Raw genomic sequence first — 121083 nt, 5'->3', positions numbered from 1 at the left:
TAACCTTTCTCAAGGCTGAACAAACCCAGCTCTCTCAGCCTTCCCTCAGATGATCCCATTGGGGGGTTATCTGACCACCAAAACCACACTGGCTTGGCTGAAGGGATGCAGTGCAGAGGACCACATAAACACACATTTGCAGACCCTACTGGATGCAAGATGAGGCTTCCCATTCCCCAGCCCCAAACCCCAGCCCAGCCAGTTTCACCTGCTGCTGCTTGGAGGCGCCCCCCCCTTTTCCAGGCCCAGCATTCAGACGTTCACCTAGGAGACAAGAAGAGCAGAGCAAAGGCGGATGTGCAATGTAGAGATCCATTATGCTTTATTTACATGCTTCACCATCTCTTTTACAAACTAGATTACAATTTAAAATGGAATACACAAGGCAATATCTACTAACACCAAGTGAAGTTAAGCACTGCGTCTCTACTTCGTTTGGAAAGGGGCAGGTTTTGCTCCAAAAACAAACTTTCCCTCCAACCTCTGTGTAGTATAATCCTCCAGGGCAGTTATCTCTCTCTCTCTCTCTTTTTTTTTTTCCCTATTTTTCTTTTTTTTTTACCTCTTTTAAATATAAAATCCTCAGTTAAGACTGCAACATGAGAGTGTCTGCTTTCAAATGAAAGTACAAGATAGCCCAAAAATGATAAGTAGAAACTGTTCAGCTCTTCGGCCATGCATGATAAGGCTGTGGATTTAATATGTCTTCCAACTGACATGGCTTGAAACAAAAATAAAACAGAGAAAACAGTTTTACAGATACTGTATACATTATTATTTATGGTTTTTTTTCCCTAATCATGCAACTTTTTTTGTTTTACCTCCCCCCCTAAAAAAAAGTTCAACATGTGAAGCCAGATGTACAATCCACGGTGGTGGTGGTGGTTTGGTTTTTCTCCCCTCCCCCCCCCCCCCCCCCAAACCCCATAGTAATAAAATGCATCTGGTCCCCCTTGGCATCTGTTGGCAATCCTGAAGGTGTGTGGTTATGCTAGAAACACTGATTGCCAAGCTCAGAGAAACACATCACACCCAAAAGGTAGCTCTTTGAAGTGGTGGCACAGAAACATCTCGCTGGAGTTAAGCAGTGGTCAACTCTCTGATTGTCCTCAAGAGAAAAATTTTGGTACAAAATCGGCTCAAATGGTTTCATCAATTTGCCCCCCCAATACCTATGACTAGGAACTGTGTAAAGGTCGCCTTTTTAGACCTTTTGTTTAGGCCAAGTGCTTTAAATCACTGGTCTGGACCTTTCTCTGGTTTCAGGAGGAAAACTTCTGGGCATATTCAAAAGACCAACTTGTCAAAAGGTAGGCCTCTCAAAATCAGCCTGTGGAGTCTGTATTTTGACACCTAAATAAGTGGCCCTTGAAGTCAGCAAGATTTATTTAGCACTTCTGGAGAGAAGGGCATTTGCTGGGCACCTCAGCAGGTGTAGAAGGTGGTGACCTTCCCCTGGGCCTGGGGGGGATCTGCCATCTCTCCTTATTTCCAGGAGCGATGAGGGCAGCGCAGCTCATCCCCTACAACCACACCGCTGGTGCCTGACACCAGGCACTGCTGTTTGAAAATTTTGGCCCCAAAAGTGAGCAAGAGAAACCAAACCAAACCCTGGAAATGCTCTCCTGGATATTGCTGGCAGGCCAGTGAAGCCTCCCAGCAGCTAATGCTTTGATTTTTGTTCAAACTTCCCTGCCGTTGGCTGTCCCTAAACCAAGTGGGTTTCCTCCACTTTCCGAACAGAGTGGGCCATGATTTCCTCTCTCATTTCCACCAGCAGGAGCCAGCTCTGTCTAGGGGGCTAGGCTGCTGTAGCAGAGCAGGAGCTGCCCCCATTTGGCTGAAGCTCATGGGCCTCCCCTTGCCTTTAGACAAGAACCACATCCACACGGAGGAACAATGCTGGATTTTGGTTGCCTCGGCCGTAGCGTCGAGCTAGGCCTCACTGCTGCTGTCAGTGACCTGTCTGGTGGTCTTTGGGCAGGCATGCCAGCTCTCACCAGTGTGTCACCTGTGCAGGAGCCAAATGCTGCATTCCAGCATGGTGACCACCAAGTGAGCTCTGCTGGTGGCCAGACCTGCAGGGGTGGGGGACAAGCCCAGCTGCAGGGCTGCGGCCTTGAAGGAGCCTCAGGGAAAAGAGTTCTGGCGGGAAGTCCTTCGGCATAGGCTCCCATTTCAGCGTGCACCAGAAGCTGAGAGCTACTGTTACACACTCAGAGGAGGTTGATTAAGCTCTTGACCACTTTTGGAGCTGGACTCAGCAAAGTGACCTCTAGCCTAGATGACCACAGTGCCACACACCAGCACCCTGGGTAGCTGGCTACCAAGAGAGACAGGCAATGAGCATCAGCTAACTCCAATGATGTAAGCAATGAGCCCCCACGCTGCCCAACACACCACCTGGTGTGAGAAGAGAGGAGAAGGTCTCTTGAAAGGCAAATGATTAAACCCTTGGCTGCTTGGAAGAGCCGAGGTGCTCTAGGGCTACACTAACCACAAGTGCACAGAGTCATAACTGCAGGGAGAAACCGAGAAGGACTTTGTCACAAGAGAACAGCGTGGGGGAAACGGGACAGAACAAAACTGCCATCACACTAGGAGCTGCAGTTTCACCAGTATCACCTCAGGGACCTGCAAAGTGAGGAGCAAGGAAGGGCCCACAAATGCCTGTGTGTGTCTGTGTGTGCATGACTGCGCCTGTGCGGAGGCGGCGGCGAGAGGGAGTCACTCCACATTGCATGGGGCGTGGGGCAGGGGGAACTCATGCACTGAGACCTGGGGGGTTTCAAATGCTAGTTTCGTTGGGGTTTTTGTTGTGGGGTTTGTTTGTTTGTTTGTTTGTTTTCTAACATCCATGCATAATGATCCATTTCTGTACATAACAAAATATATTTATATATTTATAATGCATAATGCTTTTATGCAGAGATCAACAGAAAAAAAAACCAAGAAGAAGAACCCAAACCAAACTTCATCTATCGCTTTGGAGAACTCTGTACACCCTGTCCTCTTCACAACCTCTTCACCACCAGTTCCTTATGTACCACTGGTGTCTTCCCCTCTGTTTTGTTTGTTTTTTTTGGGGGTTATCCCACCCTCTTCCCCAGAGACTAAGGAAAAGTAATCAAACTTTCCAGATTATAGAGAGGATCTATACAGCACCATACCTTTTATTCATTATTATTATCATCATTATTATTATTATTATTGTTCATTTTACAAAAGAAGAAGAAGAAGGAAAAGAAAAATCTTAGAAGCAAAATATATAAAACTGCCTTGTCGCTCAGTGTCATTTGTCCTCTTACAACCTATGCTCCTAGGAAAAAGCCAGCTGGATGATGCTGTCACCTTGCCATTCCCTCTCCTGCTGCTTCTGCCACAACAGATCATACATCATGAGGAGGGAAAAAATAAATCAAGGCTATGTCCAAAACAACAACAACAACAACAAAAGGATCACTGATGCAGTATCACACCCTGCAACGACCTGTGCCTCAGCACCCAGCCTTGCCACTGCGAGTCACCTGCCAATGGCCTGCCTCTACACACAACTTTTCTGCCAAGTGGCATGTTTCCCTTATTTTACACTTTTTCAAACACATCTTTACAGGTGGCTATGCTCAACTTGTCTGGCACCTCAGCTTCTAACTCCTCAGCCTGGGTGCACGTGCAGGCAGCGGCGCCCGCGGTCAGGCCATCCTCACCAGCCCAAGAGGCCTTGGCTTCTTTTGCAACCAACCCTGATTTGACACTCATGGAAAGCAGGGGTGTACCATTCAATTTAAGGAAAGGACTTCTAAAGAAAGCAGCAAACCAACCCAACAAACAAAGAGACCACACACATCACCTCTCTCTGGAATTCAGCCAGTCAGTCGGCCGTGGAATCAGAAAACCCTGATGTCTGAGCAGTGTTGGGTTATGATCCTTGCAGAAAACCCTGATGTCTGAGCAGTGTTGGGTTATGATCCCTTCAGAAAACCCTGATGTCTGAGCAGTGTTGGGTTATGATCCCTTCAGAAAACCCTGATGTCTGAGCAGTGTTGGGTTATGATCCTTGCAGAAAACCCTGATGTCTGAGCAGTGTTGGGTTATGATCCTTGCAGAAAACCCTGATGTCTGAGCAGTGTTGGGTTATGATCATTTCCTTACACATGCACAGCACTTCAGATTTCCCAGGGAGAGAAAGCAACACAAAAGAAAAGAAAAAAAGATCTAAGAAAATCAAACTGGAGGTTATTAAGAGGGGAGGGTGGGCAGACAGGGGGGAAAAAAACCTCCAAGAAGAAAAGCCAACTTAAAACATCCTATAAACCATTAACATATTGAAACACCACATACTCATTGACAAGTAACTGCTGTAAAGGCTACACAGTGCGTTCTCAACAGGATGGTGCTGAACATTGTCTCCACAGCAGGTGCTTGACCATCCCAGAAATGATTTTGCATACTTCAGAAATAGTCCAAATCCCAACTTAAAAAAAAAACAAAACAGAAAGAAACAAAAAAAGAAAGAAAGGAAAAAAAAAGAAAGGGAGAAAGCAAGCAAAAAGGAGAATCTTCACTCCAGAAGAGGCCTATTAACAGTCTGCTTCATTAGGAAAATAATGCAGGGTTCACGAAGGTCGTAAGCTGTAAACAGTATCACTGTCCACTTGCTGACAGCAGATTTGGCAAAGGGTTCTCTCTCTCTATCTCTCTCTTCTCTCTTTGTGTCAGTTTGAGGGCCTGCAGAGGAGGAGAAGGAAAAAACAGTGAAACTGCTGCATGTAGTAAAAAAAACACACACACACCTTCCCCACTCCCCCCCAACAAAAAAGGCAACCAAGCAAACCTCCAAACCCAACTGACAAGACATTTGGTTTGCCCTCAGAAACTTCCAACTTAGAGTGTGCAGTAAGTTGCACCATGGCCCTGCCTGAAAATGCTTCTCCTTTCCAAGGACTGAGTGTGTTTCTTTGCTGTCTGAGCTGCTCCCAAGCAGGAAATAAAGAACCTTCTCTCCACAGAGAAGCAATGGCCAGGTCTGATTTACAGAACCCCAGTGCGTGGTCTGTTTGCTGCTCGTATTTCCAGGTGAAGCACCGAAGTGCCCTTCAGCTTTTCTCCATTTCTCATCATCAGCCTTTCTCAGCCCCACCAAAAGGCTGAACAAACCATCTGGCAGTGTTTGCCATCAGCCACCACCCTGTAAGGACAGCTGAAGGAGGCTGCTCAAGAGAAGCAGCATGGAGCCAAGAATTTTGGTTTGGCCTTCAGAGCTCTCCCTATTTCTGCTCATACCACACACTGTCCACAGACAGGGTCCACCAAGCTTTGCAAATGGAATTTGGGTCCAGCTTGTTCTGTAGCCAGGAAACTTGTCTGCAGAGGGAAAGACACTAGAAAGACACTGGGTGGAGCATGGAGATGACTATTAAGGGATGCAGTAAGCAGGCAAACCACTTAAACCAGAGGAACAGTTCAGCAAGCACATTTGAACATTCCCATGGAATCTCTCACACCTTCAGGAAGCCCAGCTGGTAGCCACCTGTGGTGCTGGGCATGCAACTTCTGGCTCTGAAATGGCTTCTGAAACCAGGGCTCAGTCCCCCACACCACGCTTACAACTTGTTGAGGATTTCCTCTGAGCTGAATGCTGGCCTTTGGAGGTCCCTTCCAACCCAGACTATTCTATGGCTCTACAACTGCTGATTCTGTATTTTTTTAATGTAGTGCCAAGAAGAAAGGGACACTTGCTGATCCCAAAAAGCCATTTGAGTTAACTGCAGTAATGTCTTTTCTCTCTCAAAAGACCCTTGGGATCAAGGCATCCTCAAGAGAACCGGTGGGTTTAGGGGGACCGCTGGATTAATGCGAACCAAAGGAGATCACTCAAAGGCTGTCACGAGATGACTCTCCATCACCATCCCTCTCTCCTTCCTAAGGTGCCAGGCAGTGATCCTATGCTAACATTTTATTAAAATGACCTATTCTGATAATGCTCAATGATTGATGGGAATTTAATCATTCTGTCTCCTGGTTATTAGAGCAATGGCGTGACAGCTGCTCCCTGCGCCATTAGGGAAGAACTTCATTCAGCACAGCTTAGGGAGCAGACAGATTGCATGTTTCACCCAAACAAAATTTGGCTTTAGCCTCAATTATGTGGAGGGGTTTGGGGGTAGACTGTGTGGTGAATAAAGGGATTTCCTACTGGATCAACATATTGATTTCTTCATTTTCAAAGGGCAAATTACCGCTAGCCGTTCGTTACTGTGCCTGCCTGGCAACGACTCCGTTTGCTGCGGCCTGATGGCCCTAACAAGGTCAGCAGAAGATACCCAGAGACAGGGCTGGTAGCCCCCAGTAAAACCTAGCTAGTGGCTTGCATGCATCTCAAACTTTCCTCTGCTTCTCCTTAAAGCCTTGACATGAGGGAGGGCTGGAAAGGGTGACTTCCCAAAGCACCATCTGGGGCTGGGGTCCCACACTGAGGCAGCCTGGGCTCTTGTGCAGCTGCCACTTGCACTGAGCAGGGGCTTAACTTTGGCACATGTGGGAAGTCTTGCTCACTTTGAATGGAGATACTAAGAGTAAATGAGTACAGAAACTCTCCATGAATGTAACACTGACATTAAAAGTGCATGCAAAGTATTACACTGTGAGACAAAGGGGCAAGAGAAAAGAGTGGAGGGTAGGTGACAATGAGCATCCCTGTGGGAGTGGCACTGCCTGCTATTTTCCTCTGGAGGACACCCATCCTTCAGGCAGTGACAATATTTAGGAGACAGACACACAGCTGAGGTGAAATTTGCTCACAGCAGACCCAAACCCTGCTCCACTCTCACAGCTCTGTTTACATGGATTTTGCAAACAGATTAAAAATTGAAACAAAGCAGACCAAGGTCTTAACCCTCAAATGATCCCACTGAAGTCCTTAAGGCCCACATTGCTCCCTTTGTGTCTTGCCACAGAAAGCCTCAGCGTTATGCCTGAGTTAGCAGCCTGCTGCTTCACAGCAATGCAAACTACCTCAGGCAGGGAAGCAAGAACTCCAGTTCTTCCTCAGCCACAACTCCCCAGTGTTCCTTTCTTCCTGCCCTCAAACACCTCCAGCTGCATCCTGGAGATGAGGTGCCCTTTTTTCTCTGCCCTCCCATCCTCTACCTTGCTACTGACCAGTTACAGATGCTGCTCTTGCTTCACTCTGTAGCCAAGCTGTTGGCTGTAATTTCCCTCCAGCAACATTTCCTCACCTCTGTCTCACATCATTCCACCACCTAACTGGAAGGCTGTCTCCCCAGCCCCACGCCAGCTGTCAGAGCAGCTCTGAAGGATCACGTGCTGCCTGTTGCTTTCTCCCTTTGATTCCCAATAGTGCCAGTTATGGAGCATGGGAAAGTTCTTCAGAAGAGAAAGGTGATGCAGGAATGCTCCCCTGAGGCACAGATAACGTACTGGTGGTGAGTTTATCAGTGAGCAAACATAACAATCACCACATGCAGTTTTCTTTTTAAAAGAGAAGCTGTGTGCTCCTTTATGGCATGAGACACCACACCACCAGCACACAGCTCCTCTGTAAGGAAGCCTACCAAGGACCTCTTGATTTGGCTGGAAGGCTTCTGGAGTGGATTACATCTTGCAGAGTCTCCCCACACAGAGGTCTGTAAAACAAGTGTTTTCCCTGGGTACCACTCTCCAACTACTCCCCAGGGAGAGGAAATCCCTGTAACTAACTTGTACTGTCCAGAGACTTGGGATGGAAACATCTTCAAGGAGACTTGCATCCCTTGGTGACAGATGTGTGCCCTTTCTGGTCCCTCTGCCCCTTGCTTTGTCATCACCATCACAGCTGCTGATAAATTTTATCCTTGCTTTTTTTGTTCAGTGGCCCGAGGAGCAGGGTGCAAATCCCACCAGGTATGGGTGACACTGCCAGCAGTTGAGAGGTGTCAGCTTGGGTGTTCAATACAGCACCTTTTAGGCAGGGTGTTGCTGGATTAGAGGAAGAAAGCCCAAAATGCTTGCAACATACATCTTCAGCTAGGGGTAAAATACATTGCCTGGAATAATGGTGCTCTCTTTAGGCACAAGGGAGAACAGGGAAGGAGACCTCTGCTGCAGATCAGAGAAGGAAGCATAACTACTGCACCTCTGCATGACCAGAGAAGGCCTTTGCTGGCACTTCTGAATCTGAAAAATAAGAGCCACTTGTTAAAGGTATCTGCATGGCTGGAAAGATCCTGAGTTCTGGCTTTGCAGTGCTATGGAAACGTGCTACGGACTCTCTAGTCTGAATGTCTTCACAGAGAGTTTCTTTTTCTCTGCCAGGTACCAAGCCTAATTTAAAAACATCCTCCTTGCTAAGGAGGCCTCTCATTTTCCTCTGCAGCAAGTTGAAAATAACTGGGCACACAAAAGGATTTGCACCATGTTGACATAAGGCAGAACATCCTCTGCCGTGACTCACAAGTGGCAGAGAAAGCAAAAGAGGGAAGGTCCTTCCTCACACCCAGGTATTGACTGCATCTGTATGAAATGAACTACCTGTGAAAGCCAGGAGAAGCAGGCAGTACAAGTGCAGTGGGCAAGGTATTCAGCTGAGCTGTGAAGTGGATAAATGCAAGCCATGCCCCACGGCATCACCTGGGAAAGTGCCTTTTTGCCTGGAGTCATTGCAGGCGGCCGTGGCTACGCAGCAGCCTCCCTTAGCAGGGCTGCATCTCTGTCCCACTGCTGCTCAGCAGATGCCTGCTCCACCAGGCTGCAGCAACTGCCACCCCCTGTGGTAATCTGAGTGGAAAAGCTGATTAAACAGCCCCCACAGGCAGGTTCCCACCACCAGCCACAGGTACCCCATTTAATGGGGTCAGCGTCCCCTCGCACCCTCTGGGGCTGGGTCAGGGCACTGATGGGAGCACCCTGCTGAAGACTCTCTGGTGGAGTGCCACTGCACGAGTGTCCTTCATCAGCCTCCCTGCCCAGGCCGGGAGAGGCAGGCTGGCCGATTCCATGCGGTGCTGCTCAGATCCCTGCGCTCCTGCTGCCGGCGCTGACGCTGCTGCTCGGCTGCCAGCAGCACAGGGCTGAAACCTCTCTGGCTGCCAGAGCCTCACCTCGGCTGAGCGCTGGATTGCTCTGAGAAAAGATCTCAGCCTTATCTCAGCCTTTTCTCAGCTGCATGACGCTCTGTTTCTAAAATGATCTCCTATTACGCGCTCCCTCAGGAAAACACGTTCGTAGGGAGGGTATTCAAGAGTCTGGCTTGAAAGAGGGGGGTGGGGAAAAGAAGGGAAAAGAAAAACCACCTGTAAGCATCCCAGCGAGCATGTCTGGGGACCAGCACTGATCTGCAGCTCTAAACAATCATTACAGCTCATTCACATGAAAAAGACGATTTGTGAAGACTCATTCTGTAATAAAACCTTTTGTGCTGCTGATCCAGGAAGGAAAGCACTGGGGAGACCAGTTGATGCAGGCTGTTCTAAAAATATCAGTTTGTGCTGTCATCTGGTGAGAGTATGTCATCCTGTAATCTTGGCATCTGCAGGGACAGCAAGTTTCTGCCTAATTATTGCTGCTGAATCACATGACAAAGCAGGAGGTACTAAAAACCAGATCTATATAAAACACCCAACAGGAGAACACCCAAGCCGCAGGATCACGCCGCTGGCCTGGCTTCAGCTTGCTCTATGATCACAACACGAGCCTGCCAAGGCAGTCCTGGGCTTTACAGATCTTTTTCCTGGGTCAATAAACCCCCAAACATAAACTCAGATTAAAAAAACAGAAACAAACCCAAACCAACCCCACAACAAGCCAGCACAATCAAAAAGCCCTGCTCCCAGAAGGAGTGATTCATTGTTTGTGCCTTAGCTCCTGCTGCCTCCACGCACCAAAAGACACAGCAGCTCTGCAAGCACAGGACTGGCTCCCGTGTGCAAGGGGCTTGGAGGGGCACTGAGGCCAGTGGGATCTCATCAGGAGCAGCCCTAGCTGCCTTTGCCCAGCTTTCCCCTCCCACCCTCCCCAGCAGCTATAAGCACCGAGTTTGCTCCTGTGCCCCTGGTGTGTGCCAGGGTAACAATGACCCTGGTCAGGGCAGGTCCTTCTTGGAGCTAATGGGAAGACTGTTCCTGGTGAAATACATTTTCTATGTAGGTATTTTTGTTCAAAGACTAAACTTGGTGTGTGTGATATTTAGGTAGTCACAAAACCACCTTTCAAAACTTGGGCTGGCTGAAACAACACTCAAATGCTAGCTCACCACCACCTTAACCACTAACCTGTTAGAATGGAGCAGAAGAATTTGCTGCTCCTCAGTTTCCTTTACATTCTTTACAGGCAGCCAGCTCCACCTTGGCTCCCTGTAAGAAACCTGCTAGCCCTACCCCAAAGATCTCACTCTTGAAAGAGAGGAGGAAGCATGGCCATGGTCCTGAGGCAGTCAAGTGTCCTCAGGCAAGAGGTCCACTGATTTTGCTTTCCACATTTCAGCTTTAATGATCAGCAAACAAGGTTTCTGGTAAAGAGTACAAATCATCTTCCTTGTGGCATATTGTCCAGAGGTCCCTGATTTGAAACTCCATCCAAATGGAGATCTTTTCACTAACTACTTCAGCTTTTAAGATGGTGTTGTAGCGAATAATGAGTCATCCTGAGAACTGTGCACGAGTCTTTGGTATGAATTTCACCCAGGAACGGGCTGAACACCAAGTAACAAATAGGCAACTTGTCCAAACTGAGATGGGCTAAGGAAATACCAGCAGGCTGTCAGGATGCTTTTATCAGAGATGTTAATCACTACATTGGGTGAACATAAAAGTGGCACTGCTGCTAGCAGCTTGTGCACTCTACTGCTGCAGTAAGACAATGTGGGACCTGTATGGTGCTAAGGCAAAATGAGTGACTTCAATTGATCTATGAAGTATTTCACTTGCCCTTTTTGAACAAGTACAACTCCTCTACAGAGGCTGTTAAACATCACACTGAAACCCCTCTCAGAAGATATGAGCAGGTGAATCTTTCAGATGGTGAAACCAGCTCACGAAGTTCCTGCCTTGCTTGTGCTGAGCAATCCTCCACCCCTGTCCAAGCCCTGCCAGCACCCCTGCCTGTGCAGCACCAGATCACTGAAACAACAACTTGGACAGTTTTTGATGCCTGAAGAAATGTTTGCCAAACTGGTAGCTGATCACCAGCTCCCCTCGCCTTCCCAAACAGTCTGCCCTGCCAATCTGTTTGGGACTACTCTTGGGTGAATTCTACGTCCCTTGGGACTCACCAGCTGATAAGGACCACAGAACAAAGTGCAGAGTTGTGGGAAGCCCAGGCTGAGAGAAGACCTACCAATTTCAAAATGAAAGGTGTTCTAGAGACAGGCAAGGGAATAGTGATGTCTTTATTTATTGATAAATAAGATGAAAAACCAAGGTGATGATTATCTGAGTGGGTGGAGAGCATATCCAGTGCTCTTGGGAAGCAGGCAGAGAGAGAGGAACAGAGGCTCGAGCCAGCTTAAGAGGGGAAAATTACGGCTGAGTGAATAAAGCATGAGGAAAGTATATTGATTTTCTCTTCCTTCTTGTAAGGGAAGAAAAGGAAAACAACCCAAATTTCATTTATATGCCTCAATGAGGGCCCTCTGAAAGCCTGGGCATGGCCAGCCCCATGGGCACAAGGCCAGCACGGTGGGACCAGGCTCACTGCAGCAACCACGCACAGCAAACGTGAGCACAGCCACTAAACTCGAGGTGGTGGCATCTCCTGCACGTGTTTTTTACTTCCCCTATGAAGAAACTGTAGTTGATTTTCTTCTAAAGTAAACCCCTCTCTATAGCTAGAGTATGTATAAAATAAATACATCTGTATTTAGCTTCTTTTCTTCCCCAAAACTGACTGCAACGTTTCTCTTCTGTTTCATAAGCAAACACAGCACTCACGATTCCCAGGTATGCCAACAATCCATTGTACCTGCTTCTGCCTGCCTACCAAACACATCTGGCCACCCTTGTGAAGCAGATGTAACATGAGTGAGCTCCAGGCTGCTCTGCTGAAAGCATTCCCCAGTCCTCAAGCCTGTAAAGATTGATTCCTGGGATCATGAACACCGCGGAGAGAAGATCTTCATTCAAGGGTCCCTACTGCTACAGCGAAGCGGAGAAGTGACCGAGAAAGCGATTCAGAATGATTGCAGCTGATGTCACACGAGGTGATCCCATCGAAACAGGAGATGCTCTCAGGGAGGCAAACTCTCAAACAGAGCTGCTTAACAGCTGAGGAAGGGTGCATGATGAACCAGCTCAGCAGAAATCATCTGCACTTGCACCTGATACCGGAGGCACCCCGCAGCAGCCGGTCCACTTGTCAGGGAGAGAGAAAGAGGCTTCCACAGATGACTGGACAGTAATCTGCTGAGGAGAGCTGTCTCGTTAATAAATCTCTGCTCTGCAGTGAGGCTCTGCTCACACAGATGTGTCAGTTCCTTTACTTGGAGGGCGCAGCCTGAAAGAGATCACGGCAGCTGCACTTGCTGTCAATGGCACAGGCTGGGGGGAAGAGACAGTGGCAGGCGGTGGTGAGGAAGTGGTGTGCTGGGGTGTACCTCCTCCATGCAAGTCACCCTGTGGGCAGCTTCTTACCTACACTCAGCAAAAGAAGCTACCAAAGCAGGAAGCTGCTCTATTTGTCAAGCCAAGCTGTCAAGAACATCTATTTTTTTAGGCCCCATTGGACTGCTGGACACTTTGCAGTGATGAAGGAACCTACAGCTTTTCTTTCTTACCTCATGGAAAAAGGGGTTCTAAATCCAAACATCTCATGCACCTGCAGCAAGTGTGACCTCCTGCAAGTTTTTGCTTCCTGGTTCATGAGTCAATTCCTCTTTTTCCTCTTTCCTAAATTGTCCAGCACTAGAACTGAAGAAAACTAGCTGTGGCCCTGGCCTTGCTAAGCTGCTGCCTCGTGCACCATCAGCAGGACATGGTGTCCTCTACAGCCCACCTCTACTGCCCATCTCCCAGTTGTGCACTGCACTGCTGTCCCTTTGAGGGAGAAGACATCAAAGAACCAGAGGAAATCCTCCTACCAACAGCAAAAGGACTGTGTAAAGCCCAACTGCTCCACCAGAGCAAGGAAGCTGGAGGGAGGACTCCTGCGCACTCCTGTTCTCCCTCACAGGCAGCTGATCACAGCACAGAGCTCCTCTGCTACTCCATACACACAGGAAGGCATTCAGTGGGCTCACCACTGGTGCTCACCCACCACAAAGCTCCCCCCTTGAACATCTAACTGTGAAACAGAGAATGAAAACTCAATTAAAGATGAAAGGGGCAAATTATGCACCGTAAAGTCAAACGACACCAACTCCTCCTTTCCATCCTGCCTCTAGAAAATAAGGAAGCTGGAAGTTCAGCTACAAACTGAATGAATTCTTTGTCTAACCTCACCCCTGGGATACCTACACACTACTCTTTAGTTTATAGAACACTTTCAATAATTTATAGCTAACCTTTTCTCCTAATATATTTTGAAATCTGCTCCCTTACACTGATAAATAAACAAAGCAGAAAGGGCAACTTCGTGTGGCAGCTGCTCCATGAGTCACGGTGAGTATGGGCATGTGAGCAGGCAGAGGTATGGGCAGGAGCCTGCACAATCACAAAAGGGTGACAGAAACAACGTCTGAAAGTTCAGATACCCCTAGCTGTGGAAAATAAGCAATGGGGGGAAAAAAAACTCCACACAAATATAGAAGAAAAATAATGATCTGAAGAGGCTAAGATCTGAGAAGCACCTATGTCAGAACCCAAACCTCACAGATCTTCTCCTGATGGAGTCCAAAAGGAAATGATACCCAGCCCAGTCCTGGGAGGGGGACACACCAATAATTTGTGCATATGTAAAACGCTAAACCCAGGGCATTCCAGGGACCAGGCTCACCCTTGCCATTTCAATCTATAATTCCCCCATTTGCCAAGAACTACAACGTTTAAAAGCCCAAACAGCTTTGCTAGGGCTGCTGCACCACAGCAGCAGCACAACTCTAACTCAGAATCATAGAATGGTCTGGGTTGGAGGGGACCTCCAAAGGCCATTTAGTCCAACTCCCTCTGCAGCAAACAGAGGCATCCTCATAGTTTCAACTAGATTCAGTCCTTATCTGTCCCATACAACCTGATCTTGGAAAGATGCTCATCCTCCTCCTCCCCTGCAGTGACACTGCTCCGCTGAGTGCAAAGCCCCTTGCCCCCCTCCCCACGAAACACAGCTTGGCTACACCAGGCATGGGCTGCAGAGAAGAATCCATCTGTTGCAACTTCAAAGACGACGAGTCGGAGCTCTGTGATTCCTAAACCCCACAAATATTCCACCTTGGGTTGCCTGATCTGTCATTAACATTTCTCATGCCTAAATTAAGAAGGATGCAAAGCATCAGATGTGTGCTGACAGCGTTGCAGCTGAACAGCTTTTATAGCCCAGCCTCATCTCCCTCCACACCTCCCAATGTTTCTTGGTTGTGCCTGTTGCATACCAACACACAGCAAAGCAAATGAATATTAGCAGTGTGCACTGACTGTAAAGGGTTTGGTGCAAGCTCCAAAGAAACAAACCTAAAGCACCAATCATTTTACCACATCTATGGGGCACTGACCTGTTTGCCCATTTTCCCCTGTTCTCAAAGGTCCTTCAGCCTGGTACCCAACTCTGTGATGAAGCCTGTTTAGCACCAGTGAAGTTCCCCACATTCAGACTGACAACGTTCTGAGCTGAGATGAGGGAATCAAAGTTAAAATCCAGCCCATCTGCATCCATGAGTTCACTGCGGATAATGGACTCCATGTCACACTCCAGGCTCCCATTGAAAATATCCAGGTCCAAGTCACTTGGGAATTTCTCGTGTCCCATGACCGGGAGGTTGACGCTAGAGGAGTACAAAGAGGAGCCTGAGAGCGGGTCAGAAAGCGTTTGCATAGACTGACTGACAGCTGACTGCTGATGTTTGGTGGATCCCAAGCTGCTGGAGTCACTCAAGCCTATGTTACTGATGGAACTGGACAAGGCACGGCTGCCACTAAGAGAGGAGTTGTGGGACTGGTGCTGGTGATGGGGCAGGCTCTGACTGATCAGACCCCCCTGGTCGGACTGGGCGGCGAAGGACATCATGGGGTCGCTGCGGAGCATTATATTCCTGCGGGAGTTCTGGGCGGACACAGCCGTGCTGGCCTGCGACATGAGCGGGTCAGACTGCGTCATCATGACGTCGCTGTGACTGAGTGCATCGGAGGCGAGGAGATCCTGCAGCGTCTGGTTGTTGTAATGAGAGATGGAAGAGAAGGTGGCCTGCTTGTTCTCCTGGATGGTCTGCATGGGCGACTGCCGGAGGGAGTTCAGCGACGAGGGCCCAAACACTGCATTGTTGAAGCTACTCGACGGGGAGCCCAGCCCTGAGCCCTTGGAGCCGTAAGGAAAGCTGGAGCTTCTCTGCATCATCCCTGCAGTGGGCGACTGCTGGGAGGGAGGGAGTGTTATATTGTCCAAGAGATCATCCATAAGGTTATCTGTCAGTCCATCGTTCAGATTCATTGTCCCAGCCATATCAGTCAACCTAGGCAACTCCACAGTACACGGTTTGTTTACCGAGGGGGACAAACTCGATGGACTGCTGTAGAGCATGGGAGAGAGCGGAGCATCATCGTCTTGAACGTCATCGAGCTCGGTGCTGGCCAGAATGGGAGACAGGCGGCCGCTGATGGTGCTGGCGTTGGAATTCGTCCGGGAGCGGAAGTCTGTCCACGCATCCAGCTCGTCGCTGCTGCGGGAGGTAGGACTCCCTGGCCACTTGGAGAGCTGGGAGGGGCTGTCCTCGCTCGTCTCCTGGGCAGTCTGCAGGGCTGCCTTTTTCTTAGCCGCCCGCCCTCTGCTCTTGGTGTACTTGTTGCTGTTGTCCATGGACACCGCGCGCCTCCGGGGCGCCTTGCCGCCTTTCCCCCCGTCCGGATTGATCATCCACCAAGAGCTCTTCCCAGTGCCTTCGTTCTGCACCCTGACGAATCGGCTGTGGAGGGACAAGTTGTGCCGGATGGAATTCTGCAGGAAAGGAAGCAGAGCATAAGGTCAGGACCAGCACCTCCCTTCTCCTACCCAAACCCCAGCCATCGCACATGAAAACAGCAAGATGAACGCCAGCACTGGGCCCTCCTGCACATCACCACGGGCTTCTCAGGTGGTGGAGATGGGAGGGCTGGAGTGTGGCTGCAGTAAAACGAGCCCCACGCTTGCACTAGTTGGGCATTCTTGGTACCCAGCTCTGCATCCCCCAAAGCTGCACCCTCAGGAAAGGAGCCTGACAGCTCCATTCCTGCTGGCAAGCAGCTGGATGTTTCTCTCTTACTTCTGACTCAGGACAAACCTGCTACACTATCAGCAATCTTGCAATCAGTTCCTTGGAATAAAAACTGCAAAGGCACTGCAAAAATCTGCCTGGAGGGATAGTCGCACTCAGAGCAACATCTGCAAATGTATTTTTAATTCTTCACGGACATGTGTGTTGTGTGTTTGTTACAGTAGCTCTTGAGAAAACAGCGAGCGCTGTGGCTTCTCTCCCACAGGCACCGTGCATGACTAAGCTGTGCTTTCTTGATTAGAGGCACCAGAATGATGCCCATATTGCAGTAACTGGCCAGCTGTCCCCTCACTGTAGTACCCTTACAGCCTTTAAAACACGGTGTGAAGAAGTACATGACCAAGTCCCCGTCCCTGTAAGCTGCTAGGGACAGAGTTGTGTAAAGCTGCTGCTCACAGTCCCGTACCCAGTGCTGTTCAGGATGCTGCAAGACACAGCACTTCCACTGTGCACTGTCTGCTCCTGCTTGTTACCCCCCTGCACTAGTCATAGTATCATAGTATCAGTCAGGATTGGAAGGGACCACAAGGATCATCTAGTTCCAACCCCCCTGCCATAGGCAGGGACACCCCACACTAGATCAGCCTGGCCAGAGCCTCATCCAGCCTGGGCTTAAACACCTCTAGGGATGGGGCCTCGACCACCTCCCTGGACAACCCATTCCAGGGTGTCACCACTCTCATGGGGAAGAACTTCCTCCTCACATCCAGCCTGAATCTCCCCACCTCCAGCTTCATCCCATTCCCCCTAGTCCTATCACTACCTGAGATCCTGAGAAGTTCCTCCCCAGCCTTCTTGTAGGCCCCCTTCAGATACTGGAAGGCCACAATTAACATTCTTCCTGACAGGTCCCTATTTTGTACCCCAAAACCCCTGCCGTGGCTGTGGTGCACAGCAAAAGCCCTTCCCAGCCAAAAGAGAAAACTCTGGCCACCAAGTGCAACAGGAAGAGGTAACTGCAGTTAAAGCTTCAAGGCTAAGCATCTATTGTCCAAAACCCACATTGTCTCAAATTGGTGAGAATCACCTCAGAAAGGCCAAGCGAAGCAGCCCACAGCACCCCTCGTGAGACGCCTACAGATGAACATCCCACTCCATGCATCCTGCTGATCTTGGACTTAAAATACTGCTCAAAAAAAGAAGGAAGCAAGTAGTATCTGCTAGTGAGAATGCTTCCACCTTTGGTTGGTTGGGTTTGGGGTTATTTTTTGGTGGAGCTGTCCCACATTCCTTTGGCAGAATAGCCGTGTTACTCCGCTGGGTTAAAGATGGTCAGGTTAAAAGAGCTGCAGGAGCTCTTCCCTCTCAGATTTTACCAATTGCCAGCTTGTATCCATGAAGAGGATCAAATCATATTTATTCTACCAGCATGCTTTAGAAAACACAAAGTCAACAGGACCATAGCATAATCAACCCATCCAGGATAAGTGTCCTTCATTTACAAAGCACTGAAGACATCCCAGATTTAAATGGGGGGAAAAAAAGGAATCAGTCAACAAATCATTCACAAGCATCTCGACACTCACATGCTCAGGAGAAATGGGTGTTTGACATAAGTGAACTGGAGACACATCTGATGGAGGAAGAAATGCAACCCAGCTTTTTAAACCCAATTTCCCAGTACAAAACAAATGCCTTTCCCCCCTTGTGAGGTGGTGTGGGTTTTGTCAGACAGCAGAATGGAGAGCACGGCTGAAGTTGTCACAGGCAGACAGCAGATGCAGTTGTGATTATCACTTAATGAGAAGAGAAATCATAGGGACCAGGGTTCAAAACAGCAACTGCTGTGTTTGAAACAATTTGCACAGAACAGCAGACCAGACCCAAAGGCAGCACGGCCAGCAGATGGAGAGAGGTGATGCGGCCACTCTGCTCTGAGACCTCACCTGCAGTGCTGTGTCCAGCTCTGCAGCCCTCAACACAGGAAGGACATGGACCTGATGGAGAGGGTCCAGAGGAAGGCCATGAAAATGACCATTGGGCTGGAGCAGCTCTGCTGTGAGGACAGGCTGAGGGAGCTGGGGGTATTCAGTCTGGAGAAGAGAAGGCTCCAGGCAAATCTAACAGCAGCCTGCCAGTACCTGAAGGGGGCAGAGGGACTGTTTGCAAAGGCCTGCAGTGATAGGACAAGGGACAATGGTGTGAAATTAGAGAAGAGCAGATTTAGATTGGATGTTAGGATCAAGTTCTATACCATGAGGCAGGTGGAACACTGCAACAGGTTGCCAAGGGAGATGGTTGATGCCCCATACCTGGAGATCTTCAAGGTGAGGCTGGAGAAGGCTCTGAGCAACCAGATCTAGTGAAGGATGTCCCTGCTCACTATGAGGGGGTTGGACTGGGTGACCACTGGAGTCCCCTTCCAACCCAAACCATTCTGTGGCTGAGAAGGTCAGTGTGACCCAAAGGTCAGTGCCTCTGCTACACCCTTGTCCATTTCTAAGGGACTATCATGCCATGGAAATATGCTGGATTGAGCTGCAGCACAACAGCTCTTCAGCCTAAGGAAGGGAAGAGCTTTTTCTTACTTCACTGATGACATTTTAACAATATTTTGAGTCTGGCAACGGTCTGTGTTTAACTTCCAATAACTAGGCACTACTGCTCACATCCCCAGGTTTCTCCCAACTGCCTGAAGAACTGCTGCACTCTTTGGAAAACAACCTTTGTTGCTGTTCCAGCTCACACTGCATCAGTGCAGGCAGCTCTCACGTCCATCCCCTGGGACTTTCACGGACAACTACCGGTATGGGGGGGTCTCTCCTCACACACAGCTGACTGCAGGATGAATCACAGGATCACAGAATCAAATCAGGTTGGAAAAGACCTCAGAGATCATTGAGTCCAACCTGTCACCCAGCACCTCCTGACAACTAAACCATGGCACCAATCCAATCCAGTGCCACATCCAATCCCCTCTTGAACACCTCCAGGCATGGTGACTCCACCACCTCCCTGGGCAGCACACCCCCATGGCCTATCTCTCTTGCTGGGAAGAACTTTCTCCTCACCTCCAGCCCAAGATAACCAGAGCCAGACCACCACACCAAGCTAGGCTACAAGAGCCACAAACCCCATGCTGTTCACCACCTCAAAAGGCTAGGTTTAAGAACACATAGCAGAGTGACTCTTGCTTATGAAAACCTTGGAAAACACAGAAAAGGAACACCCTGGGTGGCATATGCAGCATGCCACATAGCTTCAGATACAAACCCACTCAGCCAAAGTGCCAGCAGCTGACAGTTTTCAACCTATAGTATTCTCACAGAGTGGCTTACTTCTGCTGGTGGTAGCTGCAGGATGAAACTGTTTGGCCTAAACCCTTGAAAAATCCCAAAGAGTCAAATTTGACTGAGTCACCTTTCAGGGCAAGGGCTCCTCCACGTGTAGCTACGTGTGCACATGTGTAATTTTCATCTTTTTTGCTCAGTGTTGGTATCACACAAGTAATAAAGGCACATAATAACACTTCTGCTCTGAAAATTGGTGGGTATAAAAAAAATCCAAGCAGTTTGTTTTCCTTTACGTTAAGCAATATGCCACTTAGACTCCAGCTTCTGTTTTCCTTTCCTTTGCTGCTGTAGGAAGACTGTTTTCTCAAGTGTAATTATGGGCCAATTTATTTTTGTGTACCCTATCTCCACCCTCTGTTCAAACACTGCCTTCAAACCCACTTCTTTCACGTAACCTCCCCCGCTAACCTCTTCAGCAGCAGTATCTGAGTGTCTTGGTTTCTCCTCGTGTTGGATGCTCTGCCAAATCAAACCAGGGCTGGATCCTATTATCCCTTCACATGCAAGTTTTGCCACAGAAGTCACTGGGATGGACAGCTCACACCAGTAAAGGCTGTGGTGCTGTGCTGCAATCTGGATGGAAATTTTCTACCTGGGTACTGAGCTACCAAAGAATTGTTCCCCTCTGCTTAAAATCTAGGAAAGGATCATGGGACAATCTTTGCTCACAGCCATGTGCCAGGGTAATACATGACCAAGGGACAAAGCACCAAGGAGGTGGGGATGCAAAGAAAACACAGTTTATCATTGAATCTGCTGCTGATCAGATTAAAGGGGATTTGTCTTTGATTTATGTGGGAGATGGATTAGGCCAAGATGATGGAAACCTAACACATTTTTCCATGCCAAAATGCAATGAGAAACTTTAAAGATCCATAAAAGAACGTCCATCAATCTGACCCTGGAGACCAGATGCAGCTGGGACAGATGCTAGCCAGCCTGCAGACACCTTGGAAAGAGCTCAGATAGCACTGATGGGTGCAACACATGGGCTGTACAAAGGCAGAGGAGAAGCTCCTCCCTATAAGAGTATTACTGTTTCATCCTGGACTTGAAGAACGCTGCGCACTCTGCTAAGAGCCTGAAGACTGGGGTGCTTGCAGGTAAGATCAAGAGCATCCCATACAGCATTGAGCCCAGCCCAGCTGGGTCCTGGTCCCCTAGGCAAATGGTCCTGCAGGGAACAAGGACCAGCCCTGGAGACAAGGAAGACTCAGAGCAGAGGAACACATGAAGCAGGGCAGATGTGGCACATGCAGAGGGTGGTAGAGCGCCACAGGCAAGCAGTGCTGCTGCCCTACCTTAGCACAGGCAGTAGGAGGAGGGCTGCAGCTGGATTGGCCAGTGGTAGGCAGGGCAGCAACATGAGGGATGACAACTCCTTCCCCAAACTCAGGGCCACGCTCTCAGCTTTTATAGATACAGATGCACTGAGCTGCATTTTGTTCAGATAATATTCCTGAAGGGAACCAGCCACAATTTGCTCACCAAATAAAGGAAAACAAAACCAAACCCAACCAACCAAAAGTAGAAAAGCAAAAGAAATTGGCTCCCATGTGCTAATGACATGTGTGTCCCTTGATGTTTCGGTAAGACTGCAACTGGGTGAGCTCCCAGAGAGGACACTCAGACAGTTCCAAAGTGCTGTATACCTGATTCGATACGAAATACTGCGTGAGGCTCCTGGGGAGCCTGGGACTGCACATTATTTCACCACTCAGCCCTGGTCAGGCAACAGCAGCAAAATGCCTGAGCCTTCAAAACGGAGAAAATTTCCCCTCCCTGCGCCTGTTTCAGCCTCCTCCAAGCTGTGTTTACCTTGTGGAGCCTGTCCATTAACTCAGACACCAGCTGCAAGTGCTTCCACTGCAGCACAGAGTCTTTTTTGTCTGGAAGCAACATGTGGTATCAATTTATCATCCTCAACAACGCAACAAGGAATCCACTCACTTTAAAAATAAAAGGAGAGTTGTGTAACTTAACTCTTGAAAGCCCCTGCTTTTGAAACAAAACACAACAAAACAGCCTAAAGATTAGCAAGATGAGGTGCAGCTGGTGGCTGCAGAGTCCAAGTTACACACTGGTCTGTTTTTATTTCAGTGTTTTGCACCGAGTGGCTAATTCATTATTTCAGATGCAGACTCCTGAACTGCAAAGTTATGGCAACAAATCAAGAGCAGTTGTTTATTTTAACAAGTGGGATGCTAGGACATGATGGGAGGGAAAGAAATGCTACCTGCAGACCCATAAATGCTGCTAATGCTCACTGGGGAGAATTACATTTTACTTTATGCTGCATTAACATAATTAATGTTCTAACTTGACCATATTAAGTTGTTTGGTAACCATGCAGTAGGAGAAAGGCATCAGATCTAATATCACTGAAAAGGAGCCATGAAAATAACTCCACTTTATCAGCCTCCAGCTGACCAGAGGGCTCCAGGGCTCTGCCTGCTCGCTTCAATTTCTCTTTCCAGCCTGTGTCACCTTGCTCAAAAGGCTGTAGCACAAACTTCCTTAGGGATGAACATCCCTACAGAGAGCCTCCACCAAGAATTATTCCTTTAAGAAATGCTAACCAAACCAAATTACCTTCTTTGCATGCAGTTTTCTGCTGAAAGAGGAGGTTGTGACTAATCCAACCCATTTTGCCCACCCATCCTGAGCAGTGTCTGTGCCTCCTCCTGAAAAATCTGCTTTGACTACTAGTTTTACATTTTGTTTGCTTTCAAGTCCCTAATGAGATTCAACTGCAAATAAAGAGGAGAACAGATACAGTGACTCCAAAATGATGAATAATTGAAGTTGCCAACTGTGTGCACACAGGCAGGAATTTCTGCTGAAAGGGATTTACCAGGTGAGGTGAGGAGATCTTTAGGAAGCACGAATCCGTTGGTTCCATACTGATGTTTTCTGCCTAGCTCTGCAAGGCTACAGTGCTGCTCCTCTCAAAGAGTTTTGAAACCCTCCCCAACCCAAAGAGATCTCAGAATTCTGTCCTCTTTCCATGAGTTTTTGCAAACCAGAACAGCATCTACCACTTAATAAAGTAGTGAAGGTGACCTGGAGATGCAGAATAAAAGCAAGCACTGAAACACAGAAAGCCCTTCCACAATATCTGTCCAGCTGTGTTGTACACATGATTTTCCACATACATCCAAATATTATGCATTCCAGTTATATTTTCCCCCTAAACTATTAAAGTTTCAGGGAAAAAAAAACCCTAACCATCGAGCAAGTTACACAAAGAAATCTCTCCTGACACCCAAATGTTTCAGTGCTCAATGTTTGATATCATCTGCAAGTTCTTAAGGCAGCTCCCAGAAATTCCACCAGATGTTCAGCAGAAGCAGGCAGCAAGAGCACACCAGGGTCCCACAGTGGACATCCCTTTGCACCCAACTGGCAGAGGCCACTGTTCTCACAGCCCTGGAGAGGATAAGTGGGATGACACAGGCTCAACCCTAGCCAAGCATGCTCTCATACACGAGAAGGGGGGGAAAAAACAACAAAGATTTAGTGGGGGGAAAAGTCAGCTCAGCATCTGAAGGGTGGCTCTGTGGATTCCCCTCCTCATCCTCTCTTCAAAGGGCTATTTCTGACCTTGCTAGTAAGAGAACAGCTAGAAGAGGCCCTCGCTGTAATTAGCTCTCTGCCCATCATCCCCCACCCCTAGGACGAGCAGAAAGCCTTCAGGAATACTAAAGCTCCTCGGGAGAACATTAAGTCCAGCGGAGGTTTATCCTCCTAACTGTGCTGGCTCAGACAGGAGAGCAGCAGAGGGCTCTGCCCCCGTCCCGCACGCAGGGCACCGCGCCGCGCCGAATTCCGACAGGAGAGGGAGATTAGCACGGGGAAAACAACCCCCCCCCACTGCCCCAGCTGCTCCTTGCCACATGCCCACCAGGGAGCCTGCTGCCCTCCCTTTTGAAAAGAAACACATCCACACGTGGAGCTATGGCAATGAACTCGCAACTTAACCACATTTTCTCCCCCTGCAAAATAATAATAAATATATATTACATATCTATACACATAAATGGCACAGTGACTTCTCCCTGCAGCCACTGCTGCCTCACTCTTTGCGAACAGTGATGCTGCAAATAGAGCTCAGCTGAAAAATCCAGACTGCCTGGAAATTGTCTCAGAGCATCAGGCTTCCAGTTAGCAGCAAGAGCTCCAGTCGTTTTACAGGCAGATGTCCTGTGACTCTAATAAATAACATTTGTTGTGCTGGGAGCAGAGCATGATGGTTGGCCTTGATTCTTTTTTTTTGTTTGTTTGTTTCCACTGAGTGTTGGGGGACGGGAGGCAGAGAGCAAGGAAAATGCTGGTACTTGAACCAACGCAGCTGTGGAGCAAGAGTAAGGCTGGGCTGTCCAGCAGCTCCTTCCAGCGTCAGGAGTCCTGGACCCCAGCAGCCTCTGCTGCGGGAGGGCCCCTAAAAAAGAAAGCATTAACCTCTGTGTGCTGTGCCAAGGCTTGTCCATGATGGAGAATAGAATAGAATAGACCAGGTTGGAAGAGACCTTCAAGATCATCGCGTCCAACCTATCATCCAACACCACCTAAACAACTAACCCATGGCACCAAGCACCCTGTCAAGTCTCCTCCTGAACACCTCCAGTGATGGCAACTCCACCACCTCCCCGGGCAGCCCATTCCAATGGACAATCACTCTCTCTGTGTAAAACTTCCTCCTGACCTCCAGCTTGAACCTCCCCTGGTGCAGCCTGAGACTGTGTCCTCTTGTTCTGGTGCTGGCTGCCTGGGAGAAGAGACCAACCTCTGCCTGTCTACAACCCCCCTTCAGGTAGTTGTAGAGAGCAATAAGGTCACCCCTGAGTCTCCTCTTCTCCAGGCTAAGCAACCCCAGCTCCCTCAGCCTCTCCTCATAGGGCTGTGTTCCAAACCCCTCACCAACTTCTTTGCCCTTCTCTGGACTCGTTCCAGCAAGTCAACCTCCTTCCTAAACTGAGGGGCCCAGAACTGGACACAGGACTCAAGGTGTGGCCTAACCAGTGCAGTGTGACCTCCCTGCTCCTGCTGGCCATACTGTTCTTGATGCAGGCCAAGATGCCATTGGCCCTCCTGGCTGCCTGGGCACACTGCAGGCTCATGTTCAGCCTACCATCAACCAGCACCCCCAGGTCCCTCTCTGCCTGGCCGCTCTCCAGCCACTCTGACCCCAGCCTGTAGCACTGCATGGGGTTGTTGTGGCCAATGTGCAGAACCTGGCACTTGGATGTGTTCAGTCTCCTGCCCTTGGATTCTGCCCATCTGTCCAGCCTGTCGAGGTCTCTCTGCAGAGCCTCTCTACCCTCCAGCAGATCATCCAGCAGGATGTGGGAATCAGGAGGCAGGAACAACCAGTGGGGTGCTGCTCAAGGCACCTTGTCAAGAGCTGCCTTTTTCACTCCCTTCCACACAGTTCGTATCACAGCTGCCCAAAATTCAAGATCACAACTAATTGCTTTAACTTACTTAAGAGCAGGAATTTACTTTAAGGCATTGTTACTGCAAGGTGCTGAATTCATGGGAAAATCCAGGGCACTCTGGAGATGAACACAGCAAGAGAAAGATGTTGCCCCTCATTGAATTTAAACCCAAAGAGTTGTGTTCAAAGAGCTGCTCTGGATGCATGTGGATGAACCTTGGAAGAGCCAGACCACAACAGTTCTAATTTCTGGCCCGGAGTGGTGTCACCATCAGGGAACATTTTAATGCTTTTATTTTTCATTCCTCAATGGCAAGCCCCAGCATTTAAAGTGGTTCCACTGTTGGGGCTTTGGAAATGACATCACACTGTATTGGGTGAGCCCCTTCAGCATTTATAGTATCATAGTATCAGTCAGGGTTGGAAGGGACCACAAGGATCATGTAGTTCCAACCCCCCTGCCATGGGCAGGGACACCCCACACTAGATCAGCCTGGCCAGAGCCTCATCCAACCTGGGCTTAAACATCTCCAGAGATGGGGCCCCAACCACCTCCCTGGACAACCCATTCCAGGGCTTCACCACTCTCATGGTGAAGAACTTCCTCCTCACCTCCAGCCTGAATCTCCCCACCTCCAGCTTCATTCCATTCCCCCTAGTCCTATCACTACCTGAGATCCTGAGCAGTCGCTCCCCAGCCTTCCTGTAGCCCCCTTCAGATACTGGAAGGCCACAATTAGGTCACCTGGGAGCCTTCTTTTCTCCAGACTGAACAGCCCCAACTCCTTCAGTCTGTCCTCATAGGAGAGGAGCTCCAGCCCTCTTCTCCTCCATGCCACAGAACCCCAAGAGAAGCGCAGGCACACACAGCTAAACAACCCAAACATCACACACACAGCAACTCTCACAGGAACAGCTACAGCACAGCCCCCAGCTGCTGAAGCTGCTGCAAGAGTCCTCACAAACTTCAGTGGTCACCCAGTTAAACCCAGTGAAAACAATGCAATTTTACTGGGAGACAGACTTTCACCCTGAAGGCTTTGGATTTGTTTTGCTAGAAAGAAGAAGGGGGGGGTGGAAAAAAAAGTCCCTGTGTTTCTCATTTCTTCGATGCAAAGATCCCAGCACAGCCCTCACGCAGCATTGTGGAAGGCAGCGCTTGAGTTCTATTTTCACCCATTCCCAGCATATGGCAGCTACTATACACCAACTCTTTAGAAACATGCATGGGCGTCCTCTCAAGGCCCTTCTAAATAAATGTGAGTGCTGCTACTGCTTATAATAATTCACTAAAAATAGTAGCTCCCCCTGGAAGATCGCAGAAGCCTTGCATTGCTGAATCACCCATCAGAAATCTTTAGGTTTGGATCATTTGTTGTGGTCTTGTCTCGATTTTGGTGTGTTTTTTCTTTAACACTTCCTAAGCCTTGCAAAATGCAACTAAAGCAGCAGTAACTCCACCAGGCAGTGGCAGGGCAAAAAAAATAACAAAGAAGGGAGTAAATTGCAGCGGTGCACGAAGAAAGCCTGCCGGGGCTCCCACCTCGCCCAAGCGCGAGGCGGCCTCGCACGCGGCTCCGGGAAGCGCTGCCTCCGAGATGATAGATTGTTAAACAGCCAGGCTGGATTAATTGGAAGTGTTGAGCTGCACACATTAAATTGCAAATCTGGTGACAGTTACGGCTGACATGTGACTGATGAGAGGAATAGATCTGATACGCCGTCGCCTGACCGGGTTTGATTAGGCCTGAGCGAGCCCTCCAAAAGCCAGACAGGCACCCGAGACCTTTGCGCCAGGAAGCCTCCGAGCGACCTGCGAAGCAGCCCCTGGCATTTCTGCTACGTACACTGATCTGAAACAGGACTCCTCTCCTGGGCTATTTTAAGCACATAATTAGTTTATTATTAAACAGAAGATACTATCTGCTTTTATTCTGTTTTGAGACTGCATTTTAAAATACGAGGCACTTCAGTCACAGCTGACTGCGGCGACAGGAACAGTCCTGCTCCAGGGACCTGAGCACCAGAGGGAAGCCAGGGACACACCTCAGCGTGACTCCCAGTGGGTCTGACCTGCTGGCTTGTAAGGACAAATGACCTTTGGGAGCCTCAGGGGAAAGGCAGTCGGTGTGGGAGGGCACGAGTGCAGCTCCAGTTATTCAGCCAGTTAGTGCAGTGCCGGTGCGGATGGGGTGTGAATTAGGAGACAGGGATGAGTGAACCTAACTTGAAAAACAGGTATCTCCTCCTCCTCCATGACTGGGTAGCTATGGCACTACCAATAAATACTTGCAATGGCTGCTTTAAAATATTAATGCCTTTTGAAAGTGGAGAGTGATCAGTTTTCCTCTGGCTGTTTGCTGATGCACGTTCTGCTTTCGTCCCAAGAGCAGCACCAGGGCCCTCGCCAGCCTCGCAGCAGCCTCACAGCTTCTCAGGGTTCCCTCTTTCCCCTCTGCCTTGGGGAATGCTTTTAAGCACTACATTTAGGAACAGATTTGCTCTCTGTGTACCAAAACCGAGCTCATGCTGTGCCAGGTGACACAGGTGGACAAAACCAACCCTGTCCTCATGCTAACAGCAGTGAGGTGGCTTTACCTCAGCAATCTCTCCCCAGCCCATTCTTGACTCTGATCTTCACACTGCATTGCACTGGGACACCCAGCCCAAACCCCAGCCCTGTCCCCCAAGGCTCGTGGCTGTAGTTTTCATGCTGTGATGGCCTGGCTTTGACTGACACTATGTGATTATTTGTCACTTCTTTTAGTTTTTTTTTTTCCCATGGAAATAAGCTTTTTTGCAGCCTTAAAGTGTGACTCTTATCCAGCCAGGGCAGCTCTAGATCAGACCTTGATGTCCAAACTACTGACACTGGCCACCCTTGGCAGTTATGGTGCCTTCAGCAAATGACCCCACCAGCCTGCCTGCCCATTTTTCTCTGCAAGCACCTGACCCCACCAGCCTGCCTGACCCTTTTTCTCTGCAAGAACTCACCCTTCACACAGGGAGGCTTTGGGACATCGCTCCAGGAACCTCCCAGGGCACGCTGCCTTCAGAGAGCCTGCCCTCACTCAGACCAAACCCTCCCTCTTTCCCTCTGGATTCATCCCAGCCTCACCTAACCCCACATATGAAGTGTGTTAGTTGTCACTGAACCTCAGCTCACTCAAATGACTTGCATGTTACTGGTTTTACTGGATTTTTTAAACATTTATTTTCTGTGCACTGCAGGGGGAAAATACACCTGAGGAGCTGACAAAAGGGAAGATGACACCTATTATGCTTCCAGTGAATCAGCCCTCTGCCAGGACAAGCAGGACAATCCTGTTTCACATGCAACCATCCCAGAAACCTCACAGCCCAGGTAAATGCACTGGTATGAAAGTCATTTTAAAAATCTATTATTTTTTTTAAAGCTCTTTACCTAATCCAAGCAACTAAGGTCATTGTCATTGATAGAAGCACAATCACAAGTGCTAAATGTCGAGCCTAAAGCTAGGCTGTGTCAATAAGCTTCAGCACTTCCTGATGCTTTGTGACTGCCCCACCTTGACACCAGAGCCCAAATATCAGGAGGGTGAGTGGAGGAGCCCTTTCATGTTTTGAACCTGTGCAGATGACTAACCCCTCCTGAAGTCAATACTTGGGCCATGCATACCCAGTACATGGATTGGGACATTTCTCAGAGGCAGCTGTGGTGCCACAGGGCGATGGCTTTTAGCACCCTGACTGTGCCGACAGCCAAGGTTGTCACCAGGTACTAGGACAAGACTTACCTACCCAGTAGGTTCCAGTCTGGTGGGAAGGACTGCACAAGTAAAAGACATTTGCACCTGTAAGTTCACAGCCTCAACAGGCAGACAAGGAGACCTGAATCCAGTAAAGGCGCTACAGAACAGAAAACTGAGAGACTTGCTTTGGTCTCATCTCCCAGCAAAACCCAAACTTGTCTTAGGTGCCCTGCAAGACAAGCATTGAGGCAACCTCTCAGTACCCTGAGATGATGTTTCTTCACAGACACCATCCCCTGCTCTGAAAAGTTCTAAGTATTGACTTGCTGAACAAAAACCTACGTGTCCTGGGGGTGCAGTAGCTGTGTGGATGCTGCAATGACCCCACAATCCCTCTCTTACAGCACTGGAGGGACAGATGACTTTCTGGTTCTCAGAGAAACCCTTCCCAGACCCCAGATGGGTTGGGTGAATACATGTCACATCCTGCTTTTAGGGAAAGAGTGTTGAGCTATGTTAAGGAAACTGCTAAGTCCTTTGCCAAAAGCTCCATGCTCAAGTCAGTCAGCAGGATGGTGCCTTGGTGCCTTCCTGCCATGCCGCTCACCATATTCACAGCTCAAGAATGCAAGGCCTCCTAAGCATGCCAGGTATCATGTTCATAACAAAGGTACACAAGAAACAAGCACCTTGGAGATGCAGCTGAACAGAGGGGGGCAGAAAGATCCAGCATTGGTATATGCATGTGGGGTTATTTTCCCTGCTTCTGGGAAAGGGAAGGGATCCACTACCAAGCACCCTGAGCAAGATGGTTTCCTGGGATCTCTAGAAGAAGAGACATTAACCAGGCTTCTTTCTGGTTAACATTAGCAAAGCAGAGAATGAAAGCCATCAGGAGGAGGCAGAGCCCACACTTGTCTCTAGACAGGCTTCCTCCAGAGCTGGAGGACCATGGGTCTTAGTGCAAAGTGAGATTCTCACATGCAAAGGCTTTGCATGGATCCAAGTGCATACCCTGCAAGCTGCTTTGTGGGCTTGAAGAGGAATGCTCTCAAGGGTTAGATATGCCCCAGTCTTTGCCAGACTTTGCCTTGTTGACAAAGAAAAACATGAGGAGAAGACACACAGAAATGTCCAATTTTGTTCTGAGGCAAGTTTCCAAGCTTGCAGAAGTTAATGAAAACCTCCCAGCAGTTTCGTACCAGGCTCTTTTTGAGGTGAGAATGCACAATATTCGTTATTTTCAGCAGCAATGGGCTCTTGGTGCCATCCAATCACAGCCACAACCCCAGCAGCCCTTCTGAAGCAGAATGACAGCTGAGTCACTAACATTAAAACAGGGATGAGAAAAGGAAAATGAGAAAGAAGCCAGGCTGCTCCCCCTGAGGAGCTCAATGCAGTGTTTGATGGCAGCTTTGGGGAAGGTTAACTAATCAAACACTTCAGTTATGAATTGTTGCTATCACCAGAACTACAAGATGACCCTGGACAACCTGTCTCCTCCTGTGCCACATGCATGAGGAGGAAGAGGTTGGGAGGCAGCCCAGACTTTCACCATACTCTACACCTTTGGGGGGCTGGGCTGTGATAGCCACATGAGGATTCGGCAGGGCAAACAGCGCTGCTGTCAACAGAGGGGGAAGACAACAGGAAGGAGCAGAGGGGTCCTTGTCTTTCCCTCTTCACCAGCTGCTGCCCCCATGGCATTCTGCCTGCATGGGCAGGACAGGCAGCACTTGGGTTCCTCTTGTTTAACTCACACTGAAGAGCTGTACCCCTCACCTCACCCCCCTTAAATGAGTGTGTCAAAAGCAACTCGAGTCAGGACAGCAAACCTTAAAGCTACGTGCACAGAGGTGCATCCTTTTTCCCAGTGCAGCAGAAACATTGGGCCCTTCGGACTCCACATTGCTCAGAAGTTGCATTCCAGTAAGCTGCAGCTTAGCAAAACAGCTTAACACAGGCACATGTCAGAAACCACCTGTCCAGCAGAACAGTAAGGACTGAAACTGAGTTTCCAGAAAACCAGCTGCAGCTACCTGACAGGCCTTCTGTGTTAGGAGACCCTACCCTCAGAAGGTATCATGGCCCAACAGGGTGACCTTTTTGCTCATTTTTCATCTCCCTCCCTCCTGCTGCTCCCTTGATCTGCTGGCCACACTCTTCTTCATGCACTCCATCAGAGTGTTTGGCCACAAGGGCATAGTGCTGGCTCATGGAGAACCTGTTAGCCACCAGCACTCCCAAGCCCTTCTGCACAAAGCTGCTTTCCAGCAGGTGAGCCCCTAACCTAACCTGTGCTGATGCAGGGGGTTATTCCTCCCCAGGTGCAGGACTCTACACTTACCCTTACTGAACTTCATGAGGTTCACCTCTGCCTCTCTCTCCAGGCTGTCCAGGTCTCACAGTTTGCACTGCAAGAGCCAACACCACAATCACAGGTGTAATGGGATACAGGGTGGTTGGAAGCTGCCTCCTGATTTGATAGCAGTGCCAAACACAGGAGTACACAAGATAGCAGCACACAGGGAGCTGGGCCACCTGGGCAGGGAATTCCAGGAAGGATCACGTGCATGTGGACTAACCTTCCACCTTGGGACTCTTGACACGTGGTGATGGACACTGGTGGCACTGCACTTAGATTTTCTTTTTCAGAAGGCCACTTTCTCTGAGTCCCAGAGTTTGGTCTACCTCAGCCCTGCTTGCCAAACAAGCAAAATGTCTGTTTAATTCATCTCAAGCATCTCTTCATTCAGCTGGCTTCAAGCACCCCATCCAAGCTTCAGCACAAACTCTGGCCATGTTATTATAATTAAGTGTAACCTGAGCAGGATGCTGAATCCAAGTAATCACCCTTTGTGCCTGACCTCTGCAGGACTCTTCACGGGACAGAAACGTTGCAGGATTAGGACTGAAGCCTGGAGCCAGGGCCATCCCTTCCCTCTGCCTACTCCCAGTCCCTTGGCCCTAGCACTCAGTACAAGCTGTCAGTACATGCTGTCCTCTTTGCTACTTCATCACCAGTCCTAAAGGCTTGTAGACCTGAATGCAAAAAAAAAGGCAGAATGAGTGAACTCTGTGATTCAGGGGTATTGAGAAGAGGAAAAAGAAAGGGCAACTGTTAGGCAGAATGTGCAAGGAGAAGGAATCAGTTGGTGTGCCAAGAGGCAAGAGTCCATAGTCTTTGCATTTCAAAGACTTTCAGGACAGACTTCAAGATACTTTCACAAGCTACTTTGAACAAGTCACAGTTTGGTGCCTTCCCAGTTTTTCCCTCCTCTCCTTTTTTTCCCCACCTAGAGAACTTTGGTTTTGTCACTTGTTGAAAGGCAAAGAAAACCCCAAAAACCTTCAAATGACTTTACTCCCCCATTTATGGGCACTCAGATACTGATCAGCTCTGGACTGCTGTTACATACTGGGACAGGCTTGGAAGAAAAAAATCCCTGAGAATTATACCACCACAAAAGCCCTCGGTGCCTCAACCCCACCTCATCACCCTGGCACACTGGTCAGTGAACACAAAATGCTCTGTTCTGCCCCTTCTCCATCCCCCCTTTCCTCACCAGAATTGGGACACTGTAGGAGCCAGGTACAATGGTGCTGGTAACCAGGCACTTTTAAGGAAAAAAGAAGTAAGTCCTGTACAAAGCCAGAATGGTATCTCAGGCTGCCTGCAATCCAGGACTTCTATGCTGGCCAAAACCACAGAGTTGGACCTTGCACACTTAGATAACAACTGCAGTAAAAAGAAGACAAAAGCTGTGAGCAATCTCTTGTAAATGCAGACAGGACAGGGAGTGGCTGACAAGATGTACTGGCCCCAGCTGGGGCCTCATGAACGTTGACTTGTCTCACTCCTAGGTTTCCAACCTCATTTCTGGGCGGGTGGAAGTCATCTGGGGACACAGGCATGCACAGGAGAACCCTTCACCTGCAGCTCCCCTCCTGCTGGGGGGCAGAGCCAGACGAGGGTACAGTGTTTGGTGACTCCAGGTACAAGTCAGCACAGGGGAAGTAAGGCCAAGCCTGTCTGCTCAGTTTCAGGCACAGATTGAGGTCAGCCTGATGCTGGGTGGGCTGGAGAGGTCTCTGCAAACCCAGGGCTCTGCCTTGCAGAGGAAGTAACAGCACCAGAGCCTAACTCCTGCAAGGATTAAGAGGCAACTCATGCTTGTCAGGGGGGGCATCTACCCTTTCAGGAGCACACATTGCTAATAAAGTCCTCTCAACACCAGATCTGGGGCACCTCAACAGCATGTTCTGTTAGGAGAGCATGGGGATAAGAATAGTCCACAACTAGTCCCTGTGATATGCTGAACATTGTCTGCCAGGTACTGAATTCCCCAGTTCATGCTGACTCTTCCTGGAGAGAACAACTTGCTGCATCACCTGCCTACTGCTGACAACAGGATTGGGTTCACTATTGAGCAGCTTCTGGAGCCCCCTGTGCCAAACACCAACGAGCCCTGCTGTTCTGGTGGGGTTTTCTGATCTTTTGGAAGCATCCGGAGAAAAGCTGGTGGGGACAGCCCCACCATCAGTCAGGTTTGCAGGGGTGCTGCTGAGAAAAGGCAATAAACTGGTTGGGAAACATCACGGTGTCATGCCCTGGTCACAGTACATGGATTTTCGGACACTGTGACACATGCTGCAGCAAGGTCTCCACCTCAAGAGCCCAAGCACTGCAATACAGGCAATTTCACAGGCTAAATCACATCAGTCCTCCAGACTGGCAGTGGTTTTGAGAAACAGTCCTCTTCAGGAACAGGGAAAATTCAAAGCATCCTGCAGGATGCAACCCACGTTCCTCCAAGGCTACCCCAACAAGCAGGAGTAAAATGCAGAGGCTAGGCCAGGCTCAGCAGCTCTTGGGAGCCTGACAGGCACTGGAAGGGAGTGCTTTCCAGCAGCAAGGAAAGGCTGGGAGTATCACCTTCCCCTGGGTACATAGCAACAGTTGCTAGTTTTGGCAGGCAGGGAGATGCAGTGCGAGACGTGAGGGTGACATCATTTGATTATCACCTCCCTTCCCTCCCATTCAATTGGATTCCAATAAGAGATTATTTTTAGAGTCGCTACAGACAAAAGCCTCCAAAACTAATTTATTACAGATTTGGGTTGAGGAGAGGCTGGGGACTCTATTGCTAGCAGACAAAGCCTTAAGAAGGTCCAAGCATCTGGTAACTGAAACTGCAGCAGAAATTAACAGGTAGGTATTGGCAGCGAAGTAATGAACCTTCTGAAAAACAGACCTCAAGGTGGGGTGGATTCTCCACTGCTTTAAGGTTTTGCATTTAAGGTTAGTGTTATTCCAAAAGGTGGGTTGAGGCTGAAACTGAATGTGGGATTTGCTACTGAAAGAACTGATGTGAGCTCTGAAGCTTTTATTCAGAAGGCCTGCCCTTAAAGACCTTAAAGTTTCCCGGCTGCCTTTACTCAAGGAGTTCAGTTTTGCTTTGCTAACACAGGAAGTGAGGAATCACTAGAGGATATCATGCTGTATGATGTCCAATAGACCAGGGAAAGCAGTACAGGGGGAAAAAGAATTAAATGAAACCCATCCAAAACATCAAGCCAGAGGCCCAGTGCTTTTGCCCTGGACATGAGAAATTATTAACGTCAGGTCTTGTTACTCCATGCCACTGAGAGCTTGAAGCCAATTGATCTTGCCTCAGATTTCAAGTTAGTCATGGTGTTTGTTTAGGAGAAGAGGTTCACATGACAGGCTGGGGAGCTTCTGAAGAAGACCTTTTGCTGGAGTGCCAGCAGCTCTCTGGAAACAACTAACTGCAGGGACTCCCAGCAGCTGCAGGCTGGTCAGCAGCAGTCTGCTGCACCACTTCACTATGTTTGTGCCAAGCACAGGTATTACTATTTACAGCAAATGGCTTCTTTTCACATCCTTTACTTTGAATATTTGATATCCTTGATGAATTTTAATGGACTGTTGAACTGCCTTGTGTTTTTCAGCTTGTCATTTAATAAGCTTGTGCAGTGACAGACTAATGAACTACTGAGTGATGGGAGGAACCCTGTGCTATGTCACAACTTGTTTTAGAAAACAGAATCACCCAGGCTGGAAGAGACCTCCAAGATCACCAAGCCCAACCGATCACCCAACTCTAACTAATCAAGCAGACCATGGCACTAAGTGCCTCATTATCTAGGCATTTCTTAAGCACCTCCAGGGACATTGACCCCACCACCTGCCTGGGCAGCACATTCCAATGGGCAATCTCTCTTTCTGTGAAGAACTTCCTTCTAAGACCAAGCCTAAACTTCCCCTTGCACAGCCTGAGACTGTGTCCTCTCGTTCTGGTGCTGGTTGCCTGGGAGAAGAGACCAACCCCTAGCTGACTACATCCTCCCTTCAGGTAGTTGTAGATGGCAATAAGGTCTCCTCTGAGCCTCCTCTTCTCCAGGCAAAGCTTTCTCTTTTACAGCAAGGGCAGATTCTGCTCTGCTTGCCCCAAATGACAGCAAGAAAAAAACCCAAACGTTCTAAGCAAGAAAGAAGGGGGCGGGGGGGAAGAAAGCAAGACAGGAACAAAACTGCACTGTCAGGTTTTCATTTTCTTACAGCCCTCCTAATCAAACCCAGAAACGCTGCCCAGCGAGGGGGCCCCGGACTATCACACCATCCCCGGTGCAAAACTTCTGCCTGACACAAGCAATTGCCTTGCCTGCTGATTTGATTTGTCCCCCGGAGCACGCCGGGAGGTGCCCGATAAGAGCTGAGGAGCGGTTCCCACAGACGGGACTCGGCAGAGCCCTGCGCCGCGCAGCTCCACCCGGCCGGCGCTGGCGCGGGCGCTGCGCACGCCGCCCTCACCCGCCGCCCTCACCCGCGGATCCGAGGCAGACTCACGGCACTCTATCAGCAGGACCATATGCCTCTGCAGAGATAGCAAAGCCAGAGGCTGCCATCCTCCAGCCAAATAAACAGCTTCACAGACAAGAAGTGGCGTGTGGCAGGAGAGATCCAGGAACGGATACAGTTTAAGCCTCCTGAATTCAAAGGTTGCTGCTGAAGCAATGCCTCTAGCAGATGTGGGAGGCAACCCAACAGCCACAGATTCCTCCACGACACAGGCTCCTAGTAAGGAGAGGCAAAGTTGCTGGGGTTGCTTAGCCTGGAGAAGAGGAGGCTCAGGGCAGACCTTATTGCTCTCTACAACTACCTGAAGGGAGGTTGTAGCCAGGTGGGGGCTGGTCTCTTCTCCCAAGCAACCAGCACCAGAACAGGAGGACACAGTCTCAAGCTGTGCCAGGGGAGGTTTAGGCTGGATGTTAGGAAGAAATTCTTCACAGAAAGAGAGATTGGCCATTGGAATGTGCTGCCCAGGGAGGTGGTGGAGTCACCATCACTGGAAGTGTTTAAAAAGAGACTGGATGAGGCCCTTGGTGCCATGGGTTAGTTGATTAGATGGTGCTGGGTGAAAGGCTGGACTGGATGATCTCAAAGGTCTTTTCCAACCTGCTTAATTCTGTGATCTAAATTGAAGGGTTTTATCTATGTAAGAGGCCTCAGACAATGCTTCTCTAGAAGTGGAAGAGGGGGAGAACAGACAGCAAGAGGCAGGCCAGCGAGTTCCATGAAGAATTTGAAAATATTTGGTGGGAGAGGTGGGCAATGAATGACAAACCAACAACTTTGAGAGGCTGACTCCCAGCCTCTGGAGTGGCATCGCTGAGGAAGCACAAGAGGAAAGACTGAAGACTCTGGTTTGCTGGGAAAGCAGATTTTTAAAACCCTCAGAGAAGGCAGGACAGCCTGAAAAGGAAACTAATCAAAAAGCTTCCTGGAGCTGCGCACCTTGAGCTGAAGGCTGTGCTGTTACCCATGGCCATCACTACCTCACAGCACGCAGCACTGCTGCTGGAGGGCTGGGAGGTGCCTGGCTTTACCTGCCCAAGTCCCATGACACTCTCAAGAGCCAGCAAGGATGTATTGCTTTCCTTGGAGTGTGCTGGGGTCAGTACACAACAGAGCTGTGAGCAGTGATGGTTGCACTCCCTGGCAGGGCTGCATCCATCCCCTCTATCCAAAAGCCCTCACTGGGGTTTGGAGACCACAGCTCTGCAGGGTAACAGTCAGGGAGAGCTGGGGCCCCAAACAGCTTTCTGAAATCAAAATAGAGTTTACTGCTAACAGAAGGCAGGCAGCACAATGGTCTCTAAAACTGAACTTGTAGCTCAGTCCCATGTCACCACACTTTGGGAGCTGCTGAGGAGCCCAGACTCCTTCAAACTCACAGGCAGGTATCTGCTCCCAGTGAGCAGCTCCTGAACAAGTGTCTCCTTTCTGCCTGGAGAGGTTTATTTAACTGTTTATAGTTCCTTTGATCTGTTCCTTCTTAGCACTGGCAAAACAAACTGGAGCTGAGGTGCTAGGAGCTTCCCAGTTAATAGCTTTGGTGTTGTATCTTAATCCCCCGAGGCATCTTCCCAGAGTCATTCTACCAGCAGCCACTGTCTTGCCTGCCTGGGTGTTTTAAAAATTAGTTTGCTATTAAATCAACCCCATATGACCCTACAGTAAACATCCCAATGTCCACTCTCTCCATCCCTGGCAGGAGATGGGCACCACAATGGGGATAGAGGGCAGGGAAGAGTGGGACGAGTCCCACTGCAAACCTTTAGGCATTTTGGGTGTCCAAGTTAGGAGTTGTGGCTCCTGAGGCATCCTGAGACTTGAGGCATGTTTCAGAGATCAAAACCATCCTGCTTCACAAGTAAGGCAGAGGCACCTGAAGTTAGACTGTGAAGATCTTCTCCTCTCTCCCCAAAGTTATTTTTCCCTTTTGCTTCTCTCTGTTCATCACTAAGATTGCAAGGTCTGTGCAAGCTGCTCTCATCTTTGCATGCCCAGAGAAATAAACCAAATTATAACAGCAGCATATAAAAGAGGGCAAATTTGTCTTGTGATGCTTCCATTAAAGTGACCAGAAGCCCAACGCTCATGCCCCAAATGAGAAGGAAAGGAAGCAGGCAGGGAGGTAAGGGAAGAGGAGCTGGTAGCAGGTAATTCATGCAAAGCAAAAGGACTACAGACCTTCTCCTTGCCCTTCTCAAGGAAAGAACTTGTAACAAACAAAAAGTGAGAGAAAGCACTTAATGCCTCCAAGTTTAGCCTCAGAGAATAAACTGTTTAATCCTTCATTATTTTATTTCTTTTACTTCTGAAATGATCACTAGCTCCTCACTCTGGGGCTTCCCCAGCATCAAACAGGCATCAAATGACAAGATAGTGACAAACCTCACTCCAAAGGCACGATCTCTCTACCCTTGATTAGAGCAGAAACTTTCCTATTAGCTCCCCCTGAGAAAATCACACATCAATAAGTGTGCTGCTTTTCCTACCCTCCACCACCCTCTGACGCAGCCTCAAGGCAGAGCCCTCTAGAAGGAAGGCCAAGGGAAACAGTTGTTCCTCAAAAGATTTGCCTGACCGAAGGAACAGGGTCACATCAAGCCAGGAGCAGCCAGACACAGCCTTAAATCACACATCACAGATAGCTTCCTGGTCCCTCACAAAGCTAACACAAGGAAGCACAATCACTGCAGCCAGCCAAGGAGGGCAGGGAGGCTGGGAAGAAATGCAAGGACACTGCCATGATTTTTACCCTGACCTGACTTCTGCCTCACAGCTCCTGGAAAAGGCGACAGTGTGTGGCCACCAACAATGGCTGGGCAATGGGTCAGGCAAACCGCCGCTGTGTGTCTCCAGGCTGTGGAGGTGGAAGTGCAACAGATCAATTGGGAAACTACCGTGAACGAAATCCCTAGCACTGCCACAGCAACATGAGAGCCCACAGGAAAAGGAAAAGAACAAGAAGAAGTTTCAGTGCAAATGCTGCCACAGGTTACCTTCATGGGGATGACTCCACGATCGCCTAGACTGAGTCACTCTGTGAGCTGCCTTGCGGTCCATCTGTCTGCCAACCCCTGGCTAAACCTGAACAGCCTGTGACTGAAATTAATGCATCAAAGCCTAAGAGCCCCACAAGGTAACAAGGTTCTCTTTGTCCAGCACTTCCAGATGCACCAGCATTCCCCTTCCGCTAGCTCTTACGCATCATCTGGGTCTATATTTGGTACATTTCTGACTTGCAGACTTTTTTCAGTCTAAGAAACTGGTAGGCTCACACTCTGCCTCTCACTCTGCTTTTCATGGACCTTCTCAATCCCCCCCTCCTCATGTAACACCACCAGCCCCTCGCAGGCCACTCAGCTCCAGCATCACACCGCTGCCATTTGCGGATCACACAGGGCCAAAAACTTGTGTGTGCCACGACTTGCTGCCAGGCTGCTTTGAGAGCTTTTAGTGCAGACCTTACCCAAGCACAGCTGACAAAACCTGCCCTCTTCATTTGCAAAGCATCACTACATCATGCACCAGGTCTGCTGCTCCCTCAGTGATCTCCACCCCCTCAGTACCACCCCCAGGTCAGAGGTGCTGCACTATCACTTTCTGCCCTGCAAGAAGCCCTCCTCCATGCGTTGCCTGAGGGCACAATTTATCCAGGGCCACGTCTCCCTGCAAAGAGGCTGACAATATTTCATACAGAAGATACTACAGGAGGGAAGAAAAATACAGGTTTGGGTATGGAGCTTTTTTCCCCCCCCAATGTTTTTGTTGCTTTGGATATAGATTTCTGCTGCCACCTATGTAACCAATTTTCAGATACCGGAGGCCACAACTGGTGCAGATGAACGCGGGCACAGAAACCACTCTGACACCAGCTCTTACAGAAGCAAGCCTGCATTGCTGGCTGCTGTACTTCCACCATCTGCCTTTCAACCTACTTGTGGCTGTACTGAAAGGAATAAAGATGAAAAAAAAACCCAACCCAAAGAAGTATTACTTACATTCCCAGCTACCCTCCCCAAATCAGGAACACCCTCCTATCTCTCAGGCTACAATACAAACCTGAATCATTTTTCCTGCCCTGGGTAAAACCATTTAAAAACCAGTAGTCAGGAACAAAACAAACATCCCAGCTAATGTAATGTGCATTACTCAGTGATGATAAACACTATACACCCACCCAGGCTTCTCACTTGATGTGGTTGGAAACTGCTATGTAAGGTGGAAAAAGTAAGGTAGACTGCTTTTATTTTTGGCATTCAAGAGTTTAGGCTTACTGCAGCATACATTTACCCTGGCTTCTCATGCTGCTTGCAGCCAACTGTGTAAAGCTATTTTGTGGCTGGTTTTGGGGGGGAAGAAAGAGGTATCAGTCCCCTCTGTCTCCTACTCCACACTACCAGGCTGCAAGAAGGGAGCACGCTGGTAGGGGACCTCCTCTTCCTTGCCCATCAGAGCAGAGCTGGGCAAGGTAAAGCCCTGTCTAGCCAACAAAGCTCTTTACCACAAATATCCTTATTAAACACAGCCTTATCAGAGAGCAGTTTCTGCAGTCTGAAGCAGTCAGGAATTAACTCTGTCAATATTTAAAATTTCAAGCCAGGATTAGAGCCCAGACCCAAGGGGACTCAAGCAGGCAAGCGAGTCAAAGCACAGGCACCCGGCAGTGCTCCTGCTGTGCCAGGGGCTGCCCAAGCAGCCACGGCTCAGGCTCTGCACTTGGTGCCACCCCAAATCCCTGAAGGGCTGCTCCCCCCAGGCTGCTGTGGCTGGAGGAGGAGGATACCAAAACACACTCCTCTTGTGGGACACTGGGGAAAGGCCATGCCAATGTTTGCCCAAGGTGTTGGGCTGGGGTGCGACCCCAGGTTCAGCAGCATCAGCTATGTGCAGAGGACAGTGGAGGGGGGCAGACAGCACACCACCAGTGTTGCCTGGGACTGTTGGCATGGCAGGCTCACCAGTGCTTCCCAAAAGAGTGGCACTGGTCAGCAAGGTGCACAGCCAGGATACAAACTCATTTGGTGTGCTCCTGTGGCAGCCTCTGGCTCTAATCTCCACCCAAGGGATCAGGCCATGTCTCCTGCCTTATCTACAAGATGAAGCTGTCTGTCCCCGACACAGCCCTTAGGGTAGGGCTGGTGGGACAGAGTCTGCCTTCCTTCCACTGGCACAGCATGGCTGCCTGCCCAGCCTGGAGAAGGTGCAAGCTTCACCTCACCACTCCATGAGTCAAGTTCTCAATGGTGACCTTGCTCCTCCACATTGAAAGCTGGCAACGCTATTGATGGAGGCTCCATGAAACACATTCATTAATACTGCACTAATAAGGCAGCAGCGAGGCTTTTGCACCCTGTCATTAGTGATCCTGAGGAAGAGCCTTCATGTTGCCCTTTCCTGCAGAAAGAAATCTCTGGGAGGGGGGAAAAAAAGGAATAGAAATCAGTGTTGCTGTACTGTTTCTGTCAGACCTACCAAGCTTGGCACAGAGTCCTCAGGTGTAGGTGCTGGGCTTTTGCCAGAATAAGTCAGCCTGGGTAAGTGGTGAAAATAAACAGCATGTTATGGGAAACACTGCAGGCTGCTTTTTTGCCTTCCCCCTCAGACAATTCATTGTCCCAATCCAATATGCTGTTCCTTACATGTAGTGCAACAGGGAGATGCTCACAGTGACTGCCACTGCAAAATAATAACTCCCATGTCATGACATTAATCTGAACACTCAGGACTGGAAGAAAGGCTATTCCAAGCCTGTAACACACTCTGTGGCACTGCACTGCCCTCTCAACTGGAAAATGGAAGCACCTTTCCTGGAACTCACTGTAGGCTGCTAGCATCCTTCTGCTGAAGGCATACAGAACTGGGGGGAAACACAGATAGAAATAGGCAGAACTACAGGAAAATGAGAAGTTATGCCCACCAGCCTTTTATATGTTTCCACTGGGGCTGCTACAGGGCCCAACAAAGACCTGGAAGGAAGGTCAGAAAAGTTGTAGGAATAAAGGAACAGAACAGAACAGAATAGAATTAACCAGGTTGGAAAAGACCTTTGAGATCATCGAGTCCAACCTATCAAAGAGAAGAAAAGAGGCAGTTTTAATCTTACCTTCATTTGTACTATACCAACCCTCTTAGCTGAATTACAGCCTTGGCTCAAACCCCAGAATATGTATTATTTGTTGTCTATTAATCAATCTACATATCAAAAATCATCCACACAAATGATAATGTTTAGGATTTCCCTGCAAGTTCCTCCATATTTCCTGCTGCACAGAGTTCTTGTGCACCTCCCAACAAAGCAGAAGCACCATTTTAGTGCATGCCTAGACTACCATAAGGCTTAAACTCGTCCCCCTCTCTCCATGCTTACTTCACAACAGGTACTAAGTGGTTAAGCTCACTACTGAGTCCAGCTAGGAACGTGGAAGAAAGGATTCCATCACTTTGGGCATAAGGTAAGTGCAAAAAGTTGCATTTCTGCTTGACTAAAAACTGAAAACCAAACAATGCACACAGCATACATTGTTCATGAAGTGAGTGCAAACAAGCTTAAGAGCAGATTAACTTTGTAGGTGTTGTGCAGGAGCAAAAGTAGGCAGAACCTGCTGTTCCCATCCCAGCACCTCAGGCAGCGGGCGCAGAAACAGCCACGCAGCGCCCACTGGGATCCTGGCCATCAACCTCTGTCAGCACTGGGAAATCCAAGCTTGCACCTCAGAAAGTAGGCAGCTATTAAAAAAACCAACAAAACAAAACCAACCCAACAAAAAAACCAAGAACAAAAAGCACCAACCCAACCCCAAAAGGTCTAATTCTAATTCTGGTTTCTCCCCTGGCTCTAACAGGACCTCTGTCTGCTGCCAGGAGGAGGTGGGCGAGCTGAGCAAGAGCAGAACATGCCCCATGATGTGGAGGACTTTGGCAGATGCCTGGGTGTTAAACCCAGCCACACACAGCACAACAAAAATGCAACTACCCTGCATGCACAATTTTGAATCATGAACTGTTTTAACTTGCTCTGATTTGAGCATAACAGCACCCAGGGAAAACGGAGGTTTTGTGGTGCTCATTCTGTATCAAGGGGCTGGCTACTAGAAAGAGACAGGAAAAGATCTGAGATAGAAAGTGCAGATTGCACTATGGGAGATGTCTTCAGTTTCCTTCAGAGTGGCTCCCAACTTAAAAACAGACTTTGGTGTGACCTTCTGAAACCTCCTAACAATGCAAAACCTGCTATTACCTGGGTGATGGCATTTCTCCAGCACCTGCAAACGAACTGTCCGTGCCCTCTCGAGAGACATAATAACCAGAGTTAACTCTGATCACCAAAACAAAAAGTCACCCAGAAATTGCACTTTGGTGTTGTAGGAGACAGTCTGGGAAAGGGTTTGAGGCTCCTAAAGAGATGCCAAGGAAGAGCCACCACACAGAGAGCACAGGTAGGTACTACTTGGCTGGGAAAACTCCCACGTGCAAACTGCTGCTTGCAAGCCTCTTTCTCCCCAGGCTGCAGTGAATGCTACCCACACTAGAAGCCAGCCTGGTGTAGCAGTCTCCTGGAGAGAGGGTCCACCATCACCCAATTGAACAAAGGAAGGAACCAGGCAGGGCAGCAGAAAGTGCTGGCTGCCTGCCTCACTCTCTGCAGTGAAATACATAGATTCACAGAGTTGCTCCAGCTGGTAAAGAACTTTAAGATCATCAAGCCAACCATTATCTAACCACCGAGTCTGGTGCTAAACCATGTCCCTCAGCACCACACCCACACTGTCTTTTAAACCCCTACAGGGATGGGGATTCAATCACTTCTCTGGGGAGCCTGTTCCAGTGTTTGAAAACCCTGCCAGTTTAGAAGTTTCTTCTAACATCCAACCCAAACCTGCCCTGGCACCATTTGAGGCCATTCCCTTCCATCCTGTCACTTGTTACTAGGTTGAGGAGACCAACCCCAACCTCACTCCAACCCCCTTTCAGAGAGCTGTAGAGAACAGGAAGGTCTTCCCTGAGCCTCCTTCCCTCCAGAACAAACCACCCCAGTTTCCCTCAGCTGCTCCTCCCCAGCCCTGTTCTCCAGAGCGCTCATCAGCTTTGCTGCTTGTCTCTGGACATGCTCCAAGACCTCAATGTCTCTCTTGTAGTCAGGGCCTCCAAACTGAGCCCAGTACTCACAACTAAAGGAAAGAGATAAGGAAGCTGCTCCTAACCCTAGCATTTAAGGCTTCATTTTGTTTGGCTTGCATATGAAGAGCTTTCAGGAGCCAAGGCCTTCACCCCCAACGAGCACACACACACACTCTTTATTTAAAGACTTATTCATCCTTTTCCAAACAAAATGAAGCTTTCAGCAAGCCAAGACCTGTGGGGAGATTTGCAGTCACCAGAGGCGGTAGCAGGTGCCTGGACTGCTACTCAAGTCAGCAGAAATCAGGTGCCTAACCCATGCACACCTCTGAAAATCCCCTCAGTAGCAGCTGACACCACGGAAGGGAGAAGCAAATGGCTTTTGTCTCCAGGCTGCTCCTCAGACAAAGAACACAAATCGCATGTGACAGGCGGCGGCACAAGTTTGACTGCACGTGTCTACGTGCGAGTGGAAGAGCTAATGGAGAAGCAGGCCAGCTGCAGAAGGGCACACTGCTACCACTAATTTTTTAAAGAAATAAATAAATAAAAGCCCCCCCCAGAGATCCCATGATGAAAAGAACCTCTTGATCTGAGCAACCTGCAATTTGGAAGCAGCATGGTCAGGAACCCCACAGGCCACACAGCTCGAACAGCAGGGCTGACCTTTCCAGGCACAGTGCCCTAATGAGACTCCTGTGCTAATGTCCTAAGAGCTAACATCAGTCACCCCCAAACCTTCCTCTCTCTCTTGAAAGGCATTCTTCTCCATGTCCCACTGTATCTACTTGCAGTAGCATCACACCTCTGCTTCTACAGCTGGGAAGCACACCTTGGCAAATCTGGGCTTTGAGGAACACTTCCTTCAGAGGCAACACTGCCTCAAGGTGGGGGTCTCTTCTCCCACTGCCCAGGCTTCTCCCTATACTGGCTCCTGGATATTTTTGGAGGTGCTTAGGTGGCTTCATGAATGGGTAACCAGTCCAACATAAAAATACCTTCAATTTTCTCTTTGTGCATCAGTTTCCACCTTCAGCAGCCACTAAAGTTTGCAAACACATTGGCATTTTGACATACTTTTTTAGTTCACTGTTCAAAGTGACAGCAGTGTTTGGCAGCGCTGGAAAAGCCATACACAGAGGGTTATGCTCTCACACCAAGCATCTGGGGAGAAACATCCAGCAAGGCACTGGTGTGCTGCTGTGAAATCAGTTCATAAGAGCCAGCACACCTCTCTCATCTGTTAGCATTTGAAAGAGGTTTGAGGCTTTCAGTGGGGACCCAAGCCAACTGGATGCTCCAAACTCAATGAATTTCAATTAGATTTGGGCACTTAACTCCTTCAGGTTGTTCTAAAAGCAAACCCATGCCTACACCTATAATCATAGTTGAGTCTTGAAGGACCTCTCTCCTTTTGTCTGCATGCAAGTCTTTATTGAGGAGAGTCTTCTGTGGGCATGATTAACTTCAAACTTACTGAAGTATTTCTTGAAGTAAACACAACTTAAGCACATTTGGATTTAAGCAGCTGCTTGCCTGCTTCTTTGAAGAAAGAGGAACTTAATTACATGTTTACCTGTTTCTCTAAACAGAAATAGGTAATCTGCTCTTTCTGCAGGTTTTGTTTGGGGTTTCTGTTGGTTTTCTTTTTTAAACAAGATGTTCACACAGTGCTCCAGAGTTTATAAACTCAGTTATTTTTAGAACCTTGTAATGCTCCCAGACTAGGCTATGTGAGTACAGAACATGCTTATTCTATTCCTTTTCATCTGAAGGTTGGAAACCATTTGCACATACCCAGTGCCACTACAAGGTTCAGCAATATAGGATTAGCACTAATTGTTGGATATGCCATATTACTGTGTAATATGCTGATGTTCTAAATCCCTGAGCTGTAATCTTTAATAATCTGTCCCTGAACAGGGCTCTAAACTCAGCCTCTCCACAGATTTTGTTTCACCATAGTCGACTTGTGAATAATCTTTCCAGAAGCTGCACTCAAAGGACAGTAAAATGGGAAGATCCATGTAAAGGTAGACATATGGAACAGGCTGCCCAGGAAGTTGTGGATGTCTCATCTCTGGAAGTGTTTGAGACCAGGCTGGATGAGGCTTTGAGCAACCTAGTACCTCCTAGAACCTCCTGTTAGATGTCCCTGCCCATGGCAAAGGGGTTGGAACTAGAGGGTCTTCAAGGTCCCTTCCAACTCAAGCCATTCTATGATACTTGGATTCATCATATTAGAAACCCATTCATGCTCACTTTCATATTCTAAGCAGTGCTTGGATGGAAGACAGCTACTTGTCAACCCAACCTGGGGAAGTCCTTGGGAGTGCCTTATAAAAGCTTTCTTTGTAAAGAGCACAAGCAGAGCAGCCACTGAATGACCACCCTCGTGCACACCTGGATCTGACCTCTCGGTTGAAGAGCTTGTACCTTGAATCCTTACAAGCACAGAGAACCCAGAAGAGGAGCAAGGCAGGGACATGCTGGCTGAGGTCAGCTCACCTGCTAGCACATTAAAATTGCAGCCTCCTGCAGGAAGTGAAGCGCCTCTGCCCCTCTGCACATCTGCGGCGCAATGCACCGTTAAGCAAAATTAACTGATTGTGCAGCAAACACAGAAAAAGGGAGCACTCACTCCTCTGACAGGGCTGGCTCCTTTCTAATGAGGCACAGACAAATATGCTGCCAGGGCCAGGGCTGCAGAGAGAGTTTATGGTAATGGGTCCCAGATCATCTATTTCTTTATAGTTGAGTACGTACCTCAGATGTCAGAGGCATCCTAACTGCAGGGGCATAGTATTTGGCCATGGCACTGGATGTTGACAAACTTCTACAAATGATCTCCATCACCTAAGTAAATACATTTCATGATTTCTAGTCCCCTCAGTCTGCTCCAGAGGCCTCCAACCCTGCCTTACAAACACTTGGTCCAGCCTATTCACAGCTACATGGCTCATCATCCTCTGTTACCTTGAGCTTTCCTTGCCTCCAGTACCTTGTGCTGGCCACACTTAACTTCCTAGGCTTTTGTAAGCCAAGGAGCAGCTGAAGAACATTGCTAGGAAACCCTACAGGCGACTGCAGAATCAGCTAAACTGTGCACAAAATAGGTCACTTCTGTGTTACTGAATGTACTTAGTGCAATTACAATCACAGAGAACCATTCTGGACTGAAAAAAATATCATAAGGAACACAGAAGGGAAAGTCAGCAAGAGCAAATGTGAAGTCCTATTCCTTCACAAGACAATGATAGCCACAGGTCAGCCTGTCTGGAAAAAGAATGGGCTCTAAAATGGACATGGCTCCTCTCACATAATTAAAGGCTGAATGAGGACATTTGGGTTTTGTAGCACTGTGATGGAAATTAGAAGCAAAAGCATGGAATAAAGCACCTTAAAAAAAAAAATCTCCAACAGTAGCCTCTAGAAAGGAACCAGATGGGAGATGCTACCCATACAAGCCCTGGGTGGGAAGCCCACCCTGCACAAGAACCCCACTGTCCATCCACAAAGCCTCCTCGTCGCTGGAAACTGCTCTGAAGAGCACACAGGAAGGGGAAGGATGAACTTTGCAGGGCTTTTAGTCTGCAAGGCAGCAAGAAACTGCTTTCAATTCCCAGTTGCTGAGGGGCCATGTGTCTTTGAAAAAAGGGCTTTGGAATCTGCTCCCCAGTGATCATCGAGACAAACTCTTTTGCCTGGATATCCTGCTTAAAGTTCACACCCAGCTAACTGCCATGAACAGCTCTGGCTAGAGGGAGGCTCTTCCTGCAAGGAAGGAATCCTGTATTAAACACATGCTGACATGTGAACGCCTCGCATCGACAAAGCAGGCTGGCACAGAAACTACGACAAGTGCATTAGAGAGCACAAAGCAGACCACAGCCTGCACTTCTCCCCCTTGCAGACAAAATCCCTTACAATCCATTACAGGCTGGAGTACTTCATTATGTGAAAACACAAATGCGACTTAACACCTGTAGAGATAGTAAGGGATCAACAGGTTTGAATGAGACAACCAAGGTGTGCAAGTTGAGGAGCACAACTCTGACTGTGGAGCATGCTAGGAAAGTACCATAAGGTACAGAGTAATACAGGTAAATCTGGAGGGGGGTTGGGGGTTGTTTCATATTATTTTAATAGTAACTTATATTTATCATAGTATCATAGTATCATTCAGGGTTGGAAGGGACCACAAGGATCATCTAGTTCCAACCCCCCTGCCATGGGCAGGGACACCCCACACTACATCAGGCTGGCCAGAGCCTCATCCAGCCTGGGCTTAAACACCTCCAGGGACGGGGCCTCGACCACCTCCCTGGACAACCCATTCCAGGGCTTCACCACTCTCATGGGGAAGAACCTCCTCCTCACCTCCAGCCTGAATCTCCCCACCTCCAGCTTCATTCCATTCTCCCTAGTCCTATCACTACCTGAGATCCTGAGAAGTCCTTCCCCAGCCTTCCTGTAGGCCTCCTTCAGATACTGGAAGGCCACAATTAGGTCACCTCAGAGCCTTCTCTTCTGCAGACTGAACAGACTTTTATAGTCATTTATATTATATTTGGACAAGAAGCAATGGATGTAAGCTGCAGCACAGGAGGTTCCACCTCAAGGGTCACAGAGCACTGGAGCAGGCTGCCCAGAGAGGTTGTGCAGTCTCCTTCTCTGGAGACTTTCAAGGCCTGTCTGGATGTGTTCCTCTGTGACCTGAGCTAGACTGCACAGTCCTGCTCTGGCAGGGGGGTTGGAGTTGACGATCTCTTTGGGTCCCTTCCAACCCCTGACATCCTGTAAGCCTGTGACTGTATTTATTTTATATTCATGTTTTCCTATTATTTCAAATTATCCAATTACTGAATGCCAATCAGAATAGAATAGAAGCTTAGAATTGAATAGAATAAACCAGGTTGGAAGAGACCTTCGAGATCATCACGTCCAACCCATCAACCAATCCAACCCACCTAAACAACTAACCCATGGCAAAATCAAAATCACTCTCCACTCTGTCCTCAAGACTTCTCTCCAGGGAGGACAATAAGCCACCAAGATGACTCCACCATTTTCTTGGCAGCCTGGCTGCGTGTGCCAGGTGAAGGTTTGCATCACCTGAAGCAGCTGAGTTTCGTAAACGAAAGAACATAAAACTTCTGACTTCTTGTTTGGTTTGAGAGCTTCACCGGAGGAAAAGAACAGGTTTCAAGATTGCACACGGGATAGCAGCGAGGCAGAAAGGGATTGTGACACCACACAAAACCATAACGAGACTAATTCTCCCACCTCCTCCTAATCCCTCTGAGCATGCAGGATGTTTCCTTTTATCATCACCATCGTTGGACTTCCCAGCCCTGACTGCTGGTTACAGTCGTACAGGACATGCTGTTCGGAGCTGCCGAGTCAAAGGGGGGGAAAAATTGCTTCAAGTAATTAGAAAACAAACAAACAAAAATAGATTCCTCTCTCTCTCTCCCTCCCCTCCTCCTCAAATAAAGCAACATCACAGACTGTGAATCACACTGTGGCCAACATATGTCCCTAGCAAAAACCTCGTACTTGCTGTTTCTTTTGCTGTGCGTGCAGACAAGAGAAGAATGTTTCGCCGAGAGTTAGTCATCATCAGGGAGCTGCTGAGTCAATCATTTATCTCTGCAACGCAGGGGATCTCAAGATGTAGATTGCTGTTTATGGACTGGGGCCAGTTTTGGGCTCCTCAGTTCAAAAGAGAGACAGGGATCTACTGGAAAGAGTCCAACAGAGAGCTACAAGGACATTAAGAGACTTGAACATCTCTGCTATGAAGAGAGAGAGAGCTGGGGCTGATTAGTCTGGAGAAGGGAAGGCTGAGAGAGGATCTTATCAACATCTACAAATATCTGAGGGATGGGTGTCAGGATGAAGGTGACAGTCCCTTCTTGGTGATGTTCAGTAACAGGACAATGAACAATGAGTATAAGCTAGAACACAGGAAGTTCCCCCCTCAACGTGAGGAGACACTTCTTTATGGTGAGGGTGCTGGAGCCCTGCAGCAGGCTGCCCAGAGAGGTTGTAGGGTCTCCTCCTCTCCTTTCAAAACCCACCTGGATGTGTTGCTATGTGACCTGCCTTAGGTGATCCTACCTTGGCAGGGGGATTGGACTCCATCTCTGGAGGTCCTTTCCAACCCCTAACATTCTATGCCTGCAGATTTTCAGAGGAGGGAATATTCACTAGGGAGAGGTCACGTCCTATGCTCAGTCCTAGTATTTGCTGGCTCATGACCAGCATGGATTTGTGTGACTTATTCTGTTTGACCATGTACCTGCCAACAGGGAAAGCAGGGTTATTTTTACAAGAAAATCAAGAAATCTGATATACCAGCTCACACACACACTCATCATCTCTTAGTGCCTCAGCTGGGACCACATACCCTGCTAGAACACAGACTGGACCCCTGTAAAGCTTCTCTCAGACTGAAACTGAAAATTAACAATGAGCATGCATCCCAAGCAGCAGGTGAACACCTGTCACAATCTGAGTGACACCAGAAAATCTGGAATCTATGTACAGTAGGTTTTCAAAGCCAGCCTTTAATGCAGCTGTAATGCCCTTAAGTGACGTGAGGAGATCTGCTTCCAGGCGGAGACATGCTGGGGCTGTGTGGAAAGGCATGGGCAGAATGGAAAAGGCACTCACTTCAGGCAAGCACTGCCAATGTCTTCCTGTCTAAAGAAAGCAAAGGGCTGAATAATCAACTGCAAATGACTCCTGGGTCATAGAAGGAGGCGGAGAGGTTGAAACCTTGAACTACTGCTGCTGATGTATAGTATCTTTATCTCCCCGCTGCCTATGGCGTGTTGTTGCTGGTTATCTCAAGGGATGAATGACCTGCCTGCAATGAATTATGCCTGCTTATCTTCCAGACAGGGTATACACTAAGTCATTAAGTCATCTAAGAGCATAACCCCAAGGGAACTACTAAATGAATGCAAAATCCTGTCCTGCTCTTAGCCATTGTGTCAGACTTTTGCGTGCTCCTGGTGCAGGGGAGCAAGGAGGAGGGGGCCTGAGCATCCCTCACCTGTTGGGCTGGCCACCTGTTCTCCACTACTGACTTTTTCTGCTTCTGACATCCTAAAGTTAGATGATGACAGAGTAATAACGGCAACCATTCCTTCAGAGGAAGGAAAAACACAGTCCCCTTGGCCCACCAAGATCTCCAAACCACAAACATAGCAGCTGGGACAGGCAGCCAACGTGAGAGCGGCAGAGAGCTGAAGGCTATGGTATTTGTGCTGGGATCTAATGGGGTTTGTCCAGATGCAAGAGTGTGCTTCTCCTGAAGAGCAGCACATTTTTTTTAATTAAAAGAAATTGATTTAGTGACAGGATTTACAATAGGCTATCTGACAAGCCCACTGACCTTCACACATACATACAAACGACTGGGGCTGGATGCATTCAGGGAAGTGGATTCTTGCTTGAAACAATAAAACTGTTAAACACTGAGAACATTGACTCCTGCAGAAACATAGGAACTCTTCCTAAGCAAAGTGTATCAAAGGAGGCTTAAAGACTGCTCTGCACAGCCAGCCTTCCCAGATAACATCTCATGAAGTCTGGGGCATAAATAACATCTTTAAACAGAGAGGAAAGAACATGTCTGGCAAAGGGTCACCCATGCTTTATTACAGCCTGGCAAAGCTCTAGCTCATAATTTGCCTGGGATGCTCTATTTACTATGCCGACTCCCACCGCTCCTTGTACTGAGTAACTTGGGCAGTAGTTAAATATCTCCTTTCAAGTATTCTCAGTATCCACAAAAGAAAGCAGCACAGCAGCGTCCTTAATGAGAAGGGATCACACTAGCACCTCCAGACAGCACTAAACTGTTTGGCACCCAGCCTCTAAAGCTGTTTTCAAGGGGCTGCTGCTCAGGTTGGGTTTCAGTTTTCTATTATCTGCAGCCAGGCTGATGAGCACTCTGGGAGGTGTTTCCCTGGAAGTGGTGGCGCTGCACCCTCCACTCTCCACCCTGTCTGAACAGCAGCTGAACCTGAGCTTTACTGGGAGGAAAATAAGCAGGATCCTTTAGGAGAGAGCAAGCTTGTCTGAAGGCAAATTGTGCCTTTACCAAAGGGTAGAAACAATCTCTTCACTTTCAGCCTGGCAATGCCTACATCACACAAGAAGAAACGATGGTCAGTATCATTTCATCATCTCCTCCTCAATTCAGAGTGACAGACTAAAAAGCACCAATAAAAACCAATTTTTAGAAGCTCAGTTTCCTCCTTGACTTGCAGGCTTTACTAAATGAACAACCTTCCCAGCTTGGTCACCCTGATAGGTTTCCCTGAATGTTACCAGATAAAAAATAAAACCTAATCCTTGCTTGAATGTTCCTGGGCCAGGGCCAGGATATTTATAGCTTTCCAGGGCAAAACTCAAACTAGGCCTTGTGCTGTCACTTGTGCCAAGAAAAGTCTCGCTAGGACATGGAAAGAGGAAATTGCTCCCGTTTCCATGTGGACATCAGAAAACTTTGTCTGGAAACAGAAGATGCCACACAGATGGCCGGAGAGCAACCACACTTCCTTTCGAACGCTCCACACACCACCCTTCCCCAAACTTTTGCCTTGCTGTTCTGCTGCCTGTGCTTTGCTTTGCTTTTTTCAGTCAGAACCTTCTGCAGGAATAAAAACCCCAAAGTAATTCCTGTTTCTTCACGCAGCACTTCACACCTCGAGATGCGCCGGGCACCTCTGGAAGCATGATTGCAATCTCCTCTTCCTATGCATAGTGCTTTATATAAGGACTTGGGTTTGGTTCTCTTATATAACACCTATTATTTTTTTCCCCTCCACACTGTGCCTCCAGCCACTACCACAAATGAGGAGTTAAACTGCACGATGGTGAAAAGATTTCATTAATAGACTATCTTCTAAGCTTGTGAGCAGTCTGCTAAAGGAAAAATAAAAGCAACAGATTTTCAGTTTCAGTAGACAAGGACAGCAAGGGCTCCCTTGTTAGCTTCTATTTATGGTCCCACAGCAGATGACCTGAATCTCCTCCATACTCATCCCCCTCTACAGAGCCTATAGCTTAGATTACTCACTTCTTAATGAAAACACCACCTGCCAGATGGACAAGAGAATAATTACATTACACTTACATTAATAAAATACATAGGAGTCTTGTGTGCCGCGCAGCGCGGCGCTCCACATCTGCAGCCATGTGCGCTAGAAAGACTCTCAGAAATGGGATTTTCCTTCCTGTATTTTGCAGTAATGAAGATCAAGATGTGATTCATGAAACTGCCTGATGCAAATCTACTTGATGTGGGAAAGGCAGCTCTTGGAGTAATAAACAGCCTTTCCTTATCTCCTGAGCTCGCTGGGGCTTTGTAGGCTGGGGTTCAACTCTCGCATCCGCAATGCGCTGCCATCGCTACCTGCGACCTCGAGAAGGAGGAAAGAGACACCACCAGAAGTTACAGAGGAGGACAGAGCTTTAATTTGAGTCAGACAGAAGCAGGGACCTTATCTGAACTTGATAAAAAAAGCTTTGGATTAAATTTTTAGGGGTGAGCAAAAGTTCAAGCCAATTACGCTCCTCTATCCCTAACATTATCCACAGCACCAACCGACAGCACAGCCAGCCCCGGCGGTGTGTCTGAGGGAACATTTCCACCTCTCTGCTAAAAGCCTCATTATTCATCTTTCTGGGAACCAGGGGGAGAGAATTAGAAAACAAAATGCTTGAATGGGCGATGTAGCACATAATAGTTTCGTCATTAAAAAGATGGCCACAGAATGAGCCACTTAATGTATGGCCACGGCTGCATCTGCATTGAACTGAGGAGCGCAGAAAATTGATTTCCCCTCACCGGGAACGTCCTGAACCTTTATGGCTTTTATCCAGGAGGGTGAGAAGACCAGCAGGCACTTTCTGCTGGTTGAATCCATTTCTCTCCTTCCCCAAGAGAGGCTCCATCTTCAACAGCAACAAAAAAGGCTACACTTCGAAAGTTTAACCTTCAGAAATTCTGCTACCACAGAAATGTCAGTGATGCCATTTCTGTCTGTCTGTCCTACTGCTTCAAAGAGAAGCACTTCTCTGGGGCTAGTGAGGCTTTGGCACTCTATTCCTACTTTCTTGGCTCTTGCTCTCTAGAAGCAGCAGAACTCTAAAAGACCCTCTGGAGATTTATCAATCCATGCTTGCAGACACTTGAGGAAACTACTGGTTGCTTCAACTGAAAACTTAAATTCTGCCATTCAGTTCTCTGGTATCAGAAATGCATGACATTGGCATCTCCATGGGGTGAAAGAAGAGGAGCACAGCCTTCAATTTACACTTGGTTCACTCCCTCTGCTACTGGGAAAAACAGCAGAGTTTCTCCTTAAAAGGACTATCACGATTTGGGGAAGGAAAGAAGATGGAAGAAGCCAAGAGCTAACACTAATCAACACTGCAAAAGCCTTGCACACAAGCCATCCTGTCTTTCTGGCTGAGGAATAAACACATATTTCCTTGAGGGAAGAAAACATCTCCATCAGTTTGCCTGAGACCTGAACATCAGTCCTAGCCAGACAGCAGTCCTAGTTTCACCAGGAGCCAGACTCCAGCCCTGGATGGTTTCCATCAGGATCCCATTAAGGCTGTGCATGTGCAGCTCTCTCAAAACTCGCAAGAGCCACGTGTGTACTGGAGAGCAGCTCTGGAGGTTGTGGTTGTCTCTGGCTCTCTATGGTTCTCATGTCCCTCAAATAACAGCCTGTTTGCTGGAAATTCACTCATTTCTTAAGCATGTTCAGAAGTTCATCTGGCAAACAAGATTCAAGCTATCAAATTTTGAGGACAAAAGCCTTGCTTCTCTGCAGGGAGATGTTGATTAGGACGTGCACTTCAGTGCTCAGTGTTCTTTTCCCTTCACCACACCAGCGCCTGCTGAGGTCCTGCTACACACAGCACCTGGTTTGCCTCCTAGGTTCCACCGAGTTAGTCTAAGCAGATGCAAGGTGTCATACAACCACAAATTAGCTCAGAACATGAAATACACAAAGAAGAAAGAATTTTGCATAGAATCATAGAATTGTTAGGGTTGGAAGGGACCTCAAGGATCATCTACTTGCAGCCCCCCCGCCATAGACAGGGACCCCTCACACGAGATCAGGTTGCTCAGAGCCACATCCAGCCTGGCCTTAAAGACCTCCAGGGATGGGGCTTCCATCACCTCCCTGGGCAACCTGTGCCAGTGTCTCACCAACCTCATTGGGAAGAACTTCTTCCTAAGATGCAATCTGAATCTATCCATTTCTGCTTTTTTTCCATTCCCCACAGACCTATCACTCCCTGACACCCTACAAAGTCCCTCCCCAGCTTTCTTGTGGCCTTCCTGTATCTGAAGGGGGCCTACAATTAGGTCTCCTCAGAGCCTTCTCTTCTCCAGACTGAATAGCCCTGTGGGGTAGGACACAGGTAGCCCATGTCACCGGTCACCCACAGTCCCAGGCAATTCCCACTCCTCCTGGCAGAAGCAGGGTACGGATCCAAACTCCCGGACACAGCAATGTTTATTACACTAGAGCTGGGTGATTCACTAAGTACAGGATGTGCCCAATTATTCTGTGTATTTTTCCAATCCTGTTTCATAAACTTGGGTTGCACAAGTCCAGCAATGCATTCTTGCTTGCTTGTCCATTAGAATTCCCTTCAAGAAAGGCCATCTGATGCGAACAGTAAAATCACCAACTGGCTACGGGCGCGTGGGGCTCTGCGGGTTTGTTGTTGTAACCATGGAATCAAAACCCCTCGCCTGGTAAGTGCATACATTTGGGGATACAATTGCTTTCTCTTTTGTCTCAACCTGCTGAGAAAAGTTTTTGCTTTTAACTTAGGCTGCTGGGCTTGTTCCAAATCCAAACATTAAAAGCAGCAGTTCGGAGGGACAGAGATAGCGAAGCCAACAACATTTGGCTGCCTGACGCAAAAAAATTAGCAGAATTGTTATTACTAAAAACAAACCATTAGATCTTTCCAAGATAAATAAAAACTTAGAATCCTGACTATCAGTCCACAAACAAAGCTTCCAATTTAGCTTGCTCGAACGTTGCAGGGTGGATAAAATAGATACAACAATTTCTGTGTCTCTAAAGCTAATTTCACTGGCTGAGAACTGAAGCTTCGTCTTCTGCCTTCTGAGATGTGTTACTGCAAGTAAACACAAATCTCTCTCCTGCTGTTGAAATATCATCAAGGTAGCACAGCTGACAGCAAGCAGTATCTTGAGAAGCTTGCTCTATACTCAGGGCTACATCTTCAAGATTATTTTATGAATGAAGTGTGGGGTTTGCTGCAAAAGCAGCAGAAACAGCGTGGAAGATGAATGGGGTGCAAGGTCCCCATTTCCACCACAACACACACAGAGTGTTTATGAGAAGTCCAGCAGCTAGGAGACACTCAGCTGTGATGGAACAGGTTTCGCTTGGAGAGCTCACACCATCCTGCTTGAAGCAGATAGGGCAGTCTTGAGGTGCAGTGGCTTCTCACCAGCCACACTGGACCCACTGGTGTCAGAGATGCAAAGGAAACCCAGGCTTCCTAAACCTCCAGCTAGGATCACTCCTGGCTGTGTCCATACCAGCAGGTGGTCTGGAGCAGTTTTGAAGCAACACCCCTGGCCACCCCTGTCATTGCAAGCTGGCTTTGTTGACCAGGTGGCTCTATGGGCCCAAACTAGATTCCTTTCTGAGACAACTAAATGGGAAGCTCAGGTTTGGGGCTGTACCAAATTCCCTCCTGTCTTTTAATGGAGACTGAAGGATCTGAAACAAGTGGCTGCTTGGACAGAATCAACTTATGTATGCACTGGGGACATTTGGTCCAGAGGAGCAGAGTAAATCTGGCCTGGAATAAAATGCTGTTTGTATCTCAGTGTAGATGCAGGAGCCTTTTGCTCCTGCATCTTAGATCTACTCATCTTCACCCACTGTGCCAGCCAGCACGATAAAGCCCCCACACCTCTCCAGCATGGAGAGCTACCAGACCAGCTGTGTGCACAGGACAGACATCCACTGTCTTTTTCCTGGACAGCCATCTATTCAACTAATAAATCATTTCAGGCACTAAATCAGATGAAGAAGATACAACCTTCAAATTCCAGATGACAAATCTGCAAGGCAGCCTGGACTTCTGGGGTAATGAAGCTGCCAGTGCAGGGAGCATTTTATCCCCTGGTCCAACTGACCTGCTCTTGACAGATGTGCTCTGCACATCTGTGGAACCTCATCACAGCAAGTACACTGCAAACAGTTCCTTCCTACAAACCTGCAGCACCCACACTGCTCCACAAGTGTCATCTGAAAGGGAACTACCATCATTTGACGTGACCCATTAATTAGACCACCCACTCTCTCCGCTGCGGCTCAGAAGGCAGAGCCCAAGCTGCTTTGAGACAGTAAGATTTGACAAAACAATGCCATCTAACACAGGCTGGCAAGTTTGAAGCAAAGACCTTCCCCTCCCCAGACTCCCAGCAGAGGTCTTCCTCCAGCAGCTACCCAGCACTTCAAGGAAATTAGTGTCACTCCACCACTTGGTGTGTGCACCCTGCAGTCACTTGTCAGGCTTCGCAACCTCACTGGAGAGAGACACGAGAGTAAGACAGGCCAAATTAAAACCCTAAGCCCATTAATCACACCCTCATGAGTTCAGATAATGCAACATGCAACGTGCACCATATGCTTATGTAGGTCTTGCCTTTGGCCATAATCTAGATTATAAAATAAACCAGGAGCAGGGCTGCAGTGAAAAAATGAGAAACAACCCAAGTGAGGAGGGACAGTCAAGGGTCACATGAACCGAACTCCCTCGACAAAAGGTAGTTATGCAAAGAGCTCATACCTGAACTCAAATGGCTCAATTAACATTCCTGAAATGAAACTCATCATTCTCCACATAAGATGAGGCCAAAAGGGGTGGCATGTACCCACTCTTCGACACGCTCGACGCTTCAAGTGGAGTTCAAATGGATCGCTGCAGCTTGGCCGAGTTCTCCGTGAAGCACTGGCAAAGGAGTAAGCTGATGTGAAACACTACCTTATCAATCCCACCCAGGAGGCAATGGACAATCACACAAATGGCAGCAGAAGAATGCAGCTGAAGTAGCTCCTCTGACCTGCTGCAAGGCAGTGAGAAAGCTCTTCAGCCTGGCTGGAGAGTTGCAGGGAGCTCAGCAGCACGCTGGTGCCTGTACTGGTAGCCAATGCTAGATGGGGTTTGAAGAGCTGCATGAATACAAATCCTTTAAATAATAATGATAATAAAACATCAAATGAAAATTGGACATCTCAAATTACATTATTTCCATGCTATGTTAAACAGGAGCTCTTCTTGGTAGGACTATGGAATACTTCACATGGAATAATTTTGAGAGGGAAATGAGCCGTGTGGAGATTTACAGAGACTGAAAATCAAAAGCATCAGAAAAGGAGTAATCCTGTTAGACCAACTGCTTGAAGTCAGGGTCCTTCTGAGAAAATACACTCTGTTCCCATCAAATTCTGGCCTGATACAGGAAGCTTGGGATACACTGATACTGTACACAGCCACATGGTTCCTTCTGATCCTAAAAAGTGCCTGTGCTAACAGCTGAACTAGAAACTCTCCAGCCTGTTCCCACCTCCCTCACACTGCCAGAGAACTTTCTTAGGAAGTTCCATGATCACGAGCTGCTGGAGGAGCTTGTTACCTCCCACAGCAGCGGCTGTGTAGGACACATCCTCTAACAAAGAACCAGGGGGCACTCTTTAGTGTCAGGGCAATGCTGTGGGCTGCCCATAGCACCAGGTCTTGGACAGAGAGGTGTCAGGAGCCAGATCTATTTCTAACTTGGCTTCAGTTGCTGCTGTGACTTTCAATCCTATTACTCAGTGGGAGAAACATCAAAAGATAGATATGCACTTGAAGGAACTGCCAAATGTGTTCCATTTACATGGGGAAACAAACATGCCACAGATCTCTCTGGGGTCCCTGGAAATGAACAGGAATGGAAAGCTGGGCAGAGGAAAGGAAGAGCTGATCCCAAATATGCACATTGTCTGGATGGGCACTTCCCCATAGCTCCCTCAGCTGATTCACAGACATCTACACCCAAGTCCTTGCAGAACAGGGAGAACAAATCACAGAGGGACCTAGAGAGGTCAGATTTAGATGCCTGTGGTAGTTAAGTGGTACTGAGTACTATATAGGGGAAGATGGGGAGTGAAGGGACTTTCCTTGAACACATGATTCAACCCAGCAGGTATGAGCTGTAGAAGACTCTCTCTTCCCTCACCCAGAGAGAGCACCTTGGGCACACACAACCTCTGGTGGGTGCCCACACATCAGGGGATGCAATAGTGCTCAGTAGAGCTGCTGGGAGGAAGGCAGCTCCAGGTATTGTTGGTTCCCCTGAGAGAGGCCTGGAGTGCAGAGGACACAGTGAGGAAACCTGTGAGCACGATTCTTTTACCTGAGCACTCTCAGCCAGCATGAGTGACAACAGTAGGTAATAAACAAGTACATAAATGTCCAGCCCTAAGCCTCCTGAGCTCCTTTGATCCCAGCAGGCCACACCATCAAACACCTGCAAGGCTGCAAACCTTGCCAGGAGGCTGGAGGGAGGCACTAAAACCACACTGCCAACCACACCGTGCTGTATCTTAGTGAAAACTCATCCCTGCCTGCTGCTCTGCTGAGCAGCGAGCCACGGAGAGGGGAAAGGAGAGCTTGCCCTCCAGAGCTGGGGCTCTCCAGGGCACAAACACCAGCTGGCCAGCATTCCTGTCCCATCCACATCCTGGCTGCCCCCACACAGCACTGGTGGGTGTCCCACCTGCCCAGCCAGCATGGGCAAGCCACATTTAGGGCAGAGAGGGCTCAAAGGATAAATGTCCTTCTTGGACAGGGATTAAAGGCACAAGCCACAGTTTTAGCAGCAATTCCTGTGCTGCAGCCTGATGCTTTCTCTAGATGCTTCTACCCCTCCTTAACCAATCTTGTTAATAGAACACAAAGGCATCCTCCTAAGTGACCTTCCTCATGTAACTCCCCCTCAAGCCAATGGTAGCCAGCCATTAAAAATAGTTAAAGGTAAAAGCTGCTCCATGAAGGTCCCAAAGAGACATCAGTGCTGCATGCCTTGAAGGAATCATTTGTCCCTGATATCTCAAGCATTCAGACAGAGAGGTGCTTGGCTTAATGCTTCTTCCCCTCTCCCCTCCCCTCCTTCTTGGAAAGGGTATTGTGGTTGAAGCTTTGCTCCAAGTGCCCATAACCATCCCTGGTTTACAATGCCTCTCTCCTCCAGGAATCACTTCAATGTAGGCCACTCTATTTCTGCCACTCTTCTGTAATCGTGGGATGAAAGAATACAGCTTGCAGGACACGCCTGCTTGCTCCACAACCCATCTCCAGGCAGTGCCAACAATAGGACTGCTTACAGCTAATCCATTTACTCAGCTTACCTGTTACACTCCCATCCCCTTAACAAACACTACCCAGCAGCTTCACCCAACTTGGAAACTGCTAAGTGACCCATAGTAACCTCCCCTGTGCCATGTTACTTGGAAAGCTGTGGATCTGGATTAAGAGAGAAGCAAATCAGAGTTGTCATGGAGCTTCCAGTGGCCTGCTGGTGAGAGGAGACCTTTACACCTTTGCCTGCACGGACACAGCACTGCATGCACCAGTGGATGCAAGCAGCTCTCTCTCCAGCAGAGGTGAGATTGCCATGTTGCAAAAAGCCCATCCACCATTAACCTTTGCCTACAGAATTCCACTGTCCAACATAGAATAGAGTAGAATAGACCAGAATAGAGTAGAATAGACCAGAATAGAGTAGAATAGACCAGAACAGAACAGAATAGACCAGAACAGGTTGGAAGAGACCTTCAAGATCATTGCATCCAACCTATCATCCAACACCACCTAATCAACTAAACCATGCAACCAAGCACCCTGTCAAGTCTCCTGAACACCTCCAGTGATGATGACTCCACCACCTCCTCAGGCAGCCCATTCCAATGGGCAATCACTCTCTCTGTGTAAAACTTCCAGCATTGGTTCCTTTAAGCCCCAGATAAAAGCTTTTGAAGGGGGAAAAAAGAAAGAATGAAGTCACAATTATGAAAAAGAAATAATTTGTGGGTTAAGAACTTCTTTTCCCATCAAGAAATGCTTGGGAGGAGACACTAACACGTGGAGTAGCAGCACTGCAGGCTACTGAGCAAGAGGGAAGGATGTTTGTACCTTCAGCTCCACAATCCCACCGAATTCCAAGATCCTGAATCCCTGGCTGTGAGAAGCAATTTATTCATGGTCTGGTGTGTACAACACTTGACACTACACACAACAGCCTGACTGGCCTTCACTGTACATAATTATTATTTGTCAGACCTACAATTTATGCTGAACTATCAATCTCCACATTACCATCCTCAGCCAGGGAAGTGCTGAGGAGTCAGAGACTTCCGTAAAATGTGACAGATTTGTCTCCCATCACATCACCTGGGACAGCTAACTAGCATATAACACTCCCAACTCTCTGAGCACCTAAAAATAGACAGCTCCTCAGTCACTCAGTGCATAAATAGTCACTTCCACACCTGTCAAACACAAATCAGATCTTGTAGTGCCTCCCAGATGGATGTGGAGCCAGGACCTGATGGAACAATAAGGTTTTAGAGGACTCCAGTAGTTCAAAAAGCTTTGAGTGTCTGTAACAGAAAAAAAACTCACCCACAACATAGCAACCCTTACATAAATGATACTGAAGGACTACCAGAGTAAAGCCACACCTCTGAGGAAGGACAGGAGGAGTCCAATTGATTTGGATTATCCGAGAGAAGACCAAGAGGTTACCCAGCCATGAGTAGAATAGAATAGAATTAGCCAGGTTGGAAGAGACCTTTGAGATCATGAGTAAAATCTATCACCCAACACCATCTGATCAACTCAACCATAGCACCCCATCAAGTCTCTTCCTAAACACCTCCAGTGATGGTGACTCCACCACCTCCCTGGGCAGCACATTCCAATGGCCAATCTCTCTTGCTGGGAAGAATTTCTTCCAAACATCTAGTCTAAACCTCCCGTGGTACAGCTTGAGACTGTGTCCTCTTGTTCTGGTGCTGGTTGCCTGGGAGAAGAGACCAACCCCCACCTGGCTACAACCTCCCTTCAGGGAGCTGTAGAGAGCAATGAGGTCTCCCCTGAGCCTCCCCCTTCTCCAGGCTAAAAAGTACCTTCACTAAGTGAAGACCTCTGATAGCAGACATCAGCTGAAGTTGGCACATGAAATGGAACACCAAAAAACCACCAAGCCAAAAGCCTAGTGGCTTGACAAAATCAGAGGGGAAAAGTAGTACCAAACTTCATATGTATCCAAGAAAAAAAAGGTAATAAACTGCTGGAAAAAATAATCCAAGAGCTTTATCATCATTTAAATCAGGCCTGGATGCCTTTAAAGTACTCTCAAGCTCAGCCAGGAATTTATGTGCCTGATGCAGGAATTATGAGAGGAAATTCAATGTCCTGTCAGATGTCAGACAATGAGCATAATGGGTCCCTCCAGCTTTAAAAATCTATTAATTGTTCCCTCTGTGTGCTAGGAACTCCATCACATTATGGAGCTACCAAAATCCATACAAATATGATCACATTGCCACAAAAGGCAAGCTGGGGGAACAGCTTGCAAGTCACAAAGCACTGCAAAATGAGGCTTCTTAGGGCACCTTAAGACAAAAGTGCACTAATAAATTAACCTAAAAAAGCTACTTTATACACCACTCTTCCAGATCTAAGCCAAGCTTTCTTCACACTACCCCAGTGTTAACACACAATTTTAGTGCCATTTCTGGCTGGAGAATGAGTATCAGTAATTATACCAAAATATGCTCACCTGCTCTCTGCACTTGAACACAAAGAACAAAAGGGAAAGAATTCTCTTTTCAGTTCCAACACCTGGACTCCAGTTGATAAGTGCTCTTTTTAGAGAGGCTTTATTCCAGAATTGAGGGGGGAAAAAGAAATTCTTAGAGACTTAAAATACTTTGAGTTGAAATAGCAATTCCCATTATTAGCACCAGCAGACATTAGCACTTCAGGTTTGCCTCATAAGGATGCATTCCACCTTGTGCCTGGCTTGCTTGAGGGTCTTGTAGTGCTAGGTACTACAGGGAGACAGAGTGCCAAGAGCTGCTTGCCCTCTCAAACAGCTTGTTTAGACCAAGCTGTCTCTTCTCCACATCTTGAGGAGATGATAACAACAACAACAAACCAGGTTGGAAGAGACCTTCAAGATCATCGCATCCAACCTATCAACCAATCCAACTCACCTCAACAACTAACCCATGGCACCAAGCACCCCATCAAGTCTCCTCCTGAACACCTCCAGTGATGGTGACTCCACCACCTCCCCAGGCAGCCCATCCCAATGGGCAATCACTCTCTCTGTATAGAACTTCCTCCTAACCTCCAACCTAAACCTCCCCTGGTGCAGCCTGAGACTGTGTCCTCTTGTTCTGGTGCTGGTTACCTGGGAGAAGAGACCAACATCCACCTGTCTACAGCCTCCCTTCAGGTAGTTGTAGAGAGCACTAAGGTCACCCCAGAGCCTCCTCCTCTCCAGGCTAAGCAATCCCAGCTCCCTCAGCCTCTCCTCACAGGGCTGTGTTCCAAACTCCTCACCAACTTCGTTGCCCTTCTCTGGACACCTTCCAGCAAGTCAACCTCCTTCCTAAACTGAGGGGCCCAGAACTGGACACAGGACTCAAGGTGTGGCCTAACCAGTGCAGTGTACAGGGGCAGAATGACCTCCCTGCTCCTGCTGGCCACACTGTTCCTGATGCAGGCCAGGATGCCATTGGCCCTCTTTGATGCCTGGGCACACTGCAGGCTCATGTTCAGCCTACCATCAACCAGCACCCCCAGGTCCCTCTCCACCTGGCTGCTCTCAGCCACTCTGACCCCAGCCTGTAGCACTGCATGGGGTTGTTGAGGTCAACGTGCAGCACCTGGCACTTGGATGTGTTCAATCTCTTGCCCTTGGACTCTGCCCATCTGTCCAGCCTGTCAAGGTCCCTCTGCAGAGCCTCTCTACCCTCCAGCAGATCAACTCCTGCCCCCAGCTTGGTGTCATCTGCAAATTTACTGCTGATGGACTCAATGCCCTCATCCAGATGCAGGTAGGTGAGAGAAAGTTACTTTTCAGAAGCCACAGTGGCACTTTGCATCACTCCATTATTCCTCCCTTCCCCTTTGTGTCACCACCACCTCCCATCACTTCTTGCTAAGGTGGAACAGTCTGTTCTTACTTCCACCTGTGAGCTGATTAATCAAGGCTGCTGCTACATCAAATGAAGTAGATGGGGCTCCACCACACTTCTACATTAATGTCACTCCACTTCATCTGATCTCTTCATTACACTCCATCATGAGGCATAGTTTTCAAGTTGACAGCCAAACAGGAATAGAAAGAATTTTCTGGTAATTTTTTTTTTCTTTCCCATAACAAAACTAAGAAAGGGGAAGAAAAAATAATTAGACCAGGAAAGGCCTGGCTTGGTTTGCTGGTTGGGGCTTTTTTTGAGGACAGGCTTTTTCTTAGCAATAAAAAGGATCATATGACAAGAGTTTTGCAGTGTATCGTGCAAGCTCTGCTGGAGTCAATCCAGCTCCTATACAAGTGCTGCCATTTGGACAACAAAGCTGCCTTATTGAAACAGGCAGGCTTCATCTTAATTCTGGCACTACTGAATGGAGAGTACACACCAGCCAGGGAACAATGAACCAAGAACAGAGTTACAAATCTCTCGTGACAACTGTGCGTCAAGGAAGGGAAGATGCATTAGGATAGGGCTGTTTGCTCTGCTCCTTCTCAAGACCACTTTCAAACAAGGATGGCCTTCTCCTGCCCCAAACTGAAAGCTCCTTCCAGATTTTCCATGAGTGTCTTCCACCCTCCATCCCCCACCCAACGAGGCCCTTTGCTACAGCTTTGTTCCCTGGACAAAGGTGAGAAACAAGAGGCTCCTGCCTTCCTGCTCCCTTCCCTCTCCTCCCACCCTCACTTATCACCCTTGTTAGGTCGAGCTATTTTTGTGCTTAAGGCACATAAAGCCAGTCTGGTGTGTTCTGTGTTTGCCCTTTTTTTGCTTTCCATTACTTCCTTCTCAGTGAAATTTGACTTCTGAATTCCTGAGATTTTTTTGGAAGTTTAGCTTAGTGCAAGAATGTCTGCCTTGACCTTGGCTCCTCCAAGGAGCTCAGCTCACTCTGCTTCCCAACTTATCTGGAGACACAGGCTGAACCTCCTCCCTGTATGAGCTGGTTTGATGCCCCATTTCAGATGGCTGCAGATACACACTGAAGTTCTGCTGAGTGGTAAAAGCACTGCTTGATAATGTGCATTAAATCACTGACAGAGCAGGTCAGAAAACACTGTCTCCTACCTGGTGATTCCCTCCAACGTGCATTTTTAAGTGCAAAGGTAGCAGAAGATCACTTGTGCAACTCTGGCTCATGCCAGCAACTCTCACAGGGCTGTATGTGACACTGCTGAGGGGAATACACACTCCTGGGCAGAGAGGGTTGGTGACTTTCCACTTTCACCATCACAGAATCGTAGAATAGTTAGGGTTGCAAGGGACCTTGAAAATCATCTTGTTCCAATACCCCCTGCCATGGGCAGGGACACCTCCCACTAGTCCAGGCTGCTCAAGGTCTCATCCAGCCTGGCCTTGAACACTTCCAGGGAGGGCACATCCACAACCTCCCTGGGCAACCTGTGCCAGTGTTTCACCACCCTCACTGTAAATAATTTCTCTCTCATCTCCAGTCTCAATCTCCCCTCTTCCAGCTTCAATCCATTCCTTCTCATCCTATCACTACAAGCCCTTGTAACAAGTCCCTCCCCAGCTTTCCTGTAGCCCCTTCAGGTACTGGAAGGTCACTGCGAGGTCTCTCCGGATCCTTCTCTTCCCCCTGCTTTAGTTTGCATGGGAGAGAGACTCAGACTGCCTACGTGGGAGCAAACCAACTCTTTTCTTGCAGTTCAAGACAATTTCACCAGTGTTTGCCACAGCTGTAGAAACACAGCAATGTGTGTTTACCCCAATCAAGGATGATTACAGCTCTTCAGTCTGCTGGCTTTTCAGCAAGGTAAAGGCAAGGCCATGCATACACCCCTACAGACACCCAGGAAGATAGGACAAAGCCTTGTGAAACCTGACAAACAGGCCAGTTCAGTCCATGGGCTTCAGTGTAATGAGTTTCTTAAAACCTTTCAGGTATTTACCCTGGCAAATACAACCTGATAATACAGGTATTTGTAATATAAATCAAATACAGGTACGTGCACGTCGGGTCGTTTTAATTAAAGCAATTAGGATCTTTGAAATATTGGACTGGAAAGCCCTGGCTTGGGAATTCTGGTAAGGAGTTCAGGAAAATATTAGGGCTTCAAAGGCTGCTGGAGAGAAACACCAGCTCATCACTTACAGAGAGACTCTTCAAGGACAGCAGCAACAGCTTTTCCTTCATAGCCCAGTAGAAGCCAAAAGGAGTTGACAGACAAACTCCTCTAAGCACACCTGAAAGTCTCCTCATTACTGTTCAAAATGGGAACACTGGGAAGCATGAATGACTTTAAATTAAAAGGCATTCAAATTAAAGCCATTTCTGTCACACTTGGGTTCAGAAACCTACTAATTCCAACGCTGATTTATAGGAAACGTCCCTTGGAAAGCAGGGACGGAGAGAACCAAAAGCAGGACCTGTGCACCCTTCCCATGCCCACACCTCCAAGACAGGGAGGAGAACAGATCTGGCACTTTCTTCTCCTCATTAATAAATCACTTTAAACTCTCACTCAGCAAAAAGGAATTAATTTGATCTGCGGTGGACTGCAGCATCCTGGCAGCAAACACAGAACCCAAGTTTAATCTTTCTAGACCAACTCCTCGAGCTTGGATGATGGGAGGAGAAATATGCAAGGGGACTTTTTCTCCCTGTGAATAATTGCATGGGAGGGAGATGAAGCAAGTCACAGACCTAATGAGCCCATTTGCTCAGCTCAGCTATTTTACTGGCCAGCAAGGGAAGCACAGCTTTTGTTTTCTTTAGCAAAACGAGATTACCCCTCGAGTTTCTTCTGAGGCCAGCAACCTGGGAGCACAGCCTGCAACTGCCACTGCTCACATGCCTCTAATGTGAATTAGAGGAAGAAGGGGGAAATTAAAAGCTCTGGAAGATGGGAAGTCTTAACAACACCAGAAAAAGGTTAGTAAGTATAAAGTCCACTCACTCAAAGCACTCTGTGAAGACCCTGGATCTGGAAGGGACGTCTTGGAACGTGCGGTCCAGGTTGGGTGATGTCCTCCAGTATCACTACAGCAATAGGCATGGTGAGAAAACAGCAGACTCAGGCCCTGCCTAACAAATCCTCCCATCAAAAATAAATGACAAAATATGGTCTGGAAGCTACCAAAAAGCAAAAATCACCAATCTGCTAATAAAGACAAATGCTGACCAAGTCCAGAAAACTGCTAGAGCAGCTACAGGAAGATCTCAACTCTCCACTGAACAGTTTGCTTGAAGACCACAGCTAAAGCTGGCTCACATAAATTGGACAGGAGTTCACCTTTCTGTCCATCAGAGCCAGGGTTCAGTGCTTAAACCCCCATAAATAAGTGCACAACACACTGTGAGGGACATGTAGATCAGTAAGACAGCTGAGGCCTCCACTAGTTGTCAGGGATCCTGAAAGTCCTGCAGGACTCTGCCTTACCTCCCACAAAGGGCATGAGTACCAAGACTGTTTGGGTCCAAAGGCTCAAACTGCTCTGGGAAAAATCTCCAAGGAGCTCTGACTTCAACTGTGTCAACTTTGTTAGAGACAATGATATAATTACCCAAGGACTCCATCACAAGTTCTAACTGAGAAAAGCTGCTGATGAGAGAAGGGATCAGGTCCTCCAGTTGAAGAAGTAAACAAAAAAGTGCTTTGCTAAGCAAAACCCTACTAACTTGCTCCCTTTTGCCCAAAGCTCTGAGAGAAGCAACTGAAGGGTGAGCACAAGCACCTCCTTCATTGCTGCTGAACACAGTTAAACCCACAGGTAATCACTCTGCTAAAACAGCCCAGATCTCAGACTCAGTTCTACTTCACTGCTTGTAATTCCTATTAAAAAAAAGCCCCACACAAACAAACAAAACCCCACAAACACACACAGAAAGAAACACCAACCAAAAACTAAAGAACACCTTGCAGATTTATCAGAACCAAGTGCCTGGAGAAGAATGGAGTGTAGAGTATAGAGTAGAGAGTATAGAGTAGAGAGTATAGAGTAGAGAGTATAGAGTAGAGAGTATAGAGTAGAGAGTATAGAGTAGAGAGTATAGAGTAGAGAGTATAGAGTAGAGAGTATAGAGTAGAGAGTATAGAGTAGAGAGTATAGAGTAGAGAGTATAGAGTAGAGAGTATAGAGTAGAGAGTATAGAGTAGAGAGTATAGAGTAGAGAGTATAGAGTAGAGAGTATAGAGTAGGTTGGAAAAGACCTTTGAGATCACCGAGTCCAACCTACCACCCAACACCATCTCATCAACTAAACCATGGCACCAAGCACCCCATCCAGTCTCCTCCTAAACATCTCCAGGGACGGTGACTCCACCACCTCCCTGGGCAGCACATTCCAATGGCCAATCTCTCTTTCTGAGAAGAGCAGCATAGAATAGAATAGAATAGAATAGACCAGACCAGACCAGACCAGGTTGGAAGAGACCTTCAAGATCATTGTGTCCAACCTATCATCCAACACCACCTAGTCAACTAACCCATGGCACCAAGCACCCCATCAAGTCGCCTCCTGAACACCTCCAGTGATGGTGACTCCACCACCTCCCCAGGCAGCCCATCCCAATGGCCAGTCACTCTCTGCGTAAAACTTCCTCCTAACCTCCAGCCTGAACCTCCCCTGGCACAGCCTGAGACTGTGTCCTCTTGTTCTGGTACTGGCTGCCTGGGAGAAGAGACCAAAATCAGCCTGGCTACAGCCCTGCTTAAGGTAGCTGTAGAGAGCACTAAGGTCACCCCTGAGCCTCCTCTTCTCCAGGCTAAGCAACCCCAGCTCCCTTAGTCTCTCCTCCCAGGGCTGTGTTCCAAACCCCTCACCAACTTCGTTGCCCTTCTCTGGACATGCTCCAGCAAGTCAACCTCCTTCCTAAACTGAGGGGCCCAGAACTGGACACAGTACTCAAGGTGTGGATTGGGGACAAGGTTACAACTGCTACCCATCTTTCAACTGAAGGAAGATGGAAGGCAGCTGCTGTGGAGCTGGCCCTTCTGTCCATCATTCAGGTGCTGAATGACTGAGAGGCTGCATCCTCTGACTGTCAGGTGTCTTAAAATTAACACTTAAATAATTCGATTGACCACACAAAAGGAAAGAAACAGAGCTTTGGTGTAGAGGCGGGGGGGGGGGGGGGTTGTGCTCTCTCTTTTTGCTGAAGTGTTATGGAAAGCACAGAAACATTTCCACCAAAGCAATACTGGAAATAGCCTTCAGCTGATTCAGGAATTCCAAGATGGAAAAGAAAAAAAGGATGAGGGGGGGAAAAAAAAAGGGAAAGCTGTAAATAAGGAGACATTTAGAAGTGCCCAGTCCAGTCGAGAGAACTTTAAAGTTCAAGAACCAGCCCTTTGAAAGCCTCTGCATCTGGCTTTGTTTCCAGCATTATAAATTCAGTTCAACCAAGGGAAAAGGAACATAGATTTAGACAGAAGTGCCATGGAAATACGATGAGCTCCTTTATGCCTCCCAAGCGAGGAGAGGTCACTCTCTAAAACAATGAACAACATGGTATTAATTTCTGCCGGCTTGTCGCAACACACTGAAGGTCTGAAGCATTTTCCAGCAGCACACTGAGCCAGACTGAAAACAATAATAATAAAAGTCCAGCTCCCAAATGACATTCTTCTGGAGCACAAGGGCTGCTGCCACGGAGAGGCAGGCAGCAGAGCCTTTTGACACCCCAGGAGCCAGCTTTTGTGCTGCCTTTAATGCAACTGTTGTCCAAGCATACAGATGTCCTGCTCAACTGCAGAACCATCCCAAGTCACTGATGCCCTTTTGTCTTATCCTTTCCAGTCTCAAGAAGAGGATGCTTGTGGGGAAGTGCCCAACTTGTTGGACAGAACTTGTTTAAGCACAGCCTAAACCCTCACCCTGTCCCCAGCCATGCTGACTCTGGAGGAGCAACCATGATGCTAATAAAGCAAGGCTGTAAAGTGATGCCTAAATGTGGTAACTTGGGGGGGGGGAAATACCCTCAATCCGTTCTTTTATTGTCTGGGAAAGTTGTTCACACTATTCCTTAAGAGTTTGTGGAAAACCAGTATTGTAGTCCAAAATTAATGTCACATTAACTCAGTTTTCACTCCCTCCTCTCCGAGTCAGAAGACACTGAAGAACATCTCGCACTAAACCAAAAATACACGGCAGATTAGGTGCAGGGAAGGCTCCTCTGGCATAATCCTGCATCTGCTTTTGGACAAAATCAATATGACAAGTATGCAACTGCAAATTAATTTCCCCTTTTTCCTGCTCAGAACCCAAGTAACTCCTGTTGGGCAGCAAACTGTGACCATCACACACACAGGGCTAACAAAACAGCCCCCCACAAAAACAGTCACTGGAGACAAAGAAGAGAGAGAGAGGTTACTGGAAGGCTAACAACCCTAACCACTGAGAACTACCTAAAATAAGCAAGGGGTTTACAAAGCTGCTCTCATTAAATCTGAATTCTGCAGCCATTTCTGCTGAGGAGGAGCCATTTCACCCAGCATATTATGCACTGATGTAATTACTCAGACATCTTCATTCTGGTATAGAGAAGTAGCTCCTGACCAAAAGAGTGATCCAATAGAATCACAGAATCAATAAGGTTGGAAAAGACCTCAAGGATCACCAAGTCCAACCTGTCAGCCAAGACCTCATGACTACTAAACCATGGCACCAAGTATAGTATCATAGTACCAGTCAGGGTTGGAAGGGACCACAAGGATCATCTAGTTCCAACCCCCCTGCCCTGGGCAGGGACACCCCACACTAGATCTGCCACATCCAATCCCCTCTTGAACACCTCCAGGGATGGGGACTCCACCACCTTCCTGGGCAGCACATTCCAATGGCTAACAAACCTGCTAATACCTGCTGTAAGAAAATGATGCACAAAATGCATGGCCCATTTCATGTTTCCTCTTGAATATACCCAACTGCCCACAACAGAATGACATCTTGAATTTGCAGAGGAAAAACTCAGGTTTCTGAGTTACCTACCTGGACTCTGCAATGAATGGAACCTTTGGTCACTTGGCCTCAGCACCCCCTGCCTGAGGAAGCACAACTGCAAATCACACCCTGTGAGACCATGTCAACATCCTCCCTCTTCAAATGGCCTGGTAGGATCAGCCCATGCCTGGCAATGCTCGCAAGATCACGTAGGCAGGTGCCTCTCAACCTTCAGGATTTAAATCCTGCTGGCCCAACATGCAAAGAAGCCAGGGAAGCTCCTGAAACGTGCGGCCCCTGAGCCAAACCACTTGCACAATGGGGAAGAGACTGGGAGGAGAAAGAGAAATGTCTTTGGCTTTTGCTCATCTTGCAGAATACTGCATGATCTTAATTGCTTCACATGTCAGAGATTAAAACAAAGGACCTCAGCTCACTCTGTGTGGAAGCACAGCAATAACTAGAAACAAATTCTCAGGCTGAAAAGAAGCAACACAACTCCCTCAGTGAAATACTGACTGGAGGCAGCAAAGGTGGGAAGACAGGATGGTTGTGCCCCAGCACCACAAAGACCTCTTTATTCCTAAAGAGAGAGGTTGGCTTTCCCCAGGTGGTTGGGGAGACGGAGACAGAAGGTTCCTAGAAGACAGGTTGCCTGTGATCCTCTTAATGCACTAGATGGAAAAAAATTATTTCTGCTTGCCAGAGGTCTTGGGAGCATCTCTGTCTTGGCTAGCCTTAAAACACTTACAGAACAATTCAATCCCATCTCCTGCTATTTATCCCTTCAAATGACAGTGCTAGGTAGGAGAGACTAGTTCCTGCAGCCAAAAAAAAAGGGTATTTAAACACAGACATGCTGTTTGAAGCACCACACACATTTACAATCATCCCTTCACAGCTCTCCAGTCTGGAGATCTTCCCCACAGGATGAGGAGAATCCTGCAGAAGACAGCAAGCCACCACCACCAGGTCTCCCAAAAGGCTCTGGTGGGCACAGCACTCACATCCTAAGCAGCCAACCTGCCTCCAGTGCACTAGCACTGATGTGTTCTATACACTGAGACCAGGTTGTCCTGCCAGCTCTTGGGGAGGAGGCCTTCACCCACCAGAAGGGAAGAGACAGCAGCCACTAATTATCATGTTGCCACCATAAAACTTCTGGCACTGATTTGGCCAATTCTGACATTAATTCATGCTGGTTTAAACAGAGAAGGACTCAAGTTCACCGAGGTGACCAGAAAGGGCAAGGTGAAATACTGCCTTGGCTTCAGCTGATAACATGCAGAGCCAACATTTGGAGTAGGAGTCCAGTCTTGCAAAAAACTCCAAGGGGAACATGCCAGCCCAAGATCTCTGTCCTCACACCCCAAAGGCTGGTCATTGTCTCCCCTGTACAATGTGCCACTCCCTGCAGTGACAGTGAGCACTCTCCTAACCTTGCTGTCAAAATACTCACCAGGCAGGGCTAGCCAGGAGGGAAGCACCTATGGAACAGGTAATGGGGTGGGTATTTCATGCACCACCATCACAGAGCCATACATAGAGAAGTGAGCATGGATTAGCCTTCTGTATGCCTCTGTGTTTGCAACAGCATACTGGGGACTACAGACCCTTTCCCTTTGGTTGTAGAAGCAGGGAGACCTCGGCAGAGGGGATGGAAATCTGTCAGCATCCCAGCTAAAGCTGCTCTGCCCAGCCTGCCAGCATCCTCCCCCACAGCCCCCAGCAGCAGGAATACCCCTGAGGTACAACAGCTGCTCTGAAACAGGAGAGAAGTCTCTTATCTGGGACAGCATCACCTGAGCAGAAGAGCCTGGAGAGACAGGCAATAACAGGGTGGTACCTGTAAATCACCAGGATCTTTTTGGCTGTGCAGAGCCTTTTCAGAGCCATGAGGCAAGGCAAGGCTGGGGCCCCAAGGGACCTGGAACCACATTCTGGCTGATAACCACACAAGCACACACATACAAATGGGTCTGGAGCGAGAAAAGCCAGGGGAGAAGGGGAATCACAGTTAAGGGTTTAAAACAGCAACAAAAAAAGCTTTATTTCCCCCCCCCCCCCAAATCATGAGAGGGTTCTGAGCCTGTTCACTGATGACATTTGCACACAGGCTTTGTTTAGGTATACAAACTGCTTTTAATGAACTTTGTTAGCCCTCCCAAGCCATTTGTTCAATGCAGGGTAGCTGCAGAACACAGAGGTGGCAGTTTCACCAAAACCCTTTTCCCTCTAGAAAGCTCTTTCACTTGCTGCTAAAAACCAGTGTGCACTTTGGACACAGGGCCACCATTAAAAGAACACTTCCCTCTTTTTGGAGGAAAAAAAAAAAGAAAGGACCCAAGCTCCAAACTGTGTCTCTTTTGGAACCAAATGTCAAAAGTACTGCAGCTTGTTAGCTAACACACAAAAGGGTTTAGATTCCTAACTTTTCTAACCAAACTGAGCCAAACTGAGCACCTGCCCCTGTAGAATCACAGAATAGTCTGGGTTGGAAGGCACCTCCAAAGGCCATCCAGTCCAACCCCCTCTGCACTCAGCAGAGGCATCCTCAACTAGATCAGGCTGCCTAGAGCCCTGTCCAGCCTCACCTTGAGTATCTCCAGGGATGAGGCCACAACCACCTCCCTAGGCAGCCTGTTCCAGTGTTCCATTACCCTCACAGTAAAGAACTTCTTCCTGATGGATGGACAAACTTTTAGTCCTCTGATACAGCATCAACCCCTCCTGAAATCTGTGGAAAGCACTTGGGCTGACATCTCTCTCAAGGCTCAGAAATACTCTGAGCAATTGGCTTGTTTCCCTTTCCCTTACTCAACTACCCCCTCCCTACTCTTCCCAAGTTACTGAAAAGAAGGGGAAACAACCAAATGCCCCTCTGTGGCTCAGCCTTGCTGATGCTGTATGCTCAGGCATGCAGCAACATCTAAGATGAGCTGGGACAATGCCAGATCAAACAAAGCCAGGCACGGGACGGTGCGGTGGCCAAGCCCAGGTTGCTGCACTGACCTATATTCATGTCCCAGCAGCTAAGTGGGGCTCACATCATCCAGCTAGGGTGGGGTGGGGGAAGCAGCTGATAAAAACCTGCTGGTGAGCAGCCTGCACATCCCAACCCCACATTTCTTCAGAGGTACAAATACTAGATCCCATTCACCCAGCTAATGAACCTCACACCTGCAGCACAACTTGTCTTCGGGCAGCAGATCACGCCCCTTCAGCCTTTCGAGCAGGCCTCAGGCACCAGGGGAAAAGCTTGGGCTGGTTTTGTCAGAAACCACACACAGAAAGTGGTGATGGGACTGGTGATGGGGAAGGACTTTCATTTCCCCAGCATCAGATCGAAATCCCACCCGGGTGAGCTCCTGCTTGCTGCCTGACAGCTGTTAAAAAGCCTCTGCAAAACGAGCTGGCTGTTTTAATCCAGTTTCAAGTGGATTGTGCTTAGATCCCAAGGTGGTAAAAGCTTTAGCAATCAAGTGGACAGGCACACACCCTCCATGTAAAGCTCAGTACAACCAGTACTAATCAGCAGCAGCCATGCAGGAGAGTAGCCAAGGACAGAAGAGAGGAGGCTGGAAATCCAGTTACCCACTCCATTCCTAGAAATGATTCAGCTAGATTGGACTTAGAGCAAACGGGCAGAGGCACAACAAGTAGCTTGTCTCTGCTCCCTACGTTTTATGAATAAGTATTTCAGCTCCTGAACCCTTGATCTTTCTTCCCATAAAATGCTATTGCAAAAGCCAGCTCATATTTTCCACACACATGGAAAGAGTATTTGCTACCCATTCAGTCCACTAAACAAACACAGGCACTTACTCACCAGCTTTCTCCCTCACCCCCCTCGCATTTATTCCTTCAGTTTTTTTCCTTTTCAGGTCCTTCATTTCAGTCTTACAGTATTCATTTTGCCTGTGCCATCACCAACTTTCAGAGGGCAGCTGATGACCTCAGGATGGCACAGTAAACCGTGAAGACGAGCAGTAGGATCTCTGCTTGCTTTTCACAACCGTCTCAGAGCACGGTGCTCTCCTGCAAGATTCTCACTCCCGTGGAGCAGTTGACAAGCCAAGGAGAAACTAGCAAATGCTTTGTCTGCACTGTAATAGCATGCAGGGAGAAAAAGCCTTAAACCCCTTAAAGCACCAATAGGAAGGGGGAAGGTGGTGTTTGGGTAGTTGCACACCAACCCTGGCTCCCCGTTCCTTTCAAACACACGCTGCCAGCTGTTATGTACAAACACTGGCTGGCAAGTGAAGCCCTAGAGCAGCGGCAGCAGTAGCTGGAGCCCTGGGCTGCTGGGGCACGGCTGGGCTGGCACCAGGCACATGCCGTGCTGTCACAGAGTGTGCTGGGCCCTCCCGTCCTGCTGTGTCACTGGCCCTGCATCACTGCCACTGAAACAACGCAGCTGCCTCCTCTCTCTTGGTTTTTTTGTAAGAGACAGCAAATTTCAGCCTCTGAGCCTGTGTCAAGCTCCACTGCCCACACACAGGCCAGCTTTGCCGTCATCCCCTGCTTTTTAGGGCCCTTTTTCCTCCTCACCGTGGTCTCATTTGGGAAGAATAACCCTCTTGCCACCTGAAAGATGTCATGATTAAGCTTGAAGATTGGCAGCCATGTTATTGCCTGTCATTATCCCCTTAGGCCTCGGGGATTACTGCTTTCACTGACCATTATCGGTGCGCTCCCAGGAGCCACACTGCGCTAAACGGCCTCTGCCATGGCCCCTGCAAAATCCACTGCAAACCCCAACGCTGCTGAAAGGCCACAGCAGAGCTGACAGATCCCAGCAGCTAAACACAGCAAACTTGTCTGTTACAGGAAGGATCTGGAGGTGCTGGAAGGTGTCCAGAGAAGGGTCATGAGGAGGATGGTCAGAGGGCTGGAGCTCCTCTCCTATGAAGAAGATTGGGAGAGTTGGGGCTGTTCAGTCTGGAGAAGACTCTGAGAAGACCTTATTGTGGCTTTCTAGTGTCTGAAGGGGGCTACAAGAAAGCTGGGGAGGGACTTTTTAAGGTGTCAGGCAGTGATAGGACTGGGTGGAATGGAAAAAAAGCAGAAATTGATAGATTCAGATTGGATGTTAGGAAGAAGTTCTTCACCATGAGGGTGTTGAGACACTGGAATAGGTTGCCCAGGGAGGTGGTGGAAGCCTCATCCCTGGAGGTTTTTAAGGCCAGGCTGGATGTGGCTCTGAGCAACCTGACCTAGTGTGAGGTGTCCCTGCCCATGGCAGGGGGGTTGGAACTGGATGATCCTTGAGGTCCTTCCAACCATAACACTTCTATGATTCTGAGAGGTAAGACAGAAGCCTGGTGGTTAAGTGCCACCTGCCCAGGCTGCTGCCCTTCGGTACCATTCAGCAGATGGACTGCCATGGCCAGGCTGCCCACACAGCTTTCAGAAAGCATCCTGGTGCTGCAATCACCAGGCAGAAAAGTTCCTTTTCCCAGCTTCATCCACTGTTCACCTACAGCAAACCTGCTGAGTGCTGCTCTTCAGAACAGCAGAGCTATCTGTGGCCATTGCTCGTTGTTTTAAGACACCAGAGCCCAGCAAAACATCTTCTGGCTTGGCTCAACCAGAATTACACAAAACCCACTGCAGTTTCATTAAAAAATAAAAAAACCAAAACCCAAAAAACACCAGTATGGTTGTTTTTTTTTAATCCTTTTCTTCTGTATTTTGACAGCAGGGGGGAAAAAACCACCACTTTGGGGGAGCTTTCAAGAGGGTTTCCCAAATGATGGCCACACAGAAACCACTGCTGACCCCTCTTCACTGGAACAATCAAACGCACTGGCCTGAGGTTCAGCACAGGCTGCAGCTGCAAACACTCTAGCTGAAACCTGCAAGCTACATACTTGTTCAACCAGATTCATGTTATTATCTTTTCCCTTTCCCTTCGTTGTGGCAAGAGTAACAATTTAATTAGATGGGAGAAGTTAGGGGGAAGAGAAAAAAAAAAGGCAAGCCAGCCCGTATTATTTATAACTCTAGCGCAAGACTTTATTTTTAGCTCTGAAGAACTCTGAAGAAACAGTGCCTAGACCCTTTCTTTTTTTTTTTTTTCATGTAAAACTTCCTGAACTTGTGATTCAGAGCCAAACTTCAGCGACAAGTTTAATTTAGGTTTTGATCCCTTTGACCTGGGCGCGTTAGCGCGAGCTCTGGGTTTAGCGCCAGCTCTGGGTTTAGCGCCCGCAGCTCCACTGCCTCTGAGCCCTGCAGATCTCAACACCCGAGGAGTCCTTCAGCTGCGAACCCACTGACAATTCAGGAAAGGTGGTCTTTGGAGAAGTAAAGCTGTCAGCCTCCTGGAGATCCTGGGGGAAACTGGGGAGGCAGGGGAGTGTCTCCTCGGGCACGATACCAGGTTGATAGGAGCAGGACGTATCCCATTACGGGAACTGTGCGTTCGCAAACAAGCGCTGGGAGTCACAGGCTGTTCCCTGCCGCGTGGCCAAGATAACACTGACAGACCTCAGGCTGCAAATCCACCCTCCCTGGCCACCTCTTTGATTTCCACCCCCCCCACCCCCCTTTCCTTTTTTTTTTTTAACCTCAACTATATTTGACTTTGCTGTCAAGTATTTCAGTGCAGCTGCTATTCTCAGGCTCTCCTAAAATACAGACAGTAGGTACTGTACTAGCGCACCTCCAAACATCTACCTTCCTACCACAGCTATTTATAATTAAAATAACTTTTCTCCATTTCTGATTTCATTTCCTCTCTTTGGGCCCCCGTTCTACGTTGCACAGGAGGTGCTTTCAAGACTCTGCCCAGAACCAACCTCTAGCACAGGATTAAAAAAAAATAGGAGCGTTAGCCTAGTTACAGGTTTAGAATTCACTGTCCAGTTTCCCTGGTGAATGACCTATAAACAAGACTCCACTGCTGATGCTTCACACTTAAGGGAAAAGAAAGCATTAAGAGCCAGCAGTGGGCTTGGGGCGGGGGGGGGAGTTTCCTACCCACTTTTCACATCTTTTTGCCAGAAGAAGTTTGGACACCTGCATAACACAAAAGTCGGCTTGACAGCATTATCTCAGCCCATGGTGTGTTAACTCAGGGTTGTTACCTTCTACCTCCCTTCTATGCACACTGGAAAGTGAAAGAACCACAGAGGGCACATGGAAAAGCCCTTAGTGCATTACAGATTTTCTGATTCACCTACAATCTCTTCACTTTTCTGTCTTCCTCAGACACTAGGTGGTACATAGAGGGTATTCTATACACACGGGTTGCCGATTTCTAACCAGTGCAGGCTTCAATACACCACGTGCAGCACAGAAAACAGAAGTTCACTTTAACTCCTCCACCTTCCACGAACACATAGGAAAACCTCAGCTGGCAGCCAGCATGCTGAGGTCCTGACACTGCTTCTAAAACCTCCACTCAGCCCCCAGCATGCTGCAGATTCTTACCTACACTTTAAATACGTGCAGCTGATTTGTTTTGTTTTGAACAGGCAGACAGCACACAAAGCAAAAGGCAGGCAGTTTTAACCCGACACGGAGCTGCAGGGTAGTGCTACCCTCCACGTTACACAGCTAAAGCTTCAGCCAACTCCACCAGCTACAGGAGAGAAATATTCCACCCAGCCGGTGCTACGGCTCTGCAAAACTGTAAATGATTACAGAATAATGCCCTGCAATCAAAGAACAAAATGTGTGCTGCAGATTAATCACTTTCCAAGACGGGAAAGGAAAGATAGGCTTGAGAGATAAATCTGGCTGGGGTGTTTATGCAAGCGTATCATGCTCCTTAGTACTGAATGTCCCAGAACTTACAGAGGAAGTAAACAATGTGCTGGGGGGGAGGGGGGGCGTGCGGGGGGTGTGCGAGGGGTGTGCGACCCAAAATAGGACAGCCTGTGAAAAACGCCTAACTTTCAGTCATGAAACACGAGCGTCAGGGGTGCCAGCTCCAGGGCTGCTGCCTGGAGAACCTAAAGCCAGGACCTGTTTCAGGCAGAGCTGATGATTCCCTTCGGCGTTTCAAACTTTCCTGTGACACTCCACGAGGATGCCCCTGGACTCCAGAGCCCTCGGACTCCAGAGCCCTCTGCCCGTGCTGCCTCAGCAGCTGCAGCAGACACGCAGCGCGTTAGAAGGGCAGCACCGAGTGCGCTGTTGGTTGGGATTTACTCCTGCAGGCACACTTCAGCAGCCTACATTTTCAGTGTCCCTCTAGCATACAATCCCGCTGCTTTTGGCTGCCTAAGCAATGCCAGCTTTCATGCATTCCTCATTTCTGTGTAAACATATTTACATTTGTAACTCCTAACTGGCTTAAAGCTACACAGGCACGTTGAGGGAAGCCCTACCAGCGCTCCACTTACAGGCAACGCTTTGACAGCCGATTACAAACACAACAAACAGCCGAGGGGCTGCATTTGCAGGGGGGGCTGCACTTCCACAAAGGGCTATGGGTGAGTTTAGAGACCAGGTGAGGAAGTGCTAACCTAAGTAAGGCTGTGGCTGAGCAGCCATGCACTGGCACCAAACCGAAAGGTGACACAGGGAGGCAGCCCTGCGCCTGACCCCGCTCCTGCCAGCTCAACACTTGTGCTGGGGCAGCAGGGTCACGGCACGCTCCGTCCTCACCGGCAGAGAGGCACATTCACAATCTCTTAGGTCATAAATTAAAAGCACCTGAGCACATTGAGTCACGGCTGCTCCGTGCCACCTCACTGCCATGGGTGCAGGAGAGGTCAGTGACCTGGATTTAAAGCAGGGGCTCGCCGGGACACCCCTCTGCAGAAGCTCACTGCGGGTCTAAAGTTAAAAAGCACAGAGCCCCTTTACCATGATTCAACATGTTGCAAAACATTACAAGATCCACGGGTGGAGAGCTCCACTTATCCTCACTGGCTTTGGAGGAGGTCAGGGCATCACACGGCCATTCCTCACCTGAAGACAATTCTACATCAGATGTCTGCTCCCACTCAGGAGCTGGCAAAACTTTCCCCAAACCAGAAGTGAGATACGGTGCCAGGGTGTGCCCTGCAACAGTGCTGTGTACAGGGAACACACTTCTCAGGAACTATTTCAGGTCCCTCCTCCCTGCAAGTATCTGCCTCTGTATTAAAATCAATTAACAACAGTCTACTAATAGCAAGACCTTGATATAGCTCCGAGATTCCCCCAAAGCACTGTCCTGCCAATGCCAGTCATTGATTCGGCAATGTGCACCAGCTCAATGGCACAGGCATCTCCAATTCTTGGAAACATTACATCCAGTCTAATTCCCCCCCAAGGTCACCACAGATATCAGAAAGCCCTCACATGTGGTGGCCCAGAGAGCTGGGGCTGAACAGCCATTATCAATAGCCTGGAAAACTGAAGCATGGCACCTGAAAGGCATCAGCCACCACCAGTGAACCCCCCCAGCCGACCCAGGGCCTTGGGGAGCAGTGGTGGGGAATAAATCAGAGATTCCTCTTGCAGGAGTGGAAGCAGGGCATGCCCATTTGCCTTTGCACTGTCTGCTGCAATGTGTGTTGGCACACACTTGACCTAGATTGGAGGAAGACAGGCCACCCTGCTACCTGAGTGAAGCTTTGGACTTGATCACCAAGGAACAAGGGACTCAAACTGCACACTCTCTGCATGAGCTCTCTGAAAGGTCAGTATAAGGTTATTCACACCATTAAATGACTTGATCTAGCACCGAGCCCATTGGAAGCCACCCACCTTCTATGCAGAGACTAAGCTGGGCCCTGTGAAAGCAGCAAAGGTGTCCATCCTCCCACACTCCAAGACATCACCTTGCAGTTTTAAGCAACAATTCAGTGTGAGTTTCTCAGTCTACTTCTGATAACACAAAAACTGTGATCAGTTCACCACCTGGGTGTGGAGGCATTTACCAGAATCACTGAAGACCAGGCATGAACTAGCAGCAGAGGCAAACACTGCAAGAAAACCATGGAGCTGTGTAAGGAAAAGGCTCTTCATATTTTCTACTCCAAACACACCAAGTCAGAGGACACCTAGCTGAGGATGTAGGACATGGTGTGACTATGGACTGTATACTTAAACATCTTGCATATTACCAGTGAAGAACTTACCTATCTCCTCTCTTCTGACCAACAGGGAAAGAAAAAGGAACAGCCCCTCACCATGGAAATGAGAGGAATTTCTACAGTCATGGTAAACAGGGACAGCTCAGTAGCCCTATGACCTCTACCAACTCAGATACTGTTTGCTGCCTAGTTCAGGCCACACAACAATAGAGATTAAAGTCTCTCTAAGGCTGGATCCTCCATCTCCTACATAAATGAGCAACCCCTCTGCACATTGTATCAGCAGAGAGAAGAGGACTACCCAAATGAGTAAGGATTTGCACACTGACAGCACCAGGACTGCTTACCTAAGGGTGGCTTAGTTAAAATAAACAATGCTGGAAATTATAGGTGGTGCCATGAGCCCCACCTCCACCTCGTATTGTCCAACACTTCCTACTATAAAATCCTGTTCCCCGTTGCTAATAGCTTCGCAACCTTCAACTGAAACTGGGATGAGAAAGAGGGTAAGTGGCTTGGGAGAGGCAAGACAGAGGAAACAGGGAATCCTGGGGCAGGGGAGAAATGGGAAACAGGGGAGTGGAACCAGAGCAGATGTGAAAATCAGAGGAGATGGGCAGAGGAGTGGCAGATCACAGGGAGCAGGACTGGGAATCACTGGGAAGGAGGCTAGGATGGGAGACCACAGGGGCAAGGAGCTGGGAGAGGGAAGAAGAGGATGCAGGGCTGAGACAGTGCTTGTCAGGGAAGCCGTGGGGACTGGGGGGGTGAATGACACAGAGGAGCAGACCAGGAAGGGTGTGCAGCTCCACTCAGAGCTGCGTGCCATGAACATGGCACAGGGCCCACACAGAGATCACGGGGGACAAGCTGAAACCCTGAACACCCCCTGAGGCATCCAGCCTGACAAGGAGACTGGGGGGTGTGAACCCATTACTAACCACGGTGTCATAGCCAGCATGAGCAGTAATCTCAAGTGTCAAAGGCATCTTTATTGCTGACATTTTGCCCTTCCTGAGCACTTGGCTTTTATACTGAAACCTCTGTATAAATGGAGTACACTCTGACTTGCTCAGCACTTCACTGAACACTGCAAACAATTCCAGCTATCTCCAGTTAGTGGTCAAGTCATGCAAAATCCAACTTTCCTGCTCTCTATCTGCTCCTGGAAAAGGGGAAGGGCCCTTCACTGGCATTACTCAAAACCAGCCACTGCAACATGGCGCTTTTAGGGTTGGAGTAGATGATCCCTGAGGTCCCTTCCAACCTACACCATTCTGTGATTCTAGGGAGAAAGCTGCTGGCCCCCATCTGCCTGTACCCACCTGAATGAATTGGTGCTTTGATACCTGACAGAGTCTCCTTGAGAAAATAAGGAAACTATCATCTCTCAGCTCATGCAGACCCTGTAAAAGCAAACCAAAACACACCAAAACCCAACCAACCTACCTACCTAAAAGAAACAAAACCAAAACCAACAACCATCCAAGGAAAATGCCAAATCTGAAAGCAGGCACTCAAGAGGGGATAAATTTAGTAAGATGTCATGATTCCCCTACAATCAAAGGAAATCCATACTTAATTTCTCCAACAACTGCTGTCAGATTGTTCAGGCAAGCTGTTTTTCCTTCAGGCTGAGGGGACACCAAATCCACACCGCTTCTCAATTTACTACTTCCCCCTCCCCCCCCCCTTTCTGTCAGCGAAGAGAACATTGTGATTCCACATGCTGAGTGCGAGCCTGAACAAAAAATGACACGTGAGAAGCTGCTGCCAGGGTTAAGTCCCGCCACAGCTGCTGGAAAAAACCCAAATGAACATTTTATCCTGGCCAAATCAGTGTTCTCCTCACTCTACACTTGGATCCAGCAGCTGCAAGCGATGCTACAGGTCACGCTGTCCTAAGTGGATGAAGACTCTGAGGATCCTCTCAAGTTTTGGAGGCTTGTTTATACTTCTGCTCTCCCTCTCAATACTTTGCAGCACTGCTGCACCAATGCAGATTTGCTGTGAGCAGAGAAGGGATCCGTGGTCCCTGGGAGGCTTTTAATGAAGGGTGTCCCACAAGTTTTTTTGGTTGTTTTCCCCTCTGTATTTCAAGGCTTTAGTGGTTTGGTTTTCCTAAGTGAAGATTTTATTAAGCAGAGTACCAAACTCTGGTCAGAACAGATCTTTTCAGTGAAGATTTTCCACCTTGAAAATAAAGAGGAAGGACAGAAAAAAATGACTCTTTTCCCTGCTTCCATTTTTCAGCACCATAGGATCAACACTGACTGCTCAGCTGATAATACCCCTCTTTATTTGAAGTTATTTTTCTCCCTTCACCACCCACATTCATCTGGGACTTGCTCAGTATTATTCTGCCTGACACTGGTCCAAACCAGCAAACACTTTCTGTTAACAGCACAGTATAGACAACAGACCCTAGGAGAACTGCTTCGTTGTCCAAGAATCCTCCATGTTGCATAGCAAAAATGAAGTCAACCAACTTCTAAGGAGGTTAGGCACAGCTGTGCCTTTAACAGAACAACTTTTACAAGCAGGGAAATGTTTCTGCTGTACTGGAGCCTTCCATCATCAGAGAGAGGTGGAGGTTTATGCTCTTTCTCCTTCTATATTAGACTCCTTCAGTGCCATATTTTATATCCACAGTATCATAGTATCAGTCAGGGTTGGAAGGGACCACAAGGATCAGCTAGTTCCAACCCCCTGCCATGGGCAGGGACACCCTACACTAGATCAGCCTGGCCAGAGCCTCATCCAGCCTGGGCTTAAACACCTCCAGGGACGGGGCCTCAACCACCTCCCTGGACAACCCATTCCAGGGTCTCACCACCCTTGTGGTGAAGAACTTCCTCCTCACATCCAGCCTGAATCTCCCCACTTCCAGCTTCATTCCATTCTCCCTAGTCCTATCACTACCTGAGAGCCTGAGAAGTCCCTCCCCAGCCTTCTTGTAGCCCCCTTCAGATACTGGAAGGCCACAATTAATATTCTTCCTGACAGGTCCCTATTTTGTACTCAAAACCCCCTGCCGTGGCTGTGGTGCACAGCAAAAGCCCTTCCCAGCCAAAAGAGAAAACTCTGGCCACCAAGTCCAACAGGAAGAGGTAACTGCAGTTAAAGCTGTAAGGATAAGACATTTTGCCCAGCAACACGTTCATTTCCAACAGGATTTGATACTATTGTAATTCACTGCCCAGAAAAAAAAGAGACTAAAACATTAACCATATTACACTGAGAAAGTCAAAATAGGTCATACAGTCAGCATTACTCCCCCTTCATTTCACACAATACAAAGCAGTTAAGTAGTTTCTCTTGCAATTAGCAGCATCTTTGTCTCCTCAGTGTCTCAAATACACTGGAGATAAGAAGCTGCTCTGACTGTACAGCAGCCCAAACCCTGCTCCCCACCATCACTGACTCCTCGACACAGAGATTAAATCCTTTCTTCCACGATTTCAACCATGATCATTTTGGTTTTGTCTATTCTCTCAAATGACGAACCTTCCCCCACCGATTAAAAAGCAGCACAGTACCTCAGGACCTTCCTGAGCACATCAACTTAATGGTTGAACTCCATGATCTTAGAGGTCTTTTCCAGCCAAAACGCTTCTATGCCTCTACAATCCCAACATCTCCAACTGTTAATGCGCATCCCACTCCATCCTCCAAGCAGGAGGACTTGTTACCTGGCACAGCCCTGCAGTAGGTGGGCTAGAAAAAGCCTCCCTAGGGAGAGGCAGGGTTTGAGAGATCTTTCCTGGATGTGAGAAGTCTGACATATGCTTCAAATGCATGTTAATTTAGAGAAATGCTGGAAAGATTTTATTTATGTTTCTAATGAGGTAAACAGTATGCTGCCTCCACCTGCTCCAAGCTACCCTACTAGGCCCCCTAGACATCCAATGCCTATGAACAAACAGCAGGTTGATTTACTCCCTGCTGCTATTCCATGGAGTCCTGCTTCCCCCCAGCCCTGTATGCCACTGCTTTGTGGCCTACATGCTACCCCTCTTTTATTCCTGTATTTAAAATGACCTCACTATTGATTTTCAAATACTTGAAGCACATGGCTCCCTCCTCCAGAGCTTTATGAAACCCAGCTCCTCTTCAGAGAGTTCTCTCCTGCCCAGAGTGTGCAAATCTCCTTGTACATTTTAATCAGACATATTTTCACCGTGCATGAGCCAGGCTGTAAGGGCAATGGAGCAAGAAATAAATCTCAACATGCTATGGGAAGTGAGAATCACACAGTCAACATCATGATGAAAGTAATACTACTAGGTTCAGAGCTTTTGGCTGCTGCACAGACTAGGCTGGAAACCTCTGGGCCCACTCCATGCAGAGCTCTGACACGACTGCCATTTGCAAATCTGACATGAAATCCATTTGCCCATTTGTCTGGGCCACGTCCGTGGCTCAGGCTATGCAACAGCAGAAGCTGCCTGAACAAAACGCTTCAGGGTTTTTACAGCTCCTCAGTGGCAGCATCATTCCTGGTGCCAAGGCTGTTCTCCTACAAAGGCATTGTAGGACCAGCAGCCTCCCATTGTACCGCCTGATGAATACTTAAAGAAGCACCATTCACTCTGAAACCTGACATCTCAGACAAATGGTTTTGAGTTCCCCCATGCAGTGAAACTTTTAAACACAACAGATCGTGTTGCACAAAAGCAGGGACAGCAGCTCCACACGTCTCAGTTTACAAGCAGCCCAGGACACGACGTGAACAGGCATAACCTTCTCCTATGAAATTCCTGGCAGGGGTGAAACACGCTCTGAAAATTAGCTAAGGTGCAGAGCAGTTCCGCAGAACAAACAGCAGGTTATGCACTTGCAGAAAACCACATCACTGCTCTCAGCACAAAACCAATCAGCCAAAAAGGTGATAATCTGGGAGCCCGTGAGAGCCCCGCACAAAGACATTCTTTGTTGAGCACTGTGCTCGCTTATCAGACGCCAAATTTCATGCACTAAGCATATCTAGAACTTTATATATGAAACTGATAAATCCTCCATCGAGTACTAGCAAGGATATTTACACAAGATAGGGGTCCACAGTCTAACTTCTCCAACACCTGCAAAATCAAGGAACTTTCTGATCTGGATTGGGTCTCAGATTTAAAAGTATGTTTAGGTATGTGAGAAAGCAGAGCTAAGTCTGGTCACAGTGTGTCTTCAGAGAGCTGAAAAACAGCTGCTTGAAGAGCTAGCAGGGAGAGGAAAAAAAGACCGAGTACAGTAGGTTTCAAAAGCACTGACACATAACTGGAACATATATTGAGATAACTCAGGCTACACTCTAGATAAAACAAGTAAGGCCCTGGAAGTCGTGTCCTAAAATGATCTCTTTAGAATTAAACACATTTATTCTGCATCTTCCTTTGGGAAAAGATGTAGAAACCAACATGGAGCAGCACGAGAAATCACCAAGTTGCAAGGGCAAACCATCTACAGTGTCAGAGGTGCTGGCTGTCTAGACTAGGACGTTATTAGGTGATTAATACTTTTCAAACGAGGCTCTGTTCACCTGAGTGCAGCACCGTTACTGACACTCGCTGGTTACTCTCACTCCTCACAGGGAGTCCAGGCTCAGCCGCAGTCAGGCTTTCAAGAACTGCTGGCTGGAGTCTTACTTATTTAGGATAATGCATGCTGCTGCTGCACCCCAGGAGAGCCCCGCTGCTGCTTTAACGTGGTCCTTGGCAGGGACAAGAGCCAGGCTCTGCTCTCTATCTCTCCATCACAGAGCAGGCTGCATCCTCGCAAACCCGTCTGCATTCCCTGTATGAGCTGGGCAGCTGCAGCAGCTGGGAGCCATGGCGAAGCCCAAGGGGATACGTGCCCACCTCTTTGGGTGCTTCTCTATCTGTCCTCCTCCAGCACCGCCTGGCCTCATCAGCCTTCCGACTTATCTGCTGCCTCCCGCTCCTCTGGGGTCGCGATAAGCAGATGTTCCCTCCCTGCTCAGGCGCTGGCAAGCAGCCCGGGCCTGCCCGTCTCTGCTCATGTGACGCAGCAAACTTACTGAACTTTTTCTGAGGACTCCGTCTCACCCGCTGGTCAAAAACCCCACGTGTGTCCATAACCTCTGTTGCCCCCTGGGGAGAGACTAAGGTCTTGGAAAGGCAGAGAAGAGAAGGCAGGCTGGTCTGCAGGCACTGCAGGCTGGGTTACAGCAGGCTCCAGGCAGACCAACAGCACAACGTGAGAGGCAGGTGTCAGAAGAAGGGCACCTTGGGCAGCACTCCTGCCTCCTGCACTCACTCTGGAGCTCTCAAAAGGATTCTGGCAACTCGGGGGGCACAGGCCCCCACCCTTCACCTCAGTGTGGGCAGCAGGTGAAGGGATGCCAAAGTGGAAATGCACCTGATCACTGGCAGCAGACAGGTGCCCAGCAGCCAGAGGTTGCACAGGCAGAACCCCAACCCCACTGTGAGAAGCCTCCTACCCCCTCAAAGTGGCAGACAGCACTCTGTGAGACCTGGAGGCACAAGCTGCAAAGGACCTGATGATGAGTCATTGGTGCTGCAGCACTGCCCTCCTCGCTCCAACTGGACCTTCCTCCAGCCCTCTGGCAATGCTCCACAGGCTGCTTCTGCCTCCCGTCCCAGTGCACACCTCGCACTACTCGTGAGCAGCAAACTCACCAGCAGGGATAAGACAGAAAAGAACAGCAAAAGAATACCTTGCCAAACAAAACAGGTTCAGGTGAGAACCCAGCATTGCATATTTCAGCTTTTGAGCACACAGAATGTTGCAATGGAGCAAAGTAACCTGTTCAGTTCGTTAGCACAAGCCTGATTTTCACAAGGCATTTCTTTATCAGCACAAATCCCCCCACAAGCATTTCTCTCTCAGTGAAATCCTACAGAGGTGTCTTCTATCAGTGCAAGCATTTAAACAGCCTTTATTTTTAGTATGTACCAGTGTACAGATAAAGCAGATTGCCCCAATAAGCAAAGTCCAGGTGGGACACACACAGAGTTACTACCAAAGGCACCAGTGCTGTTAACTCTTGACCTGCCTCAAATTCCCTGCAAAGCAGCGTTATGAGCATGTCAGTCCTTGAGCAAACATGCCAAGGGGGGGGCCCAGACAAAGCATTCTAGCTTTGCAGGGCAAAACTGGCTCCTCCTGGACCTCTCAGTCAGGCATAGCACCAGGAGGAGCCATTCTAGCAAAAGGCAATGGCGACACAGCAATGTTGTCCTCCTTCAGCCCCATGGAAAGGCAGATCCCATGCTGTTCCAGCACAGGGCTGAGGCAGAGCACTAAAGCAATCACTTGCTTCTTCCCAATCCCTTACACTGCCCTGAAATTGCTCTCCATTGGCCTTGTAGCCTAATGCATGGGGACCCACCCTTCACCTCACTTCATGACACCTGGCCAGTGTTATGAAAAGAATGATGGATTAGGTGAAGTAGGACATAGCATTTCTGGAGTCTCCCAAGACAGAAATGAAGAACTGGAGGATGTGGGATGGAATTAAATATGGGGTTTTATATTGGTATTTGGAAATTAAAGAAGGGTTCTCTGCTAGTCACTCTCCTCACCTTACAGGCTTCAGGCCAGCAAATGGTCTGTGACAACCCTTGCTCAAGGTATTGTCCATGAGATAATTTAGATAATATAGCTGATGAATACTGCAAGAGAAAACCTGCTGGGTTTGGTGACCATGCTCCACTGCAGCCCTGGCCTGCTCCAAATGGTTGTGGGAGCCTCAACATCCATCATCCTCAGCCACGTAGAGACGAAGGCACTTACTGCAGGGCACCCCTGTGCACCCCAGCCACTTCTGTGCACCTCCCCTGGCCTTATATATCTGAGATTTTGCCTCCCCTCCAGCCCAAACAGGTGCTGGGGCCAGAACACCACAGGGCTTTAGATCTCCCTGTAGTTCCTGGCAAGCTGAGAAGCATGGCTCCTTCTCCAGCTGCCTCAATCAGAGGAGCAAGAGCTGTACCCACCTCTAGCAAAACCTGCTTGGAAACACACTGGTTTGCTTGGGCAGGCTCAGCCAATGTCAGATCAATGTCAAATACTCATGGGTATGTTGATGCTCACCAGTGATGCAATCCTATCCCACACACACCACTGGAACATCAGGGAACTGCTGTAGCCACGCAGAGAAGCACAGGATACCCCATCCTGACTTTGTCTGAAGCAAGTCAGAACAATGTATCTCACTCTGAAGGAAAATTCCCTTCTGTAGACAAGCCACTTTTTAATAATAAGTGCTAAATGGACTATTCAAGCAGGTAATTAGTGTTAATTAACATATGTCAGGCCATAAATTGGCTAAATGCACCTCATTTTCCAAGCTTAGTGTGTGGCAATGCTTGGGAAATCCTAACAGAAAAGTTTGTAGGAGCAGGAGAAAAAGAGCAAACAGAAGCTTAAGCATAATCTTCACTTAACTCACGGTGTGCTGAGCCAGCACCACTGAAAACTGAATGACTGTGCACATTACTTCAACACTTCAGTTTGCTCCTGAACCACTGCACTATGCACATATTGTCAACCCAAAGCAAAGCCACTTCAGAAGAACTCCACAGCTCTCTGAGCACTGTGTGGTAACAGGCAGAGCTTTCACGAGGTGCTTGCTATGTGCTGGATGAGGCACTTGGTGCCATGGTTTAGTTGATGAGATGGTGCTGGGGGATAGGTTGGACTCGATGATCTTGAAGGTCTTTTCCAACCTGGTCTATTCTATTCTGTTCTGCTGTGGGACCTGGATGCACCTCCTGCTGCAGGACCTGGTTGAGGATTCCCCAACCTAGGAATCACAGCTTTTCACGGATGGAGTGGAACAGAAGAGCAGAGGGAGGCTGCTTAGAGCTCATCCTCCTCCAGAGAGAGTCTGCCTTGAAACACGGAGGGCTTTGTGCCTTTAAAAGAAACGAACACTGCCATTTTACAACCCTGCCCTTGGGCATGTTTTCTGTGACAGAGATGGTAGTAAGGCTTTAACAAAAAAAACCCACAAAAACAAACAAAAAAGTGGGAGAGAAAGAAGCACAGGCAAAGATTCCCGTCTAAGTAACAACTTGCATTAGGGAACACTTTCAGTTTCTCCCTTGGCAAGCCGCCACCAGGCTCAGTCCCACTGTAATTGCATTGCAAATAAGAAACAATCCTCACAAAAGATTTTCCATCCTTCCACGCAAAATAGCTGCCTGCCAAAACCTTGCAGGGCACCTTTCGGAGGCTGCCACCTAGAGAAACGCTTTGGCTGTTTAACTTTGGTTTTCTCTTATCTCCAGGGCAATCCCTTCAGCCTCCCTTTGAACCCAGCACACCCACCCTCATTTTCTGGGGCGATTTTACACTTTTCTCCCCCTCCACCCCACGCAAGGTGGCTGAACACAGCCCAGCTGCTGGGGAGGGGGTGCCGGACCCGTCCCAGCGCCGCCTGCCTTCTGCAAGGGACGCCACCGACTCCCTCTTTCCACTTTGTCCACGTCAGCACAAAGAGCTTTCACAAAACCACTGGGCTAACCCTAATCACTTGCCTTTCTAAATGCACCAGCACGTGCCCAGCCTCTCCTAATCTCCCAGGATTACAGCAGAGTGGTGCAGCACCACCAAAATGACCCGAATACAAAATGGCCTCATGCCTAAGACATTGCTCCCTTCACCAGGGCAAAACCAAGCAGACTCAGGAGCTCCTGGGGCAGGGGCACCACCACAACTCTCTTCCCCAGCCTGAAAATCTCAGGCAGTGTTTGTTCAAGTCCATACAGTAGATAGGAAAACCACCCAGGTGATTTGTTATTAACATTAACTGTGTCCTTTTAAACACACAGATAAGTGTAGGAGCCAGCCTCTGCCTCTCAAGCTTCCTATGTTAAATATGCTCAAATGTTGACACTAATAGCCTATTACAGGCCATGTGGATGTTAGAGGACTGCTTTTGGTAACCTTCTGTCTCTACAAAACTGAGGAATACCAATTCCAGTATTTATTCATGCAGGTCTACCTTACAGAGATACTATCCAGCATCATTCACTGGAGGTTTCCCACTCACTTTTCACAAGTGAAGTTTACCAGAGCCTGTGACTCTCTGCAGCTGAGGACATTCACCAAGGCAGTGTTTCTATATCTGCATTTAACAAGTACTTCAGTGGATGTGCTCCTCACTGTCACACTGTCAATCAAACTATGTCAGTGACTCTGGGAGAGCTACTCAGTCTTTCTTTCTCTCCTGCAATAGCTGTCACCTGCCTGCATGGGCTGCTGGAAAGTGAGATCTTTGATGTGCATTACAGATATAAAATAGTTATGTGCACCAACATCTACACACAGTTTCTACTGTAAAGTTTAAAAAGTAATTTGTCACTGATCCTGAAGCATACTGCAGGAAGCTCCATCCAGCAGTTTCAACTCTGGGGCCGGAACCACACATCTCTCCACGCTGCTCAAGACAAAACAACGCTTACAAACGCTACCAAGTATTTTGTTCACACACCCGACACAGTAAGGCTTTGATCAGGTAAGATGCTTAAGCAGGAAGTTTAAGCACAAAAGTAATCCCACTCAAGTCCCAAGGATCCACACACATGCTTAAACCCCTGTGTATGGATCTCACCTCGGTAGATCAAAACTCAATCAGTTGGGCAGTTTGTAACCCAAACCGTTCCATACGGATCACTGTGGCAGCTCCAATGTATTAAAGAGCAAAAGAAAAATGAAAGCATACAAAAGGCTGGGGAAAAATATTCATGATGGCAGTCTTAACAGAGTCTTTAAAAAGTAAATAAATCAATGGAAAACAGAAAGACAGCAGAGAGAAAAAAAATGAAGCTGATGCACGTTCAGCAGCGCTGCTCCTGATAAAGGCGCCGTGTGCCGCTCCAAGGAAGGAGAGAGATGAAGAACAGAAAGTGCTGTTGCTTCCTTCCCACATCCTTTGTAGGGGAAAAAGAAAGGATGATTAAAAAAGTCCAACACATCTCCTGTATCAGCATCTGGCTAACAGATTTAGGCATCTGCCTACAGCGCTGGCAAATTCCTCCAGTCTTTTCAAGTCTCAATAACCAGAGAAGGGATTTGTGCGTCTGCTGGAGGGACTGCAGCCCTTCGGTATCTCCTGGGCAGCAAAACCTGGCAAGGAATGATGCAATCTATATGCACGAAGTTGACCAAAAATCACCTCTTCAAAGCAAGCATCCCAGGGGACAGTATTTGCCTGTCAGGAGGAAGGTGAATGCAACAGGTGTAAAACAAATAGGCCTCTGATGTAAAAAATCAAAGCAGAGCAGTTGCATTTAAATTTGGGAGCTACTGGTGCCTGGGTATAAAAGGACCAGATTCAGCCTTGCCATACCGCTCAGCAAAGAGGAAACTAGTCCCCCTAGTGTGCTCTTCATGTAGAAAAGACTCTTTCACAAGACAGTGCTGCAAGAAATTACAAAATAGCATTATAAGAAGAGAGATGGAAGTACTGCAGCTAGCGTGAAACCAGGCACCTCTGCTACACACCCAGACACAAAGGGGTTTCAGTTTTCTCCTTTGAGATTATTGAGGGGAGTCAATGTATCATAAATACTTGGGGTTTAAGTCCACACACTAGGGCAGGGGCTGCAGGACATCGCCAGGGTAGCAGATACTTGAATTTGGCAGATGTGTAGATGGAGTCATGGAGCAGCTCTGTGGAACAACCGGCAACAGCCGCCCGGCACGGTGCATGTCACAAGGGCAAAACCAGCTCACCCTCAAACATTTTCCCCCCCCTGCAGTGATGATAAATATAAATACCAAACCCTCCTGAAGTATTCAAGACAGTAAGTGGATATCGAGGCATGCACCTAAACCCCTCCCAGTTATTTGGGAGTGTACAGGACTGTACCGAAGCAGGCTGCCCGTGGCACACGGCAGCGCCCGCAGCGTGCCGGCTCCACAGTGATGCACCACACACTACTGCCCTAGTTAGCTCTCAGGCACTATTAGGTTAGCTAACATCCCACCGGGGCCAAGGGGAGGGTGAAGCAAAGAAGACTGGGGGGGGGTGGGGAGGTGTTAGGGGGATATTGGGCAAACCTTATCGGAATTAGAGGAAATGTAATATATGCCTTGCTAACCACATCTGAAATACTCACTTCTGCTTTAATGCTCTAGGCAGGGGAAGGGGGGGGGGGGGGGAAAGATAGTGATAGTTGTAACTTTAATTTATAGCTCTTAAAATAATTGTTTTGAAGAGTATAATCCCAGCTATGTTTACGGATTACGGTGCTGAGCACATCTCACTGGAAACGGCATTAATATTTCATATATAATAACACACGAGATAATAAAACCCAAGTTCTCCTCTTCCCTTTGTTTAAAATGACAATTTTCCCACTCAGTGCCACAGCAGAATATTGTTAAATGGGCTTTCTGCCTGCGAAGATGAACTCAGCTGTGTAAAAATATTCTAAATTAAGATAAAAGCCTCCTGGTACAGAACTCTCTTCTGTTCATTTAAAACCTCGGTGTAACTAGCAAGCTGAGGAAAAAAAAGTCTGATGTGAAAAGCTGACATTAGTTCCTCCAGAGTTGTATTCATTACCTGTGAGGGAAACAAAGATGATAATAAGATAGAATGTGTTTTAGCATCAGGAGACGAAGACGGAGCCTCTGTTTAAGAATGTTGCCTCTGCACAAACTCAATTTGCGTTCCAGTCGAGAAAACTGAAACACTTCTCTCCCAGAATAGCGCTCTTCAGATTGTAGGTGCACACAACAGAACAAACTCTAAGCCCTGCTAAGGAATTACACTTTGCAGCTGTGGATGCCTGGCCAATTATTAGCTCCAGACCACTCTCCTTTGCCCCTTTCAGTATGCCCCAGCACCCCCATCGTTAACATGGCCAAACGCCTTACCCTGACTTCCAGGGCCATCCCACAGCCATAAAAGAGGCCGATTTTTCTGCTACCAGAAAGGTCATCTTAAAGGCTTCAGAGAAACTTCTGAGCTAAATTATATCAGAGGAATCTCAAGGGATCCAAGTTTTTAACATTTTAATTAGCTCCAAGTGCCAGTTAATGCTGCTCAGCAAAGGAATCAATATCAAATTAACACTATAAATTGTCAGAAAAATTGTGACTGTATTAAGCATACTAATCAATGTTAAGCACTTTGCATTATGATCCTGCTTCTGCTGAAGCAAATGGGAGTCTTGCCACCAAATTCAGCCGAGGCAGCAGCAGCCCCACTGTTTGATAAACCTCCGTGAGTCAGGGAGTGAGAATTTACTGAAAATTCAAAGTATCACATGAAAAGGCTGTGGTCTGTTATAGCAGCTTGACATCTAAAGCCACTGCTCCTGCGTGAAACCAAACTTATGAAGGCACGGGGCTGTCATCAGAAGATGTAACCCTTTATCACACTCGGTGTCGCACTTCTAAAGTCAAATCAAAATCCAACACCTACTACAGATGCAAAAAAGCCGTCGAAAAAGATCTGTGGTTTCGAAAAGCCTTGCCTTGAGTTCGCAGCTCTGCCACCGATAAGCTCGCGTTTCTCCTTTCCCCAAGCCTGAGACAAGTCTGTCAGTGAAACGCTTCCTCTGCACTGCTCCATTTGGAAGGTAAAAATCATACAGCCGCACTTCAATTCCTAGCAGCAAGTCCTACTCAGGCACCAATACGTGAGACAGGGCTGCTAATACAAAAACCTGCCAGCAGTGCTTCATCCCCACAGTATTCCTGTCTCATTTGTACACGGGAAGCTAGCCCCTGATCCAAAACTAGAGAGATTCGGAGGCGAGATTTAGCCTTTCTGTTAACAGAACAAAACTTGCCAGCAAATTCGCCTTCAGCCATCCATTCAGAAACTCGGACTCGGATGCTGCCAGTATCGGTCCTTCGCAGCAACTGAACCGTACCGGGATTTCCCTCTGCAAACACTGTCGACATCAAGCTGCAGCACCTGCGTTTAAGTAGGCGACATTTCGGCGTCCGCAGGCACTAATAGATGGGGGCATGGAAGGCGGGGGGTGGGGGGAAGAAGAGAATGTAAAAAAGGCAGTTCGGGAAATCACTTTCAGTGTGCTTTACGTGCAGCACCGGCTCCTGGTAGGCCTTATTAGACTCCACGAGCAAAACGCTGCCCGCCTGCAACGTGCTTTTGCATGTGCTCAGTAAACAAGCCACGAAAAAAGCTTTCTTTCCTTCTTCTCTTTTTCTCCCCCTCACTTACTAAGCCCATAGTAATCGTAGCTGCTAACTGTCACAAGGCTGGGCTGACAACGCTCGGCGACCAGGGATGTACCCGCAGCCAGTGCCCTCACACACCGTCACCGCAGGAAAGGCAAAGCAAGCCTTCCCCCGGCTGAGCAGCCAACAACTCCACGCTTTGATTAACTTTATGAAGAAATGTCAAGACCCGAATTTCCCTCTGCTGCCTTTGAGGAACATGTGGGAAACCACTGGGCTTTTTCTTGATGAAAATAATAGACTACTTGAGCTTCCAGACTCAGGACTGACCCTGACTCTATAATTCTAGCACGAGTTACACCAAAGGTGTAACTTAAATAAAGCAAAGAAGGAGGAAAAAAAGACACATACAATCTTAAAAGTATTTTCTTCCTTATTTTCTTTTCCCTGTTTCCCTGCTTATGTGCTTGTGCACCAGGGAAGCCAGCTCCGCTCCAGCACCTCCACTACTCCTAAGAGTTAGGAGCCCTCACCGCCTGCACTCAGCAACAGGAACGAGCCAAAAGTTTTCCCAACCCTCACAATTAATAAAACAATAAAACACAATAAAATTAAAAGACAGCAAAGGCGACAGCGCGGCCAGCAGCAGCGCCCGGCCAGCAGCAGCGCCCGGCCGGCTACCGTCGGCCAAATCCGCGGCACCCCACCCGCGGGCAGCACGCCTGTCGGGGCGGCGCGATGGGTTTACCGCGTCCCCGGGACCCCGTCTCACCTTCCAGCCGGCCGAGCTGTTGCTGTCGCCCTTGTCCTTGAAGTAGGGCACGCAGCGGACCATCCAGTCATAAATTTGGGAAAGGGTGAGGCGCTTCTCCGGGGAGCTCTCGATGGCGCGGGTGATGAGGTCGGCGTAGGAGAGGTTGCCCCACGCGTTGCGCCGCGACGAACACTTCCTCGGCGCTGCCGCCGGGCCCCCACTCAGTCCCCCGCCAGCCGCCGCCGTTCCCCCGGGCGAGAGGCTCGGCCCCTCCGGGCCGCCTCCGGGCAGCGGGGCTAGCAGCCGCGCCGCCTCCTCCGGGACGGTGGTGGCCGCCGCCGCCGCTGCTTCACCGCTCGTGGGGGCCGCGCTGCCGACGGCCATGGCCGAGCCGCCCCCCTCCTCCTCGTCGTCCTCCTCCTCGGGGATCATGGAGGCGGCATCGGCGGGCGGCTCGCCGGCGGGCTTGGCGGGGCTGGCCTGCAGCTCGGGCCTCTGCAGGGGCCAGGTGCAGGAGCGGGGGCGGCTCTGCGGCTCGAACTCAGGGTCCAGCTCCACGTCCAGGGGCGAGAGCGGGGCGGGGGGCGACGCCTCTGCCATCTTGGCCTCCCCCGCGGGCGGCTGCGGCGGCGGCAGCGAGGCGCTGCGACGGGGCGGGCGGCTGCCGACCCCGCTCCTCCTCCGCCGCCTCCTCGGTGCCGACGGGAGCTTAGCAAGCGGGGGGCCGCCGGGCGGGCATGCCGCTCTCCGCTAAGGACTGGCAAGCTCTGCGCTGCACTCCGAGCCCCGTTCCCCGCGGGCACTGCGCACGCCGGAGCGAGGGGGGGCGGGGGGGGGAAGGAGAGGTAGGGTAGGGAAAAAAAAATATCAGATTAGGAGCCGGGCAGGCAGCGCAGGGCGGGCAGCGAGGGGCCGGGCGGTGCCGGAGGTGCCCGCGGCTCTGCCCTCCGCACCGGTGAAGCGGCTGCCGCTCCCGCGGTGCGTGTGTGCGTTTGTTTATGTTTCACTCCATGCGGATGCAGAAGTAGCTCCAGCGGGAACTGCGCTGTATCCAGCCGGGAGAGGACACCCCCCCACCCCCCCCCTCCGCCGCCCTCGAGCTCGCTCCTCGCCGCTTCCGCAGATATCTTCCCTTTTGCGGGGGGATGGTCCTTTGCCCCCTCCCTCGGCAGGGGGACAGGGAGCGGGGTCCTTCGGATTGCGCCGAAGACTTTTTCCTTTTTCAAAACGCCCTAAAGGGCGCCGAAGTCTCAGCGTACATCCAACTGCATACTAGCGCAAGCCTGTCACTTTGCGGTGCCCCCCAAGCCACACGCAGGCAACCCCTCAGAAATCGCACAGCCGACGAAGCAGGGGTTGGAAGAAGGCCACCCCGGAGGCTGGTCGGTTAAAAAAGAAAAAAAAGAATAATAATAATAAATCCTTCTTCTCGCAGAGAAAAAGCAAACACAAGGGGAACGAATCAAATCGCCAGTCTTCCAACAGGTCCAGAAGCTTTAAGCCCTCCCTAGGGCTGCCAAAGAGAATAGGTTTTGTTCCAGCATCAACACCACATTCATAACCTCCTTGCTCCTGCTGCTGCCATCTTGACAGTTTTTCCCCCCTTCACTCAAGTCATTTAAAAAGCGCAGGGAGAAGAGGCAGGGAGAGATACATCGGGAAGAGAGGGAGGCGGGAGAAGGGGGGAGAATCAACAGCCACCTCCACACCGGCAGAAATCGGGATCCGAATTCACGAGAGGAAGAAGCAGCTCTGCTGCATGGTTCCTGCTGCTCCTGCGCCTTCAGCTCCGAGGAGCCTTCCCTTTAAAGGCGAAGGAGGGGAAAGCGGCAAACCGCCCGCTCCCTCTGCGAGCAGCCGGCGAGAGGCAAACGATCCGCCCGCGCCGATCCAGCCGGCCGCCGCCGCAGCCCGCCCGAGCAGCCTGTCACCCTGCTCGCCGCCGACTTCCACATCCCTCCTCCTAACAACCACCGGCAGCAACACAAAGTTATAGACACACGCAGCGAGCCTCAACCTAACCGCACGGCACGGCGCGGCCCGCCCACGGGCGGGGGGCGGGCGGCGCCGGGCTGGGGCCGCCCCGACGAGGCGGGAACAAAGGGCTGGTGGGGGGAGCTGCCGGGGCTGGGCGGGCTGGGAGGGTGCTGGGACCAGGCTGGGGGGAAGCCGTGGCCCCTTTGCTTTTCCTGCGGCTCCGAGTTCACTGCCGGCTCGGGTGGCAGGAGGGCGGCGTTGGGAAGCATTCAGGTCTCTCAAAGCATAGTGTAATTCCTTCCTAGGGTCGCACTAGCCCTGGGTAGGATTTTAACGGCAAAACCAGACGCAACCATTACCCTGTGCCGTGTCTCTGCTCTTGTCAGGCCCACCTGAGCCTCGGCTCGCCCTGGCTGTACTACCCCCTACAGCCAGCACTGGCTGCCCGCTGCAGCACAGGCGCAGTGCTTTCCTGGCTGGATTTTTTCACTAGTGCTGAATTATTGGCATGCAAGTTACTCTGGTAAACCTCAAATCCAGACTTCGTGTCAGTCATTCTCGGAAAACTTGTAATTTTGCCTGCTAGTGATACAGGAGCACGTTCAGACATGCCCATGCCCAGGGACAGGACGAGGGGCAAACTGGAACACAGGAGGTTCCACATAAGCATAAGGGAAAAACTTGTTCACTTTTGAGGGTAGCAGAACACTGGAGCAGGCTGCCCAGAGAGGCTGTGGAGTCTCCTTCTCTGGAGAGTTTCCAAACCCACCTGGGCACGTTCTGTGTCATTTCCTTTGGGTGATCCCACTCTATCATGGGAGAGTTAGACAGGATGATCTCCAGAGGTCCTTTCCAGCCCCCACTGTTCTGTGTGATTCTCTCTGTGCCATAATCCCACTCTACCTCTTCTCAGAAGTCATGCCCTAGCAGAAAGCCCTCCGAAGTAGCTCACTTGAAGACGTAGTTAATGATGGGTTGGATAAACGGGTGACCCACAAAGCCAAGGAACATAAAGCTATTAATATAAATGCAGTTATAAATTCATTACATAGCCATGAGTATGTATCAGTTCTCATCCAGCTTTGTACTGACCTAAACCACAGACTAGATTTAACACAAAAGTAGCTTTGTCACTGATACCAGGCAGACATCAGCCTGCTTGAAGAAGTAGGTGTGCTTCTGAAGCACTGCTGGGTAGAATTAGCAAACAAATTAAGTTATTCCTGATGTATTTATAAAGCCTTATAGACAAGCAATGAGATTTGAACACCATTCAGTTTGATTAGAAAACAGCTAGGCCCTGATCCTGCACACCTGACACGTCCTGATAAGTGAAGCCTAAAGCCCTCAGGGTCTAGTTAGGCTTTGAATTCAGGTGGCACTCAAGTTAGGCATAGTTCAGCTTGATTTTATTACAAGGGACAGCATTTTAGCATGCATACAATTAATTCTCAGTTATTTAAATACAGTAGGAGCCAGTGAATTAATCAGAATGAATGCAGGTGCGAGTAATAGAAACTGTTTTCGCTGCAGCTCCATTTTGGGACACAACATTGTGTGCCCTACTGTGGCTTTTGTTGTAACATGGCCCCTTATGGGAATGCAAGGCAGGTCAGAAAGACATCAGCTACTCTGCAATTTGATCCTGGCATTTGTATGTGTGATTTGGTAGTTGGTAGGGGAGGAGAACCACAGTAGCATTGAGGAGCCAGAAACCGAGATCAGACAAGGCTGTACACGATGAGAAGACGCTGAGTCCATTATCACATCTCCAAGGAGCCTCTACTTGTGGCTTTAAGCAATTAGCCAGAGAAGTCTGGCTGTGAAGCTGTGACTGAAGCTCAGCCTCTTTCCCAAAACCTACTTGGGGCTGATTTCAACCGCTGCAGAAACCTCCCCGTGGAGTGCTTCCTTAAGTCCTCAGGTTCCAGGGCGGCGTAGTACTTTGACCTTGGGCTGGATTACAAGCTGCAAATCCAGTCCTATTATCATCTTCATTTATTTATTTAATTGGCATGGCATTACTCTACAGGCATTACCATTAGGTGTCATTGTGCTGGGTGAAGGCCCTGCACGTGGCAAAAAATGCTCCACTCCCTGGCAGAATTGCAGCCCTAAATAAGGCAGGCCAGGGCGGGAGAAAGGAAGTCAGTAAGTAGTAACCCTATTAAAGAGATGATGGACTGAGGCACCAAGCAATTACATGAGTGTGCTGAGGTCACACAGGAAGCCCGTGTCAGAACTGAGAAATTAAACTAGATCTCCCGAGTGCCAGCCCTGGCCTTCTACTGCAAGATTATCTGCCCTCTTCAGAACGCACTGGGAATCAGCCATACAGCCTTTACCATGTAAATCACAGTTCCAGCTCTTCACAACTCCACACAGCACACGTGTGCCCACGGTATTGCAGTTCAGAGGCAGAATTAAAGTCACAGCATAACTGCTCCTACACATTTGGCTTACCAAATGCTCAGGAGTGAAACAGAAAGACAGAAGAGTCCATCTTATCGCTGCTCTGGGGATGGGCCCACTGCAATAGGTATAAACACTGATCGAAATTGAATCTAAAGCCTGCACCACTTCCAGTCTCTTCCTTTAAGTACCTTAATGCCCCAAGGGTGGGATTTTCCAAAAGGCTCCATTTATGGGAGTTTTATCACTGACTTCAACAGGAATAAAGTTAGGCCAGCCCTGAGGCCGTTTGAAAGCCTGTTTCAGTGCCTGTTTCAGCTGTGAGGGCTTCAGGGCAGTGCCATGTCTTCCTCTGCATCTCCTTTCATCTGCCATCCCTGCTGAAGACCAAGTACCGGGCACAGTACCTGACCGTATGGATCTGGCGAGGTCATGGTTAGTTGGCAGCCCTGAGTCATCTCTGTGGGTGACCTCAGCCATGCACAGAGACCCATCAGAGGTGGGTCCTGTGGCCTACTGCTTTGGGGAAAGTAACTTTCATATGACAGAACCCTGGAGGGGAATCCCCAGGATTTGTGGGTCAGTGTTAACTCTTTGGAGCTGTGACGTTTATCTATGGCTCAGTTTTCATTCTCTTTCTTCCATTCTGGCAATTCAGAGCATCAGCCTCCCATATGATAAGAGTGTACCAGTGCACACAGCTAACCCAGATATGACCACTCCTTCCTTCTGCCATAACCCACATTCTCCTGGGCTGCTAGCTAGAGAAGAGCAGGTCATACTCCTGACTTTACCTCTCTTACACAAATATTTTATTGCAGAAGCACAGTTGGAGCTGAAGTTTGCATAGGGGGTGAAGGGCCTGGGACTTCTGATCATTACATCGTTACAGAAATCTACTGTAAAGTATACTGCTGCTCAATAAAACAATGTTTGCAGTTAGGTTAAACAATGGCTGTATTGTCTACTTGGACTTCACACAAACAAGTGGATGGCAGGTTGTTTTGTAAGCCACCTGCAGCTCGGCCTCCAAGAAGTTTGTGTCCACCGCAATAACACTGCCTACCCTTCCCCTTCACCCCATGAGACTGGGCAAAGGGCAGTAGCTTTTGTGGCTGATTCAGAGTCACCTGGGTGCTGATTAGAAAGAAATGTTGTCTATCAGCCAGACAGCTTCATACTCTGAGACTTTAACCTTTCTGCCCAGATTGGCTACAACTGGCTAATGGGTTCCACAGTTATTACCGAGATACTGGCAGAGAGGCAGATAGACAAGGAGCCAGGGTCCAGATTGTGCCAGGGACACACGAAGGGTTTGCCAAAGAGAGCTACAGATTTCTGAGTATAAAATTTTCCTCAAAGTGATGAACAGCAATTTAAAGATCAATTGAAGTTGGACTTGAGCCTGTGATCTGGCTGACTGGCCACTGTAACTGAGGGGAGGGAAGAAAAGCGAAGTAGCAGAAGGGAACAGCGACATTGTTGCTGTGGAGAGAACTCTTTCTTCAGGTGATCTTGGCAATTTGGGGCCTGAACTCTACGGTTAGAAGGTCTGCATACATCTGAGCTGAAGGATTCTTGACCCATTTCTAGACTGTGGAATATGGTGACTGCAGTCATCCATGTTAAGAAATGGGATAACATGTCCAGAGAAGGGCCAGGAGGATGAGCAGAGGGCTGGAGCACCTCTCCTGTGAGGACAGACTGAGGGAGTTGGGGCTGTTCAGTCTGCAGAAGAGAAGGCTCCGAGGTGACCTAATTGTGGCCTTCCAGTATCTGAAGGGGGCTACAGGAAGGCTGGGGAAGGACTTCTCAGGATCTCAGGTAGTGATAGGACTAGGGGGAATGGAATGAAGCTGGAGGTGGGGAGATTCAGGCTGGAGGTGAGGAGGAGGTTCTTCCCCATGAGAGTGGTGAAGCCCTGGAATGGGTTGTCCAGGGAGGTGGTTGAGGCCCTGTCCCTGGAGGTGTTTAAGACCAGGCTGGATGAGGCTCTGGCCAGGCTGATCTAGTGTGGGGTGTCCCTGCCCATGGCAGGGGGGTTGGAGCTGGATGATCCTTGTGGTCCTTTCCAACCCTGAATGATACTATGATACTATGATCATCTTTCTGGAAGAAACAAGGTTTACAATGAAACCTCAAAAAAGAAAACCCCAATCCAAAACCAAAGCCGATTGAAAAAGATGCTGTGAAGCAGAGAAAGTGGGAAAATTCAACCCTGCAGCCTCATGTCTGCTGGAGCTGCGTCGCCAAGGCGAGCCAAAAAGCTGCACCTTGCAGGCCAAGAAAGACTTTCAGCTTCTCGTGGATAGAAATAGGTTTCTAACAGTGTTTTGTACAGTTAATAACAGCCACAAATAGCAGTGCATGGCAGTGTTGCCAGCTCGCTGAGCTTTATTTATGAGTCCTGCAATACTGGTGTTTTCCTGAAATCCCTCTTCTTAAAGTCCCATTAAAGAAGCATCTGAAGCCTCCCTTTGAATCCAATAGCCAAGTTCCTGATGTGCCATGGATGCGACCCAAGTACAGTTCCAGGGCCAGGAATAAAGCAGACAAAAAGAACCCAAAATGCTAATTGTGTATTTTAAAACATTTTAAAACCTGATTTTTGAGCTGACACCACAGCACTCAGAAGCTTGCCTCATCACTTTTGACTGCTTGGGAGTCTGTGCAGTTGAGTTTCTCTCGTTAGGGTGAAATGAGTCAAACTGCTAAGATCCAGCAAGAAACTCCTTTTCCTTTTAATCTTTTAATGTTCATCTCAGATGATCTGAAAGTGTTTAATGCTCACAACAGCAGTTTCTGCTAATGATTCAAGGAGAAATTGAGTCACCTTGCCTTGCCTCCTGCCTCATCAGGACACCTCCATGGACCTCTCCAACACCTGTGAAGACAGACAGACAAAGAGACAGCTCTGTCACTCGGCTCAGGCTGGTCTGAGCGGCCAGATGCCATTCTGCCCTCCACTGACTCATTGTGCAACCTGGCCATGTCACTCAACCCGTCTTGGTTACCCCATACAGGCTTAATTATACCCACCTATCACTTAATTACTTCATTACTATAATTTAACACCTTCCTTTGCCCACACACCAGGGGACAGTGGCCCTGCCCGAGGAACTGTGGCAGGGTTACCTCAGCAGGACATTGAGCTGGCAGCTGGGCACCCACTGGGGTTCCAGGCAACCCTGAAGTGCTGTGTGCCGGGAGCCCAACATCCAGTTGGTTGAACTGAGATGTCCAAAGTCAGAGTGCTGAACTTGTTTTTACGTGGGGGAAAACAAATAAATAAGAAATACTTTACATTTTGGAGATGTTTTATTTTGAGGCAATGCAAACAGTATCTGCATAAGCAAGAAGCTGCAGCACGAGAAGGGAGAGAGAATCTAAGAATAAGGCTGTGGCTGGAGAGATAGACATGGTTTGGCCAGGACACCGGTGAAGTCCTGCTGCACCTCCTCTTATTTGCAAAGGCTGCAGCTGAAAACAGGCGCCGGCAGGAGCTGCTCCAGACTGCTGCCAGCCCTTGGGGAACACTCAGCTTTGGATCTGAAGGACCCGCTGTAGGCTGACCTGAACCCTAAAACTTCAAGGCTCTGGGGACACGGTGCTTTTGACCTCATTCTGTAGCTCCTGCCCCACTCAGCTACTGCTGCCGCTCAGAGGGCGGCCGGGCGAGGCCGGGCGGGGGTGTGTGTGTCACCGACACCGTCCGCCCGTCCGGCAGCAAGGACCAAAAGGGCCAAGAACCACCGGAGCCGTGGGCCAGGCGCTGCCTGCCCGCCCCGCTCACCCCCGGCCCCGCCCCGCTCACCCCCGGCCCCGCCCCGCTCACCCCCGGCCCCGCCCCGCTCACCTCCGGCCCCGCCCCGCTCACCTCCGGCCCCGCCCCGCTCACTCCCGGCCCCGCCCCGCTCACCCCCGGCCCCGCCCCGGCCCGTCGCGCGCCCCCGCCCCTCCGCGCGGCCCCGCCTCCTGGCGGCCGCCCCGCCCCTCCGCAGCAAGCTTGGCTGCGCCGTGCAAACAGATGATGTCATGCTCTAGGGCCGCGCGTGACCGCCGCGGCCCGCCCTCGCCAGCCATTGGCCGCCGCCCGTCGCTCGTCAGCCGAGCGGAGGTTCCCATTGGCCGGCGCCTCCGCCCCGCCGCCGCCCCTTGGAAAATAATAAACAATCGAGTAAAATGCGGCGGGGTGCTGGGGCCCTGGTGCCGGTGTCCCGGTGGGGAGCGTGAGTGTCCGTGGTGGCCTTGGGCGCGGCTAGCCGGCACCGATCCCGGGAGGCGGTAGCGGCGGGCTGGGCGCGCTCGCTGGGCGCCGGCCCGGGCCTGCTGCGTTACTGGCTGCCGGCCTGGCCCAGGATCAGCGCCGGTCGTCAAGGCCCGGCTGGCGAGGGGCTGGCGGGGAGGCGGCCGGTGGTATGCGGTGCGGGTGGAGGGGCTCCGGTACGGGCCCCTGCAGGCCCTGCCCGGGCCTCATCTCGTGGAGCTGCCCCTGCGCTCGGCGGGGCATCGCGCAGAGGATGCGGGCACTGCCTGGCAACAGCGCCGGGAGAAAAGCCTTTCTGGAGGTATTGTGACACTACCGCCACGAGCTGCCCTCAGACAGGAGCTACAGCTGCGCTGAGGAACAAGCAAGGTGGCCTCCCGGGTTCCCTGTTCCCTAGTCTCAAGGCTGAGTTGCAGCTCACCTTTAGGAGGGCTTGCAGCCCTGCACGAGGCAGGGGCTGTCTGTGTGCCGGAGAACAGGCTCCGGTGTGCTGAGCATGACTGCAAGTGGGGCACGGACAGGGAGACCTGAAAGCTGCACCTCCAGCTGTGGCGTTCGTGGTTGTCTTCATGGGTCAGAAAATGGCCCTGAGGTGGCTGTCCTGTCTGCTTGGTTCTGTGCAGAGATGACCCTCCATCCACACTTCACTGTAGTGGTGGTTGCACACCACAGCTCTAAAAGAGCCACCTGCACAGACCTGCTTCCCCCTGCCTGCAAACACAAGGCACACCTGTATGGCAGAGACTTCAATGGAGAGTCATGTGAAGAGGAGGATTTCATTTTGCTAAGGCTTGCAGACCAGCCTCTCCTTCGGAGAGCAGGTGTCTATATACAGCCTCTTCCAGTTCCTTCAAAGCAATCAATGGTTTTCTTCTGTGTGTGGGTACTAGAGAAAGAAGTCAATGCACCTCCCTCCCTGTCACTCTGTATCTGCTTGGGAGCTGGAGATGTGGCTTCTGGTCCTTCTCCCAGAACTCTTGACAAACACTCGGTGTAAAGTGGATGGAGCACACTTGGAAAAGGGGACTGAAATCCAAGGCTGCTCCCCTCCCTTCCCCATGGCACTGTTATTATTACTAGATCATGGCCTCTCCTGGACTGCTCCCATGAATCCTGAATCCCCACCCTCTCCCCCAGGCAGTGGTACGGGTTCAACAGGCTGATGGAGTGCATGTTAGGCCAGCCTGGCTTCCAGCAGATACTCTTCAGGCTAGCCTACCTCCCAGGTAACATACTCTTCAGGAAGGTGTGTGAGAGGCATCTGAATGCCATTGGGCAGAAGAAGTTGACCTTGGGTCCCCTGGCTTGGGGGCACTGCAAGGCACACAGGGGGAAGGAAGTTCCCCCTCCCCCCCGCTGCGGTGTGGAGAGAAGGTTCAAAGGGGCTGCTGAAGTGTTAAGCAAAAGCAGTCACCAGCTCAGCACATGGTGGGGAAGTCGATGATAAGCATTTGCAGCTGGTTCTCTCTTCCCCCACCCTGGAGGAACTGGATGGCTGCTGACTCAGGAGCTGCATCAAGTCGGAGGAATGGGAAGGGGATCGCATTTCCGGAGCGCCTGAGGCATGCTGCAACAAGTGATGGGGTGGCAGTGGGCACCTCCTACCTGCTGCCCCCTCTTGGAAGAACGATCACAGCAGTGTGCTCTAGGGGGCTGGAGCCCACTGGTATGTGCTGGATGTGCTCTGAGCAGGCTGTGCAGCTGGGCCTGTGGCTCTCATCTTGCATGGAGACGTGTCTGAGCTCCAAATTCCAGCGCTGGGCCCGGAGAGGCACAGAGCTGCCCAACCTGGGGTGGTTCTGGGTATGTGAAAGGCAGAATGTCCTGGATCTTGGGATGCTGACAGCCTAAAAATAGGACTCCAGAGCCTCTGGAATTAGACATTAGTTGAGCAGGGGGGTTTGGGAGGGCAGTTCTGAATTTCAATGCCTCAGTTCTGTCCCAGTCTTGCTTTTTGGTATTAAAGGCCTTGCATTCCTGGTGGCTCATGTGAATGTCACTTAAACATGCTCAGGGCATGCAGTTGCAGCTAACTGCCCTGCAGACTGCTCCTGCACGCTGACAAGTTGAATTCCTCCATTCCTACGCACCCTCACCTGCCTTGCAAAGCCACTTCCTTCAGTCTAGCAGCCTACTGCATTGAAGGTGCACATCTGAAGCCATTCACTCCTGATTTAACTATGAAGAGGCAATGGCAGCAAGAGTGAAGCCTGAGTTTGATTCATAAACCAGGGTGGGTTTGCTCTGGGGGGGGTTGTTTTGGTGGTAGCGTTTAAGTGAGCACACACAATTGAATTACAGCCTGAGAACGGATCTGCTGCTGCTAAACACAGCAGCTACTCTTCTTAATAGGCATGGGGAGCTTAAGATAGATTTGCACACAGGTACTATAAGCCTTGTCTTACCAAAATGGATTTTACACAGACACAGAGAGAGAGACACACACAGACACACACCCCACCCCTTGGAAGTAAACAGGCAAACAGGGGGAAGGCAGCGTGGCTGAGGTCTGACAGCTGTTCAAGTACGTGAAGCTTAGGAAGGAACTGAAGCTATTCAGTTTGCTCACAGAGGCTTTGTGACCTGTGTCTTCACAGCAATGATGACACAAGCTTTTTTGACTCAAAGGAAGACATTAACTGCCTTGGCTAATTGTACCCTTGCTAGCTAGCTAACCAAGGGCACCATTTGCCTGTGCACAGCGTTGGTGCCCCCAAATCTCTCAGCTGGGGAGGGTATCTCAAGTGAGAGTGTTCCCCTAGCTGTGGGTAGGAAGGGCTATTAAATAAGAAATATCTTCCTAATTGGAAAATTAAACACTATGGCTTTAAAACAGTGGTGCACTGCTTGGGAAAAATTAAGACCATATGGAATCATTTATTACTTTTCAATATGTACTCAGCCTCTGGTGCAGCTTGATGTACCCGCTAATGCATGAAGTCTTCTGGAGCAGGAATAAAGCACCACAAACCGTGATTTAATGCTGGAGGGTCACCAAAGCTGTTTCAGATTACTGGCTGGTTTAATCTGCTGAAAAGAAGGGGATGTCCCTGAAACAATGAAACAATGAAGGGCAGGGGGGAGCCCATAAATCTGGAACGCTTGGGAAAGAGGGAGGGGATGGCAACGAAAACTCTGACAGGATTCAGTGGGGATTTGGTCATACAAGAGGGGCAGTTAGGAACCAAGCCATACTAAGTAACAGGAAAGTTAAAGTATTAATAGTACAATACTTGCTTGCACTTTAAGGAGTCCTCATAAATCATGTTTCCAAATAGTAGAGGCCCACTTAAGCATGTGACTGAGAGAGAAAATAAGAGCAAGTAATCTGGGAATGCACAAAAGTGCTTTTGTTTACAGCTCTGCAGTCAGTGGAAGTGCTGCCTCTTGTGCTCCTTCACAAACACCTCTGGCTCTTCCTTCCAGGAATCCTGTCCAAACCTTTTCTGGCTTTGCTGGAGGAGGACTTTGTGCTTTGGTCCTTTTCTTACAGCTCCTGTGAAGGTCAGCCTCACAGTGCCCTTCCTCTGGCAAGGGGCTGAGGTGGGGCTGATGCCTCAGCTGCCTTTTTGGTCTTTCTGTCCTCCTTTTTTCCCCCCTTTCTTTTTCTGTTTTTCCTCCCCTGTTGAGTGACAAAGGTGTGGGGCAATCTTTGCTCTCAGGGCCTGGGCCTTTTCCTTTTCACTGGTTCAGCAGGAACCAACAAGAAGCAGCCAAGTCTGCCAAGTTCACTGTGCCACCTGGCACCGAGCTCTGCAGGCACGGGAGGCAATGTTTCTGCCTCTATTCTGAACCTGAGAGCAGCACATCTGCCAGGCTGGTTATAATTTAACAGAAAATGCTTTTTTTTTGTCTTGCTGCTGTGTTTTGCTTTCATTTAAATGTCACCTGTAGAGCCTCCCAGGGAGTGGGAGCTCAGTTGTGCTTTGTATTCCTTACCAGATACTGGCAAAAGCTTCTTCATATGAAGGTGGTCCACAAGGTGACTGAAAAAGAGCTCCCTTCCCTTTTCTTCAGAGGCATAAGCAAGCTAAAAAGAGTTTGCAGTACCTTTTGAGCTTCAATCAAACTCTTTTGTCAGGGTGCATTTGTCACTTATAACCAGCAGATTAATTGTCTGCTGCTTTTGTTAAGGTTGCAGTGTTATGTTTTCAGCAGAGCTATTAAGTGTGTAGCACTGAAGCTCCTTCACCACTGTTGTGCCTGCCATCAGTCTTCAAACGTTTGCTAATCAGTGGTGGTAATCTCAAGCAGGTTCAGATCTTTTGTCCAAAGTTGAGTAGAGTGTGCACACTGCTGCTGGATCAGCACCTTAACATGACCTCTCCTGCCTGCTCAGATTAGAGCCTCAGAAATGCAATTCTCCAGGCAAAAGGAAGCCAGGTGAATAATGAAGGTTAAAACATGAGAAGTAATTGCTGCCTCCTATTAAATTCTGCCCAGATCCCAGACCCTAACCGTTGGAGGCTCCTCAATAAAATCCTCTCTGAAGTCCTGTCAAACTTTCCTGAGAGTAGGTGTCAGTTTAGGTAGGTATTCCACCTTTATCTTGTGCAGATGACTAGTGAGATTATTGCTTGCCCATAGATGGCAACAGCATTCCACTGCTGAGGTAGCCCCCAGCCTATGAAATGAGGCTCTGATAGTGGCAAACATTAACCTGGGGAGTCCCAGCCTATGAAATGAGGCTCTGATAGTGGTAAATAGTAACTTGGGGAGTCCCAGCCTGTGAAATGAGGCTCTGATAGTGGCAAATATTAACCTGGGGTGTCCCATCCTATGAAATGAGGCTCTGATAGTGGTAAATAGTAACTTGGGGAGCCCCAGCCTATGAAATGAGGCTCTGATAGTGGTAAATAGTAACTTGGGGAGTCCCATCTTATGAAATGAGGCTCTGATAGTGGCAAATATTAACCTGGGGTGTCCTATCCTATGAAATGAGGCTCTGATAGTGGCAAATATTAACCTGGGGTGTCCTATCCTATGAAATGAGGCTCTGATAGTGGCAAATATTAACCTGGGGTGTCCTATCCTATGAAATGAGGCTCTGATAGTGGCAAATATTAACCTGGGGTGTCCTATCCTATGAAATGAGGCTCTGATAGTGGCAAATATTAACCTGGGGTGTCCCATCCTATGAAATGAGGCTCTGATAGTGGCAAATATTAACCTGGGGAGTTGAAAGATAAATCATCTTTGCTTTTGGTGGTTTTTGTTTCCTTTTTGGTTACTTTTTTGTAGCTGCAGCAGTGGTGATGGGAACTGTTCTACTTGCAGGAATGTTGGGACTAATCATGTGAGAAAAGATCCCAGAGTGATGAGGCAGCATATTTCCCATGTCTGAGGTCAGGATTTGTTCTGTGAAGCTGACCTTTAAAACAGGCTGAAAATGAGGAACGTGGCACCAGAGAGCAGAGCAGGAAGCATGAAATGATGTAAGACAGGTTTCTTCTGCATGTGAAACACTGCCTTTTTTTTTTTTAAGCCCCAGGTTTGTGATTCAGCATTTTCTGACACTGCCAGAGCATAAGGAAGGAGAAAATTCTGTGTACAAGGAGGAAGTTCCTGTTGTATCAATCAAAATCTAATAAACTTACAGCCATCAGACATTTTTGTCTTCTCTTCAGTGAGGGGGGTTGGGGCAGATGATATTTCCCCCAAATCACTCTTCCCTCAACCTCCTGATCTGAGAACCCTGGAGCTGTATAAAAAGTGGTGTTTAGGCTCAGCCTAGACACTTTATCCACCTCTAGTGGGTGTGAGTGTCACCAGTTTTGTTGGTGTTGGATACCTGGGTGTCCTGGTCCTTCCTTCCTGTGTCTTTTCTCTTGTTGAGATGCACAAAACTGGCCTGACAGGGGCTCTGCTCTGGTGGAATCTTCAGGGTCAGTGTGAGCCCTTGGTCCAGCACTGAGCAGGAAAAGGATGGCCCAGCCTGTGGATGCCTCTCTGGTCTGAAGCCCTGCTCACCTGTCACCAAAAAGGGTTTGGAAGGGGAAAGTGAGGGTCTTGCTTCATCCTTCTCCTTGGAGACTGTTTCTGTGCTCAGACAGCATTCATCTCTCTCAGTAAAGGGGGCAGCACTGGGGAGCACTCCTAGGTACTGGAGCTCAGCTGGGTCCACAGGGAGGCTGCAAAAAGATCCCTGGCACAGTGTTGCCCAGGCTTCCAGCACCTTCCCAAGCAGTTCCCAGGCATGGACATAAAAAGTCTGGCTGCAGCAGCTCCACTTTGACAGGTAAGAGGGTTTAACAGCCTGGACATGGCTGCTCTGTGCCTGTTGGCTCCTTAATCCCTGTGGATGTGGGCTGGGTGTGCCCAGAGTGATACTCTGTGCAGGGGCAGCCTTGCTCTCCAGTGAACAAGCAGGGAGAGAGCCTTGGCATGCTTTCCCTTTAGCTACTAAGATGGCAGCACCAGTGAAGATTATTGATAGCTGGGTTTTGGTTGCTCCAAATCTTAGGATTTGCATCTGCCTAACACTCTGGAAAGATTATGTTTTAATTATTATTAAGAGTCTTGAGGGAGAAGCAACAAGCATGCCCTCTGTTTGTGAGCCTGGCACTGGGGTGGCTTGTGTGCTTCCTAATGGGTGTTGAAAAATGGGCAATGGAACATTAGAGCCACACAAAATGATTCAGAGCCTGGAGAAAAGGCTTTGCAATGGGGGATGTGAGGCACTGGCTCTCTCTGGCTTATCAAAAAAGACTGAGCAGGGAATTGATTATGATGGTGAAGGAACTTCCTTGGGAGAAAAATACCAGGTACTGAAAGGCTCTTTAATCTAGTAAATTATGGGAATGTGTAGCAGCAAGCTGAAACCTGATAAATTTATATGAAAAACTGGGCACCAATTTATGGGGATGAAGGTGATTAATCACTGTAACAAGCTGTCAGGGTGGCTGGCTCATTTTCCAGATGTGCCTGAGCCAAGACAGGCACATTTCTGATGGATGTGCTTGAAGCGGAGTTAAAAGCATGAGTGACACTCCAGTCAAGTCTCAGGCAAGGTAAGCAGGTGAGGTTTGAAGGGCTGTGATGTGCAAGAGGTCTGACTAACAGTTCCCAAAGGAGCTGTGAAGATCTAATGGTTCCCATCTGTCCTTAACCTCTGAGAGACTGAGAAAAACAGCACTTAGCAGAAAGCAGAAGGGGAGAATCGAAATGACAGCCCCGTGGCGGGCAGGCCGATGTGCCCTCTGCTGCTGCAAGGGCTCTCCCTCACCTGCCCCAGGCTTTACTAAGGTATTCTCAACACCCATTGCAAGACTGAGCTTTCTCCAGTCCACAAGCCTCTGTGTCTTTCAGCTTAGGAGAGCATGTGCTAGCTTGGATAAATCATAGTATCAGTCAGGGTTGGAAGGCACCACAAGGATCACCTAGTTCCAACCCCCCCTGCCATGGGCAGGGACACCCCACACTAGATCAGCCTGGCCAGGGCCTCATCCAGCCTGGGCTTAAACACCTCCAGGGACAGGGCCCCAACCACCTCCCTGGACAACCCATTCCAGGGTTTCACCACTCTCATGGGGAAGAACCTCCTCCTCACCTCCAGCCTGAATCTCCCCACCTCCAGCTTCAATCCATTGCCCCTAGTCCTATCACTACCTAAGAGTTTCCTTTTCCTTTGTTATTTCTTCTGGGGCTTTGGGCTCCCTTGTTCTCCATGCTTCCTGCTTTCCCTGACACCCATTTCTTTGTCTTGGCTTTGCCACGGGGCTCTGTGCACTGTGCCTTGGTAATCTGTGGTGCAATGGCTGTTGGAGGCTGCATCTCACTCAGTCTGGCACCACTTGTTCCTCATAATTCCGCAAAATGAGCCCTGTGTTTCTTGCAGAGCTTTCACATGAGTCTGTCAGTGATGTGCTGTGCAGATAAGAGCTTGTCAGCAACTTTCTGATGAGTGCCTTTCATCCAGAATTATAACTGTTGTAGATGCTGCAGCTATTGACAGGAGCACACGAAGGTACCGTAGCAAAGTACCTGCAGTCTGGCTCTAGCAAAGAGCCCTGATCTAATCTGCAAAACAAGACTCCACCAGGTGAGTTCCTGCAGTGGCTGCCCTCGATCACAGAGGCTGCAGCTGGAAACAGACACAGGCAGGAGCTGCTCCAGGCTATTGCCAGCCCTTGGGGAACATTCAGTTTTGGAACTGAAGGACCCATTTTAGGCTGACCTGAACCCATGAGTCTAAAACTCCTTCAGCACCCTGGGGAGATGTTGCTTTTGCCCTCGTTCTGTAGCGTGGATCCATCTGCCTGGCCACTAGGCAGATGAAGCTTCTGCTCAGTCTCTTGCCCTTTGGCTCAGCTTAGTTTACTGTTGCCCCCCAGTTTGCCTGCTTTTGTATGCACATCCTGCTGCTAAATGTAGGTACAGTAAGTGGCTGGTCCTTTCACTCTCTTGTGTTTGAGCTTGGTGACTGCAGGATTCAGTCCTATGCCCAGTCATGTGTAACTGAGGGATGGTGGCTTTGCCCAGCTGGCTTAGGTCTTACCTCTAAGCCTGCACTCCAAAAGACCTACCTCCTCTGACTGGTGTGGGCAGCTCTCCAGGGCCCAGAATGTGAGAAGTAATCAATTCTTGTGGAGAGGTTTCTGTGGTGCCATGGAATCCAGCCAAGAGAAATGATGAAAGTGAAAACTGTTTTCTAGGACATCCAATTTCATTTCATTTTGTCCTGCTCGGAGAACTTCTCAGCAAAAGTCTGTATCCTTCCATGTGGTGATTGTGTCCTGCATCCTTTGGTGATTTGGTTACCCTGGCAATCCAGCTAATTCCCCAGAAAGAGTCAGCTCCATCAAAGTTCCTTGACTTGGTACATTAATGGCCTGCTTGCTCCTTCAGCAGACTTCAGCATCCATTGATTGCAAAGTTCTTTCATGGGCTTGGGCCCTTAGGAGAAGAGAGCTGCAGAGAGGGCTGTGCCCTGGCATGCCTCATGGAAGCTGATTTTATGTCTGTCTTTCTTTTTCCTTGTCTGTTCTCCTCTCTAGCCAGACTGATCATCTTTCTTCTTTCTTGAAACACTGAGGTAATGTTTCTACATATCACCAGGCTTTTGTTCCAGCAGGTTCCCTACAGGAGTGAAGTTTCCTGGTGAAGGTCTCTTATGTGCCTCCTTTCAAAGTGTTTGTGGAGCAGTTTGACTTGAAAAAGTCTCAGCATCATTTCTGCCTCTAGGCAAGCCAGAAAGGGAAAAGTGCAAAACAAATTCCTCTGTATTTTCTACTTGAATTTACCATTTTATAGAGCTTGAGGATTAAGAGATACAGCCTAAAGGGGACTTAAATATACAGCAACACCGAGCATTGAGGTTTATGGCTCACTGAACACCATGTGGGGTGCTTGAGTTCTGCATGGGGAGAGCCTGGTGCCTCACAAGGGCAGCAGATGATTGCACAAGCAGCTGCTGGCAGCAGCTAGCAGAGGATGTGAGCCTGGAAGGGGGAGTCCCACAGGGAAGCCCAAGCAGGTAAGGGCTGCTACCATTGAAAACAAAACAAAACAAAGCAAAGAAACCAAACAACAACCAACCAGGCCAAACAACAACAGAACACCCCAACCAGCTTAAACAACAGTACTGTGAAGAACCCCCAACACCCAGCTACTGAAATGTTTGGCAGAAGTTGACTCATCCTCTGGTACCTTCTCTGCTTCCGTGCCTCCCGTGTGCTTTTGGAGAGGACACAGCCTGCGTGTTCTCCTCGGGACACTGGCGATGGAGAGGACTGATGCAAGCTGAACCGTGTGGGAGGAGGAGTAAAGAGCCTGTGGTGATGAAGGGGTGGCAGAACAGGACTGGGAAGCTTCCTGAAGCTCTTAACCACAGCAAGCCAAAGCAAGGGCCATCTCTTTCCATAAAGGCATAGTCATGGCCTTTTCTGTGAGGAGTCCATGGGAAGCCAAATCCTTCAAGCACTCCAGAAGGCAGAGTGTCAGGGTTTCAGGCTTACCCCAGCTGGAAGGGCACTGGCTTGGACTCTTGGGGAAGTAGTGAAGCTCTATCAACTCCAGGTCTGCTCCAGGTGTCATAGGAGTATTTTTCTGAGAACAATGTCAGGATCCCAGCAGATGAAGAAGACTGCATGAAGGAGATTTCCTCACTGAAACATGGAGAGCAACTTCTCACCACTGCTGCCCTTGGAGTTGGGGAATTCAGCTGCACCTGAAGGTGGCTGATCCTTCCTTTCACATGAGATCATTTGTAGGCATAATGAGCATCCCAGAATGAAATCAAATCCCAGGCATGGATGACATTACTCACCAGCTCCACTTGCCAAAAAGTCCCCACAGTGCAGGGGCAGCAATAACCCCACCCCAAGAGCTTCTGCACCCCAGGGTGGAATCAGCCTCCCAGCACCAAGCCAATGTGGTGCCAACAAGTGCTAAAAAGAGTAGGCTGAGGACAGTGCTCCAGGCAGGGATTTGCCTGCCTGAGCAGTCACAAGGTAGCTGTGCAGAAGCCCCAGGCCTCCCAAACTCTTTTGGAAGCTTGCCCTGCTTTGCCTGCCTTGTACCCTGTACTGAGAAATCCCATCTGGTGGTGTGCCTGGCATGGCTTTGCTTGAGCCATTGCAAGGCAGAACCTGGCCATGGGGGGAAACCCTGGGACAGGATCAATGTAAAATACCCTATTTATCCAAAGGTAAAGCAGCCCCACTTCCAAGGAAACCCTCACTCCCCAAACCAGAGGAATAATTGACTGATTGTGTATTAAACCCATAAATCTTCTCTGTCCCTGTGAGGGTTAAGTTGTGCCAGTCCTACACAAGGCTCCACTGTCCCCCTGCCCAATGGCCTCCCCACAGCCATCTGTGACCCCTCTGCCTCTCAGTTTTATGATGGCCCTGCCTGGCCACTGCCTGACACAGGACAGGGTGTCCCCAGAGTGCCAGATGCGACCACATGTGTGACTTCTGCTTCTAGCCAGCCATGTGGTGTGCCCCAGAGCTGCTGCCAAAGGGCACCATGGAGCCACCTCAGGTCTTACTCTGTGGAGAAGGCTCTGGGGAGACCCAGTAACAACCTTCCAGGCCCTGAAGGGACTGCCTACAAAGGCCTGCAGTGACAGGACCAGGGGCAATGGCTCCAAACTAGAGCAGAGCAGATTTGGATTGGAGGTTAGGAACAAGTTCTGCACCAGGAGGGTGGTGGAACACTGCAACAGGTTGCCCAGGGAGGTGGTTGAGGCCCCATCCCTGGAGATATTCAAGGTGAGGCTCAACAAGGCTCTGGGCAACCTGATCTAGTGCAGGATGCCCCTGCTGACTGGAGGTTGTGTGTGTGTGGACTGGATGACCTTTGGAGCCCCCTTCCACCCCAGACCATTCTATGATTCAGAGTCGTGCTGCTGCTGTGCTGCTGCTGCTGTGCTGCTGCCAACCCCAGCAAAGCTGTTTGGGCGTTTGAAACAACTCTGGGTACTTGGGAGCCTCACATTTCTATTGCCTCAGGACCCTCTGCCCAAGCTTTGCTGCCAGGGTGGGAGGCCGGGCAAGTCCGATTCGCTTCTTTCCGGAGTTAGCTGTGTGCAGTTGTGAGCAGCTACGAGCAGCTATAGGCAGCTACGAGCAGCTAGGAGCAGCTATAGGCAGCTACGAGCAGCTAGGAGCAGCCGTCAGCAGCCGCTCGCCGCCTGCGCAGGTCCCTGTGCTCCCGGGCGGCCGCAGGGCTGCGCCCGTGCGCGGTGCCGCCCTGCCACCTTGTGGCCCTCGCCTGCATTGCAGGCCGCCGCCTCGCAGGCCTCGCAGCTCAGGGCCCTGTTTGTCCCTAAGCTTTCCAAGCGGTTTTAAACCATGGAAATGGGTTTTTTTTTTGTTTGTTTGTTTGGGGTTTTTTTTTTCTTTTTAAAAATAAGCCTAGAAGAAAGCCTGAGACACCGTTCAGGGGCACAGAGACCAAACAAGTGGATGTGCTCAGAGGTCCCAAAGTAAACACAAGTCTTGTGGGAGCCCGAAGATGTCACAGAATTGTTTCTGTTGGAAAAGCCCTTTAAGATCATCCAGTCCAACCCTTATCTAACTACCAACCCTGCTGCTAAACCACATCCCTCAGCACCACATCTCTGTGTCTTTTAAACACCTCCAGGGATGGGGATTCAACCGCCTCCCTGGGCAGCCTGTGCCAATCTTTGAGAACCCTTTTGTGGGAGAAGTGTCTTCTAATATCTTCCAATATCCAACCTAAACCTCTCCTGGTGCACCTTGAGGCCACTTCCTCTCATCCTGTCACTTGTTACAAGGAAGAAGTGACCCCAAGCCCCACCTAGCTCCAACCTCCTTTCAGGGAGTTGTAGAGAACAAGAAGGTCTCCCCTCAGACTCCTTTTCTCCAGCTGCCTCTTTCCATTATCCTAAGGCCAGGTATTCCAGTAGATGCTTGCCAATCTAGGATTTTATAACTAATCTATATAATACATATATATAACCTTGCTAATCTGGAGTAGCCAGTGTGTGCACACTCTGGGGGAGATGAGCAAAGGAAAACAAGGGAATGCTACCAAACCACACAAACAGCGAGTGTGATTTATGTGGCATTGCCTGCTTGGTACGAGTGGAACACCCCACTGAGGGTAGAGCGTCGCTAGGGCCTGTGTGTTGGTGTGGGAAAGGGTGAGGGAAGCATAAATTCTCTCCCCTGTGGCAAGAGGAGAGATCCCAACGCATGGTGGAGCTAGATGATGGCGTATGATGCATCCAAGTGCTGAGACATTCCTACAAAAGAGGATTGAGGGCTAGCTTTGCTTTCTGAGTCAGCCTTTCATGCTCATTTACTGCTTATCCTGCCTCAGCCCAGGTTCTCTGTCTTGCCTGGATTATGGAACAGCGGTGCCCCAAGACACTTAAGATACTGACCTTGTCTTTTGCCACTGATAATAAATGCAGCAAAGTTAGGGGAGAGGGAGCCACAAATCCTGACACGTCTGGCCTCTCCTTTCATCAGGAGCCTCTCAGGCCAAGTGAAATGGTAAAATCCTCCCAAAAGCTGTGGCATAACAGGGCTTTGTGCATCCCCCTTGATCATGGGAGGGCTGTGAAGGCACTAAGGGAAGGCAAGGGAAGGTAGGAGTTTGTTTAAAGCTCTGCTGAAAGCCACCTGCCCCTGCTTTCAGCCTGTGCTTTCCCTGTTACATGCAAGACAAAAACTGAGGCATCCTCCTGCTTGAAAGACACGAGATGCTAAAGCTCAGACCTACCTTCATCTCCAGCCAGGTGCCCAAGTACACAGGAGGCTTCTGACCAAAGGACTGAGGCTCATTTCTCCCTTGGAACTTAGGCAGGAGCATGTGGCATTAACAGCTCAGTTGGCTTCATCTCCAAATGAGCTGGCAAAGGTGTTCTTAGCCCAGAAAGGTGTTGCTTTCTTCCCAGCTGTAGCAGCTGATCAATCAAGAGGCAGGTGGTTTGCCAGTTGAATGTGCAAACCTTCTTCCTCTTCCACACTAAGTCCCTTTTTAGCCTTTGATTCGTCATCACCAGCTCATTTTGGAAAGCTGGAGGTTAAATAAACCTCAGACCAAGCAGAGGAGACCTACAGGGCTGCCTGGATGCTAAGCTGTGGTGATAGATGGTTAAAGAAGAGGCAGCTGGCTGTGGAGTCTTTGAGTTTTACAGAAGGAAGAGCTAAGATGAAGGAGTGAGGCTGGGGGAAGAGAAAAAGGGAGGGTGCCTGAGCAGCAGCATACAGCTGACCGAGGGCAAGCAGGCAGGTCCCTCTTCAGCGAGGGGACTCTAGTTCTGAGGCTGAACAGGAAAAGGCAATCTGGCAAGGACAAGGGCACAGCTTTGTGATGGTACAGGGGACCCCTGAAAGACCATAAACCGAGAACAATCAATTAGCAAGCTGCTGTGGCTCCAGGAGGGCCGTCCCAGGCAGACTGGGGTAATGAGCACAGCTGATGCACAGAAGCTATTTAACCTTCAGCCTTGTGCCTTATACGGCACCTCTGGGGCACTGGGTAAGACTGTCAATTATTAGGGTCAACCTTAGCAGATGGAGGTGTCCTCAAGCATGGGCTGCTCTGATCCACTCAGATCATTTCTCCATGATGTCAGTAACTGATTTCCTACGTTGTTCAAGAACTGACAGATTGGCAGCCATTAAACAAGCCTTAACCCGTGGCTGTGGGAGCAGTTACAGGCCACAAGGGCTGCAACAGCCATTCCCAGGTCCTTGAGTACACATCTCTACATACACAGACACTGCTGCAGCAGCTTGGTGCTAGCCATTAGGAAAACAAATAACCAAGGCCCCGGGGAAGCCTAAGCAGACAATGACAGATCATGGCTGGAGCAGATGTCTTGATGTGGGAGCACCATCTTCAGGTGCTCTGAGAGCAGAGGATGAAGTCAGTCTGAGTTTCAAAGAGCTGAGCATTGAGAAATCATAAAGGAACAGAACTGCAGTCAGACCCAAGCACCAATTATTATCTTCACCACCAAGAGGACATAATTTGTGTTCTGAAGAAAAATAACAGAATTATTCCATATGGCAAACATTCCATGGATGGAACAAGCTATGACCTGTTGCATGGTCACCCTTACACTGCAAGACAAACCTCACTGCTCTCATGAATAGATCAGTTTTTGTACCTAAGGGTGACCTCCTTTTCTCAGCCACAGCCTGTGAAGGTGTGGTAGTGCCCTTGGAAACTACAAGTAGGTGGGAAACCACCAAGTGGGTTTATTGTTTTGTCTCAAAGCCAGGCAAGACTGCAAAAGCAACTGTCCCAAGCTGAGCTGTTGAAGAGGGGCACAGCACTGAGGCTTTGCTGCCTGAGCAAAGTGTTCTTCCAAGACAAGTGACAGACATGGAAGATGTCAAACCTTCCCTTAGCACAGATGAAAGGACCAGGGATTGGTGGCATGGGAAGGAGCTAAGAACAGCCACTCAAGGAGAGGCATTACTGGGACTGGAGATGCACCTGGATGTGCAAACCAAAGCTGAGGACCAATAGGCTGCTTTAGGGATTTCAGGAGCTTGTCTAAGCTGCTGAAGAGATGATGGGAGGGAAGCCCTGAGCAGATCTCTCCCAAGTTCAGTCCTGTCTCCTGGTTTGTGTTGGGGTTTTGGCTGTGTCACCACCCATTCTGCCCCAAAGGATCATCTTCAGCTGTCCATCACAGGCTGTTTGGAGGGGAAAGAGCTGACAGGAAACACGTTCAAAGAGACCAGTCCTGTTGATAATGTCAGCACCATGAGTGGGGTGAGTGGGACAAAACGGTGCCAGCCCACTTAGAGTGAGGTGAATGTGGCAGCAGCCCTCATCTACCCAGCCTGTGCCCTGGGAGAAGTGGCAAAGCTGGGCTGGGGAGGGACACTGCTCCCTGGCCTGGACTGACATCTGCCATGATTTATCCCCACAGACATCCTTTATTAAACCAGCCACTACCACCTCTCCCCACAAACCTCACCTCTGTCCTTAGACTGCCACAGCATCCCTGCTGTACTTGTGAGCAGGGCACAAGTGCCCGTGGGAGAGGCTGCAGGGGGGGAGAGAGCACCCAGGTGCAGCCAGCACTGGAGCCATCTTCCCACTGAGCCCGGCCAGGCGGCTGTGACTGAAATTTAATTTGCCTGGTGTGTTCAGTGGACATTTTAATCAGCATTTCCTACAATCTGCTTGGCAAAGAGGCTCAACTGGCAGCTGCCTGACTGAATGGGCTTTGCACCCAGTCTAACCTTTCCCATTCGCCGCTCTTGCTGCTGGAAGCCCTCTCTGTCTCACTCGCCGAAGTCTCTATGGCGATGACGCCGTCCCAGCGCGGCTCTGCAAACGGCAGCCCATTCAGATTGTAATTTTGCTGGACAGTAATTGCTCCTCTCTCCACTGGCCTCTGGAACGTTACTTTTCACAAGGTATCAACCACAACTGGAGGAGACTCGTCCTGCGCCTCTGGTTTCAATAAACTCCCCTCCCCACACAGCCCGGCTAACTTAGGTAGCTGCTTGCAGCGTGCCTGAACCTCGGCTAGCAGGGAGGCTCTGCTGGGCACATCCCACCTCGGCTAACAGGGAGGCTCTGCTGGGCACATCCCACCTCAGCTAGCAGGGAGGCTCTGCTGGGCACATCCCACCTCGGCTAGCAGGGAGGCTCTGCTGGGCACATCCTACCTCGGCTAGCAGGGAGGCTCTGCTGGGCACATCCTACCTCGGCTAGCAGGGAGGCTCTGCTGGGCACATCCCACCTCGGCTAGCAGGGAGGCTCTGCTGGGCACATCCCACCTCGGCTAGCAGGGAGGCTCTGCTGGGCACATCCTACCTCGGCTAGCAGGGAGGCTCTGCTGGGCACATCCCACCTCGGCTAGCAGGGAGGCTCCGAGCAAGCCTGCAGG

General features: G+C 49.1%; 1 protein-coding gene across 3 annotated transcripts; it reads right to left on the bottom strand.

Moving 5' to 3' along the window:
* Nucleotides 1-298: 298 nt before the first annotated feature.
* FOXO3 (forkhead box O3) lies at nt 299-98125 on the bottom strand. 3 transcript variants are annotated; one of them, XM_068160489.1, is made up of 3 exons: nt 96110-98125; nt 14636-16071; nt 299-4728 (listed from the first exon to the last, which is right to left on the bottom strand). In XM_068160489.1, the coding sequence occupies exons 1-2, from the start codon at nt 96689-96691 to the stop codon at nt 14671-14673; spliced, it is 1983 nt and encodes a 660-aa protein (XP_068016590.1). In that variant the 5' UTR covers nt 96692-98125; the 3' UTR covers nt 299-4728; nt 14636-14670. The 3 variants fall into 3 exon arrangements, with proteins under 3 accessions (XP_068016590.1, XP_068016592.1, XP_068016591.1); XM_068160491.1 differs by lacking the exon at nt 96110-98125 and adding an exon at nt 87048-87398; XM_068160490.1 differs by lacking the exon at nt 299-4728 and adding an exon at nt 10055-12486.
* Between the last annotated feature and the right edge of the window lie 22958 nt (nt 98126-121083).

This window comes from Melanerpes formicivorus, unplaced genomic scaffold (assembly GCF_026170545.1).
Source record: "Melanerpes formicivorus ecotype bairdi unplaced genomic scaffold, bMelFor1.0.p_v2 SCAF_50, whole genome shotgun sequence".
NCBI classification, from domain to species: domain Eukaryota; kingdom Metazoa; phylum Chordata; class Aves; order Piciformes; family Picidae; genus Melanerpes; species Melanerpes formicivorus.
Note: the sequence above shows the minus strand (reverse complement) of the source record. Positions and strands in the feature narration are given on the sequence as shown.

Bases quoted from the DNA above. Each gene is read 5' to 3' on its own strand.
- FOXO3 (XM_068160489.1), bottom strand. From the start codon at position 96,691: ATGGCAGAGGCGTCGCCCCCCGCCCCGCTCTCGCCCCTGGACGTGGAG. The intron at 16,072-96,109 runs GTGAGACGGGGT...CCTTTCCTGCAG, and splicing joins ACAGCTCGGCCGGCTGGAAG to AATTCCATCCGGCACAACTT.